Source organism: Pagrus major, chromosome 22 (assembly GCF_040436345.1).
Source record: "Pagrus major chromosome 22, Pma_NU_1.0".
In the NCBI taxonomy this organism is placed as follows: Eukaryota; Metazoa; Chordata; class Actinopteri; order Spariformes; family Sparidae; genus Pagrus; species Pagrus major.
In genome coordinates, this window is record NC_133236.1 from 8,704,055 (window position 1) to 8,848,233 (window position 144,179).

Sequence of the window (144,179 nt, forward strand, 5' to 3'; positions counted from 1 at the left end):
GAGAGGGGTCGTGTTTTATGTCGGGTTTCCATGTGTTTCCTTGTTTGTTTGTTTATGAGCAGATCTCAGATTTCAGCTCAGTATCGCTGAGCTGGGGCCTCTTCCATAAAGTGGACACAGTGGGAATTAAAGTCGAACACCTGACTTGAATGAAACTAACAAATCAGTCAGTGCTAAAGTGGTTCCACAAAGCTCAATCCAAGCTCCCACAGCCATGAGGTCGAATACAGATCAAACCGATCCACCATGGCAAACAGCAGTGTTAAAGAGCGAGCAGCGATGTTCAGAGCCAAGGAGCAGCGCTTACTTTCGGAACCCTATATGAAGAATTTAATAATCTTATCACAAAAAAAGGCAATATAGCTGCCAAAAATAAAATCAGAGAGTCTAGAAAGGCTGAGCGGTTTAATGTGTAAGTAGGGACTAATTTCAAGTGGGTATTTCCGACTTCCAATCTAAAAGAGTTCTAGTGCATCTGCTCGGAAAAACATGGACGCTCGCTGTGAACAGGCGTTTGAATGGAAAGTCTGCAAACTTCACAGCAACTACAGCAGCTGATTTAATAGCTAGAGATGTGGGTTTGAATCCAACTTTGCCAACCTTTGCCAAATGGTAAGTACATTTACATTTACATTTAGGGCATTTAGCAGATGCTTTTGTCCAAAGCCACAACCACAACATATCACTGTCGATATAGTAGAAAAGAAAAAATGCTATGTCATGCTATGCGGGGTCGAGGTGAAGTCTGAACAAGTGAGTCTTGAGTCTTTTGCAGAAGATGGCGAGTGACTCTGCTGTCCTGACATTGGTCGGGAGTTCGTTCCACCACTGGGGCGCCAGAGCAGAGAAGAGTCGCGACTTTGCTGAGCAGCCTTTGTTTGCTTACCTTGTAAGTAAGGTAAGTTTGCCCACTGGCCATAAAAGTGCTTGCCAAGCTATACAATTTGTCTATTAATAATATTTGAAGAAGACATTACCCTTTTTCTAGAAGGTAATTTCTTATTCCAACCAATTAATTCCAATGCCAATAAACTCCCATTGGACAAATACAAAATAAACACATATGGTCGGGTCAAAGTTCAATTAAAATTTTATTTTACATTCTAATCAACACAAGGTGACAGGCAGAATAATCAGTAAAACTAGCAGACACATTTATTAAAACAGCATTAAAATTATACATTTTCAAAAAATCAATCTTGTCACACAACTTGCATCTTCCACAAAACTTGAGAAATGTATGCATCTACAAAGCTGAACTAGCAAAAGCTAGACCTCATTTAGATGAGGAGGAGGAGGAGGAGCAGAGTGGGAGGTAAACTGGTCAGCAGGAAGTTTTGGCTGCAGCATGAGGCAGCGCTGACGTAATAAACTGTGTTGTCTGAGCACTGACTGTAGTCTTCACCACAGAAGTAGCTGGCAGGCATGCTGCTCCTCCAGAATGAGTTATACATCCTCACCGTCCTCCGTCCTGAAAGGTCAGAGGTCAAAGGTTCAACATGAGTCTACCTACTTTAAACATTTTGAATTCAGGACTTTGATCTGTGTTCTGGTGAGCTACATTTAGCAACAGAAATACACATCTAGCTCCAGAAAAAGAGAAGTAAACGTATAAAAAGAGAAATGAAGAGGTTAAATTTCACTCTTACTTGGTTCATAATAATCATAGATGACAACACTTGCTTCCTGCACTTTGCCAACTTTGTACTCCATGACCAGAGGAATCTCTAGACACATCTCGTCTGTTGTCACCTGAAACACATTTCACACTTTAGTCCTTTACTTCAGAGACAAAACATTCAGATATGTCGTGTCTATGACTCAGTGTGTTTCAGTAAAGCTTACAGAGTCCAGGTACAGGACGACTTTCCCCGGCTGTGTCTCCACCTTCTTTAAGGCCCCATAAGTCGGTAAGCCTTCTGGCGGCAGGCTGAAGCCGCTCAGCAGACCCACCTCCATGATGGCCATGCCTGTCGCATTCAGACCCAAACCCTCTGACAGACTGCAGAGGGTGATACAACAACGTGAAGATGTTAGAAAACTACAGTATGTTTCATCACGCAGACATAAAACCATTTTACTTATTAAGTTGTAAATGTATTTATTTTTGTCAAATGTGTGCATGAACAGAGTGTAAATCATCAGAAAATAAAGTAATAAAATGTAAAAATTGAAACTATATTAAAACAAACTGTATTTGTGTAGCAATTTCTTTAAATGATTATTTAAGTTAATAAAGTCATTAGAAGCATATAGTATTCATACTTACAAACTTTAATAAAAAAACAATAAAGAAATGTAAGTCACCGTATGAATAACGTTTTTATAAAAGTAAACTTTGGTTGCTAATAGGGGTGTCACAAATAACCGGTATTGACAATAATGAAGATATTTTTCAAATGAAATACTGATGTCATGTTATTGTTACACATATGATAATATAATTTAAATAGTCCAATGCCTCTTAAATAATTCCCATTTCTTTATGTTCTCGGTTTGTCCTAGTGGGTGGCGGTAATGCGCTCTAACGCTGACTGCCACCTGCCATAAAACGGAAGGCGAAGAAGCCCCAGTAGGTAATATCTCTCTCAACCGCCCTACACACTTATTTTCAGTGTAATTAATTTGGCAAAAAAGGGACAAAACACAGTGAAGTTAAAAAATGTAAATAGATAGATGTAAATAGATCGTGAATTCCTTCCGCCATGATTGTAGCAGTTTGGGCCACTGTAAAAAAAATGTTTTGAATCTTGTCAAAATCTAAATACAAAATATATGTACATTTCATTTATTTTTTTAACTCTATGATGACAAAGTCGAAACAAATATCCCAGCAGACTCTTTAGTCAACAGTAAACGCATTACACAGCACGAGAAGTTAAAGCATCACTATGTAGAAATTTGCATTTTGTGTGATTTGGCGCCCCCCACAGTTTCTGAGTGCAACACCACTGTGGTAAAAACAAATTCCAGGTCTGCAACAGTTTGTCAGATGTAATGTAGGTGCTGACTACAAACAAAACTCATGACGTCATAACAATGTTATGTGTTGAAAACTTGTATGTTGAAGTAAGCATGTATGTAACGCTGTGATCCTGCCCTCTCACTGAAGTTACATAGTGCAGAAACAAGTGATAGAGACACCATTCAGTTACAAGACACTGTACCGTCAACATGATGTTAAAGCTGTTATTTTCAGGTAAAAACGTTACATAATGTTGCTTTAAGTAATTGGATGTTTACACCACTCCTGTTTTCAAAATTTTTATTTTTTACTGTATGTTTGTAATCTTGTTATCAAATTCCCATCTGGTGTTTCTATTGTTTTCTTCTTGACTTACGTCTTTACTGATTATGTTTTACTGTTTGTAAACAGCCGCAGTAGTTTGACATATCAAACACAAGCTGTTGATGTTCTGTTGCCGATACAGTTGCATCACGCTGACGTCATGTGAACAAACGGGGAACGACTGTCAGAGAGCCAACCTGCTCACCTGCTGCAGATGTCCAGAGTTGCTGATATTGACTCTGAGTCTCGCAGGTCGACGTACAGATGAAACGCCTCGTGTTCGCCTGCGTGTCCGCCTGCGCGTCGTCTCCTTTTCATCAGCTCCTCCCTCCTGATGTTGTAAAACACGTTCAGCTGCGGCAGAAGAAGATGAGAAGGACAATCAGAGACAACTGTCATGTGCTGATTACAAGATTACTCCACTTGAAGAAATCCAGGACCGGATTGAATTACAGCAGTATTACAAGAAAATCACCTGCTGGCCTCAGATCTGAGGGAACTCCTGCTCTGTGTCTTACTCGATCGTTCTCTCTACTACTTTGAATGTTCCTCTGTCTGCTTTTTTGTGCTTCTTATGTGGTTTATTATGTCGCTCTATTTCCTTCCATCCCCACCTCTAGTTTCCTTCGTGATCTCATTGGATGTTCCTCTTCCCCTTGCCATGGTAAGGCATCTCTGGACTACTTGAACAAAAGGACTCGTTCTGACTCGAGGGTTTTTTGTCTCAGATGAAAGAAATTTGAGGAAATGAGGAAATCGTTTTAAAAATCTTGTAATCTCAATGTTTGCTTTAGTGGCAATTTGTATCACATATTTATGATTTCATGTTTTTTGTTGTATTATTGGATTTGATATAACCTCAATACATTTGTCTTTATAAGGTTCCAAAGTGTATAATGAGATTAACATGTCTAAGTATTTATATGCAATGGTTGTAAAAACACAGTAGAGCTGATACAGAAACTTGATGTGCAGTGCCTGCTCAGGCCTGTGTCTGAATGCTCCTGTTCTGATTGGTCAGCTGTCAGAGGGTGAATAGAAGTGCTGTAGCAATGGCCAGTATGAGGAAAATAATGTTTTTTGTGAACATTAACCCTCTTGCAACCGATTGACATTTACACTTTATGTTTATTTAACTTTCATTTTTGTATCATTTTGGCTGTATTATTGCATATTGCATACATTTTGGCAAAGGTGTTTGTTATTTTACAGACAGATAAAACTGTTGTACATATTATGAACCAGTAAAACAATTTTTTTCGTGCCACTCTCATTACAGCATAAAATCATGCATCCCATGTTATCAGGATTTCAGTCAGTGGTCCTGGATGAGTTTTTGTAATTTTTCACTAGATAGGGCAGTTTACCTGTATGTTGGCCCAAATACATGCAATTTCCCTCGTGTCCTAAAGGGGGATTTACCTCCTAGTAAAACTTGACCCTCATGCAACTGATAAAAAAAAAAACATATTTAGTAAGAAAAAATGTTCCATGTCAAAAACTGCCATAAAAATACTATATATTAATTAAATATATGCACAGTGGCATCATGTAAACAAACTGGTATTTAAAGGGTTAAAATCCTGAAAATGAATCAATATTTGGTCGTTATTATCAGGACTGATGTTGGTTGAAAAATGTAACCCAGTGAAAGATGAAAATAATATTAATATATAGTATTTTTAATGGCAGTTTTTGACATGGAACAGTTTTTGTTCTTAATGTGGTCTAAGTATTTTTTTATTATCAGTTGCATGAGGGTTAAAGCATTTCTAGTAGACAACCATAATAAAATAATGAACATGAAAATTACTGTGATATTGGACCTTTAATGCAACTGAAAACCTGCTCCTATCATCTTTGCTGTTGAAATGCGATCATGAGTTCATCACACCTATGAATGCTGCCCAGCAGAAAGCGTCCTCACAGTACATATAATTTACTGTAGCTGACAACATCTCCCATGACAGTTTGAACATTGCTGCCGTACCTGAAACAGAGCTCCTCCTCGGCCCACTGCGGTCACCTGCAGGTTCAGCTCCTCCTCTGGTTCAATCTGAAACAATTTGACACAAATTTTAGCCCCCAGATTACAGTGTTCTACCTGAATATCAGGGTATCCCATCAGTAACTATTTGACAAGTCTTCCATAAAGGTCAGTATTTTCATACTTTTGAGATACTAAGTCATTATTTTCAGATTAGGTTTTGTAATGAGTTATTGGATATTTCCATCAAATTGGTGGAAATGGGCTTCCATTGGCTTTGAATTTGTTCCAACTTGACTATTTGAGAAAGCGACAGCCCCGGGTTTAGAACAAGCCCCAAAAGTAAAAAAAAAATATTTTCATAGTCTTTATGTCACATTGCCATGACTCCCAGAGGATGAACTCTTCTGACTTTGACTCAATTTTAGCACTAAAATCAGGACAAAATAACAGATTTGGGCTCCACTGCTTAATCACAGTGTTCTTTGATTGTAGGATAAAACATTTTTAAACTCATTAACACATGTGCCTCACCTCTCTTTGGTTATTTCTACTTTTTAATCATCAACAGATGCTGAATCTGCACACAGATAATCTTTCAGCTTTTGTTTCTGATACGTGTTTGGTGTCAGTGTACCTGCTGGCTCTGGTGAAGCAGGTAGTTGTCCTGGCGGATGTGGAAGTAGGCGACGGTGTTTGAGGGGTTGGTGTTCACTTTGACGGTGAGGTCAAAGTCGTGAGACCCACCAAGAACTGCAAACTTGGACAAGGCCTGCAGAGCCACGACTGTGTCCTGAGACAGGAAACAAGATTTAAATATACACTGCATATCTTACCGTAGCTGATGGACTCCTGCTTTGATATTCACTTCTGATTTCCTGTTTACGGCTATAGTTGTTTTTCAGTGCGTACATGTGTGCATGTCTGTGCATCTGTTCCTGTAGACAAATAGTCATTTCTGCCTGACAAACCCTGAGAAAGTCCTTACTGTATTTAGATCTGCTGACTCAGTATTTATATCTTTGTTGTTTCCTTGTAGCATCTGTCATGCATGTTTGTGCATGTGTGCATTCATGCGTGCTAAGGGGTTAATTCCACTTTAGTCACCACATGCCCAGACGGCCACAGCCTCCTTCTGATGTGACACTAACCACAGTTTCCAGTTTAAAGTGACGCAGACTGGAATTTCTCCTTTTACATGAATCCAGTGTAACCAGTAAACAAGAGCCTTAAATCTGGTAAAGGTAAGTAACCATGTTTGATTTTTTATTTGCAAACAAATCCCATGAAAAGGCCAAAACCCATAATGAGTTAGCCCATCCCCATACTTTCTGATTTCTCTGACTGTGGCTTTCAGCTCCAAGCTCATTGCTTCCTACTGAGGGCATAAATCTTTAAAAAACGTCTAACAAATATAAAAGTCTCAGTAATATTATGAAACAACTGGTTACTGTAGTTTCTTTCAAACATTTCTCAAACATGTGGAAATTGTGAATTTGTTTGGGACTATTTTCAGCGGTGGATTAATCCACATTTGGTGGTCTAGTGCAAATTTGGAGCACAAGATGATTTTTTTATTGCTGACATTTACTAGAATCAGTTGAGATAAACTCTGTGGCCTCTCGGGCTGATTATAGACCAAAAACCTTTCCTAAAAATGGCATTCAGCATCCAGCTCATTAATTATTCTTTTTCGAATTTTAGTATCTCACCTGAGTGCTCCCGAATCCTCCCTTGGGGTTCCGCTGCTGGCTGAGCCACTTCATGAGGCCGAGGCCCTCTGTGATGAGACCCAGTTTGTGTTGAGAGAGCAGCGTGTAGGACGCCATCTCGATGTCCGCAGAGCGAGGCTGCCACGAGGACGACAGGCTGGTGTCCGGGGAAGACCACATCGGCACGCCATCTTCTCACAGAGGAGAGTCGGTAGAGATACAGGCATGGTTAGAAGAATCAGAATTATTTGGTGTATTATAAAAGAGATGGGGTCGTTGTACTGTGGCTTTTACATATTTAAAAGAGGAGGCCATGTCTTCAATGACTTCAAGACATGCAAAAAGAAAGCTGCTGAGAGCTGGAGAACTCTGGGTGTTTATTCTTCCAGAGACTCTGGCTCTGCCTCAGCTCTTTTCTCCAGAGACACAGCGTTTTTTATTTTATTTATTTTGTAAATAAAGTACTATAATTAGTCTCTCTTGCTGAATAGAGGGTAAATGTATTTGACTTCATGAACGTACAGAGTGGAGAGGATAAAAAAGAGAGAGACTGGAGCGAAAGAAAGAAGCAGAGTCTCAGGAGAGTGCTGAGGTTAGTCAGAGGCTGACCTCAACGCAGAACTGAACTGCTTGCTTGTTAGCTTAAGGCTATTGTACAATAAGGTATTCTGGCTGTTTGAGCTTATCAACCAGTTTATCAATCTACCTTATCAAATGGAAAAATTTAAAAGTCAGATGGAGACAGCGCATTCACCTAGCTCATAGAGCTAACATCAGCTTAAGTGGCTAGCTAGCTATAGCTGATAAAATGCACAAAATCACAGGTTAGTGGCTAGAAAAAGGCAGCCTGCTTTTGTCTCCCTCTTTGTGAAGTCAAGGACCTCTTGTTTTGAAAATATGTATGAATTTTGATGGTAAATCTGCCATTTTATTATCATAAAATACACGTGTAATCCTAAAATGGCATAGCAACAGTAACTTAGACGGAGGGGGAGTTTAGTGATTGGTTATTGGTAACTGATTTTACTCCAAGATGACTACAACTCAGTGAAGCAGTTACACCTACACATTTCATACACACACACACACACACACACACACACACACACACACACTGTACCTCTCATCTCGGCTCGTCCAATTAGCTCATTGATTGCTGTCGGTGCGCTGGAACTGCCGGCCAGAGCCAGAGCATAAGTGAGTAGGCTGAGGCTGTAGTTACTGGAGACGCCGAGAGCCAGACGGGTCTCCAGGAACATCAGGGCGGCAGACACCTGGCTCCAGTACTGAGCCTGACAGACAGAGAACAGGGCAGTGGTGTGTAAGCAGTCACTTCAGCTCAAAGGCATTTATGAGATCAGATCATAAAGATGCGGAGGGGTGAGGCAACATCTTTGGACGTGAGAATGTTTGTCTTGTTAGGATGTGTAGTGTTTGATCCCATCTGTGGTCACATGAGTTTGTCCAGCTTTCACTCTTCCTGTTTTTACACAGCGTTTATTAAAATCAAACTTTATTGATCCCTGTGGGGAAAACAGAGTAAGAGCCAAAATCAGGTCAAATTGTTTTCTTACATGTGGCTGGAGGGAGCAAAAGTCTTCTGTGGAGAAAAGTTGGGGTCACTTCTTACTCAAAAAACAATCTGTCCTGTAGCTGCAGTGCATTCTGGGTGAAGTTTGATTCTTTTATTGGCTCTCACCTTGATGTCGTTATCTTCCAGCAGGGCGATGAGGACGTAGGCTGTGAGCGACACAGGGCCATCCAGGCCTCCTTGGAGCTCTGTGTGGATGACCCGACCAGGCTCTTCGAATCTCCCATCAGCGCCCTGCTGGGCTCCTAACCAGGCTGCCGCTCCTTGGAGCACGTTGGCGTCAATGCTGATGAATGACCGTGCCTGCAGGAAACACCTCAGCACGAAAGCAGAGAGCCTGCAGAGATGGAGTTTCTCTCATCAGTGATTCTGAGGATATCTCTCCATGTTTTGAGCTACTAGTTTGTGACATACCAGGTGCTTCCAGATGAGTCGCTGTCTCCAAAGGCACTGAAGGAGCCGTCCATTCTCTGATAGGACAGCTCTCGCTCATAACCTGGTGAGAAAGACAGCAGGGATTATGCAGCAGTCAGGTCTTCCTCAGGCTTCTTCTGGGAATGTGCATGAATATTTTTTTTACATGGATACAGAAGACAAATTAAAATAATAAACATGTAGAAAAATGGCCTCAAAAATAAGTCAATTCATCTCCTAAAATCAGATTATTTTACTCAGTAGAAAGCAAAAATAGTCTCCAAATAACAGTAAAGCAAGTTGTTATGAGATTTTTGTAGGTTTAAATATTGATGCTAGTGCAGCAATATTCTGTTTTACTTTTGAGATGTAGATTTAGTAGAAATAAACACATTTTTATAGATTTGTTTTAAACCACAGACACATCATAAAGAAAATGTTCCATTGCTAAAAAAACATGTTTATAGGCTGAATGTAAAAATAGACTTTCCTTGCATTTTGTTGTGAGATCTGATTAAAAGAAACAAAAATTAAAAAAAACTATCGTTACATTTTACAGGTTTATAACTACTGAAGCGTGCACTGCTTTCTGTCCACTTCTCTTGATACTACCACTGGGGAAAGCCAAAACCAGAGAGCTCAATTATTTTTAAAGGGACAGTCGCCCCAAAATCAATATCACAGGACGTGAGAGGCTCATGCTTGTGACAGCATGGGATGCAAACATTAATGGCGTCCTCCTCGGCTCAGCTGGGTAAGTTAGCTTTGTTATCTAGCCTCTCGTCCAAGGGTAGATGCAGCTTCCTTCTGCAGGGTGCCATTGAGTTATTACTCACATTAAATCTAGATGGATACATAACACTACAAATAATGGCGTGTTCAGACCAAACGTGAAGAAAATATTCATGTCGTAGATGTGTTACGTACAGCTCTGGGTGTCCACAAATGGCCACGATTAATGATTATTATCCTGTCCCCCATTGTTGTTCATGAATGTCCGGACATCAGCAATGTTAACGTCATGTTTCACTTTCGCTTCAGTTCAATATTTTCAACTCATGCGAATGCTCGCTTGACGCGATTTTTCGCATCATTTCTTCAATCACATCTCGTCATTCGCGTGTTATCATTGACTTTGTATGTAATCTAGTTGCACGGAAAATTTGCATCACGTTTGGTCTGAACACACCATAAGAGAAAAAATATTTTGATTTGGGGTGAATAGCACCTTTAACACACTGAAAGGGGCCATTTTTAGTACATTTCCTTTTGATACTTTGAGTATATTTAACTGACATACTTTCACTCAAGTAGAATTTTGAATGTAACAGTTCCCTCTAAAAAAGTATTTATACAGTGGGATGCTTCTTCTACTTGTGTAAAGTATTTGGATACTGCAGTAACTGCCTCATGGCGTTAATGCTAGCAAGCTAACTGATAAGATCAGTGGCTGATGCTTGTATTTACAGACAGAATATTTGACAAGTGGCAACAAAGATGCTTCTTTTGTGAAATCAATGACTCTGTTTCTCAAAATGTACCACAAATTCAGATGGTTAATCTCTTTCTGTAAACTCCATATGTGCAGTTTCCAGGGTTAATGTGACCTGATCCATGTCCTTGTTCTACCTTTCATCATGTATCTTGTTGCTGTGTCTGTGGTGTCCTGGTCAGCCTGTCCTGTAGCGCTCAGATACTGCAGAACGTAGATGTTTGGTGCAAAGTGGATCATGTTCTGTTCCCCACAGCCGTATGGCATCTGGATGAGAGAGTCCAGGCCGCTGATGGACGGGCCGAGGATGTCACCTTCATCACCATGGAAACCAGACAAATCAGACATGATGAGTAACACCAGGGAGAAGAGTCATGTTTACTGATTGTTAGCCAAGCTAAACATGGAGGAGATGTTTCACTGTTGCAGCAGATTACTGATACAAATATTTTGATTTGGATGAGCTGCTCTAGAGGAAGATTTAATCTCACTGGGTGACTTAAACCTCTGTGGGTGGAGTCACTGAGGCAGTAATGGTGGATGAGTAATAAGAGCACATCTGTCTGCATAAGCCAAGCAGGTCAACTCTGAAGATTCTTCTGATATTTGTCAGTGTGATGATGTCAAATTAAAGGTCATATCTTTGTTATGTTTCATTTATACAAAGAAAGCTAAAAAGCATCTGGCGGGCAAAGTCAAATCTTAAAGTGGGCCAGCTTTGACCTGTGGGCCCCACTTTGGGCAGTCCTCTTTTAAAAGGTCACATATTCTTACAGCTCATTATTTTTGTTATGTATTTTTCAAAAATTAATCTAAACTACAAAATTCCTTGTGTTTGCCCTCCATTTATGTGTTCACAATCCAATTTTAACAATGTGTGTTGCTATTTTTGAATTTACTCTCAAATAGAAAGGCCTCTGTTAACCATTAACGTATGTAGGGTAGGCCAAAAGGCTTATAATACATGTGTATGTGCGCACAGGGACTAAGAACAACTGAGAATTGGTTTGGTCAGAAAGGAAACACACTTTAACTGTCGATCAGAGAGGGCAGAGAAACACATCTTTTCACCCGGGTATCTACTCCTCAAAATATCACCGGCAAACTTGTAGCAAAAGGCAAAGTTCAGCTCCGAGTTGAGTCTCAATGAGGAAAGTGAAGTAATCTTTCCACCGTTCACATGACAACCAGCTGCTTCCTCACTGCTGACACAACATTTAACCTTTAACATGACTACAGTGGTGATTCTCACTGTTGTTATAAATATCTATGTTCAACACCTGGACACAGGAAATTATGACCTCAGCACGCAGCATCTTGTGTTGCACATGTGTTGCATGTTGAACGTCTGCACCTTGTTATATTGAAACACTAACTTCCTGCACGGCTCGCTTTGAACACGTGTGTTCCATCGACCCTAAACCATGAAGAAACTACCTCTGGTTATTTTAATCCATGTTGTCGAGAACACGTGTGTACAATGCTTGAAACATGCTGGACTCCGTATGTGTGACAACGTGCCATTAAAAACATTGCGCACGCTTCAGGACAGTAAACTAGATCTGCAACTACTGACTACAGGCAGACCCGGCGGCAGAAACGTATTAGTGGGCGGGCAGGCCCAGCAGTTTTTTTAAAGAAACTTCTAATATCCATTATTATTACATTAGTCTGACCAAAGGGTTCAGTTTGGTCCAGACAGGTCCAAGGCGGGGGGAGGGTACAGGTGACTCATTGGGCGGGCCCAGCCCCCCTTATGACTACAAGTGCTTTCATTTTATTTTCATTGTTGTTGTGATCTGCTTGTATCTGTTGTGAATCTGTGTTTTCGGTGTGTTTACATACCAACGGCCGTCACTGAAACTCTCTCGCTGCCCTCCACAACATCTGCCGGGAAGGTGTAAATCACGTCTCTGGAAAGGCTAGATTGCGAGTCAGAAACCTCAAACAGCAGCGAGGTGGAGAACGACTGCTCGAGTCCTTCGGCCTGAAGAATCAACAGCCAGGAAATGTGGAAACACAACACACAGACAAACAAACCAAGTGAGTAATATTCGTGGGAAAGGCAGAGCAGTAAAACAAGATCAAGATTTCTTGGGTTTCTTGTCTGAAACACTTTGTTTGTTTTGGAGCTGCAGCCAGTCAACAGATGTTCTGATTAAAACAATCCGACTTTGACTCTTACTGTCGATGACATTTGTTGACCTCAGATCAAGACCACCTTGACTATATGCTCAATAACTTAGGAAAAAGGACACATAAGCACCTTGACCAGCACCACCATGCGAACGAAGTCGGATCCCAAAGGTGACATGGCTTTCACAGAGATGGGGATCTCTCCAAGGACCTGCGGCCTGATGGGAATGAGGACGGACGCTCCGCTCTGACTCCTCACTGACACATGACGAATGTTGGGCGTGGAGAGCTCCTCATAGTCTGGTAAGACGAACTCGAAGGTGTCACTGTGTGCAACAATCACCATGACCTGACAACAAAGACAGAAAGAATTCACACAGAAGTCCGACAATACCAACAGTAGGAGGTAACAAAAGACAGCATTCTGTTGAAACTAAATATTAAATTAAAACAGAAATTTTAAGGAAGACAGCTCTCTGAGGGTTTACTGAGCTCTTTGTGTAGGATTTAAAGAGAACCTGGGTCATGTTATCCAACACCTGCTGTAGTCTGCTGTTGGCACACGGTGACATATTACACTCTCAGACTCAACAGACTGATTTAAAGTAGATATATCATGTAGTCTGAGGCCAGCATCAACAACATCATGTGATCTACATCACGATGTATTAAGACTCCAGATTAACATCTTTGGCAGCGAGCAAAGTTCTTCATCAGTTCAAATGTTTATGCATTTCATAATGAAATATACAGATATGTAATTCGCTAAAATGCTAGCCGAAACTGGTTACACTACAGCAACAGAGTCAGAAAATTAAAACTCTCAGGAGTGTCCTGATCATGTGTTAAGAGCTCCCATGAAATTAGAATGAGTAAACAAAATACCCTCGATAGGGTAGTCGCAGACTTTTATTTCAGCCACCGTATTTAAAAAACTGTAGCTGTAGCTTTTGTTTGTTGTTGTTGTTTTTGTTGTGCTTCAATACATCAACATGGGGTTACAGAAGAAAGTCTATAAGAGATACAACTTCCATCACACCAAACTGATGGAAAAATACAACTTCATTGACCCAAACTGATTAACAACAGCGACTTGCATCATTCAAGTAAAATTATAAGTTTAGTCCTTTTTTTATTACTTATGACGCCTTCAATATTTTGCATGTATTAAATCATGTGAAAATCAAGCTTTTCTTGAGACCATCCACTCCAATTGAGTCCAGCTGTGTGAGGAGGGTCAGACTGACCTCCAGGTCCTGTAGCAGATAGTTGAACAGAATGACCTCCAGCAGCAGCTCCTCTCCTCGGATAATGTAGGCCGGAAGATTCAAGGACAGGAAGAAATCCTGGAACACTGTGAGCTGCAGAAGGATATTATGGAAACCTCATTATGTACTGTCTCATCAGGTGAAGACAGCACTAACAGTTAAAAAGTGATTTAAATCGAATGAGAAATTAGTAAAATAGACTGAAAAAAACACTGAATAGACATCAGCTTAGAGTTCACTTAAGTTAACAAAAAAGAAAAGACACATTTAGAGCATGTTGAGATGTCTCCTCAAAATGTTTTTTACAGGAAGTCATTTAAGTGATGTAAATACCTCTGCAGGCCTCTCCACGATGCCCAGGCCCAGGTTCTCAGACATAACGAAGGCGGTGGCTGTCCAGGTTGTGATGCTGTCTGGTACAGTCAGATGTATCTCTGTTGAGTCTGAATTACTGTGGAAAAAAGATGAGAGACATGATTTTAAATGTAAAACAGTGCTAAAAATATGATTCCAAATAAATACTGAAATATCAGGTCTGCAGTTTACTCCAAATGAAATCAAATTGGTTCTATTCATAACTTCAAAATGGCGACCAGGAAAAAGAGATGCATTTTTTTTTTATCCCCACAACAGCGACGGTTTTGTTTGTTGTTATCTGTATCTGACAAAGTGTGTCAGAAGATTTGTAGCAGACTGAGAGTTTATACAACTCAATCATAGTAATATGCTTTAATTTCTTTTGAACAATTTGCTCTTCAAGCACTACTCTGCATGTAATTCCCTCACTATACTGTATAATGCTAGTTTTAAGTATTAGAATAAAAAGAGGTGTCATCTGCATAGAGAAGCAGTTTGCAGTAAAAATATTTTTTCTATATATATATATATATATATATATATATATATATATATATATATATATATATATATATATATATATATATATATATAAAATATATGATTGTTTGTCTCGATCAATCATAGCTCCATTCTCTTTTGGGGCACACTTTTACACAGCAACATGACATGTATTGAATAATTCAATGTTTCTGAAGCTTCACCCTGTGTTAGTATCCATCCATATCCAGGTCTCTGGAAAGTTCCACCGCTCTCGTGGCTCCTGTTGTTGCTCCATATATGGAATGTCTGTCTGGGTCAGGTGATGTATTCCCTCCCCTGCTGTTTAGAGATGAGTGTCAATTACATAAGCATCACATAGTCACAATAGACTGAAATATACAGTAAGCTTTTGATTAACATTGTTTTTTAAAACTTACGAAATTCAGGCTTCAGATGATGGTCAATCATGTATAAAGTGGCATCCGTCAACGCTATAAGATCACATGTCTGCAGAGAGACACAGAGTACATGAAAAATACACAATTTACTCCATATTTGGCAGGAGAGTTAAGGATTAGGGTTAATACACGACAACCACTAGTTACATTTCAATGTAAATAGAATTCTGAAGTTATTCCTGTAAGAACAGTTGGCCCAGTGGGGAATGCTGGCGGGAAAAAGGGCAGCTAGGAGAGTCAAATAATAGGCCTGATAGCTCCACAGCTAACTGAGCTAACTGGCTAAAAGCAGCTATAGTTGGCAGTATAGTTTCTTTGGCAAAAATAAATGCTTTCTGTCCATCAGGAACTCTGTAAAAATCTGTTGAGGCAAAGAACGAGCAGGACAAAATATTTTCTCCAAAAAATATGATCAAGATCAGAGTCCTAGTCAGAGCTGCAGTTAATCACCTCGTTAGGACGGTGGAGTTAATGTGAACTTCACTCATAAAATACCAGTTCTTGCTTTAATACAGTGCTGATTCAGCACCCAAATAAACTTTTGAATTTAGTGCACATCATTTTCTTTCCTGTCATAGAAGGGGCATATTAATGTTGAATCATGAAGAAAATGGGGGTATCACTTAATTCTTGTGTTGGTGGATTGTTTTAAGGTATCTACCATCTCTTAAAGCCAAAAATCTCATACAGTACCTTTACTTTCAAGTGACAAAGCTGAATCAAGAGGACATTGCAAATTATGACTCTGTTTTGGATGGCGGTTGACTGCTGAGTGAGCCATGAAATAAGAATGAAATTGCCTATCAAGCCAGTCAACACAGATATAAAACCCAGTTTAACTGCCAAGGACCATTTAAAGGTGCATTAGGTCAGAGAGTGGTGTAAAGTTTCTGATATAAGTGGGGGTTATGTTTAAGACCAGAGGAGATTGATGTGCAGGGATGAGGGTAGGTTTCTAAGGTAGCTTTACATTAAAGTGTGTTTACAGGTAAAGTAGGCGCCAGGTTTTGAAAAGGAAGATCAACATACGGAATAAAAAAGGTGACTCTGGTTCTGCTGTCTCGATTTTGATCATTTGTATCTATACTGTCCATCATGAGTCCAACATGTTAATGTACACGAGTGCAATGCTAGACCAGTGGACTGATTTTCAAAACCTACATTACTCACATTAAACCTTAGCCATGGAGTGACATCCCTGGAGACATTTTATCAGATTACACACAGCTTCCTCTGGAGCCACAAAAAAGGCTTGATACTATCTTTTTTAACATATGCAGTAGTACCCCCCAAGACCTGTAAACACATTTTAATGTGTAAAATCAGTAGAATTACCCTTTAAGTCAGGGTTAGAGAATGACAAAACATTAATACTTGGCTTTTCAGCCGGGCAATGTTGGTTCCTTATAACCAAGACTACCATCTTTCTCTAAATGTAACCAGGACATTTAAGTGTCTAATCGTTGCCCAACATCAGCCTATTTATAGTTGAATCAAATCAGAAAACATCTTGTTTTGTGCGTGGTCTGCATATAACAGTTTTGGATGACAAATGATATTGTCCTTATAATTGCCGTTCTAGAGGGACTTAATTTGGAGGAATTGTTGGCATCGTAGTTACTTAATTGTGTATGCAAAGACATAACACATATTTCTGCATCCCACTGGTGATAATGTATGGCAGAGATTTGTACAAATACAAATAACTGAGTAAAGCAGGGAATAAGTTTAAAATGCTCATCTCTAAGCAAGACAGAAGCATAATCAACCATCAGTGACTGTTCCTTCTGATTAACAGGAAGTTAACACAATACTCTAGTGATAGAACAGATGTGATGTGTCTCTGGGGAAGGTAACCTTAAAGACGGAGTATGGATCTCCCATTCTCAACATGTCAGAATAGGCGTCGGCCATGGAAACACTGTACTCCCCCATCTCCTTCAGCACCTGTGAAAGCAACACCAACATCCTCAGAGCCCACAATGACCGACAAAACAGATCATGACACAAAAAGAGCACTTATTGTTTAAAACCTGTTTGACTGAAGGGGGACAAAACAGTTCATGGTGCCTCAGTTAACAATGAGCAGATACTGGGGTCAGGGGTGGCAGATTGGATTTCATAGAAGTGCCTGCGGGGGATGTTAATATACTGGGAAAAATATGGGTGGACATGTAGCTGGAAAACTGCTACTGTTGGAACCGGAGAGGTCCCTGGTGAGATATGGAAGCTTCTGGTGTTCACAGATCACAGGATGTACTGTAATAAATGCCAACTAACTATCTGTACAAAATATGTGACTCAAGATTTTTGACTGAGGAGAAATTATTAGCAACGTCAAGAATTAAATAATACACTTGTTTAAGTTATTTTAGCTAGCAATAATAAAAAAAAACTTTTAATGTTAGGCAGTGACCTCTAGTGGTCGTAGTAATAATTGCAGCAGCAAAGGAGGAAGTCAGGTGGCGTAGTATAAAGTCTGCATTAGGAGGAGATTGGGGTGGATTTTTGGATCAACCAAAGAACCGCTGTTCTCACCGACTCCTTGGAGATGTCATTGTGTGATCCTGCCCACTTTGTCGCCTTGTCAACCACCAGGATCCCTACAAGAGAGGCAGGTTCTGCCACAGCGACCTTCAGTGTCACATTGTCACCTGGTCTCATCATAGTGCTGCTCCAGCTCAGAGAAACCTGCCAATCACAGGCTGGTATGTTATAAACCATCATTACATACACTCACACCAGACACACTTTTACATCAGGCAAATTAGTAATCAGGTTTAGCCTAACATGGTAGCCCCAAGCAAAGATGGATGGGAAAGCTTCAAAATAGAAGAGTTTGTGTTTATGTTCATGTCAGTAATTAATTAATATATTGGGGTTTTCCACAGCCACTTTTGGCAGTGCTGAGTCAAACAATGCTGCTCCGATTTGCTTTTCCATTACCAGTTTTACCACGCTGAGTTGAGATGAGCTGAGCTGAACTGATAGACCTTCTCTGAAGTGGGGCCAAACCTTGTCTACCCCACCTCCAAGCAGGCTGCAGTGATCAACTTAGTTGCTACAGTAAAGCTAGTTAGCACTCATTAATTTTAACTCAACTTTTCCATGCACTTGACTTACTACCTTGGTATCATCACACTTACATAATCAGAAATAAGCAAAAAATGTAAATAACTGAAACAATGAATTACCTGGTTTTGTAACGCTTGTTCGATGGGTAGCCGTATCACATCGTTGACAATCTCTCCATTTGGATGCACACAGTAGACGATGATGCAGGCCAGAGGAGCCCAATTGATGTCTGGGACCAGAGTTAGAACTCCAGAGCTTTTCCCAGCAGAAACCACCTGACCTCTGGACTTCACCTTCACATAGAAAACAAATATGAGGCCTTTTTTTCTTTATTCTTTTATAAATGTTATACTTAAAGCTAAATTAATCATTGTTTTGGCCACAAGGGGGCAGACAAAATCCCAAAAAGGACAGACATATTGTAACTTTCTAAAGTTGTACAATAACAAAGTTTATTGATATAAAATTTTAGTTCTATAACGCTGAACATTTAAGTGCTCCACAAGATGTAAAACAGACACAGCACAAACAAACTTAATGATAAAATAAGATTGGACATTTGCTTATATTGTCACAGGGAACAATCTATAAAACAAAAGAATAATACAAATCTAATCTAGATAATATGAGAAACTCAAGGTAATCCTACAGTTGCAGTTAACTCTAAATGAAAGCCCCAGAAGATTAAAAAAAGTAGTAGTAGTTAAGTTGAATATTAAATGAAGTATCTTTTTTGAGTGACATTGTTGAACTCACTATGTAGTGAATCTCAGTCATTGGAAAGTTCCTTTCTATGTGCAGCGGGAGAGGTTCACCAACCTGAAGGAAGGGAAGATTGTGATTTAACATGTTTAGTGATTATTTTAGAATTACAAGAAGCCTTGTGAATGCTAAGAGTCAGAGTAAATACATCATCAGAGTAATTGCACTTCCCGTTTGACCAACAGTATTCTCACAATGAGTTCCTCATGTTCTTCCTACGTACCTCTATGGGTCTGGAGGGTTTCTGAATCTGCAGGTAGGAGTTACTGGGGGATGTGTAGCTTCTATAGAGCTGTAGAGTGCTGTGACTGTCCTTAAAAGAAGCCTGAAAACAAACAACAAATAAACAAAAAAAACAGAGTCTTAAGCAGTATTTTTCATTTTTTATCCAATAGCAAATGTACTATACCCTCAATAGATTGCAGTCAGCATAACGATCAAGTTTTAAGATGATATAAAGATAATCTTACATCAATTGTGAGTGTTTCAGTTCCATTCATTATCTGGATGTAGAGGGGTATCACTCCATCTGCAGGGACAGGAAACTCCATGTCTTCAGGTGGCATCTCCTCCGGACGGACGTGCATGAAGGGAGCGCCCAACGTGATTGCTTTACGAGGCTCCATTACATCCACCTCATCCAATTCCCAACTCCATGGACTTTGCATTCCCTGCATCACTGACACTTGGATGGTCTTTAGCTGATCTTCCGCTGACAGAGGCTCATCATTGTATGTAGATACTTTCAGCTGCAAGATCATGGATACCATTGACTATGCTTTTCAGAATTGAATCTAGTATGAAATAAAGAGCAGTATCAGATCTATTGTGTATGGTACAGAATGTGCAATAAGAGGCCCTTATCTTCAAATCTCATTGGAATAATACTTGAAACTGATACCTTGTTGATGACACTTTTTGTGCATCGAAACTAACTAAAACTTAACTAGCCCCATTCTTATTTGAAAAAGATGAATGTAAACATGCTTGGGTGAGCAAAAGACTAATTTTTACCCATACTACCAACACACATTTGTGTTGTTAAAAGTACCCGGAGTAATACTCGAGTAAAGATATCATGTTAAAAACTTACTTTCGTAAAAGTGAAAGTCACCCATACGAATAGTACTCTAGTAAAAGACTAAAAGTGTCTGACATTAAATGTGTTTAAGTACCAAAAGTAAAAGTAAATTTAAAAAATATATTTACCGATATGTATGTACTGTATACTTTTAGTTGATCAATTCTTTGCCAGACTGATGAACAGATCAGATATCAGTATCAGCTTAGTAAATTAATTTAAAAATGTACTACTTTGGTTCTGAGGCAGCATTTATTCTGCAAAGTAAGTTATCAAAAAAATATAGTGAGAAAAAAGTACAAAATGTAGAGTTGGAAGTATAAAGCAGCAGAAAATGGAAATACTCAAGTACAAGTATCTGAAAATGGTACAGTACTTGAGTAAATGTACTTAGTTACATTCTATCACTGACTAAAAATATTTTACTTGAAATTTTACTCAAAAAAGTTAATTATCTTTAACGCGAAAAGGAAATGGAAAAAGTATAAAAGTAAACAATTAAAACCTTGGAAACAAATTAGACTGAAACAACAAAAGATGTACTTTCCTTACCCTGGCAGTGAAGTTCAGAAAGGGCCTTAATATTTGGGGATAGCAATCAAAGGAAACTTTAAATCTGAACCTTGCCAAAGACACCTTTGCTGTGCTGTTATATGTGAGACCTGAGAGATGAGAAGCATCCGGAGTGAAGTCAAGAACACACAATTTCAGTGATATTTGTTAAATAAAACTCTACTGCAGTATGAATAACTACAGGCTTCATTACCTGTTAGCTGTTCAGTCACATTAACCACAATCGTCAGAAACTCATCATCCATGGATCCTTCATAGAAGGCCCTTTCTAGAGCCCTTTTTTTCATGGGGTGGTATTTGGGAATGTCAAACATGAAGTCTGTGGTGCCGTCAATCTGAATCAAAGCAGCAGTGATGTCATTAAGGGTACACTGTAAAAATGATTACTGTAATTTTGCAGTATATTACTGGCTAATAACTGCATTAAATTCTCAGTAGTACACAGTAATCATTTTACTGTGATGAAGTTCCACACATAACAGTAATATGTTGTGTTTCTACAGTAAACTGAAACACAATTTTACTGTGAAGATACAGTATTTTGGATGTTAAATTACCATTTTGATTCTGTAATAAGCATCTGTAGTTATTGTAAATATGCAAATTTACAGTATTTACAGTTACATCATAACAATACACTGTGTTTACACGCTTACCCAGCCATATTGCTTCCGAGCATATATTTACCTGTTAGCATGTTAGTATGTTAGAATGTGTACCTTGGTCGACCACTTGTAGGCCTGTTAGCTTGTTGTTAGTCTTTTAGCATGTTAGCATGTGTCAAAACAAAAAAGTATTATTTAAAGGCAAAATAGTAAAAAAAAGAAAGTAAAAGCTAATATTTATTTTTGGTGTGAACAGATCATCAGCCTGCTTCCTTTAAAATAAAAATACACACCTCACTGTATTCATCATAAGTGTCTTCAATACCATGAAAGTGATACAGGTATGTTATTATCATGTGTCCCTGAACAGGCTTGCCATACGAGTGCCTGAGGATGAAAACACAATAAAATTAAATAATGCTCACTTTATCATTAATACACAAACATGGAAATAAAAGTATTGAAACTGGATTGAAATGAAGGTTCTCACTTTGCTGTGATGGAGCCCCACAGAGTGTCCTCATAATGAATTACATCCGGAACGTTTATCACAACTTCAAATTTTGGCAGAACTGCAACACACAATGAATGGACTTTAGAGCTGGATGAAACTAGTGGTGGAAAAAGTATTCGGCTTATTAAGTACCAATATAACAATGTAGTAAAACCCTGTTACATATAAAAACCCTGTATTCAAAATCTTCAGAGTTCTGATACACAAATCTGTTCTCAGTTTTTGGACTTTTGTGAAAAACTGGATTCTTTTTTATTCTTTGTGTGTCAGAAAGTTATTAAAAAAACATGTGGGAAGTTTAGAGGAGAAATGACTCTATAGTGAAACTGACAACAACTCAGACATCTAAAACGCAACAATGAGACACAACTAAACACTGCTTTTTTGTAAGAGATCACAATCCAAAAGGTTGACGGTGTAACCTTTAACAATGTGTTATATTGTATGAGCTGTATAGCATTATAATATAATATCTTTATTGTTTTATAAAGCAAAATCCTAATCTACAAAGTAACCAACAAATATTTATAATACATGGATTTCCCTCCAAACTATAGTGTAGCGGATGTACATTATTGAGTAGCATTAATTGGAAACACTTAGGTGTTTAATGGATAACAATTTCTGCATTCAGAGGATGTTTACATGTAAGACAAAAAGCCCAAGTCTTCATGTAATCATCCAGTTTTCATTGTACAAAAAAAGAAAACTTACCATAATGGACCACACTGAAATGCTTCTCAGTTGAAACACTCTGTGAAACAGACAGAATATGAACCCTCTTGATTTCTGTGACAACATGACGAGAGGAAATAATATAAAATGTCATATATAAAAATGTCTGTCCTTCATTTATCTATCAATTAGAGTTATTGTTTCTTTTGTGTAGAAGTAAAGTCTCAAGGGGAGTATTTACAAAAAAGTGGACTTTCAGTCATTCATGGCAAGTCTTGGCTCCTTGAAACCAAGTCACAAGCAAAATCTCAAGTCTTCATCATGAAACTGCAGGTCAGGATGTAAATCTTTCATCACCATCTTTACTGGATTGGACTCTCAAGTGTTATATTACTGCAGCGGAGTCCAAATATATATACACAAAATAAAGCCGTCTGGTTTCTTTAGCTGAGCGCTTTAAATTGTGTATCTCAAATGATAATTGGTTTCAAGGACACTGAAAACATCTTTAACTTAATAAGAAACTTATTTTAACAAATTAGTAATAAATATTTTCCTACAAACATATTAGGCCTGTCCAAGTTTCATTCCATTTTTATCTAAAAAGATCTGAGATGAGTTCCTACAGTCCTTAGTCCCAGTAAGGTACCCCTAAAGGACTTACATTGACTGTCGTGACGATGGTCCATTCACCCAGAGGTGGGTTTTCAGACAGCTGAAACTCTTTGGACACAACCCCGAGGACACTGTCTACAGCCAGCCACTGTCTGAGCAGGTTCCCCCTCGGATCCTGGATGAGGTATAACACATGACATGATGCTGAATGGTGGAGGAGAAGGCATTGTCATGTATTGTATTTTACATTTTAGGGCATTTTAGCAGATGCTTTTATCCAAAGCGACTTTCAGTAATTCATCGAACCAGTGACCTTCCAATAACAAGACGCTGGCTCTAGCCCTGAGCCACAGCCATATTGTATTGTATTATAATGCTGTGTGGGAAGAAGTTGTATCAGTGTCTTTGATATTCCTGCAGTCATTTTTTACGTCACTTCATTTATCTAATAGCTTTGGTTACAAGAGTTACTTTACAAAATAAGATTTTTGCATGAAAATATATGAAAATACACGAGTAGCTAAAACTATTTGTCGATTCATCAGTTAATTGATTGACAGAACATACAGTATTTCATATTGTTTTGTTTATTAAAGCTGATTGCGCTTATTTTTTCTGCGAAGTAGTGTAAACCAGCTGTTAACTTAGAGTATTGTGTGTTTTATAAGGACAAAGCAGTTTCATTTTTGGGAGAACTGTTGCTTTAAACTAAATGGCAGGTGTAAGTTGCATTAAAATGGTGGCTACACCAGATGGTTGGGTTGATTGGTTATGAAGATGTTTGATCACTGATATGTCTAAATAGTATATTTGAGGAGTTAAATGATTTTTACATATGTGTACTGTACATTAATCTGAGACTCACTCTAATGATGATGTCCACCGGGCTCACGAAGGGTTTCCTGTCGGGGTGAATGGACAGCACTCTGATCTTCACCACCTGCCCCGGCTGATAGTTCAGTTTGTCTGTCTGAATGAAAGTGGAGAGGCATTTGGGGTGGAAGTGCAGCTGTGATGAGTTGGAGAAAACCTCGACGCTACCCACGTGACCTTTGACCTCCAGGATGTAAGGGTGCCAGTAGCTGGACTCACTACCGTGGATCTGCAAGGGGGACAAAATTTAGAGGTCCATTAGAGGTTTAACAAATAAATGTTTGTAATTCTAAAACCTCTTGAAGCTAATAGACCAAACGACAATGATTGTGGTTAATAATGGAAATCCAAGAACCTCAGTGACCTCTGTAGAAATCAGTTTTTGAAGCAGCTCCAGTGAGTTAAAAGCTTCTCAGGTGTCCGTAAACGAAAGGACGGCAGACTGAGAGCTGGGCTGCAGTCCAAATGAGATGCCTTAGCTTTGGATCTGCTCAACATCTGTCTGAATTTTACTTGATCGTATCTGGTTCTGTTCAAAAGTATCAGCTTACACTTCAAGGAAAAAAAGTGTCTCCTCTGCTTTAAAAACAGAAAATCCATGTTTGCTCTGGTTTCATTTAGAAAACCACTGATAGAAAAGAATTCAACCAGCACTGTTCAGAAAGTTATGTGCAACTTTGCTTTCGTGACTGTGGTCAAGCAAGCTTTCGCAAACAGCCGATGCTTGGATGTCAATGCCTGTCTGTCCCCACTGTTATGGTATGAGTGCTTGGAGCAGTCAAAAAGGATATAAAAAATAAACATTGCAGCAATAGTTTCTCAAGTCATTTTGAATTGTTTAAAGTCCTGTTGAATTTCTTTTTCTTCATAAGGTTTGCTGAAAATTTCACTGCTGTCCCGCTCAGAAAGACAAAAGATGACTTATTTTTCTGTGCATTTCTGGAGTTAATTAAAGGGAGAGTCAGCTCAAATTACACTACACTGTTCAAATCTGAAAAAATCTATTTCAGCTAATAAAAAAATATTCCTGAAGAGATTTGCTGAAATGTTCACGTGACTCTGACAATAAGCATGACTAATTTAGACTTATTTAACTGTACAGATTTTTTAAAAAATAATTAAAGGGAAAGTCTGCAGGCATTTAGCTCTAAACTAAAGTTTTGGACAAAGTAAAACTTTGACCAGATGATGGCTCTAGATCAAAAGTCAGTCAAAGTTATTTACAATTTATCTTGAGGGGAACATGAATGAGTGCAAAAACTTACAAAGTAATTTCAGGGCAAAGCTTGAAAGTAATTTGAATCTGAAGAGTCTTTTGTTGATGATACACAAAAGGTTTCACCTCCTCAAAGACACCAAACTCCACTGACAAAAAAAAGAAATTTTACCTTGCAGATCATTGTAAAGAACACTTCATCCACGCTCCACAAAAACAAACAAGCAAACTAAATAAATAAAATAAAACTCATCAAAACTGTCTTGGTAAGTTAATCAATTGTTCCAACAATCACTACCTCTGGTTTGATGGAAATAAACCTTTCTGCACAACGTCTTTCCCCCGCTGTAGATTAGTAATTAATTCATCTTGGAAAGGATCTATTTATCTATCTATCTGCAGTGCGACCTTATTTCATGTAACATAATTATTAGCTCGCTTGCTATCCTGCTAATATAAAACATTGAGTAAAACATGCTTCAGGTTGGAGCCACATCACAAGCAAAGCTACTTAAAAGCTTAAAAATGATGTACTTACAGGTGGCAAAGTCAGCAGCTTTGTTGAACCTTTAAAAGCAGAAATTGACAATAATGCTGTTTAATATCTCTGCAGGTAATTGAAATACATTCTTTTGTTGATGATACACAAAAAAGTTTCACCTCCTTCAACTGTAGTAGAGTTTGAGGCCACGGTCTGGTTGTCATGAATGATGTGAGCAGATACAGTGACTGGTGAGGTGGTCAGGATGGTGACTGACACTGATGTTGCGACTCCAGGACGGACGGCTGTGGGAGCCAGCAGTAGGTAGGAGGGCTGATGGTCGCGGCTGTGATACCAAACCTGGTCTATCTGTTGTCTATCTGTAGTCTCTTTCCTGTAAAAAATGTAGGTGTCTGTACAGACTACAGATAGACCCTCGAATTTTCCAGATATCTTCCCCTGGCTTTACCTTTTACCTGTGATTTTGCCTGTGTGTGTGTTTACCTGGGTAGGGTGCTCTGGGCAGCGGTGAGAACGATGAGGCCGAAGAATCTCCACACCTGGAGTCGCTCCATCTGCATGAGTGAGCCTCACTCCACGGGGCTTTGGCCAGAGCTGGAAGGAGGTGATGTCAGCAGCAGTCTTCATACCTGCAGATACCTGTGACCCCTCCTACTCCTCCTACAATATCACCTAATGAACTGAACCAGTGTCAGTTTACCTGACTTCCCCCAGGGAGGCTTCATTTGGGAGCAGAGACTGGGTGTTTCAACTCTTAGGATATTTAATCTGTTAACACGGAGGAAAATGTACCTGTTTTATTATTTATGGTCTGTACCAAAACAGATTTATAATATCTGTTTGTTTCTATTCCTGTGAACAATAACGAGCACAATCTGGAAAGAGGCATAAAATGAATATACTCAAGTCAACCAAGTATAAATACACATTACACATGAGATTGCATTTTGCTCTCGACATTGATTTAACATGTAGTACTTCCGCTCCAGCAGGGGGCGCTGCTCTTTTTCTTCTCGCGTTTTAAAGTAAGCGGAAGTCTCTTTACCTCTATGAGGTTAAAGGACACAGAGCAGCAAGTCAAGATGACAACATTGAGACCGTTTACCTGCGATGATTTATTCAAATTCAACAACATGTGAGTGAAATATTGTCAGTTTCACCATACAGATTATATTCACGAACCAGTCGTCTTGTATTTATGTGGCAGAGTTATGTGTACACCCTGTGTTTGGGGTGCAGCAGCGTTAGCAGGCTAACCAGTGTAGCCAAAGATGAAGGCTGGCTTGAGAGAATGCTGTGCCAAACTCCCTTTAAAAAAGTAGAGAATTTAGGTGTGCGAGTGTCATCGGCAAAATGGATATTTATTAATGTTTGACTGGAATAACCTGCGAATCCTTAGTATCTCCTGAAAATATCGGCACACATTTAATCAGCCAACTGACTGTCGTTTCAGTGAAAGTTAAAATCTATTTGCCGACTAACCCGAGCTAGGTAGCTAGGTAACTTAGTATCTGTCTTTCTCTTAGCTAGGTAGCTAATGTTAGCGTTCGTAAATAAAGTTGACTAGGAAAACATATAACTCTTCGATTGAGTTTGGTTTGTTTGTGTCTTCATAAAATGCATGAAACTAACTAATGTCTGTGTTTTGTCCAACAGCAACCTGGACCCTTTGACAGAAACTGTATCCTTCAGCTATCAATGTCAGCTAATCTGTCATTTATTTTCATGCCATGAATTAGTTTTATAAATCTCACATGTCTCTGTCTTTGGGTCTGGCATATTTCAGCTTGACAACACTTAATTTAAACTCAGTTTAGTAGGTGCATCTGATAGTCTGTAATTGGTGCTGCGGTTGAACTTTATTTAATGCTGCTGTTTCTAATATTAGTGTGTTTCATATCTAACAGCAGTCTGTAGTTTTCTTTGACCTTTGACCTCCAGTATGGGATCCCATTTTACCTTCAGTACCTGGCTCACTGGCCGGAGTACTTCATCGTTGCTGAGGCTCCTGGTGGTGAACTGATGGGCTACAGTAAGTTCTTCTGCTTTGTCAGATTTAAATATTTTATTGTTTAATATGGTTGAGATTGTCTTTTACAAGAAAATTTCCCTTTCATACATTTACATAACAGCTGTTTCTTTTCTCCCTCACAATACAAAAATATACTTGAACAGTTTTTATTTTCAATTTGGTGCACATTAATCTGAAAAGTCCTCTGGTGCATTTACTGTAGTTGTTGGTGGGAAGCACGGATGTTTGTAAAAGAAAATAAATGTCCATATCTGTCCTCATACTGTCAAGACTATCAAGACTGATATATCAAGGCAAAGAAGGTCAGGCAGATCAACGGACCGAAAATATATTTATATAAAAGTTTCCAAAAAAGGGAGAAAATATCATTTAAAATGGAGAATTGTTTTTTTTTTTAAATGTTTAAAGACTAAACATCCTATCTACACTAAATTTTGTGTAATTGAGTTTTGGATTGAAACACAATAAAATCAAGATCCCATAAATATGAGATTGTAACACTGAATTAATACAGTAACAAAAGCAAAATTGAGTAGTGTAGACTCTTAAATGAGTCACACTGTCCCTCTGTGATGATAACAATAATAATAATGGCACTTTTCGACACAGGGTTACAAAGTGCTTTACAGAACAAGTAAAAAACAGTACACACAGTCAATATAAAAACAAGAAAGCATAAAATAGCTCAACAACAGTCAAGATAAAAACACAACATGAATAAAAACAGAGCATATATAGCAGTAATACAAGCAGGATAGAGGGAACATGCCAGGAAGAAACCAAGTATCCTCATGAAATAACCTTCATGTGTGTTTGGGAAAACGAGCAGGTAAAAAACTGAAATTTCCCTACAACGCTTCATTTGTTTCATGTGGCCATGGTCACATGGTAGGGCGCACAAACAGAACATGCAACAATAACAAATCAATAGCGCACAGCTTAAGTTAAAATACACAGATATTAACTAAACAAAGGAAGGACAAATTATTCAAAAAGCACCTAATTTATAAATAAATGAGAGAGCTGACAAAGAGACAAAAGTTTGGAAATATTTCTGTCTCTTTGTCACCACCTGCTGGTCAGTTGATATGATGACACATTAATCATAATGTCTCAGCGTAAACACGCCCTGGTGCGTCTTCATAGCAATTACTATTTCATTCAAGTATAAAACATTTGCCATGTGTGAAGCTGTTTCATGGAGGACAGTTTGACACAGTAGAAAAAGTCTAGGTAGTCTTAACTTTAAACAAAGATTTCCAGACTCAGAAAGCCTTTATCATCTCATCTAAATTGTTACAAATACAATGTGTGCATGTGTCGATGAAACACCAGATTATGCTGAAAATTAAGGATTATATTAAAATTTAAGCATATTGCTGGCCCTAAAAACAAAACCATTGAAATTCAGCATTTTCACCCTGGCCCTTGAACAGATGGTTCTGTTCTTCAAATTGATCATCAAACACTGCATGTTGCATATGAAATGCTCTTTAATTAATTTACATTACAGCCACATATTATCGTTCATCACCACTTTGCTGAGTTTTGGTGTAGTAAATGTAACTCTCTGTGAAGCTCGTGTGAGTCTCTGATCTCACGGTTGACTCTGTTTTTCAGTCATGGGGAAGGCGGAGGGATCTGTGGCTCGGGAGGAGTGGCACGGTCACGTCACAGCTCTGTCTGTCGCCCCGGAATTCAGACGACTCGGCCTCGCCGCCAAACTTATGGAGATGCTGGAGGAAATCTCAGAGAGGTTTGTAACATCACAACACATATTGGACTGTAACATCTGCAGCACAGGCATGACAATTATTTAGAAATTAGATAAGTGTAATGTTAGTGTCACAGGAGCCTGTTCCAATTAAAATTTCAAGGTTTAAATATGCAAATACTGTAATAAAAATTGTATAAATAAAGCAGAATCTGCATTAACGTCTGGCTGTTTGTTTGTGCTGACATGTGGTTAACAAAAATGTGTCAGGTCCCTAAAATTTAAGTATTTCTTTTAGGTAATGGTTTTTCATAGGTTGTTTGTAGCTTAAAATTTGTTAGTTTTGATGTTTTTATTCTGAAAATCATCTCCAGACTCGAGAGCAACAGATGGCGTTGTTGACTGGCTCAGTGAACAGCTGATGACTGAAGTTATCGCCTCATAAAAACGTGTTACTGTGACCTTTATTGTCATCTTGTAGGAAGGGCGGATTCTTCGTTGATCTCTTCGTGCGAGTCTCCAACCAGGTGGCGGTGAACATGTACAAACGTCTCGGCTACAGCGTCTACAGGACGGTGATCGAGTATTACTCAGCCAGCAACGGAGAACCTGATGAAGACGCTTACGGTGAGAGCAGCTCTCAAAACAGAAACCAGATATTGGAGGCAAAAATACAGGATTTTTAATATATTCAGGTTTTGTGTCATGGGTTGATTATTCAGCAAATCAAATTTGCTCCTCTAAGAAAAACCTAAAGGGGCCATTCAGGCGTGTTTAAGTGTTGTAGTTTTTAATGAAGCATCAGTTTTTAGGCTATTTTCCAACCTTTTAGTGAGTTTTATTTTTGTCAAATGACCTTTGAGTGTTAATGTAGCAAAAAGTAAAGATAGTTTTGACAATGGGTCTGCCGCTGTGGTGTGTTCAGGTGCGGGTGTGAGGCTCTGAAACTTGATTGTTCTTCCAAACATCCCAAACTTGGCTGTCATTGACTGTAGTTTTCATAGTAAGCCAAGACAGAACAGAACCAGCAGATATTATACGATATTACCTATGAAAACTACAAACTGTCCCAAAAGAGGGATGCTGCCTGTCTAGCAGTGGGTAGGTAGCCGGGCAATGGATATAAGTTAATGGAGAATATATCATAAGCATGCAATTTTGTGGTATTTGTTAGCCAGCAAGCTAGCTAGATGTAAAAAAAAAAATTTAAAAAAAAGTAGTGTTGATGTAGTCTGTGATCCCCCTGTATTAGTTTGTTGCATAAAGTACAGCAAGTAAAAAGTGGCGTTTAAATATTCAGCATTTAAAGGGCCAGTCCACGCAAATTGCGAGACATTTTTCCGACTAACCTTTGGTAGGATCAATCTTGCAGATAGTTTGGTTTTATTAGCAGAGGTTATAAGTTGTCAGTCTGAGCTTTCTGCTGACCTGATACAGTGGAGGCTCATGGAATTGATACCATAAGCTACCAACACTTTCCTTAAGAACTGGTATTGAAGAAAGTCTCTGTAAAAGCTCTTCTGTGGGTTTTAACAGGGACATTTTCTGCAAAGACAAGCAGCTTTTGAGGTTTATTTTTAATTTTACCTTTGAGAAGTTTCAGAAAACCTGACAAATAAAACAGAATCTACCTGCATGGACAGGTATTACTGGAGCTAAACTAATCTTTACTGTATTTTTGATGAACTGACCCCTTATGACTTTCAATTACCAAACTAACTCTGGATGTGTATCATAAGCAAACTGTGCTGCACATTTATTTGTCTTAGTAACACAAAGCAGCAGAGGGCGCTGTTGCTCCACACAAACTGAATTCAGACTGGGGTTGCAGTCAAATAATCAATAAATGTAATTCTTTGCCTCTTCTCCCTCCTTGACCTCGATGTAATGCATCATAAGTTCAAGGAAAGATGTGAAGAATTAATAAAAACAACTGCAGTGCTCAGACAATTTGACTGCATTTACAGTAGGATTGCAAGGAATAGAGAATTCAAACAGCTGTTGTGGTCATTTCACTCAGTTAAGAACTGTGACGAGCAAAAGAAACTTCAGCTTAGTTTTTAAGAACTGACAGTTTGTCTTGTGTCCTTGTTGCAGATATGAGGAAAGCTCTGTCCAGAGACACAGAGAAGAAGTCGATCATCCCGCTGCCACATCCTGTCAGACCAGAAGACATTGAATAACAGTAGACTGTGGCTCTCTGCATCCTCATAATCATGTTACATTGTACATAAACTGTCACCATTTCTCCCTGCTTTTTCGTCTGAGAGCCACTGATTGTACAAATTTTACTTCCATTAACAGTCGAATTCAGTTTCATTTCCTGTAAATTTTCAATCAACATTTAATTGAGAAACAAGACAACAGGCGAGTTTGACTTGATGTTTGTATAATGCACAAACAAAAACATGGTAATACAATAAAGACTGTTCGCTCATGAGCTCATTTTGTTGTTTGTGGTATAAAACAGATCAGTAGAAAAATCAGTCCAGGATGAACGTCGCTCCTCTCGGGGAAACTCTTCTAAACATGAGTTTAATCTTTATCATCTTCATCGCCGTTCTCGCTCCGTTTCTCCTCTTTCTCTTCGCTCCGGCTCTGCTTCTCCTCTTTCTCTCCATCTTCATCATCACTGTCACTCTCGCTGCTGGTGCTGCTGACGTCATCGTCTCGATCATCGTATGTCGCCTCCTGTTCTGTTTCGGTCGCAGTGTTTCTGTCGGAGCCGTTTTCCGGAGGAGCTGCAGGCTCGTCAGAGGGCGATGTCGTTTCATCCCCTGGAGAGGTTTCTAGATCCTCCTCTGTCGTTTCTACTATCTGCTGCCTCTTCCACATCTTCGCCATGGCCAGCAGTTTGAGGTTAGGCTGGTTGGCTGCGTCTTCTGGGAAGATGTAGTCGTAGTACTCCTCCCAACCTGCGTCCGACTGAGAAAACGAGGAGAACACATTAATACCTGGGATTGGCTGCAACTAAGGATTATTCTGATTATTTATTCCTCTATGACTTTTTTATTTAATTACTCAATGTGTCCAACTAGTAAAGAACAGTCCAGTATACAAGGATATAAAACACAGAAAAGTGACAAATGCTCATATTTGAGAAGCAGAAAAAGTTTTTTTTCTTTGCTAAATAGCTTAATATTGAACTGACTGATCAAGCTCGAGTTCAGTTTAATATTAAGTAAATTCAAAAACATTTAGTGCTGTTTTCTAAAATCAAATATGCTTAATTGGCATGGCATTATAGAATAGTGCCAAAATATTCTAGAGTCAAGATTCATTTATTTTATCACTTCACAGGGTTGTGAAACTAGATGAATTTGCTGCTCCGATAATAAATTAACTATTTTTTATATTGGAGTGTGGAGGATGAGTTAACGAGTCTCAGCCTGAGGAAAGAAGAAGCTTCCAAAATCTAATTATTCCCCCATCAGATCAATCCAAGATTTATATTCACACATTCCATCTTGGGAAAACCTTTGTCTTTTGAATAAGGAAATCTTTTGTAAATCTTCTAAGTTCATGATCACTTAAGAGACTGTTTGGTGCAGTAAAGTCATGAGTAGATTCATTTCTATTTTATTTATTTGACCTTTGTGCCGTCCTGTTCTCACACTGCAATTAAACCCCTGGCATAGTAAAGCAAATACTCTGAGATGTATCTCTGAGATGCATCTTTATATTTATATTTATCGTTTTCCAAGTTATTTAAATTAACAGACAACATTTAAATGAGAAAATAAATGGGCAAGCTTCAGACTAACACAACCTAAAGAGTCTTGAAGAAATCCACATTTTGCCCTGAAGAACTACTTATTTATCAAAAAACTGTTAATCAGTTTATACATAACAGGACTGATGGAAACTTAGTTTTCTACGCTGTACATGTTTAAAAGCTAAAAAGTCTAAGATTTAAAAAAATGACTGGAAAAGAACAAGACCTCCACTGTAAAGGACTTTCTGCTGCCTGCTATCTTCAATTTTACATCATAATGCTGTGCTATAAACCAGTTCTTCTGTTGAGCTCTTACCCCGTCCTCCGCAGTCAGCTTCCTCCTCTTCTTCACCTTCTCCGGCAGCAGCTTCCTCACTCTGTCCCTCGTGCTGTCGGATCCGAACTCCTTCTCGAAGTCGCTCCAGGACTCGAGCAGCATCAGGCGCTCCTCCTTCTCCTCGCAGTTCCTCAGGCTCTTGTTGGCCTCCTCGAAGATCTGCCGGCACTTCTGCAGCCTGTCGGGGCTGTCGATGGACAGCTCGAACTTGGCGTAGCTGATCCAAACCTGCATGAGAGGAAGTTTTTAAGCATTTTGTCCCCCATATATTCAAGGAACACAGAAAGCTAAAATGTTGTTCTCACCTTGACGTGCTGAGTGCGCTGGAGCAGCCTTTTGTAAAGGTTTCTGGTGTTTCCAAACTCCTCCTGCTCAATTTCAAAGTCAATGTAGGACTTCCACAGCACCTGTAAGATAACGGACACACATTCTGAAATGATCAACAAATGAATTTCTATGTGCAGAACAAACTACGGCCTTTATGTAGAAGCTTAAACTTGTTGGTCTGAGTGAGACCGTCTGAGCAATGCAGTAGTATTTCTTTAGTCAATAATAAATGGTTATATGAACGAATATGCAGTCAGTACCTCTGGCATGTCGAGTCGCGGTTGTCGATGGCGAGCTCGAAGATGCCGCGGGCTCTCTCCGTGTCTCCCAGGATCGTCTCCAGCTCAGCAAACTTGATCCAGGTGGTGCAGTTCTCTGGACTAAACTCCAGGTATTTCTCATACAGCTTCCTGCAGCGGTCAAACTCACGCAGCTGCAGCTCAAGCTCAATGTAGCCCTTCAGCAGCTTGTTCTTCGGACATTTACCGATTGCTGTACCCTGAGAGGAGAAACAAAAGAGTGGAAAACACAGGTCAAACTGAGTTCATTTGCAGAAAGTTTGTCAAGTTCCTTAGATATTGAGGAAACTCGTACCTGTTTAAGCATCTTAGCCAGAGTAAAATTCAAGCACTAAATCAAAAATATCACGTCTAAATTTTTACTAAAAAGTCACTTTCTTTATTTTACCTGCTGTTCATTAACTTCAACTTCAATAAATTTTACTTTTGATTGTTTTGATCATGGTTATTTAATGCTTTATAATTTCAGAGTAAAGGATCAAAAGTAACAGTCTACATATGTTTTTAATTTGTGTGTCAGTTGTTTCAAGGCTAAATAAAGACATGACATGACATGTTTAGCTAGTTAAATAAGGGAATAAAAGAAATAAATGCTTCAGTTTGGGAACATTTATGTAATGTAAGACAGCTAATATCAAAACAGGTAAACTTGTTATTATAAACCTTTAGATTGACAGTCCATGAACAAGTATTCCACTAGGATGCTATTTCCAAGCTTATTTCTCTTTTTTTGCGCTGGTCTCCATGTTGATCTAAAAGTATGTTATAATAAATTTATAAGTACATAATTTTAAAACTCATCAGTTCTGCTGAATCTTACCATGACCCTTCTGGCTCCCTGCAGGTTCTTCTGTCGGATCTCAAAACTGAGCGTAAAGCAGCCACATCTTAGCAAACGTGAACTGAAACGAAAACATGACACACGATTATCACAATCTGAGTAATAACAGTACCTTGACTTTAACTGTTATATCAACTACACCAGCATTCTGTTTACATTCAGAGATACCAGTATTGTATGTATTATCAGAGAAATAACAGAGAGTCAGGACTTATTCTAACAAAGTGGAAAATCAAACATCCAAATTACCTTTTTATGTGGGATGAGATCCAGACATGCCTGATACACCTGCCTCGTTCTCTCAGGATCCTGATCAAACAATAATAAAGGTTTATTCAACAAATTTAACAGAGCTTATTGTTGATTTAGTATCTGTTTTTCATTGTGATGACATCTTAATCAATTTGAAATTAAGCTGATTGGCTGAGAGAATGACTGAGCGGGTTAATGAGGAATCGTATAATAATTGGTCTCTTTAGGTAAAATGAGGGTAGTTGTTGATGATGATGAAGAAAAGTAACTGAACTGACCTTGACCTCCAGCTCTTCGTACAGAGCGTAGTTGATCCACAGGTAGATGTATCGTTTCCAGTGTCTCTTCTCCTGGATGGGGGGCATGTTGGCGATGGCTCTCTCATAAACCTCTCTCACTGTGTCTGGGTCAGCGTCGTTCTCCACCAAGCGAAGGTAATCAACCAGGCGTCGTAGTTGTGTGGGTTTGCCTGAGAGGAACAGAAAAATGTTAGTGATGAAGACAGGAAGTAACGTTTACACCCACTGGTCAGACTGTTTTGCACCAACTAAATACCTTGACTTCCTCCTCATACTGGAACCTTCTCTTGCTGACGATGACATCCTCGATACCTCTTCGATCTCCAAACTTCTTCTCAAACATGGTGTAGTACTTGAAGAGCTCCTGTGCCTGGTGTTTAGGGATTCTGTCCAAAGCGTACTTATAGATCACCCGAACACGTTCAAACTGTAAAGGAAGGGACATCATACAATCAGAGTCATTCGGCAAGCACAAAGAATGTAAGGACAAAGATATGAACATTTTTAACAACTCTCCAGCAGAACAAGAAACAAAAGGACTGAGGCTGTAATTTGAATTCATACAGTCTGTTACAGGTGAGTTTTGTACTGAGCTGCACAAACCTCTTTCTGTGTCTCCTCAAACTTGGCGAAGGCCACAAAGAGGTTTTCGTCCACATGTTCCTCCCCGAAGAACTCCACTGCCCTCTCGTACACCTTCCTGCCATGGGCGATGTATCCATGCTTCTCTTCAAAACGAGCGTATTTGATCCAGTTCTTCACTTCAGGGTGAACCATGACGAGTGCAGAGGAGTTAAGGAATTTTTACATGACAAAATAAATATCATCCAAAGGTCACAAGATGTCATCTACTGATGTGTCTGATCAGAGCAGACAAAATTAAACATGACTGGTATGAATTGGGGGTGCAACAAATGATCAGTATGAAAATTATCATATTGACACTTGTGTTAGTAACTGCATTATACATTTTACATAATTTGTCATGCTATTTTATTTATGGTATTTTATTGTAAAGCACTTTGGTCAACCCTGGTTGTTTTAAAATATCCTTCATAAATAAGCTGGATTTGATTTATAAATAGTTAATATAATTTGCTGTGTTCTTATCTTGAAGGTTTTATGAATAGTCACTTTTCCTGTTCAGTCCTTGTTGCTGCTGTCTCCCTCTCCAACATAAACATGAAGTCACAGAGATGAAATCTCTCCTAACACCACCTCCTCTCAGTAGTTTAATCCTCCCAACACAATGCATTTAAACGCAAATAAAAGGATATATCGCTCATATATAGTGCGGCCTTTGTCCACTTCCTTGTAGCGCAGCTCAAAGTTGATGTAGGAGTGCCAGGCCTGCTCCTCAGGCTCCCACTCCATCCAGCGCTCAAACACCTGCCGGCAGCCGGCCACGTTTCCCAGCATCTCCTCCATGTACGTGTACTTGTACCTTTAACAGGACAAACAATCAAACGTAAATAAAGTAGGCAGTAGATATATTGATAGCCATGTCATAAAGTAATAATAATAGGCTACAAGTACACACTAAAGATTCTCCATCTGCCCTTTTAAGCACATAGATCCAAGTGTTCCACTTCCTGTATTTTCTAATGTAAGCAGCAAATATGAATTTCATTCATACCAGAACTGGTTGACTCGTGGGAGGATGGTGATGGCTCTGTCCCAGATGTTGCGGGCATGGTTCACCTGACGGCTCTTCATCTCCATCTCGGCATACTTCAGCCACAGAGTGATGTTGCGGTGATCGACGTCCAGCGCTCGCTCGTAAATGGAACGAGCCCTGAAAAAAGAGGAGGCAGCGATGAGGGAAGATCAGCAGAGAAATTTCTGTTGTAACAGAAACTCTGTGTAAAACAGGCCAAATTTAGCTGCAATATCACATCAGATTTCTTCTTCTTTCTTTTTTTGCCAAAATACTGACACCCTCAACATGAAAAGGACTTAATGCAGCGTGATGCAGAGGTTCAACAGTACTGACAGTTGTAACACTACTGAAATGTTGCAGTAAAATTGGATTCAGGAACAGTACCTCTGGATCTCCTTCAGGCTTTCCTCCCATTGTGCGTATTTGATCCAGTTACTGATGACAGTTCGATTCTTTCTGATGTTGTCCTCAAACCCCTGAAAGAAAAGACAACAATTTGACGAAAAGTCATAAAACAAAAGAGTTGTCTTTCTGAGGGTTCATTTGTTTCTGTTAAATTTTTGCTCTCGTTTCATTAAAGTCATAACATGAGCATTTGAGTGAATATGAGTCTTGGAATACAAGTATAATCACCTGATCTCACAGCTCAGACTTTAAAATATGGTGTATTGGACAAGTATTGATACTATAATTGGAGAATCTGAGTTGTTTTGGTCAGATTTCACACTGCGCATTTTCATCAGAACAAGCAGTCAGTGGAGATAATGACATGTGAGCACATACCTTTCTCTTCTTGAGTTTATAATCATTCAGCTCCTCTTCATCAGTGATCTTCTGTTTTGGTGGGGGTGGCAGAAGTTCGAGCTCCCTCTCTTTGGCTTCCCTAAGCAGCTGCTCAGCAGTGATCTGAACCTCTGCAGGAGCTTTATTCTTCACCTGAAATGCGAGAAAAAGTCATTTAACATGATGTTGCTCCAGTCCTGAGCATTGTGTTTTGATGTTCTTCATGTCTTACTGCTGAATAATTCAGTTTCTTTTTATCCCTTAACATAATGATCTTGTGCAATAAGTTTTCAACACAAAACTTAGAAGAATAGAAAATGTTTCATGAAGTAAATATTGGAAATGTTCTCGAGGTTACTGGGTGCAAATGACTGTGTGTGTTTCAGTATTATAGCAGAGAAAGAAGGAAGATGTATTTAATAGTGTAGTGTACAACTGGTTCTATGTACCATATGAATGTTTATTGGAGTGGATGACATAATACTTGATTTCTTAATACACAGCTATATCCAGGTTCAACACCATTATCCATACGCACAGTTAGGTTTATAGTAAATTATAAAACTTTACCATTTTTTTCTGTTCTGACGAGTGCAAGACTTGACATGTGGGGAGCTTTAAATGTGATCTAAACTTGTGTTATTTGATCTTTTTTCCAAACAACGAGTGTGTATAAGGTGCCTTATGCGTCCATGTGGGCTTGGCACTTGTATGTGCATGAAAACAAACCGTTATTACTACGACTATTAGCACTACCATTAAGTGTTTAATATGGAGCCAACTCAGGTTATCATGCTAAAATGCTAAATCTAAGCCTACCAGTTTGTCACTTACACAAAACCAGGAATAACTACGCAATATAGGATTAAAACAACACGTTTAGGCAACCCCCAAGAAGCGCAGCCTGGTGGGGAAATACAACGTCCTCAGTTAGCTTATGTGTGAAAGTCAGCTTAGCAGGTTTTCGAGCTCATGTTGTTTCCGCCTGGCTAACTTTAGTACCCTAAAATAACAACTGCATGTATATTCGTATCCGATGTTTCAGATATATGAGATCTAACCTTGTTAGAAAGCAAACACAAGCGTTATCTGGCGCTAGCTCGAGAAGTTCGCTCCGTTCAACTTTAGCGCTAACTGTTAGCATTAGCTTAGTCGAAGTCAGCTCGTGGCTCCTGTTATTGAGTTTTGGCTTCTTACCTTCGCCACCTTCGGTATCCGCTGTTTGCCCGCCGCGGTGGACGCCATTTCGCCGGCAGGTTAACTCAAAGTTTTACCAAACTTACTTAAAATGTTTCGACAACAACAAAACTGTGAGAGAAACGATTCGTTCACATCCACCGCCAGCCACCATGACAGTACCCAGCATGCCTTGCGACAGTTCCCATTAACCCCTGGTGCAGCGTTCTGTTACCATGGTTACATAGATTGGGGTTAGCTAGCTAGCTAATCCTGCGACGAAAAGTTACAGTTCTATGGCGCTAACGCTAACTTTACTTTTCAGTTAGTTCGTTAGTTTCTCATTTCTAATTTCAGACAAGAGTTATAGGATATTAAAAAAATACAAGACTGACGTTGTAGTTCACTGGGAGATAAATCTTTTACAGGTAAGTAACAGTTCATGGTTCTGGCTAAAATTTACACATTTAGCTAGATTATTATCTAACTTTTATTCGTTCTTGTTGTTGGTATCGTCGTGGCTGAAATGACACCGTCCCGCTCTATTAAAATCAGTCCAGGTGAAGATGAGGACCATAACTTCACCCAGTGGTCAAGAAGAAGCTGTTACTGTCAGAAGGAGTGAATCAGCGGATGCTCAGGGGATTGACAGCCTCATCAGCCCTTCGTCTCTGGCGGTTTTTGGAAGGGTCAATGTAATTCATCTGCTGTAAGACACAACATTTAAATTGTGTCTTTTTTTTAGTATAGAGAACCGACAGTAATTATCAAGCTTTCTGGATAGAGACACAGAATAAATTGGCTAGTCTTCAAGGCTACCTAAGCGGTCCATGAATTTGACAACCTGACAACTTACCACAGTAGTTTTATTCAACTTTCTATTTAGTCAATGTTAACTCACTTGTTTATTCTACTGCTGATTGTACAAAAGGCTCATTTTTGCACCATGAATACATCATAACTTATTAATTCTTTAATTCTTTATTTTTGAAAAGGGGCAGTGTACATTAATCAACCTTCACACAAATGTAAGTGCAAGCTGAATGACTAGTTATTATCAGCAGTCTCTTCGCCTGATGTTACATTCAGTTACACCTGTTGTACTGGGTTACCGTTTATTCTGTACATATCAATCCACAGTACGTATTGGCTTATTATTCATTCTGTGTAAGTTTCCTAGTGTCATTCATTCATATTATATATCTACAGTATATGCACTGTTTTCACTGGTACTTAATCTGTGTAATGTCTGTGAAAGCTTGCCTTGTGAGTAATCATATGACATACAAACAGAATTCTTCCAGCATGTTTTCGTAAAAAGTCACTGACAAAGTGTTTTGATGTCATCCCAATATGATTCTCTGCTTCCTGTTTCCTCTCTGCTCTCCGTCACCTTCCAGAGAGAAAGCCAATCTGGCCGTGACTCTGGCCAATGAAAAGGATGACATTGTGGCCCACGCTTCGTTTTTCGATCACCCTGTTGGAGACTTGGTGGATCCGGCTCACTGGGAACCTTTCCTGCAGAAACACTTCAGAGCTGAAAAATGCACAGTCTGTATCAGTCATAAATTCAGACAATACTGGAGACAGCTGCTGATATAGAGTTGTTTTTAAGATGAATACTGTTTATGCATGCTAACAGGTTTTAATTATAAAGTCACATCTTTGGCCCCTACAGAACTAATCTGGCTGTATGCGCATACTAAGACTTTTTCACTATTTGAAGTTGAAGTAAAGTTATTTTTTAGGTCAGGTGAGATAAAAGTGAACTGACAGCTGCACTGGAGAAAACTAAAGCTAATTTTTCTTCCCTCTGCAGCCTTTGAACACACTCTACCTCCACCTTTTTGTGGCACAGCCGAATTTCGTCACAGCAAGTGTAAAGGAAATAATGAGGTATGACAAAACAAGGGCAATTTGGTTTTAGTTTAGTTTTTTCAGTATTCTTATCTGGAATATTTACTTTCCAAATATAGCCTTACGTGTCAATACATTTGATGTGTGTGTGGTATAGCAGTTATAGACAGCTGGACTGTAAAAAAAATGAACATGACACTGGTTCAATTCCTAAAAGTCATGATTATTTTAAACGGTAGTTACTCTAAGGTACTTTGGTAGAAACAGTAACAGGTTAATGCAATGTCTGCCAAATTATAATCCCCTTTGCTGTTCTGATTCTTTTTGCAGGGCTGTCTTTAATGCAGTCGGAGAGCTTGAATACATCTGCCTGGTCAGCCCAAACATTGGTGTTTTAGGTGAAGATCATTTTAAATTCATTGTTAATTTACCAGTTATTCAAAAACTTGAATAGAGTTGTGAGTCTTATGATTGCTGTTTGTCCAGAGCCAGCACTAGAGGAGGTGTTTCAGCCGTTAAAGCACCTGACTGACCCTGGACCTCAGTGTTTGGCATTCATCTGCAAAAGACAAGAGCTCTGTCCAAGGCTTCATATCCGCCCAGCCAGGTGAACATAGAATCAGCTTAGAAAACAATGACATTTTTAAAGAACTGCTGCGTTACTGATAATTATTAATGGATTAAGCAGTATCAGCAAGTAAGAGAGTAATTTGAATCATTGTAATTTAAAAAATATTGATTGGTGGAGCTTTAACGTGTTGGCTACTCCTCTTTTTGTTCATTACAGGGTTGAAGATCACGATGATATCATGCACTTATTTGCAGAGCAGACAAAACTACTACAAACTACAGACATAGTGGATCAGCCGTACTTCCTGGCAGAGCTCATTGAGGCCCAGAATGAGGAGAACTGCACCGCTGTGTGTGAGGTTTGTTCCAACTTTAATTTTAGTTTAAGTAGACAAACCATTTACAAACATCCCTCCCGGTTGTCTGATCTTGTGTGTGAGATGTGATTTGTTCCTGGTCATTTCTGATCCTCTGCTCCAGTCTGAACATAATGTAATAGCAGCTCAGTGATGATGCTTTGACTGATTGTCAGGGACCCTGCTGGGGTCTGTTCCCTCGGGACCTGGAAGACGACAGATCTTCTCTCCCCTCCCCGCCAGTCGGGCTGACATGTGTTCATGGCAGCATATGGCAGATACGAGCTGATACTTGGCCAAGACATGCTCTCACTGAACATATTGTGTCCAGACATCTGAAGCATTTTGGGCTTTTTGTCTGAATATGTTCAGCACTCAGAGAACAAACAGTCAAACATTGCCCCAGAGGGTTGGGCTGTTCACTCTGCTCTCTTCAACTTTTTGTCAAACTACAGAATATGTCATTTTAGTATTTTGGGTATTATATTATTACCTTTTTTTATGTGTCCTTATCATGATTTCAATCCAAATTCAATCCAGCATGAGAATTAATAGCTGGAAGTGGAGATTTCTGTCTCACATTCTGAATAGGGTAAAAATGTTAACTAATTGATATCAAAATGAAACTTCCCCAGTTAATTGCTTGCATTAAGACAAATATTTTTTGAATTACAAGTTTTCTGATATTTTATATTTATATATGCACCAATTTGCATAAACGTCCAGAACATAAATCGGAACTAAAACAAACACCTAAATGTGTATGTTGTGTGTGAAAATGGTAAAACCTTCATTAACTAGTAGAAGGCTGCTGTGTTATAGACATACTGTATATTACATTCAAAGGGAAATACGAGTATGAGTTTATGTATTGATGTCTGTGTGTTCCTGCTCTCCACAGAGCGATGGAGTGGTCGTTGGCTTCATCAGCGTCACTTCTGATGTTGATTTAAAACAGCTGCACAGCTTCGAGTTGAGCGAGTTTGATGGTTTGTACAAACGAATAAAACACGATGAAGCTGCTGCTCAGCCTGACTCAAGTAAAGATGAAGAAGATTCACAGCAGGTAACTTAACTGCACCTCTGTAAATACACTTAACTCACATTACAGATAAATAGAGACACAATGAAGCTTACACTCACAAATAGGAAGCATCTCAGTGGTGTCTCCCTGCTGGAATTCTTTAATGAATGCAATTAAAGTCATGATTATGATATAAAAAATTGTTTTATTGTTATGTTCTTCTTTGTGGCATGTTTGTTGTTATTGACACTCTCACCTCTATGCAGGAGAAGACACAGTCGAATGGAGCAGGACAATTTTCAGAGAAATCCAACGCTTTCTGTATTCAGTTCTTTGCTATTGACAAGAGTTATGAAATGAGGTAAGGTCAGGATGAGGTCTTGGTTTTGAGTAATAATGAGCAAGCTTTCAGTGCCTCAGATATGAGGCTAGAGAAGTGATCGTAAATATTGGCAGTGCCGAAAATAAAATTAGGCATTGAAGACAAAGTCTAAACTTGAAGGGAAAATGGTGGCATTGAAATGTTTGTATTTGAAAAAGTTGTATTGGCACTGAAACAAATCTTTGGGACTGGAAAAAACAATAAAAATGAAAAAATGAAACACAGACATTAAAAACTATTATAATTTTTTTCTATTTTGATGTGTTTTTCATTGACAAATTGTCAGATTATAATATTATATTATTATTTTCCTTATGTTTGTCTTTTTTCAATTAAGCTTTCTCAGTGTCACTGGTTTTCATGTGAATTGTGAAAAACGACAGAGAGAAACAGACTTACTTACGCATTGAGAGTTTCAGGTGAACTCGTGCAAATATTTCAATGCCAGTGTTCCCATTTTCAGTTCAGACTTTGTTTTCAGTGCCAAATTTCCTTGTTCACTTCTCACTAAAATCCATTTAATCAAAGTTAGATACCAAAAGAAGGTTTGCAAATCTGGAAATATATTTTGAAAAGTATACCATATCATAAATATGAATATTTTTCCAGTCAGAAATGGATTTTTGAGGCGTTGCTGATGGCAGCTGTCCAGAGTTGCATCAGTCATATGCTGTGTTAAAGCAGGGAGAGTGACTGTTAGTTGGCTCCCGCTGAGCTCCTCTCACCACCGCCTTACCTCCCAGCTGTTACTGAATATGAAGTCGAGGCGCTTCCTGCCGAGAGTGAGCATGTTATTAATGAGAGCTGCACCTAAAGTGACAGCAAGGCAGAGCTGAAAGCGAGAAGTTGAGCTGGAAGCGGCGGGCAGATTGGTCGGCCAGTTGTTCCGCCACACTGATCACCAGATTTGATTCTGAAGTTGGCACAGACATTTTTTCACTTAACTTCCCCTTCCTCTTCTTCGTCTTCTCCTTCTCTTACAGATCAGTGGATTTTATTCCATATGCATTCAAACTCTTTCCTGTGAGTATTAATTTGCACATGACATTTAAATCATTTGACTCATGTTCTCCACCAGAAAAGAAGCATATGTTAATGAGCTATACAAACAGACAGATCAAATAAGCCAAAGATAAATGTCACTGAACAAGAGGTTAAATAAATTCTCCTTTGTCCCTGGAATGATAATTTGTGCCAGATGTGTGCAAGGTACAGAAATAAGTTTCAGTCTGTAATTATAAACACTGGATTCCTTTACACATCAGGAGGGATTTTAATCTTATCGAATAGACATGACTTTGATTTTCAGGTTTTGGAAAGTTAATAAAGAGTAAGATCCCCGCAAACTCTTGATGATATATTCTGCTCATTGAAGTGTGTGTGTCTCGTGTCTGCCTGCCAGGACCTGGACTTCTGCATCATCACTGTCCCGATGCTGTCCCCTGAGTTCCTGTTGCTGCAGAACTTCCTCAGGGTGCCGCACCGCACCACCACCTTGCTGCCATATGAACTCTACATATTCCCCCGGACCGGACTCAGGTGGGTCATCTTAGTTAATTTTTGTCTACTTCTCATAGGTAGCATCAGAACGTCACTGTGCCTGCCAGGATAGCAAGTTTGCCACTTTAGTATTTTCAGTGTTCATGGAGGAGGTCTCTACCTGTAAATGTAAATGACGTGTACAGACGAGTGACCCTCTGTCTGTGGTAACGGTGCTGGTTGTCCCAGCAGGAGTGTGGAGGTGAGGCCGGCTGTGGCTGCAGACCGGCCGGCTGTCTCTGATCTGGTGAAGGGTCTGAGTCTGAAGAAGTCCCTGCTGCAGGACCTGGACTGCTTCTATGAGACATGCAGAGACCCGGTCAGTCAGCACAGACATCAAACACACCACCTTCAGTTACTCTAAGCACTGTTGATTTCATTCTTGTGTTTCCTTCAGACTGCAGGCTGCAGTTATGATGCTGATGGAAGCCTGCTTTCCCATAGTGATCAATAGTAATCATGTAACCAACACAAAGAAACATTCCCTCTGGCTTTGTTACTTTCTTAATCCTATATTTGTCCCCGCCACTCTTACAGGTTCAGTTTTATTTTATTACTAATAACTCTCTCAACATTTTCCTCTTACTGTCCAGATACCAAAACCCAGGCGAGAGAAGCGCTGAGTTTATTAAAATGTTAATACAATCAACAGTCTCACAGCAATTCATTTTCATAAACAGCAGCCAGTGCTATTGGTTCATTTTCCCTTGGGTTGTGCCTCTCAGGCTACAGGCTGCCCTATTGAACACTGCAGACTCTACTCAGGGCTAAAATACTCCTGAGGTAACAAATATTTATCCAACATGCTTATATTTTGAATTACATATTCTCCTAAATAGACACTAAAGTAGAACACAGAGACAAAGAGGACAGAGCTCTTTATAGTAAAGATGTAAATACGGTGTTATTATATATTTGATTTAAAGTAGGATTACTGCCTTTATAATACAATATTATTTAAATATTAAACTCAATAACCAATTTCACCATAATATGTTAGATTCATATAAATGTATCTTAATGCAAGTAACACTGAGACTTCACTGTGCCCTCCACTTCTGAAACCAAACCTACACCCATGTTCCGACATTATTCCCCCCCATCCTGTCTTTGAATACACAATGTATTTACCTTCTCATGTTTTTTACTTGCCCATCTTTATTCTTTATTTATGGCATAGCAGTGTGCCACTACAACCAAACTACTACCAATTTTCTCCAGCCTGCAATACGGTCCATGTTTGTGGACCCCAGGAAGACGAGCTGCCTGAGGGCACAATTAATGGGGATCCTCACAAATAAACAACTGTTTGGAAGTAATTTTAATTAGTGTAAACAGTAAATAGAGAAAATATCAAGGTTGAAATTCTAACTGTGCCCCTGTTAACTTTTAAAATGAAACGATGATTGTTTTGGACAGTCGAGTGTGACTAGAGCTGGTGACGATGATTGTCTTGGAATAACGAGGAATATCGCACGTATGCCAGGGAACAGATTGGTGAGAATTCAGCTGAACGGATTTTCCTCTCTGACTGACACCCCAGCTGTCACTGCTGCAGCTCCAAAACTGATAATTACTTCTCAAATGAGAATGCAGCCACTTCATGAGTATTCATGGCACCGGACTGATACGAGGAGGTTCAATATTCAGTTCAATACACACATGTATATTCACATGGATTTTGTGTTGTTGTGTTGTTTGTCAGGACGGGGTGCCGCTGCAGGCCTTCGTGGCCCAGGTGGACAGTCAGGTTGTGGGGATTCTGATCATGAGTGACGAGCAGGTAGGTGCAGTTTACACCTCATCGTCCTCAGATGAACCTGAAACGATGGTGGATGTTTTTGGTTCTGTATCAATAAGGGCTTAATTGAAAACTTTTTACTTATAAAACATTTCTTCACAGCGCAATTATCATGAATACAGGTTGCATTGTGGGAATTGTAGGATCCAGAGCTTTTCAAGCATCCCCCTGATTCTGCTGCACTGATTCTAACTATCTGTCTCCCCATTCCCCCAAACTTTATGGAGGTTTAAATATATTGAAATTAATCAGTTCAATCATCAACATCAATCATCATTTATCATTAATGCCAAACATTATGACTTTTCCCAGCTTTTCTCTTTTTCATATGATTGTAAATTTAGTATATTTGTGTTTTGGACTGTTGAACAGATAAAACAGGCAACATTAGGATTGTGATTTTTTTGCTCAAGCCAATTAAAAATAATAAAAAGGGCTGCACGATATGGTAAAGCAAAAAATCATAGATTCATTTTTTGCATCACAATTTTCATTTTCACTGAAAAAAATCTGTTGGGGTATGTACCAAAGAAATGTGTGTTCTCACATCTGGAGAACAAGATTTTTAGGCAAGAACATCTCTGCAGATACAGTTCTGCATTACGATGCTGTTTTTGTCACAAATCTTACCTTTATTAGAAAATTGCAGCTTCTGCAATTAAGGTGTTGCACTTGGCCGTATTGCAATTTTAATAACATTTTGATTACTTGTGCAGCTTTACATTCCTACGTTCCATCCAGAGTAGTCGTATGGTGGTTAAATTGTGTTGGATTCATCAACAACAGTTTTTCATAAGTCTGTTATCAATTTGACATACCAAACATTATGATAATTTCTGGCTTTTCTCTATTTTATATGATTGTAAGTTATATATATTTTAGTTTTGGTAAAATAAGCAATTTAAAGATTAAGATTTTTTACAGTTGTTTGACATTTTATAGATGATCACTTAAATCAATCAAAAATAATTAAAAGATCACTTGATAATGGAAATATTTGTTAGTTTAAACCCTATTTTCTCACAATGAGAATAAAATACATCAATTAGAAAACCCTTTTCCTGTAATTCAGCCTGAAATATTTAGGATATTTGAAAATTTAAGGATCTTGACTAGAGATGGAAATAAGGAGAGAAAAATGAAATGGTTGTTTTGACATGTTTGTCTGCTCAACATAAGACTGAAAAGAAGTCTGCTGATGAGGTGAAGTCGGTTCTTTCTACTGTCTTCTTTTAATGTTTTTTCAATAAAGAAATAATGTTGAAACAGGTTCATATGATTAAAATGTTTTTATGCGACAATCAGCAGGAGCCTTTTCTTTGTTATAATTTGCATGGAACAAAAACAGATTCACTTTATTAAACTGTTAAAATGTTTCTCTGTCTTGGAGTTTATCTACAGACTTCAGACTTCAATATCTAATCTGTCTTTGTCAGGACGTCGAGTACATTCGAGCCCACTACAACATCGAGAACTTCATCTACTTCAGCCATCACCGCTACGAGGAGCACGCTCGGATACGCCACTTTGTCCTCAACGCGTCCTTCCAGCACTTCAGCAAACACTTGTTTAAGGAAGTGCTCCGTCTGGCTCACAAATCCTGCCTGTACCACCGAATGTACCCCCCCGACTGCAGCCAGGAGGTGGGTGCACAGGGACCTTCAGGCCCTCACTGGCCCCTCATCATCACTGGGCCCCTTCCAGCTTCTGTGCATGTCTGCTCAGATACACATTGTCATTAGTGTAATGATCCTCAGTTCATACACTGCAAAAAATATCCTTCAGGACAAGTCATTCAAATGTAGAAGTAGCAATTTTCTAGTCTGAGAATTTCTTAACACAGATTGCATGAGTATAAAACAGGCAGGTGAGTCCCACATTATGGAAACTCATTCAGGCAAACTGGAATTGTTGATTTATTTTTTAACGTGTTGAAGGACAAAGAATTTGACACTTTGTTCATGATCATTTTGTGTCCAGACTTGATAAACATTGGTGTTTAAACATTTTTTAGTTCTGCCAAACCTCAGCATTAAGCCTTGATATTTAAAGGAACAGTTCACCCAAAAATGTAAATTCAGTCATTATCTCCTCCCCCCATTGTGATGGAAAGTCAGGTGAAGTTTGGTAGTTCACAAAACATTTCTGGAGCTTCACAGCAAAACAGTGTTGCAGGGTGCACCCAAACAACTGAAGTAGCTGGGGACTTGTTTTAAAACCTAAAAACAACCAAAAAAAAAAAAACACAAGATGGCGCCATACAGCCCGTCCGGTTTAATCCAAGTGTTTGGAAGCCACAAGATCCTAAATTGAATTGAGAAGATGTTTTTTACACCCTCGACATGCAGTTGAGCTCTTTAGACAGGGCAAGTCTTAACGCTTAGCTTAGCAGCAACAGTGAAGATTTCTGCTTAAAAAGTGTGTAAGTAACGTCTTTTCAGATCAATTTAGGATCTCAAGGCTTCCGGAGACTAGGATTATGCTGGATGAGCTGTAGGAGAATGCTGCAGTGCTGTTTTGCTGTGAAGCTCCAGAAATGTTTTGTGGACTACGAAACTTTACCTGATTTTCTCATCGCACTGGGGGAGCAGTGATGACAGAATTTTCATTTTTGGGTGAACTGTTCCTGTTAAATTTGCTCCCCTTTCCTTTTCCTATTTATTTTTATTTGGACAAAGAAAAAACCTGCAGCATCTCAGACATTAGAAATGATGAAAACTGTCTCCTGTAGCTGTTGGATGCATTTGTTCATGTTAAAATGTTGTGGCTTCAAACAGGTCATTTTGTGCAGCGTGTGGCCCTCGGCAGGCTGCTGTCCCAGGGGTCGGGGCAGCAGGTGCCGACAGTGCTGCCAGCTCCACCTCTCCACACCATAATAAGACATTTCCTCAACGTGTAGAGGCCTCCACTTCCTCTGCTAATTACCTTCCACAAACAAGCAGCAGATTGGGAGATGATGATGTGCAAATAGAATAATGACAGAAGATAACCAGAGAATTAGCTCTGATCAGGCCGTGGATGAAGCATGGGGTGATGTTTTCCAGGCAGCTCATATCAGCGGTGTAAACCTTGCATCATCTAACCTCTTCATTATCACTCTGCCGCCTCCCAGTTACCTCCTGAGCCCTCACACTGATGCTGTTTAACCTCTGAGGGGATTTTTCTGAGCTCACTGACATCGTGCCCTCTTCTTCTGCACCCAGAATTCCTGTGTCCACCATCTGGATTTTGTCCTCAACTGCGCAGTCCCCGTCCGCCCGCGACGCCAGATCATCTACCCGCTGGAGGAGCTTGGCATCAACGCCCCTTCCAGGCAGATCACCGAGGACCAGGTGGGCACAGCAGCAGCTGGCTGACAGCGAGCAGCCTGCCAGGGAATGTAGATTAGCTGAAGGCTGCAGACAGAGGGAACAGCAGGGAGGTCATGTGACCACTAGACGGCGCTGTTTCAAAAGGGAAAAGTGACACAGAATGTGATTCACTTACAGGTATGGAGGGCAAACTCCAGTACAGAAACCACAGTATGATGGAATTAGCGCTGACATTTTAGTTTCTAATACACAAACAGCATTTAAAAACAGAGATTTGATACATATGAACTAAAAGATTGTAAACAAACATAACTAAAATCGTAGAAAACTCATTTAATTTAAAATACATCAATATTTCCTTTAATGTAACATTTTTTTTGTTAGTCAGATCAGGTTTCAGAAACACCTGAGAGTTCAATTTTATTTATATTTGATATCTGTGAAACTTCTGGGTTTCTGGGTTGAAATAATGTAGTGGTGTTTTTAACAAATCTCGTCTACAGAAGGATTTGTAAGTTGAAAAGGAAACATTTTCTGAAGAGGATTTAGAACTCATTTAGCTGAAAACTGCAGTGGAAACATTTCAAACATACTCAACTTAATGTTGAATCTCTATAGAAATCCTCTTCATATGGGAGTCAAATATGAAGTTAAAACAGTAAAAGTGACAAATAAAATTCAAGCACTGACAGAAATGAAATGTAAAAAAGGAATTGCTCAAAAGCTCAAAAGCACTAGTTGAAATATAAACATTCAAACATGCTAAAAACTAAGAAGAAAGGATGAAAGAAGAGTTCAGATTTTTTTGGGTGAACTTTCCCTTTAAGAGCAACTTGATTTATTTCATTCTTTTTTAAACCGGTTAAAGAATAAAAGTGACTGTTGAATAGTGAATAATGATAATCTCAGCTCTCTTATGTTTAAATTCTACCCTGAGTCGTGTTTTCTGGTTAAATCCTCTGAGCATGACTGATTTTAACGTGATTGTGATTTCTTTAAACATCCCCCACTTCAAATATTTACCACATGTGCAGCAGCGCTCTGTGTACACACACATGCTCATTTCACTCCATCAAACCCAGCCTGCCCCCCCCTTCACCTCGGTAACACAGCAGTCATGATTTCTGGGCTTCCGTGCAGATAAGAGCTTCGCCTCCAAGCTTCGCCTCCGAGCTTCGCCCCTGCCTCCGATGTCGGCCTCGGGATGATTAATCAAATTTAAAGCACCTGTTCCCTCTCTGTCAATACTGGATCGTATTACACAGAGGCGCAGTCATTGTGTTCAGGGAAGGTGAGGCGTCTCCAGCGTGATAAGAGCTGCTGCACCTGCTCCACTGCACATGCAGATGAGACAGGAGCTTTGTTCATATGAATACCTCATCTGGTTAATTCCTGCAGTATTCAGATGGATGCATGTAGGCATTTAATTTGACTACATGCAGTAACAAATGCTGGGTTTTTACATATAAAGTAATACTCAGTTTCAATAAATGTCAATACAGCGTCTGCATGAGACACACTTAGAAATCATTGTTTATCTGGCACAGTTCTTAAATATTATCCTGATAAAAGTGTTTTTAATAGATGACTTTTATAGAAAATAATAACAGCATCATTTTATTAGCATGTTTATATAAATCTCCAGTCCAGCCTTTTTAATCCACAAGCAAATTCAGAATGCTTCATTGTTGCATTTGGGAACAAAATACAAGCCACAGTTGTTTAATTCATCCAAAATTGACCCATAATCTTAACTGCTGAATGTTTAAAGTTGACTACGAGGTTTAATCTTTAACTTCAGCTTATCGCAAGTTGTATACAAAACAGAATGTTCTGTGAAAGGTCTGGATGTTTTGTACCAAAATGCTTTTCAGTTCACTCCTCTCTTTTTGTTTTTCATTCAACTTCTTGTCAAAAACACAGAATTTCCAAATGCATTTGTTTGTTTTTTATAATCATTAATCAACCAGAAGAGTTCACTGGTCACAAAATGAGCGAGACGAATACTTCAGTAACCCTGCCCCCAAACATCTCCAATGTTGCAACTCTAATGAAGCTAATCAAGCTAAAATAAGTATCATCTGAAACTCTCTTATTGACCTGCTTTTGTAGGGCATCACTGGCGCCTGAATGGGGGGACAATGTGACTTTTTGTCCCCCTACTTTTAACAATTATGATACAAAGTGGTAACGTGTCAGCCGCGTATTAAGGTCACATTGGCGACATGTTTTGTTTTTGCTTTTGGTACCAGCAGAAACACTGAACCCTTCCCTGCAGCCTCAGGTTATTTTAGCGATAACTACCCAAAACGACCCAAACCCAAGTTGGATCACGCAGTTCCCTCACTAGAGGATGTCATCAAACATCATCTACATGTTTTTGTCCCCCCACTGTTTAACCCAAGTCGGCACATTGATACTTATCGTCTCAACATTGCCACAGTGTTTTTAATATGTTCAAATTACATGAATATGAGCTGACTTTAATGTTAGGAGGTGGAGGGAATGGACGTTGGTCGCGTTGCAGCTCTTCGAGATGCCTGCCAAGCAAGAGACCACTGTTCTAGACAGCGTTTAAACATTTGTAACATTTTCCAGACATGTTTTCTTGACAAAATCAGGCATTTTTATCCAAAACATGATCCTTTTCCTAACCCTAACCAAGTGTTTTTTTGTGCCTAAACCTTAGCAGACCATAAACACAGCGTCGTCACGACATAAAATTGAACACTGAAGTTTCAACATATCTGAGGTTTTCAGAAATGTACATCCCAAACATACTGTTTATCCTGGCAATTGAGTTGCTGAGGAATATGCTGCTTTTGTTTTGTTGCTACAATTAAAAACATTCATCAGATCACTTTTGCTTTTCTGACGCACACATACATTATCCTATAGATTAACCACATGCTCTTTTATCTTCCTGCTAATCAAACCCTGAGCCACACCATCTTTCAGTATGTGACAGATGCCGGGCACACAGGCCCTCACGGAAATTATTTGAATATTACACAAAAGGTTAATTTCACCCTCGGGTTTCCCTCTTTTCACTCAATGCTGTTTTCATCCAACAAGGTGCATTGTGGGGCCAATCTGCCTAATTATAGATGATGAAGGAGCCATTAGCTGCCTCAGATCGCAGGGCGAGGACCAGAGACGCTTAGCGGTGGAGGAATTGGAAAATGAGAACACAGGGTTCAGCTAATTCCTGTGGGACTCTTTTGTAATTATTGTGGAAAAGTGTTCCTTAACTGTAAGGTCACACATTTGATCCCTGTGTTTCCATCTCATTAGAATCCAAGGCTGCACTTAATGAAATCCTCATATTTTTCTGACTGTGTTTATTGAGTTTTGAATGTATAAATATAAAGCAAACACTTGATTGACACACAAACAAGGGAAGATAGCGGGATGATGGTACACAGAGCATAAAATAGGAAAAATACAATTTTAAAAAATTAATAATTACAAAAGGAGCGTTTCAAAGATCAATACACAACTATCTCAGTGTGAAGGGTCTACAGATGACAGTGATGACAGTGACAATTAGTGTTCACCTGAGCCTCTTTAGTCTAAGGTTCTGCATCACCTCCCTCAACCTCCAAGTAGGACTAGGAGGTTATTCCAGGTCAGAAAAATGATTCCCAGTGAATGAAGTTTTTGTAGCTTACCAAAACAAAGCGCCAAGGACACCGGAGAACAGACGAACATTTTGTGACAGATTCCCCTCCTCATTATGCTAATTAAAAAATATAATTCAGGTGGCATAAGGGTTATTTAAAACTAATTTAGTGTTGCTAATTAGACACATTTTTTCTAGAATTTCTAAAAGACAGTTTGTAGATATAATCATACATCTATCTCCTGTTATAAGGCTGTTTTCTGTTGAAAAAAACTTATATATACAGTCATCCACTGGTGATTATACACTAATGAAAAGACAATTATGAATATTATATTTAATATCTGCCAATAGATCCTCTTAAATCCTACACACTGGACCTTTGAGAGTAATACAATTATTAAATAAAGCTCTTTAAATAATAACACCCCTGAAAATCTTGCTCCTGCTGACCTCCAGTGGTTTAACTTCTCAGCTTGCTGCAGTGATGTACAGGTGTACTCCTGGCCCCCATGACGTCACAGTTGGGTGTGGTCACAGGTGTAAGGAAGCAAATTTCTGACCACACGCAGCAGGTGAAATAGACTTGGAACTGTCCCCTCAGGGCAGTAAAGCACTGCTCTTCAGTCTGTTGTTAAGATACTATAAACTGTGTGACGACGTGTTTACAAGTCGCACATTTTATGGAAAAATTGTCACTAACACAGAGTTTTATTGGTTTTACCAAACAAGTTTGTAGACAATTTGGAAGCAGAGTTGTGCACAGAAGAAAATGATCAGCTCACCTTAAAGTTCATTCCTGTTGCATAAAAAATAAACACTTCATTTTGGGCCGAAAACCATTTCCTCAGGCTTCCTGATGGCCTCTGGGTTTAGGTGTCGACTGTGAACCGCAACATCCTGGTTTTATGTCTGTCTGGGGACCTTTGTGGGATGTCATTCCCTTTTCTTTCACTTCATTTCCTGTCATCACTCTACATCTCGCTAAATGTCCCAAAATATAAAAAAAAGAAAAAAGGACATGATTTTTCCGGGTATACAAATGCCAAATTCAAGGGGAAAAAAAAAAAGACTTTTGGGTTTCGGTTTTGAAAGATACAGAACATTTCTCCAGAGTCATCTGAGTGCTTCAGCTTATAAAATATACCAAGAGTCTGTTGTGGAATATCTCAGCCTCTACATCTACCTGCTTTAGCTTCTCTAATGTCCGTTGGTCTTTGGAAAATCTGAATTAGCCAACCACCTGTAAAAGGAAGGTGCATCACTCAGCAAAGATTTCAAAAGATCTGACACAAACGTTGCTCTAACTTTACAGACTATAAAGGTTTTTTTCCTGAAAGCTGGACTGTCTCTTCAGCAGGCAGATTAAGTGCTTTAATGAAAGCTCGTTGCTGTTTCATCCTGTGATGCTCAAATGGAAGAAAATTGGGCACATCATTTTTTAATGCTTTTAGTGTATTAATAATTAAGGCCACATGCATTTGATGGATTATTTAATTTTCAGGAAATGGCACCAGTCATTTAGAGAGTGACGAATTCCCTCCAGATTTCTTCACTGAAGTAAAACCAGTGAATCTGTCCGACTGTCTTCTCTCTCTGTTTCTCTCAGGCACCGTTTGCTCTCAGCCTCATCAGCAGGAAGTTAACCATGGAGCCAAAGGTCACCGTTAATGCCAGGATTGTGGTGGTGGGGGCGTCAGACACAGGTTTATCTTTCCTTGAGGTGCTTTGTTTCTGGTGAGTCAGCCTCAGAACAAACTCTGTGTTGTGATTGTTATCAGAAATGTGCAGGAAAGTGTGTCTGTATGGGTCCTTTCTGATTTAGTAGCAGCAGTGACAAATAATGTCATAGTTCATCTCCATCGGATTCACTACTTAAGGGGCCCTGGGGCAAAAATTTAGTGTCAGGCCTCATTAACCCCCCCCCCCAACAGACACACACAGACACACACCTCTCACCATCTGTGTATTGTTTATGCACCCTGTCATCTCCGAGTTACCATCAAGAACAGTGAATAACAGCCTGCTGCCAGAAATACCACCAAATCCACATTAATCCGCCACTGAAAATAGTCCCCATCAAATGCGCTGTTTCTTTCTGTTTGAGGAACATTTGGTAATAACTACAGTGAGCAACTGTTTTGGGGAACTCGTGAGCTGTTATTTAAAATGAAACTATAAACTTGTGACCTTTACTTGAAGTTTTACTGTACGTCTTTAGTGGGAACAGTTGGGATTGGGTTTGAGGGCCACAAGCAGGAAGTATTGTGAGACACATTGTTGGTCCAGGTCTTTTCATGGGATCTGTGGACAATAAGAGAAGTATAACACTAGCGACATCTGGGATTAGGTCTAGGAAATACATGGATATTATATCGTTATTGTGATATGACATAAGTATATGACATAAGTGTTTTCTTTTCCTAGGTTTAAAGACTGCATTACAGTGAAGTGATGTCATTTTCTGATTTACCAGACTGTTCTACTTGTTCCAATAGTTGTCTTTACCCACTTAGTCATTATATCCGGATTACTAATGATTACTTACTTACCATTAGTCATTCCTACAATATTGTCACAATATTGAGTTATTTGGTCGAAATAACTAATATCTGCAAACATTTATGAGGGGCTTTTAAGGGATTTCAGAATATCAACAAATAGTATAATGTGCATCGCGATACAGCGTAATATATCGCAATTAGAGCTGTGCGATATTACAATATATATCGTAGTGCGATATAAAAATGTCTACCGTAGGATATAACCCTCTGTTGTTTATATCGTAATTTTAACGTGTAGGCTACTTGTTTAGCACTGTTGCTACACTAACGTTAACGTACACTACGGTTGTGATTTAATACGCCGTGTAAAGCACAACTCAACGGCGGAATGACCGTTGGATATCCAAATTTTGAGTTCAAAACAAGTTCATTGTATGAAGGCGATGTAACTGCAGCAACGGTACTGCTTTGTGGTAGCATTTTTACATCACCCGCAAGGACTCGTTTACGGCACCAGTCACCCTGGAGTAAACAGAAAGCAGCATGGCGGAGACGGAGGAGAGCGCAATGGAAGACGAAAATAACATTACTAGTAACGTTACAGCAGACGTGGATACAGAAGCAGAACCTAGCCGCGAGGCCTACTGGCTGTCCTACCCGGAAAAAGATCTTTATTTTTTTATATTTACATAAAAGCTTGGAATAGTTTTTGTTTACAAATTCTTATTTGTTGTGATAGTCCTGCATAAAGTCACGAATAAAAGGAGAAAGTGCCACTCATTTGCCTTTCATTCACATGGTTATCAAAAATAGTGCTGAGGTGTGATTTGAATAATATATATACACACATATATTAGGGATGCTCCGATCAGGGTTTTTTGCCCCCGATACGAGTCCGAGTCCTTTGATTTTTGAGTATCTGCCGATACCGAGTCCCGATCCGATACTCTTATAATACATTTAAAAAATTAAAAAGATCGAAGAAAACTATCCAAGGTGTCCCTTATTTTTTATTATATTTTACCACCCCTCGATATCCCAAATTTACATATCTGACAGTTTGCAACTGCATCGTTCTCGTCACTCACTTTAAAATACTTCCACACAGCAGACATGGTGCGCCACAACTCGCCACTCCGCTTCAAAACAAACTGGCGTGCTGGTCTTCTGCGCATGCGCATGTCGTAAATGGTGGTAGTAAATACTCATTTTATTTTTTTTATTTTGAATCACCAATAGCCCATATATCAACAATCTAATACAAATAATGACTAAATAAATATATATAAAACCGATCTCTGATCGGGTCGTAACGTCCGAGTCCCGATCGAGTCTTCAGTGGCGTGATCGGCCCCGATTTCCGAGTCACGTGATCGGATCGGTACAACCCTAACATATATATATATATATACACACACACACACACACACATATATATATATACATTATATATACATATACATATATACATATACATATACATATATATATACATACATATATATATATATATATATATATATATATATATATATATATATATATATATATATATATATATATATATATATATATATATATATATATATATATATATACACACACACATATATATACACACATATATACACACACACACAATTCTAAGAAAAAAATACTATATCGGGATAAATATCGTTATCGGGATATAAAATTAGCTATATCAAGATATAAAATTTTGTCCATATCGCACAGCACTAATTGCAATATTATTTTAAGGACAGGGATTATCTTTTATTTAGGAATAAGCACCAATGTCTTGAGGATATCTGTATCCTTTTGTGCATTATGCGTTTTGGAGAACAAATTCAAACTCAGAATTTTAATATTTACAATATTAATGAGGGAATAATACAAACTCAGAAATATTTCTCATTTCCACAAGTGAATAAACAAGCTGTTCTCAGAGGAATATAAAAAGGTCCCAGAACACTGTTTGAAGCTAGAAAGGTGGTAGGGTCCGCCACATCTAAACAAAGTAAAACAGTATGAAATTGTGTTGTCCTTTAAGGTCAGTTTGTTTATTCAGTTATAAAAACAAAGAGTTTGTTTATTTAGTTTCTTTACACATAAAGTCAATGAAGATCTTTCTCATCCGATTAAAATTTCTCCCCCAAAACTACACAGTGCACCTTTAAAATGTCTAATAAAAGACTTTTTATATATTTAGTGTAGTTGCGTACTAACATTATCCAAAATGTTTCCAGAAATGTCAGACCCAGAGAAATCTGTAAGTTCACTGAAGGTAATCAGTGCATTTCATTTGGCCGCCTGTTGCTTTAACTTAACTTCCAGGGAAACATCGGATGATACTTCAGAGAGTGAGGAAGGAAGTCGGCAAACATGACATGTATAAAACTTTAATACATTACCTCCTCTGTTAATATTCTGCTTTAGTCATCAGCGGTGTTGGTTGTTTAACAATGAAGAAAGCAACTCCCATGATCCCACACTACATCTTTTGTTGTCACCGTTTTGACCCATTGTGGAAAAAACTACATACTGTGCCCAGGCAGGAAACATCAGAGGAAACAGTCTGAGTTTGAATCTTTCAGTTAGTGTCTGTATGTCTTAAGCAGACAGGTAACAGGAGGACAATCACTTTACAGAGGAAGGTGCGCTGTTAGCAAAGATCGCTGCTCGCCGGGCCTCGTGGATCTGAGTCAGTCAGTGAGAACCTTTATCAACCGGACAATAAATGGGTCCGAAGAAGGTACCAGAGGTCGACGACATAAAAAAGTCGCTCGACTTCCTAGCCGAAGAAATTTCCGCTGTCAGGCTGCAGCAGAAGGGCATTTTGACGCTGGTGGAGGAGGTGAAAGCCCTTCGCATCCAGAATGAGGAGAAGGATAGGAAAATCGCCTTCCTTGAGAGCAGAGTTGCCGACCTGGAGCAATACACCAGGATGAACGACATCATCATCACTGGGCTCGATATAAAACCCCGGTCATACGCTCGTGCGGTGGCCGCCACCAACGGGGAAGAGCCCGGGGACCTGGATGTTAGCTCCACGGAACAACAGGTGGCCGCATTTCTGCAGACCAGAGGCATAGAGTTGGACTGTGGGAACATCGAGGCTTGCCACACTCTGCCCAAAAAAAAACGTTTAAGAAAAAACAGCTGTCATCATGAAGTTTGTAAACAGAAAACTCAAGATTGCACTGCTGAAACAGGGCAGGAAACTAAAAGGGACAAACGTATTCATCAACGAGCACCTGACCAAGCACAACGCAGACATCGCCAAACAAGCACGCTACCTGAAGAAACAGAAAAAAAATCAACATACCTGGACTACAAACTGCAAAATATTCATTAAACTAAACGGAACACCGGAAGAGGCAAAAGTACTGATGGTTAAAAGTATCAACGACCTGGACAAATACAAATGATCAAGCTGGGCTGGACTGGACTGTAAGGTAACAAACACATAAGCATGATGCACACTGAAAGAGCTCACTCATTTAGTCCTGGAGACAACAGTAACACAACAAAGAGGATCAATGATCATGATAACCCTGAACTACAAACATTTCAATATACAGAACACAATTTATTGGATATGGAACATGACAGAGACCCGGACAACTACCTCTTCAACACCATCAATAATAACTGCTGCTATTACACTGATGAACAATATAACCAAATCAATAAGGATGGGAAACTATCAATTATACACATTAACAGCAGGAGTCTGTATGCAAATTTTGCAAGTATCAAGGAGTACGTGAGTCAGTTTAAACAATCTATCAACATCGTTGCAATCTCTGAAACATGGATTAACGCAGAAAAAGGCGCGGACTTTGAACTGGAAGGTTTTGAGTTTGTGCATATGGATCGACAAAATAAAGGTGGAGGAGGAGTCGCAATATATGTGGACAGAAACATTAACTTCAAGGTGTTGGAAAGTATGTCAATGGTTGTGGACAACATGCTTGAATGCATATCAATTGAACTTTACAAAGAAAAAAGTAGACCAGTAATCATTAGTTTATATATATATATATATATATATATATATATATATATATATATATATATATATATATATATATATATATATATATATATATAGATATAGATATATATAGGACACCGGGCTCATATATTGAGCTGTTCAAGGAATGGATGGTGGAAATGTTCACAAATAAGAGTCATAAAACAATTTTCATCTGTGGAGACTTCAATATTGATCTCCTTAATCCAAATAAACACAAAATGACTGATGATTTTATGAACACAATATATAGTATGAGCCTATACCCAAAAATCACCAGACCCAGCAGGATAACTTCCCACTGTGCAACTCTGATAGATAATATATTCACAAATGACATTGTTCACAATACAATAAGCGGGCTACTCATCAGTGACATCAGTGACCATCTGCCAGTTTTTACAGTGTATGACAATAACTACAAGACGAATCCACCAGACAATAAAACTATCTACAGGAGAGTGAGAACAGAAGTAGCAATAACAGCATTCAAAAATGACCTAATGGCGCAAAACTGGGATACCGTATACAATAGCAATAATATAAATAGTGCATATGATGAATTCTTAAAAATATTTAAAATACTATATGACAAAAACTGTCCTATAGAAAAAATTAATAGGAAACTAAAATATGCTGATCATCCTTGGATCACAAAGGGTCTGCAGAATGCCTGCAAAAAGAAAAATACACTGTACAGAGAATATATGAGACAAAGAACCAAGGAGGCAGAAAAAAAATATAAAAACAAGTTAACTAATATTATAAGAATAGCTAAGAAAGAATACTATAACAAACTACTAGATGATAATAAGAATAACATTAAAGGTATATGGAACATACTGAACACTGTAATAAAAAATAGCTCTAAACAATTAAGTTATCCTAAGTATTTTATTATCAATAATACTGAAAAGTATGATATGAATGAAGTAGTTAACAGCTTTAACAAATTCTTTGTTAGTGTTGGACCTGACCTAGCAGAACAAATCCCAGATCCAGTAATATCTGAGGAGAAGAGTGACAGTTTAATAGACCGGAATCTGACTTCAATGTTCCTCACAGCAGTGGATGAGAAAGAAATTATAAATACTGTTACCAAATGTGCAAATAAGACATCTAAGGACTGTGATGATATTGATATGACTGTTGTGAAAAGAGTGACTGAAGGGATTTCAAAACCATTAACATACATCTGTAACCTATCATTTCAAACGGGTACATTTCCAGACAAAATGAAAATAGCAAAGGTCATACCTCTGTACAAAACTGGGAACAAACACCAATTCACAAACTACAGACCTGTGTCATTACTATCTCAATTCTCTAAAATTTTAGAAAAACTTTTCAATAACCGACTGGATAGTTTCATAAATAAACACAAATTACTAACTGAAAGTCAATATGGATTTAGATCCAACAGAGCAACATCACTGGCATTAATCGATTCAGTTGAGGAAATTACAAATTCAATAGACCAAAAAGAGTATACAGTTGGGATATTCATAGACCTAAAAAAAGCTTTTGATACAATAAACCATGATATATTATTCAAGAAACTAGACCGGTATGGCATCAGGGGAAAAGCATTAGAATGGATCAAGAGCTACTTAACTAAAAGGAAGCAGTTTGTGAAATTGAGTGATGCTTGTTCAAAGTGTTTGGACATTACCTGTGGCGTCCCTCAGGGGTCAGTGTTGGGACCCAAACTCTTCATACTTTATATCAATGACATATGCAAGGTATCAAAAGTTTTGAAGTTGGTTTTGTTTGCAGATGACACACATATTTTTTGTTCTGGCAGTGATCTACAAATTTTAACACAAGTGATTAATACTGAATTGAAAAAATTAAAAGCATGGTTGGACGAAAATAAACTATCATTAAACCTGAGCAAAACAAGAATAATACTTTTTGGCAATCATAGAACTAATGTACAACTAGAGATACAATTAGATGGGGTTAGTATTGAATGAGTAAATGAAATCAAATTTTTAGGGGTGATCATTGATGAAAAAATTAGTTGGAAATCACAAATTAAACATGTACAAACCAAAATGTCAAGATGCATCGCAGTATTAAATAAAGCAAAACAGGCACTGGATCATAAATCACTCCGTATTCTATATTGTACATTAGTTCTTCCATACCTCATTTACTGTGTAGAAGTCTGGGGCAATAACTATATGACTACAATACATCCACTTCTAATTTTACAAAAGAAAGTAATACGGATCATTCATGGGGCAGGATACAGGGATCACACAAACTCACTTTTCTTACAGTCAAAACTCATAAAATTCAAAGATATTGTGGATTTTCATACAGCACAAATATTATTCAAAGCAAAAAATAATCTGCTACCAGAAAATATTCAGAAACTGTTCACTGGAAGGGAAGGGGGTTATAATTTAAGGGGAAAATTTAAATTCAAAATACTGAAGGCACGCACAACAGGGAAAACTTTTTGTATTTCAATTTGTGGGGTTAAACTATGGAACAGTCTAGAGGGGATGCTCAGGGAATGTCCAAACATAAAACAGTTTAAAAAAAAATATAAGGAGATGATTTTTACAAGGTACAGAAATGAAGAGGGTGTTTGAATATCACTGGGTGTAAATTGTTTATTTAGTTTGTTATTTATGTATCTTTGTGTTATCTTCAGTAGGTGTAGGGCGTATGTATGTGTATGCATGTATGTATGTATGTATATGTATATATGCATATATGTGTATATATATATATATATGTGTGTGTGTGTAGGTCTGTGTCTGTGTGTATGTGTGTATGTATGTATATGTATGTATGTTTATATATGTATATATTGCACTCTGTCATCTTTAGTATGTGTGTGTACATTATATATTATAAATATAAAGAATATATTATAAATTATATTTTTGTAATACATTTATGTTTTGTTAGATATAGAACAAAGGAAATTGAAAAATGACAAATGGAAGTTATTATTGTTATTATTATTATATTGATAGAAGTCAAAGTATTTCAGTGGTATTATTTATTAAAAAGGGGTGGAATAAAATAAGTTTATACTTCCTCCCACTCCTTTTCGGATATGTAAACAGAATTTATAGTTTTCAGTTTATGTTTACTTTGTACATGATAATTTTGTTTTTTTACATGTTCGAAATAAACTATCTAAACTAAACTAAACTAAACTTTAATCTCTATGTGCCAGTAAACCCAGACGAGTAGTGAAGTACACAGAGACAGTAGATTTAACAGACAGCTGTTAAAATTATTCAAAAGTATTCACATTATCCTGTTTGTCACAGATTCTGATGTGTCTGCAGAGAAATACTGTGAACCCAAAGAGAGCCCTGACAATGAAGCTTCTTCTTTATTTCTTTATCGTCTTTTATTCCATGAATCCAATCTCTGGAAATGTCACTTGACTCCGGGTCGGACGTCTTACATGTTTGCCTTCGTCCTGCCTTTGTGAGATTAACTGCTCCGGCAGATAATAAGGAGCGCAGGGCTGCTGATTCAGAACCAGGCGATAGCTGCCAGGCAACTGGGCTCACTGTTTTGTGCGAATGAGATCTCGCAGCTCTCAGAGCTGGTGAGGCTGGCACGACGTGGCTGCCGGGGCGGGCGCACGCAGCTGTCTGAGGCCTGGCATTCAGCAGGGCCAGCGCTGGCCCCCTTAATTAGCCACTCCACTGTTTCCCCCGTCAGGGATCTGCTGCAGCGATCTGTGTTTGCTGTCACTAATGAGTTGACTAATGAGGCAGTTAGTGTCCGCTGAACTAATGGTGAGGCGGCGACGCATTGAGAGGGTGAATGATGGGTCAGTTTCGGCCTGCTGGGGCCCCCCTTATCAGCCCTGCCCAAACGTCCATCCCCCTCACCCCCCCACTCTGACACAGCTTTCCATGTGCTCATTGAATCCAGCCCAGCAGCACCAGCACCACCCCCCCAACTCCATTACTGGCTGGGACGGGGTCAGACAGATAAAGAGCTCTGCAGCGGCGAGGCCCTCTGCTCGCCGCGGTCAGGCTGCAGGGTCACCACGGCCGTCTGTCACCGGCTGATAACAGAGCAAATCCACAGCTTCTGATTCAGTCACTTCCAGACGCCAATAATGGGCCTTAATGCCTCAGTGCTGCGGCATAAATCCACCTTCTGGCACAGATTAACAAGGAAAGTTTGACGGCAGTCTTTGTCTGATCACTGATCATTGTTATTTGCATGTCGACATCAAAATCAGGGATCAAACCATTGACTACACAAAATTTTAAAATGACAGTTGAGGATTCTTTACTTGATCCTTCTGTAAATTCTCGTTCGATCATTAAATCTGAGGATTTTACTGGATAAAGATCCTCAACATTTTTAATTTTGCTCTTTTTTTTGCTCTATTTTTCACTATTTTCTGACATTTTAATGACTAAACGATTATTCAATAAGTAAAAAAAAAAAAAAAAGTCATGCCTGAGTCACGTCAGATCCTTTTCATCAGCAATGATGGTTGTTTTTATTTGCCGCAAAACAGCCAGATTACCTTACTGTACATTAGCCATAAAATAGCAAGCGACGGCACGGACCAAGGGTGTGTGTGTCTGTTTGTTTGAATTCAGGTCACCCTTTGACTAAACTCAGCACTCAGCAGAGACTCTGGTTCTCTCTCTTCTTTTCCCCCTCCCCTCTCTGTAAAGCTACGTTCATGAAGTAAAGTACATTTCCCCTCCAGCTCCAGTCAACAGTCAACATTACAGAACATAAACAACAATGGAGGCCACCTCTGTAAAGTGCAAAATTTACAGAAATGTCTCTCAACAAAGTCTGATGGATCTGCAGATATGGCAAGCAGAATTAGACAGGATATGTGCTGAGTGCGCAGAGCACTTAGTGCAAACACACTTGTAGTCCGGAATAACGAGGGTTACAATACCAGGCAGAGGCAAGCAGACAAGCTTGTGAAGGCGGAAGCCAACAGGTGAAAATGGCAACACAGTGAGAGTCACCGATCTGTAGGAATCGTAGAGAGACGGAATGAAAAACTCACTCTGCACCGTAGCTGGGGAGAGTTTACTCTGAGCAGCCACAGGAAAAACAGTATCCAAAGAAGCAGCGGAAACTCTCAAAACCGGGGACAGAAGGCAGGTCAGTTTACCGGGGATCAGACGAGATGAATTGGTCAGAGGCAGGCAGGGTTGGCAGCAGGAAATCAGTCCACAGAGAAGTGCTGGAGAGTGTTGCATGAATGACAAAAACAATTTGGCAATGAGTGTCTGTGAGGCTGGAGTATATATACTGGGTTGATTGGTGATGAGGAGCAGCTGAGGTGAACAGGTGAGTGGAGTTGACCTATTAGGTGAGAATGGATGGTGACAGGGCAGGCAGAAATTAGCAGGTGACCAGCTATGCCAAACTGTGACAACCTCCGTGGATCACCGCTGAGTGATCCCAATCCCAAAAGTTAAAAACTAATCTCTGAGCTCTCCTCCCGTCGGTAAACGGCTCTGGATCAGAGCAGAATCTGATGTGACTCTGCGTGTTTATTCCTCCAGAAGGTCTGGATCTGCACCGACTTATCATGACATGGTCTTTCTGCTTCCATTCTCATTTCTCAAATTGTCCACAATGGTTTAAATGTTGAGAAATGTCTATCATGTCACTTACAGTGTTTATCCCCATACTGTCCAGTCACACTGCTAGTGATATAACCTAACAGTCAACCTATAATAACCAGTCAGTTTACCAGCGTTTCAGTGTCTGGTGCTGTAGATCTGTTGCCGGTGGGCATTAATTTAGCAGGAAGCAGAGATAAGAACAGCACAGGAGGCGATCAGAGGCGTCAGTGTGATAAGGCCGAACACTGTGAGGTACACAGTCTGCTATTCACTGGACGGAGGAGCTGGAGCTGCTGTTATCAGCTGTGTAATGTCCTGTAGGCCATCACAAAGGAGGTGATTAGCATCACAAGGGATGTTGTATATTGTGGGCAGTAAACACACAACAGGAGGGAGAGCAGTTCAGGATTCTTCATGCACAGGAAGCACAAATGTAACACTGGGCTGCTCATGATTTTTAAATGTTTCTGTTAGCAGGGACTCTCTCAAAGAGATCGCCTGTGTTTGAGTTCTACTGAAGCAGATTTTCTTTCAGTTGCACCTCACAGTCCTCCATCCACTGATGGAGTTCAAAAGAGTCGAATTATTGGTTCCAAGGTCAGGAATGAACTTACACACTCAAAATATGTCATATTTCTGCTAAAGAAAAGTCTAAAAATGACTAGACATTTGTTATATATTTTGTTGAGTTGTGTATTATTTATATTATCCAAAGGTGTTAAAGTTAATACTCAGAGAAATTCAGTATTTTACCTCGAGATAACAGTGCATTTCATTTGGTCGCCTGTCACTATAACTTTCAGGTAAAAGCCAGATAAAATGTCAGAGAGTGAGGAGGGAAGTCAGTGAACGTGACTAAACATAACAAGAATAAACCTTTTAAACATGACCTCGTCTGTGAACATTTCTGCCTGAGTCACATCAAATAAATTCACTTTCATTCTACGCAGTCGAAGGGGCAAATAAAACATTTGCGTCCAGTGGTGAAGCAAATTCGCACCTTGCCTTCACATGGAGTTCAACATTAGTGAACATTTTGACGGATGATGTTGCAGCCACAACCAATAGCAAAGACGTGTGGTTGACTCCTGAACCTGACTAGAAACCAGTGAACTCAGTTCAGCACCAGCAGATGGTCATTTGCCTGCATTCATGCATGTGTGACTGTGTCCTGAAGATAAGAATAACTATACCGGGATGTACATGAGGTTACCAGATTCCTTAAATGAACTCCTTGAAAGATTAAGATGTGATTTGTTCCATCCTAACAGGTGCAACAAGGACACGTAGGGAGATGTTGATCAGAAGGTCTATTCACACCCACACAGAACTGAGAAGAGCTCTAAGCAGCTAGGAGAAGTGAAATCACATGTGGATGTGCAGGACAAGTTCTGTCATTCACCTCACCCAGGATCTGCGTTGCTCTCTCCACCCAGACTACTCACACTGTTTAAGCTAATCCTTTCTCTGATCTATGAAGAGGCAACCTTCTTGTGAACCAATCCTTGATCTTATAACTCCTCATTTAAAATGTTTATATGAGCACTTACAATATAAGCAGCGGCAGCGTAGGGCCGAGCATCTCTGCAGACGCATCACTGTGCCCCTGTATTGTTCAGACCTTCCTGTTACATAAAGCAATGCTGAGAGTTTTATTTCATATTCTTTATTTTCCTCTTGACATGGCTGACATTACTCAGACTTTCTAAATGATGTTGCACTGGATGAAGAAGGGACTGTAGTTGCTGCAGAAATTAAACTTGTCCTTCCACAGAGAACATTCCTCTCACAGTTTCCAGCGTGTATTCAGTGGAACTGCAGAAAAGCACTCATGCTTTTCACCATTGTTCGTTCTCTCTCAGCCCTCACCTGAGGTTCAACAACCTGACCCTCATCTCAACACACGGTTTCCCCAGCGACTGTAACCACGAGGACGTCGGGTTTCTGTCCACAAGGTGAGTGAGTGTAACAATGGAAAATCATATTCTGCCATAACTCAGATATGAGAATATTAAACCTGTGTGACTATTTCATGTGTTATTAGAATCCAGTCATTAATCACACCTACATTAATTTACTTCAGACTTTAACATCCATGTCCAGTTATTGTAAGTTAAGTGCACAAATATAATATGCAATATGAAATAAATTTAGCCTGAATGGTTTCCAGATTGTGTTGAAACATTATGAGACAATTTCCATGTTTCTCCTGCATTCACTGAAAAATGTGATGATAAAAAAACAACACAAATTCATAGAATTGTTTGTATAATAGTACACAAGTCTGCAACCATGCTAGCACCTCAATTAGCTAAATGCTAACATCGGTATGCTAACATGCTCACAATGGCAATGCTAACATGATGATGTTCAGTAGGTATAATGTTTACCATGTTCACCATTTCAGTAGTAGTTTTAATACACTGATGTTTGATCAAGAACATTTTCAGCAGAACTGTCTCAGTCTATTCAGTCTTCTTCACTTCCTGCAGTCATGCGTACAGCAGCAGAGACTTGGCCCAGCTACCTCTGCATTCCTACGTCAACGTGATGACTGGGAAGATGGTGGGCATCAACAGGAAGTCCAAATATGTCCGTGTGTCTGATGGTGAGAAGGTGCCCTACGATCACCTCATCCTCTGTACCGGCCTGCAGTACCAGGTGAGACTATGAGACGATCAGAGTTTTTAATTGTTCATAAAGCACTTTTGGTGAAAGTGTAGTCTGGAATGTTTATTCTGAATTATATGTGTCATGTGACGCTGTAGGTTCCCTGTCCTACTGGTGTGGATGTGAGCCAGCCCGTCACAAACAGCCAGCTGCCGGCTCAGTCCACCCACCGCAGATACACCAGGCCCGTCCCGTCCAACCTCTTCACCCTCAACGACCTCCACGACTGCATGGCTGCTCACCGCTGGCTGTGTGCCAACTTTGTGGAGCTGGAGGGTAGGTGATCACACACACACACACACACACACACACACACACACAGGGAGCCTGAAATTAATCTGTAGTAGTGTGTCATTACTCAGCCAGTCAGCGCTGAAGTGCCCTGGTATAATTAGCAGCTAATTAGCTGCAGAGAAATCTTTCATCTCTGTGAATCAGGTCGGCCTCTTCCATCCATTTTCCATTATCATATCACTTTCTGAGAGCCGGGCTGCTCAGAGCGGGAGAAAATACACAGTGCCATTAAGCAAAATTAATCTGCTCTCTGAAGGAATTGTGCAGTGATCTAGAATGAGGCTTTTATACATACTAATTAGTTGATCCCAGTCATAAAGGAAAACCATTAATAAATGCAAATTGACTCCCGCTGATACCTTGTTTATTACCATATTTTGAGTGCAGTCACTTCTGTTCTGTCTCAATGCGGTCTTTAAAGGACTTTTTTTTTTTTGACAACAAATCCCATAAAAATATAAAATCTAACAATGTGTCATCTCTTGATCCTTTCCGACTTCCTGTCTGTGGCTCCAAGCCCACTGATTCCTACTGAATATGTAAATCTCTATAAATTAATCTTCAATGTTCTGTTTAGTTTCTTTTTTTTCTAAAATGGTTCAGTAAAAACAGCTGCTCACAGTAGTTTGTATCATACAAACAGAAGGAAATAGCGCATTTGTCGGGGACTATTTTCAGCGGTTGATTAATCCACATTTGGTGCCTCCAGTGAGTATTTGTGGCAGCAGGATGGTGTGTGTGGAATCAAGTGTGATTGTCCACCTTGGTCATATTTGTATGTGAAAAGTGAATATGTATAAGTCAAAATACAACTACATATGTGAAAAAAGTCGTATAAAGCCTTTTGTGGCTCCAGAGGAAGCTGCATGTAATCCGATAATTAACTCAGGTGATGTCACTCAGTGGCTAAATTGCATTGTGGGTAGGTGGAAGGTTTTGAAGAAACTGTGTGGAATAAAACAAAAGGTGACATCTCTGGTTCTGCTGTATCCATTTTGATAATTTTTAAACTGTCCATAATGAGTCCAAAAGTGTTATAGGAGAGCCTACATTACCCACAAGGCAACTCAGCCAGTGAATGACATCAATGGAGGCAATTTATCAAATTACATACAGCTTACTCTGGAGCCACAAAAGTCTTTATGCTACTTTCTAATGCTAATACTCCCCAAGACCTGAAAACACACTTTAATGTGTAAAATTGGTGGAGTTACCCTTTAATAGTTTTTGGACAACAATGGAGCTGTATGGCAAAGAAGAAGAAGATTAATCAGGCTGTGATACACACTTTGTTAGTAGATACAGTTTAGATTTTGTTTTTTAGATTTAGTGCAATCTAAATATGCATCGACAAACAGTAAAATAAATAAATAAATAAAACATTTGATACAAAAAAGATGGGGAAGGAAGCTTCTTAGATCTGACAGCGATGTCAAGTACAAGCACAAGTAGGCAGTCAGTGTCCCCAGAAACAGGGATCAAATTCCAGAAATAGTCAAGGCTCACTCCTTCATTACAGGGCTTTTATAGCAGCGGCTACTTGATTAGAAAGAAGACTAGTTCACATTGACCGCATACCAGTGCATCTCAGGACTCTGAGGCTTTTTAAAATTTGTACCTTAACAAAGTGATGTGCCTTCACTTTCTGGGGAATTCATTTTCCTTTTTTTGTAATCATAAAAACATGTTTCATTGGATTATTCTAGTAGTGGTCGAAGAAGGAAGCAGATGAAGTGAGCAGTGAAATATAGATCTGTACATGAGAAGTTGTGTTCTGCTGGCCTTGATGTTCAGGAGCTGCAGCACTAATCTCCTTCAGCACCATGGACAGAGACTCCCAACAGCAGCCACTTAAAGCTAACACCAATTCTGGTCTACTCTGTTACATCAACTCCTAAATAGACAATAATGTAAAAATATTTCATTACAAATCCTGCATTGAAAATTCTTCATTTATGTACAGAAGAGTTTTCAGCTAAATAGCACCAGGAGTGATGACTGCTGCACACTCTGTATTTATTTTTTTTAGACTTCTCTCTCATCTTTTTGTGATATATTGGGTTATTTGACTTTTTGAGGCCTTGAAGGGGAAATGTCTCTGTCAGGTGGAACTGCTAAAAACCCAGAAACATGACAAGGAGCACCACCTACCCACTGCCAAAAGAGTTCAAGGCTACTCGTTCCGTCTTTGATTGAAGAAGTTTCTGCATCGAGTTGTGAGAAGTCGGAAAAGAACACAACCCCTGAGCCAAGATAACCCAGTTAGCACAAACATTTGTGATTATGTTTATATGATTGTGAACATTGTTGTAAACCTTTGGAATAATGTAAGTACACCACTCAACAAAGTTCAGGACAAAGGTCGAGTCGTTTTCATGCAGAAATCTTATATATTCTATCTTTAACTAACAGTATACAGGGGAACGAAAGGAAATGAACACGTATATCTGCACCTTTTGTTTAATTGTAAACCTCTGCACAGGACACAACTTAAAAATAAATCTCTACTGTTTGAGTGCCACCCCACTCCACAATGTTTATACATACTGGAGAGGGTTTCTTTTATAAGCCCATTTGAAAAGCTGAAAAAATACCACCCACATTCTGTGCTAAATGAAAAAACATCTATATTTAATTATAATATCTTTTTGTTATGTGTTTCTACTGGTTAAATTATCTGTTTTATAACCAACATTATATGACCTCCAGCATGAACAAAACATGTAGAAGTACTAGCGTATAAATTCATGCACATATGAAATCTCAGTTCATGTTGATTTTGTCTGACAGACGATCTGCATGATGAGCCTGCAGCTCCAGGCATTGTGTTTTAACTGTAATATAATCAGTGAGAGATGAGGGGCACACACTCTCAGACAAAAGACAGGATGTTTTCCTAACCAAGTGGTTTTTGTGCCAAAGTCTAGCCAGAACATGCAGTAATGTACATTGCCACCATCTATTCTAACCACAAGAGCACTGTAAATAAGAAACAACAATCCAAAATCCAATAAAATCCAAAGTGTTATCACTGTAGTGAGTGGATTTCTATTATATCTCTCAGTGCATAAGAAAGTCCTGTTTAAAAGCATGATGTATCACTCAGATTTCCACTGTTGATGATCATCTATCAGATGGAGATTTTGAATAGCACTCAACAGACTTATTGGTGAAGGGTTCAATGAGTTGGGGTCGGCCTGCCTCTAACGATGGTTTTCATTGTTGATTAACCAGTTGATCATTTTCTCGATTATTTGATTAGTTATTTGGTCTATAAAATGTCAGAAAAATGTTGCTCAAAGCCCAAGATGATGTCCTCAAATGTCTTGTTTGGTCCACAAGCCAAAGATATTCAGTTTACTGTCATGGAGGAGGAAAGAAACCAGAAATTATTCACATTTAAGAAGCTGGAATCAGAGATTTTTGACTTTTTTTTTTCTTAAAGAATTACTCAAACCAGTTAATCGATTATCAAAATAGTTGCCGATTAATTTAATAGTTGACAGCTAATCCAATTGTTGGAGTTCTAATTTGAGGAAGATATCTACAGCTTTGATCCAGAATAGTTCTGGAAGGGTGAACAGTAGTAGATTGATTACTATAAAATTACATTCATGGCCCACAGGTTAAATTCTTTTCTTCAACGGAACAATGAGTTTGACTGTATAAATATTTGCTTGACATTAGTGTGTTTGCCTGAACTCACTTAGTTTGGAAATACAATGAAAACACTCTTCTGAATGTTCCTTGTGTCTCTCCAGATAATGCCGTTGTCTACGGAAACAGCATCGATGTCTTCACCACCGTGGAGACTTTGCTCAGCCTCGGTGTCCTGGGACATCGTATCCACCTGGTCCTCACACCTCCTGAGCCCGGCGTCTCCTGCTTTAGCGATCCTGATGTCGAGAAGGCTGTGGTGACAGCCATGTCAAAGGCCGAGGTCCACGTCCATCATAACTGCCTGCTGGCCCAGATGAACGACGGAGACGAGCACCCCGATCCTCTCACATCCGTGTCATTCAGCACCGACGCAGAGCCTCTTCATCTGCAGTGTGGAGTGAGTCAAAGTTTCTTTTGAAATCCACTGGATGATTTCACTGCTTACCCGGTCAGTTATTAGTTTTAACAAAAGGAAATATTCTCCAAACAATGGTGGGTGAGTGGCCAGCGGGTCTGGTGGGGCTGAAAAGCTCACAAACGACCGGCTGAATTCAGCAGCTTGAGGCTGTTGGTTGGATGTTAATTTCTCTCCTGGAAGCAGTGTTTTGTCAAACACAAAATGATTTTGGTGTGTTTCCCATTTTCATTGTTTCAGACAGTTAGACAGGATCCTACAGGTTTTTTTGTTTTTTTTAAATTTTAGTTTAAAATAGAAGCTCCATGTAATCTGCATGTATCAAACCATGCAGGTTCCAAAACATTCAAAATGTTGGCTGAGCAAATATTTTTTGAAGAGGAGAAATATGTCCAAGGATTCACACAATGTGTTCTGCTGAGAATTTCTGCATTTGGGGTGCAGGGTGTTAAATCCAAATTAGCAGCAAGGCTGAGTGGTGGCGCTGTGTCCAGATTTCTTAATGCATCCATGGCTGGAATATTTCTTGGCCAGGAATAGTCATCGTCACGGTAAGGCTCGCAGGCAACCAGCAGAAACTCCAGGAAGTCTGACAAGCAATTGTTGAGCACATAACTCATTACACATAACAAAACCAAGAGCCCAACCAAAATATCTCTGAGCCACTATTATTAGCTGTTATTGGCCTATCACAGATGTCTTATTATTGGTGTGTATGTTGTCTAATATGCCCTGATTTGAAAAATTTGCAGCAAAGTATATGTTTGAGTGCACTGATGAGGATTTAAAGGAGATATATCATGCTCATTTTCAGGTTTATAATTTTATCTCGGGTTACTACTACAAATGTACAAATGTACTACTACAAACAGAAAACATTATGATTTTTTTTTATTCCCTCCTTTCAGGTGTTCATTAACCTCTCCAATAAAGGAGTCGACTACGACGCCTTTAAGAGCATCAACAACTCCTTCCTTGTCTTCGACAGCAGACTCGTCATAAACGCATCTTTCCACACCAGCGATGAAGCCATATGTGGTGCCGGACCGCTCACCAAATACTCCCGCTGCTACTACACAGACGAGTGGTCGCAGGCCAACTTCAACTCAAAGGAAGTGGGTCAGGAGCTGGCGGCCATGTTGCTGCCCCTCTTCGACCCGACGCAGGAGTCTGCGGACGAGCCTCCACCTGGAACAGATCATCTCGTACCACTGTACAAACAAGCCAAGATTCAAGGTCTGAATCTTTATCATCAATAGAAATTCACCAGAAAGTTTGAGCAGATATCTCCAGTTCATCCCTGTCTCAATGTGCATTAGACCGAAGTGTGATGTGATGATTGTGGTGATTCATCCAGAGAATGAATGAGAAAAAATGGGACCTCTCGAGCCCTGGACCCAAACACACTCATCCCACTTCATTATTTCATTTTAAATATTTAGTATTCTTGTCATAAATACAGAATTCCTCCATGTTCATCAGCAGAGGTTCCCATGTTCCCAGTGTCTGTCAGTTTGCCTCGCCACTCTCCTCTTCCCGTCCCTCCATGTTTTCCTCTGCTTTTATCTGAGAGAATTTGCACTGCCAATATTTTCTCATTATGTTTTTGTGGAACATTTTCCAATCTTTCACCCACCCACCCACAGCCGATGTTATTGTGGCGGACACTCAAACCATAGCAGAGCGCAACAATGGCGCATTGTGCTGCTGCGCATTCACGCAGTAACCAAGGCCACTCCACAGGTTACATAAACACAACAGCCACTCTGCTTCGCCCATCTCACAGAGATGAAACACACGTGAACTTTTCAGTGTTCAGGGAGAGCACAGATGCCACATCACCGCCTGCAATCTGAGTTCATTGCTTCACATCTCTTCTCCTCTGTGGGTGGATGCTAACAGTGAAATGCACATTATGATCTGTTGTTGTCACAGTTCTCGTTTCAGCACTGAAACAAGAAAAATATTTGAATATTTTCTTCTGATAAAAGCTCCTTTCTCTCAACATCAACACCATGATATTTTTACAAACGTCAGGACATCGGGAAGTTTAGTTTTATTATTTAAAATGATGTACTCAGATGTTTTAGACTTTCATAAGGTTTCTTGTCTACATCTGACCTTTCCTCATCAAGTCACAGCCATTTGTTTGAATATTATCCTGGACATTTTTCAGTGAGAAATAGATGTAATCGTTTAATGTATTTACTATAGTTGTGTCCAAAAAAGTTCAGAGAGTAAATAGAAAGGTTATCGAGGACACTGAACCAAAAATGAGTTTTTTTAGAGACACATATCATCCATTGAACACGAACAACTAAAGTAGCTCGGCTACAAACATTCCCCGTTAGCCCAGAGAAACAAACTACCTGGGTTTCCTTGACAAATCAATGCTGCAGAGCGTGATGGTGTAACCCGTTCATTATGGAGTCCCTGAGCGCCCAACAAGACACACAGTTTACCATTTTAGAACCATAGCTATTTTTAGCCCCACCGGCTGTCTGGGTCTTTGATGGTTAGAAATATCGTTCATCAAGTCTAAGTATAGATAGTATGAGAAGTGGCATCTTCAAATTCTTGTTTTGTCCAACAAACACTTCCAATCCTAAGATCTTCCACTTATTTATAATGATACAAAACTGAGAAAATCAACTTTACAGTTTATCAACTGATTGAAGCGATTGTTTTCAGTTGTCTAACATGAAACAGCCAAATGGCCGCTGCTTTCACTGTATTTGAGTTTTACCATTATTAAGGGACAGTTCACCCCACAATCAAAATCACTTGCTTTTTCCTCTTACATGTATTGCTATTTACCCATCTAGATTGTTTAAGTGTGATTTGCCAAGTTTTGGAGATATCGGCTTTAGAGGTGTCTGCCTTCTCTCCAATGTAATGGAACTAGATGGCACTTGGCTTGTGGTGCTCAAAGAGCTAAAAACACAAGTTTGAAAAACTCAACAACAATGTCTCCTTCCGGAAATCATGACCCCGTTACTCAAGATAATCCACAGACCTTGTGGTGAGCGGTTTCTTGTAGGAACTATTTTCGTCACATCCTTCTTATTCATTCACTGATGGATGATTGTATTCTGTTACAACATGAATGATATGAACCACATCACACCTTCACCTTCATCATGTGTTTCCTCTCCTCAGGTGGGAAGCTGCCCGGAGGTTTCAACTACCTGCATGTTTTTAAACCGTCTGCGACCAACCTGACAGGTCCTCCTGTCAAACATGTAAGGTTTTACCTCAGATGTGTCAGTGGTAGTTCTTCTCTGGGTTACACATCCTGTGCTTGAGTGTGGATTAATTAAAATAGTCCCCAACAAATGTACTATTTCCTCAAGTTTTGGTTGAGTTTGAAAAAAACTTGTGACACATTTTTAAAGATTTATGTTTTCAGTGAGAACCAGTGGGCTTTGGGCTCAGAGCAACAGACACAGCCGGGAAGTCCATATGCAGACTGATGTATTGATGTTTTTTATCTTTTCATGAAATTTGAGGACAAAAAACGAAAGAGAACATTTCTGCCTTTTCCTTTAATCCATCTGTGATCAGGTGTACAAGTCAAAACAAGTTCTCTCACTAACTGGTGTGTTCATCCATGTACAGTTACAGGACAGAAGCATCGTCACTGGACGAGTGGAGACAGGAAACTACTTCTGTTTACACCTCGACTGTTACGAGCTGGTGGAGACACTCACCTGTTTGTCCCTGAAGCCCCTCCCCGTCTACAATTACCTGAGTCTGTACGGGAAACACCAGCAGCTGCTGGGCCAGCTGCTAACACGCTTCAACCAGGGCCTGATCCACGACTTGTACAGGTGGGAGACAGAAGGACAGTTAGTGTTAGTTTTCAAATGTTTGAGAGGCATTTTGAGGGAAGAATACGTACATTTATATTTTAGTATTTGTAGCTAGCCAGGGTTTTAAATTCAGTCAACAATATCCAACTAGTAAAACTTAAAAAGATAATTCTGGTTTATTAAAGAAAGATATTTCAGACTGACCTGTGGTTGGAAACCAGTCTTAGATTTCTTAAGTACAAATACTGTGTTACTGTACTTTCATAGATTTTTCAGGTATCTGTATTTTGCTTGAGTATTTATTTCTCTGACAACTTTTGACTTTTCCTCTCTACATTTGAACACAAATATCAGAACTTTTTGCTCCTCACATTTTCAAAACAGGCTCATTACTTTAGTTTGATGCATTTGAGGGGAATTATGGATTAGCCGCTAGAAACGTCCTTCAGAGGGATACTTTTTACTTTGATACTCTGAGTATATTTCAGAGCCTGTACTTTATTACTTTTACTGGAGTAAACAAGTTGAATCAGTACTTCTACTTTTACCAGAGTCTTTTTTTACACATGTATCTGTACTTCTACTGGAGGAAAGAATGTGTGGACAAACAGGATATTTTGACAACACCTCAGGACATTTTCAAGCTGTGTTTGTGCTGACAGAACCAGGAATTTTAAGCCAAAACATGATGTTTCCCTTACCTTAATCAAGACCATAAGCAGTGTTGTCAGAATATTACATTTAAAACTGAACAGAAAAGAAATGTAAAGTTGTAAAATGTCCATGGTGTGCAGAAATGTACATTGCCAACATTTTTTCTGCCGTTTGGTTTGTTTGGGTCATAATTTTACCTTTCACCTTTGTTTACAACCTGTTACAGCTAGAATGATGAAACAAGCTGTAAATTAGCTGTATTGAACCAGAATATTCATTATTATAATTTTTTTGTCAATATCATCTTTTATCAGCAGCAAACATCAAAGAGGAAAACAGACAACTTGTAGTACAGTAGAGCAGCAGAAATGCTTATGATGTCTGAACAGCTTCACCAAAGGGTTGTTTAATGTGCCACTGTTCAGTCTGTAGTCGTATAATTTGATTTAAACACTTCCTATCATTGTACCAAATTACAGTTCATGTTGCTATTTTCAGTTGTGGATTTTGGTACTAAATATAACAGATGGCATGCGCTGTTAAAAATAGCTGTTTTCATAACCAGGTTCCATATCAAAACAAGCCGCTCTGACTGTTTGTGAGACTGACAGAGGAATTTTTTTCAGAAAGCTGCAGTTCGTCAGATTACCCATCATTCATCTGCTGACTGATGACCTCACACGTCAGAATAACACATAAGTGGTGTGAACAGGCGAGAGAGATTTAGGCCTTCAGTGTCTTTTGTCCTCGTGCTGTCTGTGTGTTTGCTGCTGTGACTTTGCAGAGTGTGTGTGTATGCGTGTGTGTGTGTGTGTGTTTGTCAAACAGCGGGTGACCTGCTTCTGAGGTTTCAACACAAATGACCCTCAGATATGGACGTCTATTGTCCCCCTCCTCCTAATCTGTTTATGCAGCCCCCCAATCTGTCTTTGTGGCCCGTTCAGGACGAGACAAAGCCGGAGCCTCCCCGCCGCAGAGGCTCATTCCTCGTCACGCCGCTCACTCAGCTGACTCGTAAAGTCATTGTGGAGGCTGACGGAGCATCGGGAGCCGTTAAAATAATTGATTGACCGTGTGGCGGCTGGAGGTTATTCAGTCAACACACTTAGTGTAGCTGCTGGGGTGTGTGTGTGTTTTGATCCTTCAAGGGTTCGCTGAGCCTAAAGGGTCAGTTCACCCACATTGCGAAGAAAGGCAGTAACACACTTATATCTTGTGTCTAGCTATACAGACAGCCAGCCGTGGAAGAAGTGTTCAGATCTTTTACTCAAGTAAAAGTGCCAACACCACAATGTAAAAATACTCTACAAGGAAAAGTAATGCACTTTAAATCCTCCTTAAGATCAGCAGATGTAAATGTACTAAAAGACAAGTGGGCCTCGACTGACCTTTACTATTTCATAGATTGTTTGAATTTCTTTACATACAGTTATCTAGTCCAGTCCAGTGGTTCCCAACCTAGGGGTCAGATCCATCCAAAGGGTCACCAGATAAATCTGAGGGGTCATGTGATAAATGGGAGAGAAAAGAATACAAAAGAAAGTGTTTTTAACAATCTGTTTTGTTGTTGTTGTTGTTGTTGTTGTTTTTCTCTCTTATCTTTACTTTTTGTGTGTAATATTGGAATTATTTTCCTCTTTGGGCCTTAAACAGTTATTTAAGAGGTTTAGAGGGGAATGTTGTTCTGTAAGGCGGTCATGTGCTAAAAAATTTGTATATTACCTGTAACAATGCAAATTAAGCAAAATCCTAATCCTATACTGAAAGTAACTAGTATTTAGAGCTGTAAAGCAAATGTATTGGTTTAAAAAGCTCAATATTTTTCCCTTTGAAATGTTGTGGAGTAGAAGTAGAAAGTAGCACAAAAAGAAAGTTCCTCAAAACTGTACTTAAAGTGGCAACAGACGACTTTACCCCTAGTGTTTCAAAGTGGTATTGTGGGCGCCCCTGTTGCAAAGACAACTGGATCGTTTCTGTTTTCCTCAAAGTCGCAAATAACAACAACTCAGGACAAAACACAAGTTTATGCAATCATTTAGTCTATAATACAAATGGATCGCCAGTTACCTTCCTTTTTTTCTGGGTGGCTGCCTGCCCACTGGCAGACAAAATTGTATAGTGATGGCAAGGTTTATAGGGAGCCAATGTAAACGCTGATGGTTTTATTACATTGTGCAATTAACATTTACTTCATAATGACATGTTGAAGCAGAAAAGGTTCTTACCAACAATGTTTTGGAGTCTCGTTTGTGACACCTGATGAATGTTAGGTCAGTATTCACTCTCTTTTAGCACTGTTTTTGGTCTCCACCAACTCCCGAGGGAAATATCTGGATCTGTAGCTGCTAAATGCTCCATTTTGTTCACTACACACATTTTGTTCATTACATAATAGTTGTTTTAACCTTTTCAGGCCTCAACAAACCATTCAAATAAAACAATCTGAGAGGCAAACTTCATTCTTTTACTTCACAGTTCACAGCTGTGATGTGGAGTAGAGACACTGCCTTATATTAAGTGTTCATCAGCTAAACAGGTCGTTGTGTAGTGTGTTCTTGTTTGTTTTTTTAAGATGGAAACTCAACAGGGTAAAAACTAAATTGCTGTCACCAGTCATTTTCTGTGAAGTAGCTTGTTACATGGATGTGATGTCCTGAACCACTGAAGACATAAAGGTTGTTAACAGCAGGGATTGTTGGGATTCAAACAATGGGTAAAATTGTGTGTATCTCCTGCAGTTTCTTCAGACAAAGCTGGTGTTTGGCCGTTTGTCACGACAGATTCTCAGACTTTGAGCAGGAGCTTCAGCAGATCACCTCGACGACAGTTAGTGCCTTTATTTTTTATCTTAAAAATCAAGTTTGATCTGAGTCTGACCTTTCTTTCTTTCTTTCTTTCTTTCTTTCTTTCTTTCTTTCTTTCTTTCTATAAAAAAATGCAATGGTAAATGGCTGAATAAAAATAGAAAACTATATATTGCAAGTAACAAATTTAAAGTGCCACGACTGACCTGACAGTCTTAGAAGGTAGACACATCTCTGCAGAATGATTATTTTTAACCCACAGAAATATGTAGGCTACCTGTTGTACTGAAACAGTACAGTGCAGCAGATTCTCTGTGTGTATCTGCAGGACGGCGAGTCGAGGCAGCAGCTGATTGTGGGGGCTGACAACTCAAACGTCCTCACTCCGGAGAGTCGAGCAACTCTGAGGAGCAGCGCTGTGAAATATCTGACCTACAACCGTAACCTGCTGCCCATGTTCGCATACCCGGGACAACTGTGACATCATCAGTGACATCACCAGGTTAACGAGGCCTTTCAAGCCTGTTAAATGTCTTTAAACTACAAAATAAACTGTTAAACTGAAAACATGCACTTTATTTTTAAAGTTATGCTGACGTTCACCGTTTCTGTCTAAATGATGTGTGTCTGACAGACATGTTGAATACATTTCATTCCTTATGAAACATTTGCAGAGCCACTTTTTTTTTATGTTTTCAATCTTGCATTGTTGACGTCCATGTTGACTTGTGAACGGTCTTCTTCTCTCTTGCCTTTGTTGGCACATTGCTTCTTTTCTTTGCATATTAACAACAACTCTGGATCATCTGAATGTCAAGAAACCAGTGGCTTTTCATCAGCATGCTTGTGACTGTGTCATAAAAACAAAAAACACGCTTAAAAACATTGCTCAGTTGCACAACTAGTGGTCAAATAATTTGCAGGGCACATTTAAAGAGAAAGACAAACAATTTTAAAAAAACATCAGAGTGTGTTTCCAGATGATGGGGAGTGGGGAGAGAAAGTAGCATCAAGCCTTTAGTGTCTGAAGTCTGATAAATGTCCTTAAGTGATGTCACTTGAGTCAGCATCGTTATAGACAAGTTTGAAACTGAAACCTTGCCTGACATCACATGTCCTACAATGTGACTATTGCACATGCGCACATTGAATGAAACAATACATGAATGTTCCGATGTCTCTTTGAAAATATCTATTTTTTCCCGCTTACAAACTTTGAAACCTCGTCTCGAACAGTCTCTGGTTTAGCAGCTGTCTTAATGTAAATTTTCTCATGTAAACATCAAATTAATTTACTTTTTTACATCTCACCTAGCTGTGACTCCACTACCATGACATGAAAGTCAGCTCATATACATGTAATGTGAACACCAATATGACAAGTGTTATATTTTGTTCTGGCAAGTTGTCTGAGATGAGAGCATTGTGTTTTTAAAAAGTGCAAGGTTAAAACAGTTTACTTTTTCAGTGCAGACATGAGGCTGATAACCATATTTTTGTCAAACTCAAGTGAAAGCACACAAGTAAACTTTCCAAGAATGTTGAGTTATTTCTTGATAAAAAGAAAGTCATCTGTAGAAAAGTCCCTTAATTTGATCCTATGAGTATCGAATTTAAGGGACTTTTCACTAACTGTAAAGATGTAAATATGAGCAACATTAGTTCAGTAAACATTACAAATCAATGTCAGTTCTTCCCATTAGAAATGTGTAATCTTATATCCCTGCAAGCTGGAAACCCTTTATGTTACAGTAACTTCAAATTAAGGCACTTTTTAATGAATAAAGTCACTGAAAGGTTCTTTGAAATTTGACATCATTTTGATTTGTTCCAAATTTTGATTAAATTAAGAGACTTTTTGAGGATTTCAGCACTTTTATCTCATGTAAACATCAAATTAATTGACACTCTATGTCTCTTATCTGATGTTTATCTAAGTGTAGAAACTCCTGACTCACTCTAACGTGAACATGACGTACAGTAAACAGTTTAACACAAGTAAAATTAGGACTGTTGAGGTTTCTGCCTATCTCCTCCACAATGTGCCAACTGTAACTGTGAGTATGAACTCTGCCCTCAGTGACTCTGCAGCAGCGTGACCAATCACACGGCCCGTATAGCGGCTGGAGATGAAAGCCTTTGGGAGGAGGAGGAGGTGGAGGAGGAGGAGGGTGTCACTCTACAGCTGTATGATAATGAGGCTGAGCTGAAGCCTGTCGGGAAAATAACCGCACACACCACAACATATGTCCACACCTACAAACAAACCACAAGCCCCAAACACTGCTGGTATATCAAGTCAGATATTAAAGGATTTATATACGATCAGCAAGGGTTAAAATGTTATGATATAATGATGCAAATCACCAGATTATCCCAATACAATATAAAGAGATATAAGATACAAATGTCCCTCTTGGAGTCAAAAAAGTTTGATATTTCTATGATACTTACCAAGGGTGTACAGGGTTCTTGTGGTACTCAGTAATATGTTAACTTTAATGGTAACTTTACTTCACTTACTGATGTTCTTATCTTTGATAACTTTGCTATAATGTCCTTATATTCTGCTGGTGAGTCAAAAAGACCATTATAGTGTTTTTTATGATAGTTAACAATGTTTTTGAATTTTATATTTAGTTACCAGATGATTTTCTTTTAAATATTTGGAGTTCTTGCATTTCGAAAGCAACTATAGAATATGAAACATAATGTGCTGTATATTATTAAATGCATTTCATATTAAACAAACGAAATGTAAACCAAAACTCATCAACTGCAAGAAAGAAAACTCTTTACTTTTAAGTAATTTTGGTCTGTTTTTAGTCTTAAAAGTCAAAATAAAAGCCAGCTGGGTGACAGAGATTTGACTTGTCTCCAAACAGGCTGATCAACTTGTTTCAGGGATTTTCTGTAAATGTGGGTCAGTATTTTGAAAAATAAGAGAGAATGAGGCAGGTTGCTGAGTTAAAATAAGAAACAAGTTATTAGTTTGATTTAGTTTCCTTATAGTTTTCTTTTGTGTGTTTTCCAGCTGTGGAATATGTGATATTCTGTAAATTATCATATATTTAGGATTATATATATTATTGTATATTTTGTTGGAATCAGTTATCACAAACTACATGAAATGTAAAGCAAAACTCATCCAGTTCAAGAAAAAACCCTCAAACTTTTTTAATACTTTTGGCCTGTTTTGAGTCCTAAAAGTTTTGTTTTCTATAAACAAGTCAAAAAATGCCAGCGTGGTGAGATCATTTCAGTCTGTTTCGATTAAACTTAAACTTTTTCAGGAATATTCTGTATATGTGTGTTTATATCTTGAAAAACAAGACAGAATGGTTCAGGCTGCTGCTGTAAATCAAGAAAAAATTACACTTATTTCGAATGATTTTTTTGGATTATAAGGGCTCGATAAAGGACAAAATGTACAAACTGATTTTACTTCAGAAACAAAAACAAAAAACACCATTATATTTAAAAAGTTAAGAAAAATTTGAATTGTAGGCAGTTATAACGAGGAAATGACTTGAATTGATATTTGGATGGTAATTGTTTGGGAACACCAACAGTCTAAAATGTGACCTAATCACTCATCAGCCTGATTCTGAGATATAAACTGAAACCTGCTGCTCTCCAAACATCTTTACCATCCGCACAATAATGTCAGAGATCTGTGTGTCATCCCGTCATCCCTCACGGTGCAGGACAGACTCATATCCGGCTGACCGGGTCAGATCTGACCTGCAGGAATTGGGTTTGCTGTGTTTTTAACTCGCTGATAATCTCGGTTTGCCCCATTTGGAGACACAGAAAAAAGCGCACTGATTACGCACAGCACGCGCCGACAGTATCTGGGGGCCAGATTGCTTTTTTGGGGGCCCCCACTTCTTCTTCTCCTTTTTTTTTTCAACTGTGCAATTTCCTTTTCAATCACGACGGGTCTACAGCTTGCACAAGCGCAGCCATTGTGATGCAAAGCAGGAAACCCTCCTCTCGCTATTAATTATGTATGCGTAAAATGACGGATTCATATGTCCGGAGTTAACTGTCACGCCAGCGCACATGCTGCAGGGCCACTGGGGTTTGAAATGTTTGTTTGTTTGTTTGCTTGCTGTTTGGTTATTTGTCTCATGTAGGAAGCTGAATTTAACTCAATCGTTCGGTGCGTAAAATTGCGTTTTTAATTTGTGTTAAGGATCTTTAGTTGTCCTGGAAAGTCTTTGAATCTCTTAGATTAAAAAAAAATATGAACCCAAGGTCCTGAAAACAGTTCAGTCAAGTATTAGAACTCAGGCTTGGAGCTGTTTTAGCGCTCTCTGTCTCTCACTTTTATTTAATTTCTAAAATTGGTCGTAAATTTTCCTCTAAGTTCTGCTCCGCTTCCCCTCTCTGGATTTTAAATTTCCAGCTTGTACTTGTACATTTTCCATTTTCTCTTGTTGTTATTTTGTCCACTCACTTCTTCTTGACACTGTTATGTGGACGGATGTCTCCTTTTTGGACAAATCAGAGCCCCCACCACCCAAAAGAGACACATAAAGCCGAGGCACGTGTAGATTTCTATACAAACTCATCAGACCGTAAAAGCAGGAGGCTCCTGGCGTGTGCCCGGGTCGAGACGAGGAGGAGGAGGCGGAGGAGAGAGAGTGTGTGTGTGTGTGTGTGTGTGTGTGGAGTGTGTGTGTGTGTAGGGAGGGGGAGTGAAATACAATAAAACCCTCAGGTACATCTGCTTTGCAATCTGCAAATCCTCCCTCCATCTCCCCCCTCCTCCCCTCCATCAGCCTCTCCATCCTCCCACACCCACTCTCCAAATCCACGGGGGACCTCGGCTCCTTCTGATTGGTCGGGGATGAGGCAACAAGGGGGGACGGGAACAATGTCATCATGTCGCCTTAAAAAGAGTGCAGCTATGTTGTGGTGAAAGCACCTCGGGAGGAGAACAGAGGATCAGTAGCAGGAGGAAACAACAACAAAAAGACGCATCAGATGTTTCTGTCAGCGAGCGGCTGAAAGTGGATTTCTTCTTCTTTCTTCAGCAGCGTCCAAAGTGCCTTCAGCTCTCCGTCCAGCGCGAACATGCCGAGAGGATTTTTGGTGAAAAGGAACAAGAAAACCAACCCGGTGTCCTACCGGGTCCGCTCCGACGAGGAGGAAGCGGAACAAGCAGCGGCTGATGCGCCGCCGCTGCCGCCGTGCTCCTCTGCGCCTCTCGCCTCCATCCCGGTGCGCGCACAGACGCCGACGCCCACCTGCGGGGCGGCGGCCACGGCCCCGGAGCATGAAGCCAAACCGGTGCAATTTGGAAACCCGGAGACGGTATACCAGGCGCTCTACAGCCCCACCCGCCCTGTCAGCCAGGATCACGACCGCTCCTACTTCGAGAGACGCTTCAACCTCGGCTCCCCGTCGTCCGCGGAGTCCTTCCCCACACCAGCAGCGCTCACCGCTTTGGACCATCTATTCGCCCCGGTGGACCTGAAAATCGGCTCCAGCAAAAGCAACCGCACCGACACCAGCGCCACATCCACCGCGACGCTCCCCACCGCCGCCGGGACCAAACGACCCTCCAGCGACACGGAGCGCAAGAGCAAACCGCCATCCAAGAAAACCAAAGCTATCCGGAAACTGCACTTTGAGGATGATGTCACCACATCTCCGGTCCTCGGGCTCAAGATTAAGGAGGCGCCGGTGGACCAGAAGCCTCCCAGACCGCAGTCGTCCGGAGGGGACAACAACCCGCTGGGCGAGTTCGTGTGCCAGCTGTGCCGGGAGGCGTACGCAGACCCGTTCGCTCTGGCGCAGCACAAGTGCTCCAGGATAGTCCGGGTCGAGTACAGGTGTCCCGAGTGTGACAAGGTGTTCAGCTGCCCGGCTAACCTCGCCTCTCACCGGCGGTGGCACAAACCGAAGCCTCAGAGCGCAGCTGCCGGGGCGCAAAACTTGGAGAGCGACAAGACGGCCGCGTCCGGGAAGACTGCTGCGGATGAAGCGAAGGACTCTAGTGACAGGGACACACCCAGCCCCGGGCCGTCCGAGTCCGGCTCAGAGGAGGGGCTGTATGATTGTAATCACTGTGGGAAAAAGTTTAAGCGCCAAGCGTACCTGCGGAAGCACCTGGCGTCCCAGCACGGCTCCCCAAAACCGGCGGAGGACGAGGACGCGCCGGCGTGCGAGCAGAGCGCGGCGCCGCTGAACCTGAGCTCCTCCACCTGCCACCTGTGTCCAGTCTGCGGTGAGAACTTTTCCAACAGAGGCAGCCAGGAGCGGCACATCCGCCTGCTGCACTCCTCACAGGTGTACCCGTGCAAGTACTGCCCCGCCGTCTTTTACAGCTCCCCGGGACTCACCAGACACATCAACAAATGCCACCCGTCCGAGAACCGGCAGGTGATCCTGCTGCAGATGCCCCTGCGCCCCGCCTGCTGATCCGGGACTTCAGGTTGCTTTCACACTGATCACACAGTCCAGCCTTGTTTCTGGGAGGAATTTAGGGACTGCAAGAATATCCAACTTATTTAGATTTTTAAAAAGTTTGGCCTCTTAAAATCTTAAATCAAGTGAAAAATATACGGCACTTTGGTGAAAAGCTGTAACTTTTGGTTGATAAGAGTGATATAGTTTTGCTCTTGTTTCAGTTATTTGGATAAAAAAATCACCAAATATTGAAATTTTCACCCTGAACTACTGAAATTTGTCTTAATTTTAAATGTTAATTTATGATAAATGCACAAATCATTAAAGAATAAAGAGGAATCATCGCTGGCTTCACCTTTTCTAGACAAATTTGGAGGTAAAAGGTAATTTAAGGATATTTTTGCAGTGTAAAATAATCTGACTCACATTTGTAGAGGTCAGAGGTCAGTCGCTCACCTGCAGCTGGCAGGGATTCAGTGCCTTGCTCAAGGACACTTCAGCAGGTTCTGGGTGTGTGTTTGAACCCCTGGCCTATAGCCTACTCCCCCTCCCCCTCCCCTTCTTAAAGGATCTCTGACGTCATACTCCAAACACTTAAAGCGTTAGACTGTTAATTTATTTTTCTAGCATCTCTGCACAAGTGCTATTAGCTTCTAGACCTAAGAGAGGGGACGACCTGTAGCCAATAAAAAGCAGAAATCACAGGCCTATAAAGAACCTTATCTCAACACTCTGATTAGCTTTAACATAGCTTGTGGATCCGTGGATCAGTAGCTGTCGCCTGAAAACAAAAAGAGTAAAAACTAGTGTAGCCGGTACTGCCTTTGGATTAGAAACTCCTGCTGTAAAACTGCCTTAAACTGAACTGATCTGATTGTTTTTTGATCACTTATTTATCACTGGCTGGGTTAAATATGATTATTATTTTTTACAAAGCCTTCTGTATTACCACTATACAGTATATCTGACTCTTTTTTTTCTATTTATTTATGTATTTATTAAATTATTTGTGTAAATTATTGCTCTGTGTGCTCTCTGATGTGATCTGTTGCTGTGTTTTTTCATGATGTAGCCAAATTTATTTTCTTTAACTTATATCAGAAGTGAGGACGGTGTGTTCAAGTGACATTATAGCAATCGATGAGTTTCATCAGCCTCTCGCTCTTGAATAAAAACTGAATAATGCAATCATGACAATATTTCTTTTTTGTATTTTTTTTTTTTTTCTTTGTTCAGGTTTCTTTGTAACCATTAGCTCTTATACTGCTTTGGATGTTTCTGCAGTATTTTGCTAAATGTCCAAAAATAATAAAAACCAAACTGAGAAACAGTTTCTGTTCTGTCTCGTGTGTCTTCTGGAGGTTTTTAACATGAAAATATATTTCCAGATGTGGTTTATCAGCTGGATTTAAACCCCAAATCAACTTAAATACATATTTCATCTTTATACATAAATGATATCTTTATTAATGTATTTATCAGCTAAAAACAGCCAAAATTTGGAGATAATTCGTCTAAAAATATCAGAATGAGCCTTAAAATACCAACATGTGCAGTACATGTTGCAAGTGGTGGAATGTAACCAGGCTTTGGGAGTAATGGAATACATGTAATGGGATTACACAATTAGGATATAAAAAAGGGTAACTTTTCCAGTAAAATTATAGAAGTAAAGATGTAATCAGATTACAGATACATTCAGCAAAAAGGGGATAACTAGCAGGATTATAATTTTAAAATAAAGAATGACATACTAGGCCATCACCATGCGGTCTTTCACAGAGTCTTTCTTTTCTCTCGACTTTATTTGCATATGTTTGGTTTTGAGGTAATCCAAATGTTATGGAAAGTAATCAAGTAACATTACTTTAATATTGTGGTACTTTACTGACTACATTTTTTAACAGGGAATTAGTAACTGTATCAGAATACATTGTTAAAGTAACCCTCCCAACCCTAAATGTAACTAAGTAGATTTACTCAAGTGCTGCACAACGAGTATTCTCCATTTTATACCTCTTTATATGTCTACTTCACTACAGCTAAGAGGCAAATATTGTACTTTAAACACTCAAAAGAATAATTGGCCTAAAACAGTTACTTTAAATACTTTCATTACATTTAATTGAATTACTTAAAGGTGCAATATGTAGGATTTTCCCACCTGGTGAATTCAATCATTAAAAAATGAGTAGGGGTCAGCAGATCACCAGAGTAACAACTGCTAACTATAGCCGGTATTAGCTAGTTAGCTCATTTAGCTGTGCAGCTAGTGGTCCAGACTGGGAGTGTTGGTGTTTACACTGCTGGCACAGAGCTAGCTGGTTAGCATGCTAACTTCAGTAGATATCTGTGCAGCACAATATATTGACATCATAAGATCAAAACTGTTATTTCTTCAAATTTCTTCTGTTCATAATTTTAGTTAATTTTTAATGTTTTCAACTAAAATTCTAAGATTTTGCACCTTTAAAGTCCACGTTTGAAGCAATTTTCTTTTTTGAGTGTACACTACTATATTGTTCTGATAGTTATACTTTAAAAAAATACATATAAAACATTTGATGAGCTTATAATATTTAATCAAACTGCCCAGAAGTATGTAAAAATAGTTAGATTAGATTATAATAATAATAACACATTTTGGCTAACAATGCTCATGTACATTTTCGATGCAGGACTAGTGAAGTATTTCCACAGTGTGGTCTGAATACCTCCTCCACCACTGCTTGTTACATGAGAGCTCAGTGTTATTAAAGCACCAGATTCCCAGAAGCATCACTGAGGACGCGTCCTTGGTTTCCTGAACAGCCTGACGACCCTGAACGCAGCCCCATGTGAAGGTATTTGTAGGGATGACGTCAGCAGAGTTTTTCTATTTTTTTTTCTTGAGGAATCAGTGGAAGAAAACCACATGACACTCTTCTCCCAAACTAAGTAAGAGAAGAACAATTTCACATTTTATTAAATTACAACTATAATGTCTTAATTTTTTGCTGTCTGCAACAAATGTGTTTTTTGTAAAAGATGAAGAAGACGCAATAAAACCGGTTCGTATGCGATGGCATGCATTTTTAATTAAAGTAAAAAAACAAATAACATTGTGTTACAATGAAAAGAAGAAACCAGAAAATACAACTAACTGTTGACATTATCGCTCTATTTTTTCATATCCATTAATCGATATTCTCCAAATCTCGACCATCAGTGATTACTGAGTTAAGACTGTGTACTGTACTGTACAAAGTGATGGAAGTATTTACATCTATTACTGGAGTAAAAACAGCAACATCGCACCTTTACAGTTTGATACTTGAAATATAGAGAATGTTCATAACTGACTTGAAATATTTTAATTCAATTAAGTCTTGTTGAACCGGTTCCATTTTTATCATCTTCTATTTATGTGTGTGTGTAACAGGATGGAAATGCAGAGAGAACAGTTACTGCACACTGTAACAGAGAGCTTTGTGTACCATGTGTTTAGCAGAGGTCAGAGGTCAGGTCACAGGTCAGCTGCAGGTCAACATACACAAAACATTTCCGCATCTGAAAGACATTCCTGCAGTTCTTCTCTGATTCTCTTTCTTCTCTTTCAGCCTCTCTGAAACACTGACACATGGCTGCCATCATGTTCTTCTGTGGAGAAGAAGTCAACTTTACTGTATCTCTTCAATTTTTCTTTTACCAGTAACCTGTAAAAAAATCTGATCCGACTCAAAGAAATGAAATTCAGTAATTTTCCAGAACGTACTGAAGAGTTACTGACAGAACAAATGGTGACAAAAACAAACACATTTTCACTACATCTGGACGGAAACCTTTTGTCTGACCTCAGCATTAACCCCTCCATCACACTCTGGCACTTTCTCCCTGTCTCTAGCTTTTACCACTCACACACTTTCACAGCAAATACACACACTTTCAGTACACACACACCCAGAGGCAGGCCATCAGTCTGTGTCTCCCTCCTTGTGTGGCTCTGACAGGTGTAAGCCAGCTGGGGAGCAGACTGCAGATAAGAGCTACAGATAACACACGCACATATTAACACACACACACACACACACACACACACACACACACACACATAGAGTCTCTATAATGGACCAGAGCAGCATTTCCACAGAAATAAAGAGAGTCTGAAGCAGCAGCTGTCGGAGCTGCAGGACTCAAACTGTACATCTGAACGTGTTCCACAGCTAGCCTGCAGAATTAAAGTGTTTTTTTCATTCAAGAATACAAGAATACAGATTTCTTTTGTCTTTACTACCATTTACAATCCACAGAGGGTGATTCCTAATCACTTTGGTGATCTTCTGACTTTTCCTCTTGCTCCTTAACGAGGTTTACATTTCTGGTTTTCAGTGAAATGTCTCAACAACTATTGGGCGAGTCAGCGTGAAATATGATCAACACATTCATGCCCCCCTCAGGAGCAACTTCAATAACTCCGATGATTCCTTAACTTTTCATGTAGCTCCATCGTCAGCTCATTTTTTTTATTTTTCCATTATTTTGATGAAATGCCTGCAAAACTGATGGCAAAACCATGTTTTGTGCATTAGCAAATTAATTAGCAAATGTTAGCATCCTAACACGCTAAACTAAGATGGAAAACTTGGTAAACGATATAGTCAAATCTCACAGAGCTGCTGATATGGCTGTGGACTCTAATTCTGACTCCGTCTTGAAAGTTTTTCCGGACTAGGTCCATCCATCCATCCATCCATCCATCCATCCATCCATCCAAACAACTGTCCACACTGGGTCCATACATCCAACTGTATAATGGTACTATCCATTAATAACTATATATTTATCCACTCATCCAACCAAACCAGCCAACCAACCATCAACCATTGAACCAAAACCAACCAACCAACAACCAACCAACCAACCAACCAACCAATTATTCATTAAACCTCCGTCCAACCAACCAACCAACCAACCAATTATCCATTAAACCTCCATCCAACCAACCAACCAACCAACCAACCGTTAAACCAAAACCAACCAACCAACCACCCATCCATTAATCCAACCAACCAATCAAACAAAAAACTAACTAACCAATCAACCAACCAACCAAATCATTTTTTGCAACAGTTCCTCAGAGAAAACACCCACAAATCCAATCTACTACTCTGGTTCCAGTCTTTCCATCATATCTTGAATCTGCTGAAGGGATTTGATACTTTTTCAGGAGGTCCAACACAGATATCTGGTGATCAGGTCTGACTTGAGGTCGGTGATCCAGTTCATCCCCAAAGGTGTTGATGGGGTTGAAGTCAGGGTTCTGTGACAGCCACTTAAGTGAAAAATGACTTTATAGGTTGGATCAATGCTGGGATAGAGAGAAGAAAGACACATTTATTTATGCAAAACTGTTACAGATTGTTCCTCTACATGTTTGCGTTCAGTGTCTCCTCATATCACAGATGCTCTGTGGTCAGTCAGCATTAATGTGCCATCATCAGATCTGCTGTTGGCGGTTTTGTTTCTTTCTGCGGCTGTTGTGTGTTTTCTTCACGTCAGACGACTTGTTATCAGACATGAAAGCGACACGATGTGATTCAATTTGTCTGGTTTAATCAGACATCCACTGCTCTAATGCTGTTAGCCCAGGACAGGGAGTAATGTTACAACCTGCGTGTGTGTGTCTGTGTGTGTATGAATGTGTTTTTGTTACCTCAGCTGTGTGGATGTACATATAAATGGTAAACAGCATCATTTGTAGCCGTTAAAGCTTCTATTTTTGTAATTTATTGTTAGTCTGGTGAAAAGGAGCCATTACACATGTAGTGTAAGTGTTCATGTTCCTCAGCATTAAGACTACATTTCCCAATAACCCACCTTGCTTCAACATGTTACAAATCCATCCATCCAGTCAACGTCCAATCAACCATCAGCCTATCAATCCATCAACACAATCTGTCCACCAATCCATCCATCCATCCATCCATCCATCCATCCATCCATCCATCCATCTATCAAACAACCAACCACCTATCCATTTGATAATACATCCAACCAACCATTCTTTACTCCAACCAACCAACATACTATTAGTCCACTCATCCAACCAACAAACCAACCAACCATCCATTATTCCTTCCAACCAACCAACCAACCAAACCATTTGATAATCTATCCATCCATGGTTTAATCTACACATCCAACAAACAAACTAACCATGTGTCAATCCATTCCTTAATCCTTCCATTTTTCTTTTCATTCCTTTTCATGGAGCACCATCTAAAATATAGAAACATCTAAAATTTAGACAAATGATTCAAGTTAAAATCCGTCCAATTGTGACGATAAAATTATCTTACAGGCTGATTATTCAAACATTTAGGCAAATAACACTGAAGAGCCACATAAAGACATTGAAAATATTTGTTTCTGCTGGTTGTTTTCTAAATTCTTATTTTCTAAACGCCAGTTTTTGTTTGTAGACCTTAAATTCCTGACAAGCAGGTGTGGAGTTACATCACATCAGCTCGCTCAGATTTTCCAGTCTTCTTTCACATCAGCTTGCATCTTTTCACCTCCTCCTCCTCCCCCTCCCTGTCCTCCATCATGGCTGCCCTCTCTCAGCTGCTGCCGCCCTGCACGCGCCTCCTCTTATCTCCAACACACTCAAACAAAGAGACAAAAACCAGAAAGAAAAAGGCAGGAGCAGACAGAGTAAACACGGCCTCGCTGCCTCTCTGCGTAGGCCGGGGTAAGTCAAACAAACCTCGGGGGCATTTTCCAGGCCGGCAGGTGTTGGTGTCAGAGGCAGGCAAGCGTGGCATCGAGTCAACAAGTGGAGAAGAACAAGCAGTGAGGGGCGGACACAAACACAGGAACACTGTGTTTTAAGTGCATGTTGAGCTTTAGTTGTTGCTACTTGTAGAGTGTTTGCTGCCTGCACGGACTTCTGCTCACTCGACATGTGGGTGCTAAAGCTAAAGTGGTAAATACTCATGTTGGTCTTTTGTTAAATCCTCTGTAGTGTTTCTGCACTGCATAACCAACAGGCCTCCTCTCAGTCACAACAGAGTAGGTGGGACGAATTTCATTTAGCTTACTTGGATGTGTTCCATTCTGGTTATTATGCTTCTTCCAGCCTGTGACTATGACGTCAATCAAGTTCAGCCATCATTGACAATGTTTCAGTCACTTAAGGGTCCCATGTCTCATTTTCAGGTTGCAAATTGATTAATTGCAAATTAATCGCACAATTTTTATTTGTTCTAAATGCACCTTAAAGGGATATTTTTCAAGTTTTAAATACTCTTATCAACATGGGAGTGGACAAAAAGGGTCCAGGGCGGCATTCCGAAGGGCCGCCATTCCGAACGTTCACTTTCATGTTTCGGAATGCCGGCCCTTAATTATTTTTGAAAAAAGGTCGCCATTCCGAACCTGAAACCCTAACCTTAACCATAACCTGGTCGGAATGGCGGACCATCGGAATGGCGGTCCTTCGGAACGGGTGTCGCCCTCCGGACAAATATGCTTGCAAACGTGTTAATTATCATTGCAACAACCCAAAACAATGACAAATATAGTCCAGAATATTCTCCAGAAGGTACTGCATGCTCAAAAATAATGCGAAAGCATCAGCTTTTGGAGGCATAATACATCATTTTATGCAAAGTGGGTACCATCAATAATTAAATAAAAAATTTTGACACAACTGACAGTCTGTGCTTTTTGAATGAGCTGCAGTCAGATCCATTAAAGTGTTTTTTTATTTTAAGCAAATCTTCAAACTCTGTTCCCTCTGATTAATCAGCGTGAATCCAGTCTGTCAGCAGGGTTGTTACAAGGAGATCTCAGTTTGTCTAAGTGGCTGTTTTACTTTGGTCACAGCAGTTAAGGACATTATTGTGCATTTTATTGTCTGCTTTTCTTAATTGTCATGTTCTGCTCTGCTCTGCTCCTTCACTTGTGTTTCCTTGTTTCACTCATTCATTCAGTGTTTACAGCTATATTTTATTACTTACCTCTCTTTTGATTGCAGAGTACTTCCTGCCTTTGATTTTCCCGCCTCTCTGATTGTCTGGCCTGCCCTGATTAGTTTCACCTGTCCCTCGTTAGCTCTCTCCATGTATTTAGCGCCTGTTCCCCTCTGACTTTGCTAGTATGTCTTTGTACCTTGTGTGTCCAGCATCCCAGCCTCTCCCCAGTGTGATTTTAGATCTGTATTTTGTTTTCCTTAATCTTGCCTGTGTTTTGGACTTTTGACTCCGTAAGCCTTTGCACACACCAGTAACTGTATTTAGGTCCAATCCCTTGTCTTCCTGTTTCCCTGCATGCACAGGTGTGACATGAATTTCCTTTCCATAGTGTATCATAGCTATTTCCACTTTAACAACAACAGTGTGAGACCACCGTCACGTTGGCCCTCTCAAACAGCTGCTTTATAATGTTTGTATGTTAATTTCATTGGCAAAGACTGTAGAAATATACTTTATGCTCCTTATGGAAACACAGGTGGTTTGGTTTTCTCTGCAGCTCGATAATCGAGCAGGACAGTTTGATATAAAGCACTTTTTTCACCTACCAACACCTGTTTTGTCCAAACCAAAGCTCAGGAACATTAATCAATAAAGATGGTGGGTTGTGTCATGTAAATCCAGCCTCTTAGGATCTGTTACATCATTTCCAAGGTCAGGGTCTGCAGTTGATCAGCTTTACAGAGCAGGATACAGCTGGCTGTGATACCCATCTCCCCTCTGATTAGCAGGGCTCAAGTAAAACCTTAATCGCCTTGTTGACTTGAAAGGCTCTCAAAGTGGGAAAGCTAATTAACTCTCCCCAGCAGCTCGGAGACACAGACGAGTTTCAGTGGTAGAGCTGTAGAAATGTTCTCCATTTGGTTCCTGGTATAAAAAAACTTCTGATGTGAATGTCGCTTCTCACATTTCTCCTCAACACCAAACTAAACTCTGGACTTTTATATGCAAATCAGGTCATTGGGGGCGTGTTTAGGGCCATTTATGCTAAATTGTGAGCATGGTCAGACAGCTCGTGCTCATGCTGCTCGTGAGCCGGACGGAAATGACAACTGTATTTTAAGAGCTTCATGCCGAGAGAGAAGTACATTGAGTGCTGTGCAGGCTGCAGGCTGAATAGCAGAGTACAGGCTGAACTAACCCAACCACCTTATTGAACTGTCTGAAGCATGGTCATCTCTGCAAACCTTCGACTCAGTTTAGGCTGACTATCTGTTATTATTGGGTTGATACTGGATCTGTATTGACATGTTTCAAATACTGGAGATGTGTGCACTGTGTACACAAGCTTGTGGTGTAAATTGGGGAACAGCTTTCTGCATCTGCTGTGGCTGAAAGCACACGTCTGTTCTGTAATTCCTAAAATCCTGCAAAACATCAGTGTGTTCTGTAAGCTTTTGTTCAGAGGGTTGAGGTAATGGGTGGGGCAGGTGGGGTGGGGGGGGGATCTGTGTGTGTGTGTGTGTTTGGAGGGGGGGGGGGGGGGGGTGCAGCTGATTTGAGGACCCTGACGAACACAAAGGGGCCAGGACCTCCTCCACACATGCCCCACACAATGCCCCGGCCCTAATGCTTGTAAATCTATTCACACATCCAGAGGCCAAAGATAATAACAAGCTGTTCAGAATGAATTTCTAATGAGCAAACTGAAGCCTGTCTCTCCACTGGAAACCTGATTCTGCTTCAGCAGAAATCCTGCTTCACAGACCGCCATCATATAACAAACGTGCCTGTTTAGCATTGATGCAGAGATGAGTTCTTCAATAGCGTTGGATAAACAACAGAGCAGCAGGACGCAGACGGGCCGACAACCTGCCTACGAAGGAATCTGAGCGACAGATTTAAACATTTGGTTGATCCTCCACACAAAGAGAATTTCTGTAGGAGTGCAAATGATATTAAAATCATTCATTTTAAATCTTAAAATGTAGAAATCTTTATTGGATTTTAGTCCTGGTTGATGTGGCAGCACCTATGGCTACCATGGTAGTGACAGTGTAGTGCCCAAAAGTCACACTTGAGTAAAAGTAAAGATATCATTTTAAAATTTCACTTCAGTAAAAGTGAAATTCGCCCATATTAGTAGTACTTGAGTAAAAGTCTTAAAGTATCTGATATTAAATGTGATGTAATGTTATGGAAATAAATCTACTTATTTACATATATATACTGTATACTATGCTGTGCACTATCGGTTGACTGATTATCAGAATAAGTGTGTGTTTTTTTTATCCAACTGCCGATGAAATAAATTACTTTAATGAAAAGAAAAATGGCTTTGATGCAACATGCAATCTGCAAAGTAACTAGCAGAAAATGGAAACACTACTGCAAGTACAAGTACTTCCAACATGTAGAGTACTTGAGTAACATTCCATCATTGTTTAACACCACAGAAAACAGTGGCTGAGCAGCAGGAACAACCGGTGTATCTGTTTCCAGCGCAGCCAAACAAATGAACTTTGTTCTAATAAAGAAGTCGGTCAATAACTGCCTTTTTAACTGGCCTTTTTTCATCATGACACGAGCAACAGCATTCTGATTTCATGCTTTGTATTTTTTTTCTGACAACAGGAGGACAGATCTAAGTGTTCTTTAGCTTGCTGAGAACTTTAAGATTTGGCCTGCTTGATCTAACAGCTCACCGTGGCTGAACCATTTTTGATGAGCAGTGACACATACACTGATTGACACAGTTGTGCTGAAAGTCACAAAAACAATTTAAAATGTGTCCATGTGCACAAATGTAGATTATATTCAGTGACAATTTCCCAAACTGCCATGATATTATGTTGACAGTCACTGATCTCAACTTAAAGGTGCTATTTGTAAGAAAACTCAATTTTTGAGTCTCATTCCCAATTAGTCAAAAACAGACGCTTTGGGATTGTGACCCTTAAATCACACCTAATTTCTGACAGAATGCTTTCCATAATTTCTTCTCTCTATAGTAGTTTTCATAATTAGTGTTGGGGGATCTACGTATTAGATTTCCAGGAAACGAAGCAGCAGGTGATCTTGTGTTTCTGTGTTCGGGGACAGTGTTGGCGCTCCAGTTGATTTTGGCTGTGAAGGTGTTTGAGTCCCGGAGCAGCTGAAGAAAAGGTCATCAGAGGTCACAGCAGCTCCTCCCCTCATCACTGCAGGAAGCAGGAACATCATTATGGTAATGAGCCTGATGCTGCTGGACACACAAACACACCACACACACACACACACACACACACACACAGTTAAGAATAATTAAAGTAATATTATAATATGCAACATCATCACGCTGTCAGGGTCAGAGTTCTTGATTTAGTTATTTTTCTGTTTTATTTTGTAAGTTCTCTCCTCATGTGTGATGTTTCCTTTACACTTCTTGTAGTGACCTTTTCCCGCCTTTTTTCCTGTTCACCTGTGTTTCATTTGATAATTAGTCCCTGTGTAGTAAAGCCTGTTGTTTCCCCTTACGTTTTGTCAGTTTGTCTTCTCATGTGTCCTCACTGCTCCAGGTTTTGTTCCCCGTTACCTTTTTGATTTTGTTCTTTGTTTTGAATTCTTAGTTTTTTCTTTTGTCGCCAGCCACATTATGCATCCGGATTCCGGTTTTGGACATTTTGGTGTTTTATAATAAACATGGAAGAAGGTATAAAAGGCAAGAAGAGTGTTTCATAAAATAGTATAACATAATATTAAGTTCATCTGCAATTAGGGGAAAACAATATTGAGAGAAAAAGGTGACTACATACTGAATTAATGCTCCCAAACAAAACATCCAGAACAATTATGATGTCTTTTTTGGAGCATCTGTTTTGTGTGTGGGCGGCTTTTTCTCTTGGGTATGTGTCGGCAAGTCTACTAAAATGTCTCTGGTCATAAAAATGATGAAATGTGGAATTTTATTCGCGATACATTTAGTATTAGTCTAATTAGTCTTTAAGGGTGCAGTTCAGTCAAATCTTGCAATCGGCAAACAGTAGAGATACAGGTTGATTAATTATAAAGACCATTTAAAAGTCATTAAAAACATAATAGAGATGAAATGATGACATAAAAATCCAGTCTGAAATCAAACAGCGAGTATTTGTTGATCTGTATCCCTGTCGATGACCTTCACAACACATCTTCACTTTAATCACTGGTCAATACAGTTAAACACTCGCTGTGACACAGCTGAGAGTGTGTGTGTGTGTGTGTGTGTGTGTGCGTGTGTGTGTCCACTTGTCTCATTCAGTCCTAACCTCCTGATGACTGCAGCTAATGAAAAGCCTGCAGAGAGGAAGGAGGCGGTGATGGTGGTGGAGGGGTTCGCTGCCTATTCTTGTCCCTGGATGGGGGCGGGGCCAGGGGACCGGTTGCCAGGCCCGATGGTGACTCCTGGGCCCCTGGCTGACAGCGGCAGGCTGTCGGGCCGAGCGTCCGTCTGGCGAGCAGGCCGGGCCCTCCTCGGCGAGCTGGCACGTGCCGGCGCAGCAGCCTGGCCGAGGCATGACGAATCACTGAAAGGAAGCTCTGCGAGGCCGCACAGACGAACACCTGAGCCACCGAGCGGAGGGAGGGGTCAGGGCTGGAAGGAGGGGTCCAACGGTCTGGTGGCACAGACGCCGGGACATACTGATTACAGCAAGATGGACAAAAGGCAGAAAGGCGGAGACTTAAATGATCCCTTGAAAAGATTAATTAGGGTTATCAGAATTTGGGTTTTGTTTTTCTGGTTTTGGACAGCTGAGATCTGGAGACACATCAACAGCATCACTTTATGTTAAGATCCTTGTAGTTGTGTTAGATAACAGGTAGTAAGGGCCTCATGAGATGTTATTACCATTAATAAGACTATATAAGTGTTAGTAATAGCATCATAAACCTTTAAGATTTTCATTCTTAAGTGGTCTATTGACTGTTAACAAGTTTCCTTTAAGTGCTTATAAATGTCTTTAATCTTACAATACATTATTATTATGTTATTATTAACACTTAAATAGTCTTACTGATGTTAATAAGCACCAGGATTTATTATCTGTGAACTAACACTTATTACAAGGACTTTAACATGAAGCGTTACTCCAACGGTTATTCAGATCTAAAAAAACAAGTTTCTCTGTTTGCCTTATTTTTCTTTTCCAATCAAACATGACTCATCTGTATGTTGTTGGCTGACTGTGTCTCTTGTCCGCATCAGTCTTTATACTTTGGTGATTACATCCATCTATTTCCAACCACTCATCCTGGTGCAGATCACGGTGACAGCAGGCTAGGCAGGTTGTCCAGATGTCTCTCCTCCTAACCTCATATAGTTACGTCCTCCAGCACTTTCAGGGGAATCCCGATGCGTTCCCAGGCCAGATGGGATCTGTAATCCCTCCAGCGTATTCTGGGGTCTCCTACCAGTTATATGTGCCTGGAATACCTCTACAGAAGGCAACTGAATCAGAATCACATTTTCCTTTCAACTAAAAGGAGCAACCACTCCAAGTTGACCCTCTGAATTCATGCAACTCACCTGAACTGAGTGTCTTGTCATGAGAGTCTTGTGGAGGGGCACTGACAGATGTAGTAAAAGTATTCCATTGGATTGACATCCAATGTACAGTGAACGACATCCTCTGTCCTAAGACCCTCGATTCAAGTGAGAAAAAACTTGCCATATTCAGAAAAAAAAACTTTAAACGGGGGAACAATAAAAAGACCTCAGGAAGAGCCACAAAGGAGGGATCCCTCTCCCAGCACGGACAGACATGCAACAGATGTCGCATGTACAGAACAGAACAACAAAATCACAATTTACAATTTGCATTGACAGAAAATCTGATACTAATTATAAGATATGTAAAGTGTGTGGATCCAGGAGGACGACTGAGCAGGCTGAGGCATCGCCAAGTGGTGCCCGAGCCACATGGCCTCCTCTCCACCGTGGTGACCTGGAAGAGGGCAGGCCACACAAGATAATTAGCAGTAAAAAAGAAAACATCAGAGCTACAGATATAAGGAGATAGTAACAGAGGAGAGCAATGATCCAGCAGAGCGCAGGGTATGACGATCCGGATCCGTCGTGTGTGTATGTGTATGTGAGGCAGTGGAGCCAGAGGAGAGAGATGTTCCCAGGGGCCTGTGGTCCATCAGAAGGGAGCCGGAATGAAAAGAGAGGAGGAGGAGGAGGAAGCTATAGAGAGTGAGAGAGCGACACAGCTTGAAGTTTGAGGGGACAGAAAACAAAAAACAAAAGTTAGAGAAATGCGATGTTAATCAGAATAAGCAGACTGTTTCTCGTCGGCAGGACAATGTGTCTTCTAATACCACAGGTAAGAGACTCATTGAATCTAGAAACTAGCAATTGAGGTCAAGGACTAATTAAATAGGAAAAAGCCCTGCAGCCAGCTTACTTCTTTTTAAACCTGGGAACCGTCAAGAACCCTGAATTTTGAGAGTGTACCGCACAAGGTAGAGTGTATGGAATAATGAGATCATACATGTACGACGGGGCAAGGCCATGTACAGGTTTGTATTCTAGGATTGGTGTAATATGATCAAATCTTCTTGTACGTGTTAAGACTCTAGCTGCAGCATTCTGAACCATTTAAAGACTTTTAGTGCTCTCACGCGGCAGACACGAAAATAAGGCATTGCAATAATCCAGACTAGACGAAACAAAGGCATGAATCAGGATCTCTGCGTCAGCTGTGGACAAGAAGGACCTCATTTTAGCTATGTTGCGCAGGTGGTAAAAAAGCGCTCTTGGTCATTTCTTTGATGTGCTGATTGAAATAGAGGGTAGAATCAAAAGTAACACCAAGATTCTTGTGTCTAAAAGATCTACACTTGCTACAAATGAATCTTTTGCATGTCTTTACATTTACAGACACTTTCCCTCAAGCTGTGCCCAAATCATAAATATCTCATGTGATGTTGAACACTGAGCACTGTCTGTCCTGCAGCTGTCTGTTTTATTGTATTGGATGCTTCAGGATAAATTGCGGGTCATTTAACAGTTCAGCTGCTATAGCAACCAAACCTCATCACAAAATCACACATTTTTACATCTCACTGTATCACAACATTTTATCACAATTATATAAAAAGCCTAAATGAGACTTCACAAACTGCCATTTTCAGAAAATTGACACCCACTCCAAACAAAATGATTACTGGCATTAGACTGAAATGCATGATGGGATTGCTTTTATGTTCTGAGTCATCCTCAGAGCGTTGTTAATAAATGCTCAATTTCAGTATGGAGCCTTTTTAGAAAAATCAGCAGGTAAGTTCAGTTAGAGAAATAATTTTCCTGCATGCCTTCATGGAACTACAGATTGATTTAAAATGAACCCGGGTCCTTGATCTCTATAGGAACGGAGCTGTTCAGGTTCGGTTTCACAGAGATGAGTCACTGATGGACGAGCAGCCGGCGAGTTTCATGGACTCAGGAGGAGCAAGAAGACATGCCGCGCTCCCTCGGGCCAGTATTGATCCAAGACAGAGGCACTCGAGTCACGCACATCTGTGTGGGAGTCTTGTTGTTGGATGAGATGTTGAAGGAATGGTTAAATTAGGCACATTGTGAGGGTTTAATGTATTAATGGACATATCTGAGACTCTTTTTGTCCACAATGTAGTGTCCTTGAGCAAGCTGCTGAGCCTCCTCCTGCTCAGATGGTGGTCCATGACCCTCTAACCCCTGTGCAGAAATGGGGGGAACTATGTTTGTCTCAGATGGAGGGACAGTAAAGCAGATTCATGTTACAGTTACATGGGAACTTTCATGTGATTTTAAAGCTCATGCTCTCTAGAAACATGTTGGTTCTCACGTATGAACATGGTACATTTCTGATCATCACATGAAAATGAATAAAGTTGTCATGAGTGAATAAATAATATGCAGTATTGTGGAGTATTTAGCAGCATCTAGCGGTGAGGTTCTAGATTGAAACACTCCCTGAAGCTACGGTGTGCTTATATTTAACATTATATGTGGCAGCATTTCTTTTCAGTGAAACTAATGTACTGCTAATAAACATTGTACATTATATAGGTTTTGTACCATTAGCAGCAGGGGGAAATGTATATTACCATCGGCTCTTACCTGTCCAGCAGAAAGCAGGACGCTTTGGCGTCAGTCTGCAAACATTTCTCTGTCATCAGAGATTTCCATCTGTGAAAGGCAGCTCCAATGTTTATTCTTGTTTTATGCCGTTGCCTGTTTAGCGTCTTGGAGTATTCGTTTCTTCACGCTCCTGTGATTTTTCTTGTACAAAATAAGTATGATTCGCCATCCTCTATCAGATTGTGGTTTCAAACTTCTCACAATACAAATTGTTTGGCAGGAAACAGCAGCCACTCGCTCTTCTTCTTTCTCATCTTCCAACCAGTGCATTTCAAGCAGCCACCCAATAAATTTAAAAAACAGCCTTAACTAGTGGCAGGTTTGTCCGTTCTGGGCTACTGTGGAAACATGGCGGTGCAACATGGCGACCTCCGTGGACGGGGACCCGTTCCCTATGTAGATATAATCGACTCATTCTAAGGAAATGAAAATAAACGATTTTTATTTTCAGGTGATTAAACACTAAATAAAACATACTTATGAATATTATATTCCATTTCTGCCAAGTCTGTTCTGCTAGATGCCACTACATATTACACGCTGTACCTGGTTCACGCTTTGATAACAGACCAGATCTATTGTTGTCTTTCTCATAATAAGCTGTAGGACTCATGTTAGCAAACAATCGCCTGTTTAGACATCCAGCAGACGTGAAGCAAGCACTGTCATCACAATTCACTATCCTTTCAGCTCTGTTTTGTTCTCCACCAATTCCGGAGAAAGCTATCTGTTCCTTCAGCTGCTAAATGTTCCACTTTTTTCACCAGCTAGCCTCATATCAACTTTTCTATGTGGTCATATCACATTCAGATTACATGTATATGAACTGACTTTCATCTCGTGGTGTTAGAATGATAGCTAGTTGGTTGACAAGCCAGGGACCACATGTTTGAGACGCCATTTCAACGTTTAAGCGTGAACCCTTTTGTGTTTTTTCAAGTGAGTTGTCGGGACATTCTTTAGCCGTGTCTGTGGTGACAGAATCAGGTATTTTAAGCCAAAACATGATGTTTTCCTAACCTTAACTATGTGGTTTTTGTGCCTAAACCTAACCAGAGCCTAAGCACAGCGCCGTTTCAACATATCCTAGGTTTGCAGAAATGTACACTGCCAGTATTTAATCTGGCAACTGTGCAAGTCAAGCCGATAGTTAAGTTAAGTAAGTGCTGTTGGAAAGAAAGTTGATAAAAGCACTGAGAGTGAACCAAAATATTAAATGTGATGTAAAACGAACACAATGAGCTGAAAGAGGCTAAACAGCTCTGTAGAGGAGTCCTTGGATTCAATATTAACATTAAAAAATACTGTGTATTGACAACAAAACATTTCTGAAAACTTTTTGATCATATTTTTTTTTTAAATGTAGAATTGTGAAGCCAGACTGTTCAAATGGATTTCTCCTGTCATGCCCGAACAATGACAGGCATCAGTAATTGAAACATTACGGCACCCCAGTGCTGTAGCTCGAGGGCCTGAGCTCTTTGGAGACAGCATGTGTGTGTGTGTGTGTGTGTGTGTGTGTGTGTGTGTGTGTGTGTGTAGAGCTGAAGAGGGTGCGGTGCAGACCTGAATCAATAAGGGTCAGGGAGGAAGGTTCGTCTGAAGTCCCCATAAACTGACAGAGGTTTCAAAAGATTTGAGGATGGTGGCAGCTGAGGCCTTTTACAGAGGAGCTGCTGGAGGATTAACCCCCTCCATCCACACAGTTGGACAACTTGTTTCATTGCCTAATGGAGCTGCAGGCAAGGGGATTATTGCAATGGCAGACCATGACGAGAAGTCTCTCACCTCAAAGATGATGTAAGGACACAGAGTCTTCTGGCCTCTGACAGGTCATTATCCTTCAGCAGAGCTGAGACAATCATTGGAAGGAAGGTGCACTGCTGCTGTCTCCTTTAACCTTGAATTAACTTGTTCTACTTTAAACTGTAAACACGAGTTTAAAAAAAGTGATCCCAATAGAGAAGATTCCACCAAGGGCATCAAGTGTTTTCTTAACTGGTCAAGCACGTTCGAGGCTTTGAGAGGCAGATCTGTCCTTGTATTCCAGAAACAAGACATTCCTCTGATGGGTAAAGTACTGGGTGACTCACACTCCACTGCCTCTTGAGCGACAGTTGTTTAATTAGCCCCCATCGATGATGCTGACCTTCATGTAACATGCTGGAGAGGCCCGCGGTCACGCCGACCCTCCCTCAGAGAGATAATTGGCTGTAAATATGAAGCCATTCACAGGGGGCTCAGTGTGGTGCGACTATAGAGGCACACGGCCTCACAGAGGAACAGCACATGTCACATCCTGCCTCAGTCAATACATCCCGATGTCAATGATCACTGAAAAATACTCTGATGTCATACAGTCACATATGTTAAAAATGCCTTTATGCTGTCTTCCTGAAAGTGAGACGAGAAGATCGATATCAGTCTCATTAGGTACAGAGATAGAGTCGGGAAATGTTAGCCTATAGCTTAGCTTAAAGATTGTATTCAGGGGAAAACATCTCGTCTGGCTCTATCCAGTTCAAAAATACAACGACCAACATTTCTGGAACTGATTTTTTAAACATGGTGTATCATATAAGGGAATTAGGAAACAATTGCTGACATCTAAAAATGTGCAAACTAAGCTAAAACTGCTCTAAATCACTGCTCACTGCTAACATTAACTAATGTGGTTATTTGCCATGATCAACTTCAACATGCTCAACATGTTTATCAGGCAGCATTGGCTAATGGGGCATTCAGACCAAAAAACAAACAAACAGCGCTAGATTACATACAAATATAATGAAATGGCTGGTCGCGCAAATGATGCAAATTAACAAAATTCACATGAGTTGAAAATATTGAACTCATGCATGACGCTGTGTCTCAAAAGTCTGTTAGTATTGACATTCACACTGATGTCATGATGTTAATGCAGCTGATGTCCAGGCATTCATGAACAGTAATGGAGGAGAGGATAATAATCGCTAACCCCCAGATTCCACCGCATTACGGCTGCTATATAGTCACCGGATCTGCTCTAGCAGCCATCTCGCGGCCGTTCTAGACAGTGCTTGTGTTTCCACCGGCTGAGCCATGGCAGTTCTCCACTCTGCTCCGGGAAGAATAGCTCCAAGTCTATTTTTGACGTAAGCGGAACACAAAGAGCAGATCGAACCAGACAGGAAGTCAGACAGTAGAACGCCATAGTGTTTTTCAAAATAAAACACTGCATGCCAAAGTCTGAAATATTAACAATAAACACAATTAAAACAGACAAGATATTAAATGTTTGAACTACGTAGCCTACTACGCAAAAATTAAGGGGAAATGATGAAATAAACACAGTCTGAGCAAGTCAACAACATCCGGCAGGCATGACTCTCTGCTTCTGAAACACTCCCAGTGGGATATGAACAACGTTGCACACACCAGGTAACAGAGACGTGCCCAGTGGAATCAAAGGGGTAATCATGGCTGTTTGTGGACACCCAGAGCTGTACGATAACACATTTCAGTCGTACCGAGACAGGACAAAAAAAAGGAGCTGACATGGAGGAAAGTGAGCAGGGAAGTCGGACTACATGGTAAGTCATGGAAATATGTCTTGGCACAGCATAGCTCTGATCGAGCTGAACTCCATCCACCCTTTTTCTGAGCAGCAAGGGGGCACCCGAAAACAAGATGTAATCACTGAGCTTAAAGTTCTGTACCACCAAGGCCAGGGAAAAGCTGTAGGTCATATGGTCGGGTGAAATTAAATCCCCCTTCACAGACAACATCATGGCAAAATATTACAATTAAAACCTGTTTCACACCAACTCTTTCATTCTCGCTTTCTCCTGAAGACTGCACACTGCTGATAGTTACGAGCATCAGTCTCGTCCCAGATGGCTCGGAACTGAGATGCGCCATAATCTAATTTCCATCTCCATTACCCAAATAAGTGAGCAGATTAAATTTTCATCTGCATCTAGGGTTTAGGAAATTAAGACGCTGCTGTAACAGAGATGAGGCTTGATTGCTGCTAAATGTGATTGTCAGCACTGCATTTTTCATGGATGATATTCAGTGACAGTGAAAATAAGGATTTTTTTCCTACAAAGTGCTTCATTATAAAATATTCTAAAGGGAAACTGAGAGGGGTTAAAAATAATCATTGAAAGATGTAGATGAGATAATAAGATTCAATTTTCAGGTTTTAGAAATGTTATTTTATTACATTAAAGTAAGATCATCACGTGTAATGATGATTTTTCCCTGGTGATCTGTCCTTTTGTTCGTGTCATTCTGAAGTTGATTGTAACACATTCTTCATTTTGTTGTCGATTTAAAAGACAATTAAAAATACGTCCACAGAGGCAGAACGGACTGGAAATGGTGTAAAAGTCATCTGAAATGTGCGTCATCTCGACGTAATAATGGTGTAAGTTTCAAGATGACCTCCAGTCGGTATGATCAGATGAATCTTGGTATGTTCACTTGTAGAGCTAAGACTTTTACTTAGCTGAAGCTCGGAGCTGGAGTCAGTGTGACCATCTCCCTCCTGCTGAGCGCTGATCAGCCTCCACCCTGTCTGGGCATGCCAACACCCGTGCGTCTAGTTAACCGATCTGGTGGGAGCAGCAGGAACGGTTCATGCCGAGGCGGCAGGAAGACGCAGAGGTGGCTGGCTAGCCCCTCCCTGCTGTATTAACAAACCACATAACAGCACACAGCAGCTCCTCCGAGTTCTGAGAAAGCTTTCTGTGTGATCATTAGTGAGAGGAGAGGAGGGAAAGGCATCTCCCCGAAGGTTCGGCACAATACAACAACCACACCGGGTGTGTGGAAGGAGTGTCTGCTCCAGCAGGCAGCTAATGAAGGCTGAGAGGACCTGTGGCGGCTCGGTAATTGAACCTCGGGGACATTCTCTCACTCTACATCAGCATTCTGCTCTCCTGAAGTTACTGCTGCTGCTCAGGGTGTGTTTCATGTGCAGGGACAAAGGCTTCTGTTGTTTTGGGAGGGGATCGTCTCCATTTTGTTGACGTGTTTTCAGGCCAGGTGACATGAGTTTCAACCCAATCACCAGAATAAATGTTAGCAAAGTACACTTCTGCAAAAACCACAGATATAATTGTTTCTTTGTTACGTTACGTTGCAACTTTACATTTTTTTTAGGTATTTTTTTTATTTCTGTCTTGTTACAACACTGTGTTAATGCTCTTGTTAAGTTTAGGCACAAAAACCACTTGGTTAGGGTAAGGAAAACATCATGGTTTGGCTTAAAATACCTGTTTTGGTCACCACGATCACTGATGGAGATGGTCTAACTTCCTGTGAAAAATATCCGGTTATGGTCACAACAAATCCGCTGGAAATGTCTCCAGGTGTCCTTAAAAATATCCACTGATGAGACTCAAACTGTGGTAGGCCATTTGGCAGCCTTGGTGGCTGTAATAACACCACCACTATCCACCTCCTGAGGTGGAAGGTGGCTAATAAGCATAATAGAATAAATACACACAGAAAAGATGAACAAGAAAACAAATGCAAGGTATTTGTGTTAAGTTTTAATGTTGTACAATGTTCTGAGTGCAACACAAAAACTAAACTCAGCTTTCCCAGAGTTAGTATTTATCAAATTTCTAAAGTTCCAACACACTAAAAGTGGCAAAAGAAGTTCACAATCAGCTTTGAGCTTTGGTTCCACTACTCGCACGGTGCACCACCCACCCAGTACCAAGCTGTGGATAATTAAATCAGTGAAGTCCGGTGAAGTCCACTCACCAAGCGGACTGTCTGGAAGTCTGCAGAAAGTCAACTTGAGAGCCCTTGTGGACTGGATAAATTGGGAATTTGGACAGACCTCAAGACTCGCGAACATTTGGATGCAGCCTAACTTGGTCCTTACCCGCTAACCTTAGGACCTTTGGCTGTCCAAAAGAGTGCCTGACCAGAATTAGAATCATAAAACCTAGTATTCAGCAAAAAGAATAGAGCATTTGCAACAGGTAAGTACAGGGGGCAAAACTACTTAGTTAGGTTTAGCAAAAAAAAAAACAGAAAAACTTTACATTACATTACTTACCTACCTACTACCTGTAGTAGTCTCCTGGGTGAGAGTCTTCCTCCCTGTCCTCCTCCACATGTGGACTTTTGTCGCTCTCCTACTTCACCTAACTTCCTCTTTTGCCCACATCATAATTACTATGACAACGAGAGGTTGCTGCTTAACACTAAACATAAATACAGGTCATAATAAACTGCCGGCACAGACGACCTACACATACACAGCACTTGAGGTAAAGAAATACTGAAGAATGACTGATTTCTAAAAATACTTCAAAAAGTAAACAAAATGATTTTGTTACAGTAACAGGAGTAGATGTAATTGTTACTTCCACCTCTGCTCAGAACGCTGTGACTAAACGCAGACCAGTTCAAGATCAGATCAGCCTCAGTGCCATCAGTTCCTGGCACCATTTGACACTCGTCTACCATGTCTGTCCCACAGATGGCCCGGCCCCGCTCTCCCTCTGTCCTCTGGCTGGACCGGCTCTCCGCTGGACGCCACGCCGCTGCCAAACCACCACAAAAAAAACCTCCTCTCCTCCAACGACTCCGACTGCTCCTGGCACCCGAGGCAAAGCTCTCCCTCATCATCTCATCTGACTGCTTCTGTAAATAAATAACAACAACAAAATAGCAACAAGAGGGTGACACCCGGCAGAACCCGGTCGGCCACATGGGACCTGCTGGTTGTCAGCGTTTGGCGAGGAGCAGCGGGGTCACAGATGGCTGCACAACCCCCGCGCCGGCCCACATTTTTCCGGGCTGCTGTGCTTTTAGGTCTTCCTCGCTCACTAAACCGCCCCTTCTCCAACTAATTTTTTTAATGTTGACACGGGCTCAGATGGGTCAAACACAATAGCAAATAATTAACCAAAGGGGGCTGAATTAAAGGGGGACTTAATATGAGACGGGCGACGGATGACTCACTTTGCATTAGGCTTTGAAGCCGGTCCCCGGTGGCCGGCGTCGGGGCGCTCCAGCTTTAAAAGCGAGTGCATCTTGGCACCTTGCTCAAGAGAAAAGCAGGCGGTTGATCCGTGCTGCATTAGTGCTGAGCCTTTGTTCTCCCGAAGGGCTGTCAAATGGAGAGACGGCTCCCTGAGACATTTTATAGATACATTCCCCTCAAAGGCAGCTGAGCACCGGCAGGATGAAGCGGGCTCAGAGTATTAAAGTTGCAAGTATTCCATTCATCCATTTGTAAACATGGATGGATGTGAGTGACAGACAGCTCAGAGGTTGTGTGAGAGGATCTGAAGTTCAATTTCATTCTTGTTCATCGTTCCTTTGTTTGTTATTTCTTTATTTCCCTGCACTCTCTGATTAAATTCTTTCATGTGTTGCATACCAGGCGAGAAGATGAATCCCTTATTACGCTTTGCACAACATGACAGGAGTGCTTTGGAGAGCACTTAAAATTTCACTCTGCAAGTGTTCATAGAAACAGAGAAACTTTTTTGAATATTTTTCTATATTAGTATATTTCATACAGCGTTTCTGAGGAGAAATGTAGCTTTTCAGTTCAAACCTTTGATGCTCCATCAAAGTTCCCCAGACATTTTTATGCTTGAATATGATATTTAACAATGTTTCACTTTATATTTTGATGTATACAGATGTGGGAGGTGAAATAAGCAACCCAATCACCAGAATAAATGTTGGCAATGTACGTGAAACTTTACATTTCCTCAAGTTTATTCTTCAATTTCAACGTTGTGCTTATAATCCGGTTAGGTTTTGTCAGAAAAGCATTTGGTTAGGATCAGGAAATTATCATGTTTTGGCTCAAAATACCTGGTTCTGTCATCACAAACACAGCTGGAAATTGTCCAGGTCATGTTAAGTAGTTTCACGCTTATGAAACTTGAAAGACAATCTTGAACATTGGTTTCTACCTTGGCAGCCATCCTGCCTAGCTGTGACGACACCACCATCTCCTCCATCTCCTGACATGAAAGTCAGCTCACAGACATGTAATATGAATGTGACATGACTTGTATTGTAAAAATTACAAATGACTTGTACAAATCTGACCTTATACGAGGTTTGAAGAAATGTGAAATGGCGACATTACATTATGCGCTGGTAATAAGGTGTAGAAGTGCTCCTGATTGACTTAATATTCCAAGAATTCATGTTGGAAACTACTCGAATAAAACTATTTCAACAGACCACAGCTGGACGTGGTGGTTGGCTCACCCGGCTGCTCTTTCCACCACTTGGTCCACACTGAAAATGTCAACAGGTATCAGATGGTTTGCTGCGATATTTCGTACATACATTCATGGTCCCCAGATGATGAATCTTAATGACTTTGATGATTCTCTGAGTTCTCCTCTTGCACCACCCATGGGGATTCTGAGGGGATTGTACTGAAATTTGATTCACAGATTCGAGTTCCCCTCAAGATTAATTTTAATCACTTTGGTGACTTTTCCTGTACTTTTTCCTCCATTATCAATTAAAAAATTTTATTTGTTTAAAGACACATAAAGACATTTCCATCAACTTTGTACTTGGTGCTATAGAGAGCATGGTCACAGAACTGACCAACTCTACTTTCACATAACTGCAGTTGTCAATATGACCAGATTGAGTACCTTTTCTGTGTTGGTGACGTGTGTTGAGTGAGATGATGTAGTTCACTGAGCGCTTTAACAAAAAAACTACATGATATTTTACCTTAATTTACGACAAACTGTGACTTTATTGACTTGAAAAATGATCTTTTAAGTGGGGAAACATCATACGTGTGATTCATGGTACAATTCAAACAGGATAAAAAAAAAAGATTTGTCTCTCTCCATTCACTACCATACAAAGTTTTTCCAAAACAAGGTCCTATGGGGCAAATCAGAAGGGGCGTGACTTTGGCTCTCTATACCCCTACTTGGAATGGACGTAGCTAACCAGAAGTGGGCGGAACGAATCAGAAGTTGTTCATTTAAATTTACATGAGAAAACTTTACACAGCCTCAGAACTGGACTTCAGACCACTGAGGATGAAGAGAAACCGCAGAGGATGAAGAGAAACCACAGAACGTTTTTTTATAAACTTGAATGGACAAACTTCAGTCAGCTGTCCAATGAGCATTTTCCTTCTTCATGAGTACGGATATTGACACATTTTACTCATATGATACTAAACGTTTCAGCCGAGTACTCACTCTAAAAAATTAAAAATTGTAAAAAAAATTATACCTGACATTGTGAAATAAAAACTGGCGTGAAATAATTAAGTGTTACTGGGAAAAAGGGCATTTTGAAATCAAATTTAAGTCCTTTAAAACTTTTATTATTAAAATAAAAATGAAGATTTCCTAATGATGATATTTGTTTGAATAAGTACACCAATCATTTCATAAATTGTTGTTTGATTTTACTTGATTTTTTTGACAGCAGGCCACAATTCAAAGAAAAAAATAATCCAAATGAATGAAAGCTGAACTACTAACTCTAGTCTGGACTCAATAAAGTGAGAGCATTTTAAAAAGCTGCTCATTTACAATAAAAGCATTTGAAATTACCTACTTTCCAGCTTTATGATATATATGTTGATGTTCTCTATTACTTGCACATACTACTGTGACTCAGCCTTCATTACTCTGTTCTCTTACAGTATAAAGGTAATCCTCCCTCCTGATCCTCCACTGTGTTCTCTTGTCTATAAGAAGAATAATCCCAACGCTGCTCCTTCGGTCCCAGCCCGGCTCCTCCCGGCCCCGGGTCCCGCAGGAGATCAGGCGGCCCGGGCCCTGTGGACGGTTACCTGGCAGCCGGTGCAGCGGAGAGGCCAAAGGTCCCTGAACGCAGCAGCACTCAGCCTCCTCCACCCACTGATCCTCCTCACTGCATCAGCTCCATCTGTGGCCTCAGTCACACTCAGGGAGATTATGTTACAGCCACAGTCTGTCTGAGCACAAAGCACTTTATACTGAAGCAGAAGAATCTACTGCTGCTGAAAAATACACCAGTTTACATCATACAGGATCACCTGAGAGTTAGACTAAGAGAGGAAGGAGATCTGCAAGATTTTTTTGAGGTGGCTTTAATTGTTCATTGATCATTGTTAAATGTGGAAGCGGTTTGGGTTTTTGGTTTGTAAATTCCTGTTTTATTTTCCAGATTATATCCTCATGTGTCATGCTTTACTTTCCACTTCCTGTCTTTGTCTGTTTTCCCGCCCATTTTTTCTGCTCACCTGTGTCTTAATAGTTAATCACTCCCTGTGTATTTAAGCCTGTTTTACCCTCACTCATGGTACGTTTGTCCTGTGTGTCACACCTGTTCCTTGTGTCTCCCTGATTTGTTTAATTTCTTTTCACTCATAATTTTGCATTTTTATTACTTGCCTTTTGTTTTTATAGACTTTCCGTTGCCTCCTTTTTGTTTTTGATTTTGGACTTCGATATCAGCTCAGCATTAAAGTTCGCCTGTTGTTGTTCAACCTGTGTCTGCATCTGGGTCCGTGTTTTGTAAACCATGACAGCAGATCTCAGTTTCATGAAGCTCTGTAGCCAGCTTCAGTTAATCAGGTAATATTCAGCTATCAGGTTATTCAGGTAATCAGATTACTCTTACAAAAACAGTACTGGTACAAACTATAGGTGAACTGTCTTTATTCTACAACATGTTGGATGCAACCTTTCTTTGTTTCTTTTGCTGACGTCTTTTACTCAAGGCCACATGGAGGACTGAATCAATCACTTTATATTTTCAGGGTAAATCAAAAGAAATAAAAATTCAGATGAACTTTAAATGATTAAGAAAACATTAGTTATTAAGGAAAAACAGTTTCATCACTTTAAAATAGTCATATTTTAAAGACATGATCAAAAATATAATAATGTAATCATTAACAATGTGAAAAATTTTCAAATGTAATCTGGTCTGATTTTAGTCACTTAAGACCAATTACTACCAAACCCTGACTGTGGTTTCTTAAAGGGCAGTAAAAAGAAAAAACTGGATGTTAAAGGGTAAAAAAAAAAGTTTCTTTTTGATTCTGCACCATTAATTTAACAAACTTTCCACACAAACCTTATTTTTCTGGTTTTCAAACCAAAAAAATAAAGTGACTAAAACAAAAAAAATGTTTTTCCTATACCTTCATTAATCTATTATTTGTGAACAAACAAAAGCATCTTCCTCGAGTGAGTGAAGACTAAAGGTTAAAAGGATAAAACTTTGCCCCAAAAGTAAGAAAATCGACAACAAACACAAAGCAACAGGAGGTAAGAATTGAGAAACGCACCATTAACATCCCGCTGAAAGGAGGCCGCTGCATTAAATGTCACTGCATACATCTGCTTTCTGTGCTTACAAATGACTATTGATTGTGAGCCTGACACACTCGGCCCCAACTCCTTTATTTACAGGTTTTGGTTTTCAAGCTGTTTTTAGTGCGATAACGCTCCGACGAACAAAAGCCGAGTGGAGCCGCCGCCGCTCGCTTCTGCTGCTGGCTCGCCACTTGTTTTTGTGAATCCCTCCACATCGCCAGTATCCGGGCAGATATGTACAGTCTCCCTGCCTGTCTCATTTCAATTGGCCTCCATCTGTTTTGTCTATCCATGAAAAGGTCTATTATGATCCTCTGCTCTTTGTACAAATGGACTACTAAGCGGATAGGGACCCCCGCACCACCCCCTCCTCGCCGACACCCCCTCCCTGAAACATTAGATTCCAAGGAGCTCGTCCTGCACTGCTTTAATTATCCAGCGCCGGCGGAGGGATCTTAATTTTAACGAGTTTTAAAATGCTCTGTCTTCAGACTGGCTGCAGAAAAGAAGCAGCGAGGGCGGAGGGAGGGTGAGTGGGCTCTTTATTAACCCTACAGTGACTAGCTAATGTGATTGAAGTGGAACCACCTGGCGTGGGGAACTGTATAGTCAGCTGCCACTGAAGGCCAGCGAATGGGGAGGACCAGGTGCTGCGCTCCAGCCTCTTAATTGTTGCCATGTAATAGCTTGCTTCAGTGCACAGTATGGCTTGGGGCTAGGATTAAAAAAAGCTGTTGCTGCTAGCTAGCACACAGAAGTCCATTTTCTTTCACTATGCACCCCCCCCTTTAACCCCCCCGACTGCAACACACACAGACAGAACGACAGACACACACTCCTTCAGTCGTAATGAAAGAAAAAGCGAAGGGACTCGGGGAGGAGGGGATGAAAGGAGGCCAGGAGTGCTGTTTTTATTTTGGCTCGAGGAGGCTATCTGAGGTGAACAGCCACCGTGTCCGGGGCCTTGGATGCGTCTCTATCTGCTCCTGGATGACAACAAGGCTTGAAAGCTGTTGGATAGAGCAGAAGATTTTCCTTCAGACTCCTGAAACTCTGAAGTCACACAGGTCCAGATCTCAGCCATGAGAGAGCACAAGTCATTCTCTGCATCCCTTCAAGCAGAAAGTGGATGTGACTCTCTGCCAACGCTGCTCAGTCCTCTGAATGGTTTTATTAATCATAAATCAATAATGAGTTTGTAATAAAAAACAGTTTTAATTTACATCTGGATCCAAATCTGCATTACAATACCCACAGAAAACATTTTTTCATTCCAGTGCATGCAGCAATGTATTGGATCTGCACTGAAAAATAATCACTGTTCTTTAACCAACACCCAAAACAAGTAGATTTTTGAGATACCAGAGAAATAACAACTCAGTCGTCAGAATAAATTCTGGCAAAATGTCTGCAAAACCACAGATAATGGTTTAAACAAAACAAAACAAAAAAAGAACCAAATGCAAGACACAGAAAGGCAGGCAGTTAGAAACAAAAAGTGAGATTTAATAATATGCTCACTCAAACTCAAACAATCCAAAATCCCAAATGCAAGAGACAAAAGGAATCAAATAAATAAAAAGGGTACAAACCAAAGAAGCACTGAGAACACGAGGAACAGGACTGACAGAGGGATATAGACAGGAACAGGAACAGGAGACACATGACAAACAGAGCAGATGAACTGACAAAGACAGAGGGGTAGACAAGAACTTGAATACACAGAGGGTGATTACTGATAGAACGCAGGTGAGGCACAAACTTTGCAGGGAAACAGACAAAGCCATCCCCTCCACCTCCCGATATGAAATTTGGGTCAGAGGTGGAGAGGATGGTGGTGGAGTTACAGACCACAAGGCTTCGAAGCCTGTGACCACAGTTTGAGTCTGGATTTCAGCGTTGGTAAGTGTGAAACCACTGGATGTTTTTGGAAGCATGACACCACTGGATATTTTTATGGAGAAGTTGAGACAATTTCTAGCTGTGTTTGTGTTGGCCATACAGGTATTTTAAGCCAAACCATGATGTTGTCCTTACCCTAACCAAGTGGTTTTTGTGCCTAAACCTAACCAGAGCATAAACATAGCGTTGGGATGAAACACCTAATTGAAAGAAGTACAGTTTTAAGTGATCTGTTATGGTGTGAGTTTTTGGTTTTGTCATTTCCTGTTTTATTTTTAAGTTCTACCATCATGTGTCATGTTTTGCTTTTCATTTCCTACCTTCATATTTCCCTGCAAATTTTGCGCCTCACCTGCGTTCTATCTGTAATCACCCTCTGTGTATTTAAGTTCTTGTCTACCCCTCTGACTTTTTGTTTCTAACTGCCTGCCCTTTTGTGTCTTGCATTTGGTTCTTCTTTTGTTTAAATTATAACAATTTCTGTGGTTTTGCAGACATTTTGCCAGCGTTTATTCTGATGACTGAGTTGTTATTTCTCCGATATCTCAAAAATGCATGTAATGTGAACGTGATATGACATGTTTTGTACAAATGTCAATAACTGGCAACATTATATTCCGTGGCTAGGCTGAGAAATAAACAAGAGAGAAGACTCGATAGCTCAAAGTTGAGCCCTGCAGCTTCACAGACAGAGAGGTTGTGGTCTTGACTCTGACATTCTGCATGACATAAATGCTCTGCTCATGTCCACAAGTGCCAAAACCTGATGCTTGTTTAAATTCCTACATTAGCGGAGCAATGCCTAACAGGGCTTCCATTATGAGGAATCAATGGATGACGCAGAGTCCATTAATTCCTGATAATAGACACCTCGGGATTTATCCTGCTTATACCGTGGCAGCCCAGTCACCAGGATATAATGTTAGCACTTAATGTTTCTGCAAACCACAGATACGTCCAAGGTTGACAGTTGTACCAAACGTGGCATATCACATTCAAATTAAATGATTATTAGCTGACTTTCACATCAGGAGGTTGAGGGGTCGGCAGCCAAACGGCCTACGGCAGTTCAAGTCACACCACTAGATATTTACACCGGGGGACATTTCCGGGGGACATTTCCACACATTGTTTGTGTGTTTTTCTGACCCTAACCAAATGGTTTTGTGCTTAAACCTAACCGGTGCATAAGCACATCATTGTGACAAGAGAGAAATTTTCAACCTAAACAAATGTAAAGGTACAACATAAAGAAACATTCGGTTTTAACTAGGGCTGTCAAATCGATTAAAAGATTTAATTGCTTTTAATCTCATGACTGGCCATAGTTAACTCCCAATTAATCACAAATTAATCGCACATTTTTCATCTGTTCTAAATGTACCTCAAAGGGATATTTTTCAATTTTCATTTTTAATACTCTTATCAACAGTGGACAAATATGCCTGCTTTATGCAAACGTATGTTTATTATTATTGCAACAATCCAAAACAATGACAGATACTGTCCAGAATATTCTCCAGAATAACCTCAAAGGTACTGCATGCTCAAAAAATATAATATAATGCTGACAGCATAACATGGCAAACTCAAGCCCAACAAGCAACAACAGATGGACATATTGACCAGAATGCAACATTCCATAGTAATACTAACACAATGTAGTGTCCAACTTTACACTTGCAGGCCGATTAACAATGTTAATCGGCCTGCAAGCTGCAGCCACCCATTTAGCTCTTGCTGTTGACAGTTTGTCTCATGTAGAGTTGTCCGGGCGTTTCTCCGCTGCAAACTATATCAGCGTGGTCTGCCTTTGGTGAGGGGGAGGGGGGCTGTCTGCATCAGCTGTGTGTTTGGCCAGCAAGTTGTATTTGAGACTCGACGACTACGGTGGTAACTCAGTTCACATCGACAGTAAATACAAATAACTTTGTTCTTGTCGAGAGAATCATCTGGCAGGGCTTTGAAACTTGCCATTCAAAAGACCCTTTTCGTTATCCATTTCTGCTCAAGGAGGTTTGTTTCTGCTGCCATCCACAATGTTACTGCTGCACGTCCTTATTTCTAAAACTACGAAGTGGGCCAAGTTTAATAACGTATGTGCATTGATTGCAGTTCAAAAAAATGAACGGCGGTCTTGTTGTGACTTTCCACTCGTCTGTTCCCTGGTCCTGTCTTCCCGTTGTGTTTTACCTACGTTTCCTGCCTTTCTTCTCATGTTATACTGGTTTGGACTTTGTTAAATTCTACTCTTAAATAACTCCTGTTTTGTCACCAGCCTTTTGTTGCTTATATTTTGTATTTCAGACTTGGAACATCAGCTATCATTTACGCTCACTTTTAGTTTTTTAACATGCCTGCCTCTGTGTTTTGCATTTGGGTTCCTTCTGATGACCTCGCCAATGAGTCAATGCCACTCATTTTAGATACAGGGCATTAATTTAGAACTGTGAACAGACAATAGAGATCTTGTTTATCTGAAGTTAATTGAAACCCTGTGGCCAATCACAATCAAGTATTCACCTAGGTTATGGTTAAAAAAGATCAGTAAAACCATCTGTTAATGTCTCCTGTGGTTCTGCATCATCTCTTTTGTTTGTTTCTTTTTCATCAGCAGAGTAAAAACCCTCTTTACAAACCCTGATTCTACGTGTCGAGTTCTTTCTCTGGATGTAACTCGACTGTATTTCATGTCTGCCTTCCTCAGAATTATCACGAGACACATCAAAGCCCCGAGGCCGAGCTGGAGATGGAAGGAGGAGGAGGAGGAGGAGGAGGAGAGGGGAGGAGGAGGGAGGGAATGCAGGATGCCCGCACTTTAATCTTCTTTATCCGCTGATGTGAGGACAGACCGTCCCAAATTCCATTTATGAGAGAAATACTGATGCAAAAAGGCTGAGCGTGTCTTTATACCAGAGTGAACAAATTGGGATGCAAATGCGCAGCCTTTGAACTGTGTAAAGTGGCATAATGGGATGATCCATAAATTATTAATCAGTGTTGGTTTAGAGCTGAACCCAGAGGACGGCTGACATCACTGCTGCACAAGGAAACCGACGAAGAAATGAAAATATTTTCCTCTGGTGTGGAGCTGAGCAACACATACTGAGAATAGGATCGTTTAATACAACTGAAGCATTAACAAGACAGATCTGTATCTTTTGCATCCTTTTAAACAAGATTTAGTAAAATAATAGCTGGAACAATCATTACCATCCCATGTGGTTCTTGTGCAACAGAAACGTTCACTACTCCAGTAAATAGGAGGAACCTTAAATACGACTTTATAGTAAAATATGTCCCATGATGGTTTTGTCAAAAGTAATATAATTCATTTGGCATTTGTTAGGTTTGCTGTCAGAGGTTGGTGGGACACATATTAAGGAGTTTCCAAAGAAAGATACGATTACTGATATTTTCTGCGTTTAAAGGCATTTAGTTGCATTAAAATAAAGGAAATTGGTCATTTCATTATAAAATCAAACCAACATGAAAATTGCAAGGATAAATATTGGCAAAATGCACTTTTCCAACCACAAATTTGTTAAAACTTTCAATTCTTTTATGTTACAACTTTCCGTTTCTTGACGTTCAACTATCAATTTCCTTTTGTGACAACGCTGTGCTTATGGTTTAGGCACAAAAACCATTTGGTAAGTGTCAGGAAAACATTCTCTTTTGGCCTAAAATACCTCGTTCTGTCACCACAAACCTGGCTGTAAAAATTCCCAACGTTTAAAATATCCATGCTAACAATTGTTGAAACGTAGGTTTGAAAAGTGGTCTCTGGCGAGATGGCCATCTTGCTATGAAATTCCATGTATCATAAAAATGTTGATATGATAAGTATGAAACCTACAAAAAACAAATCAGAGGTTTCCAAAAAACAAAATAAGCCCCAAAAATGCCTGAGAACTATCTTTACTCTTCTATGAGTGATTGTCTAGTTTGTTGTCTTTTTAGGCGAATACTTTAATTTCACATCCTTATCTTTAGATCAAAACTTAAAGCAGCTATAGTCAATATTTTTATAAATATCAAATTTGTATGTATAATGTGACAAAGGTCACACAAGTGATGAACCCACAGAGGATGTTTTCGCATATTTTCAGCTCTTTGTTTTTTGTTGTTGTTTTACGTCCACAAATGTACTGCTTTGGTTCAGTCTCAGTTCTCTTAGCATCATTGTTTAGCATCAGCAACAAAGCTGTAAAAACTGAAAACCAACAGTACAATACCTGCTGAGCAGAAAACAGCAGACAGTTACAGACTAGCTGTTATAGTCAGATCATTTTCTTTTTCAGGAGGTGGTGGAGACCAACAACAGAGCAAAAAGAGAGAGAATATTAGACTTACGCCAGGTTCAGACAGGACGCCGAAGCGCCGCGATTAGCTGCGAAGCGCCGAGGAGCGGAGCCATTTTCGATTCGGCGCCCACGTTAACCAATGGTTTTGTTAACATAGGTAGCGCCGCTCTGCTCTGCTCTGCTGCCGGCGCGTGCAGCGATCGTTTTGGCGTCTGGTCTATTTTTTTCGCGTGCTACGGCCGAATGTGTCAAGCCGGGAAGGAAGTCAAATAAAGCAACAACGAGAGAATCCGGTCGATTGTCAAAATAAAACAAATTTCAAAATTTAGTTTTTAGGGTTCATACTGGCCCAGAAACAAACAGCTATATGTCATGGTTTGGGTTTTTTGATTTGTTGATTTCCTGTTTTATTTTGGTAATTATATCCTCATGTAGTTTGTTTCACTTTCCTTCCCCCCTTTGTCTGTTTTCCTTCCCTTTTTGCTCCTCTCTCCTGTTTGATTAGTGAATCACACTCTGTGTATTTAAGCCTGTGTTTTCTCTTCACTCTTCGTTGGTTCGTCTGCTTGTCTCACCTGTCCCCTGGTCCTGTGCTCCTCATGTCTCCCTGGTTTGTCCAGTTTTTCACTCGTTGATTTTCTGAGTATTGACTGCTTTGCTTTTTGGACTTTCCTCTGCCTGCTTTTGTTGCTTACCTTTCTGATTATGTATTGTTTGCATTTAGACCATCAGCTTCATTAAAGCTCACTTTTGTTTTTATCTGCCTGTCTCCCTATCTGCATTTGGACACTCTCCATTTTGCCACTGTGACACTATCAACATGTTGTTGAAATGCTCTGAAAAATAAAACACAACACATCTTCCTTAAAGTGCAGGTGTTGTTTCTACACTATGACTTAAAAGCTCATGAACAGACCGAAGACGGAAGAATGACTTCCCAGCTTGGGAAATGGGACCAGCCAAGGAACACGTGAATGCAGGGTTACATTGATAAGGCTTGTCTGCTGGATTGTCTGCTGGATGTATAAATAAGCAACTGAAAATGAGTTTCCTGTCAAAACTTAGGGCAACTCAGGGCAGCAAAACCTCCCCAAAGTATTTGCTGTTGCTTGTGAAGCTTTGCTTTCTTATCTCTCCAGCAGACACTGACAGACATTGTCTTGAGAGATTGTCCTGAGTAAATCAACTAAAAGATTTTTTAAAAAGTGTCTCCCAACCCTGAATGATTCCAAACCCTCAAATTCTGGCACAAACAAACAGTGCAACATAAAATCATTGGAAAGTGTTAATTGTACAAATATGTTTTATGTTAAACAGTGTATACACTTATTAAATGAAAACACTTTTGAATAACTTTCTTGACAGTGTTCATTTGCAGCCTGTCAGAAGATTAAAAGAGAGAAATATGTTTAAGCAAATTTTCAAATGAAATCCCTCTACATGGAACCGTCAGCTCCTCTCACTCATCTTCAGAGTGCAATTAAGATGAAATGCCTTTTCAGCTCGTTTGCCACAAACGTCTCCAGGTCGCTCTAATCTTCTTCTACCTGCCTTCAGACTCAGCGGGGCCTCTCACATTGTTTGGGAAGCTGGATTAGCGACGCTCCGAGTGACTCGGCATTATTGTGTTGCGTTGTGGAACTCCAACGCCGCCTTTCCTCAGGGATCCACGCCACATGCTGTCCGGGCTAGTGCGCTAGCTAGCAAGCAGGAGAGCCAGTGTCGTGGCTGATAGGCTGGCAGGCTGCTGGGCCTCCGAGCCAGAGCACACTGCAAAAAATTACCTGCTGAGAAGGTCTCAGAATCAGGTTTTTATTAGATGAAGTGAGAAAGAAGCAAATATGTGGAGTTGTGATACATAGAGCTCAGACCAGAGGCTATGTACATTGAAATGTAAATGGATTTCAACATGAATACATTTTATCCAGAGGGCCTGAATGTGTCTTTTTTAATAATGCATCACTGTCATCTCAGGGGGGAAGTCTCATCCTGTGGTGTCCAGGTCCACTAAAAATTATGTTAACATAAAACTAAATGGTTTTACCAAACACATTTTGCAGAACATGTATGCAGATGCCATGTTCTTGTATTGCAGAGTTAGGGCCACTTGTGGGTCGTTGACCCAACCGGCCTTCAACAACTCAGAGCTCACACGTGTCCCTAACGACTCTGTAAGGACACTCCCACACAGAGTTTAAATGCCTGCACCTCCCCTCCAGTTAGTTAGAACTGAAGAAGCCTCTTGGATGAGAGGTGAAACGTCTTCAAGAAACTGGAACATGTCCAGTTGCCTACGATACTGCACTTTACCATGACCTGGATGACTGAGAACCTTCAACATATTCTTAGAGGGCGGCATCTTCATAAGGTTTCAAAATTGATTTGAAAAGATGTTAATTACACCCTTGATGCACGGTTAAGCTTCTGAAGATTTAAAGACTTAAAGCAGAAATAGAGAACTTTTCAACTTTACATCCCTCCTACTGTTTCCCTGTGGTATTACTGTCGTTGGCATTAGCAGCATGGCTACCATTAGCAGCCTGGCTACTGTCCAAAACAAAAAACAACCGTAAGAATCCCAGTTTGATGTAGAAACCCTGATCTCAGTGCTGTGAAAAGGCAGAGTCAAAACAGCCGGTTGTTTTAATAAGTAGGCAGGTTTTATTACTAACTGATTTGTGGAAATAATGCCGGTTTTAAAGCGACTCAAGTCCCGGTGGTAAGAGGAAACACATATCAACGAGGGAACCGACTTTGACACAACACCCGAACGCTCTCTATCCAGTGAATGCCTGTCCATTCACTCCTTTTTTTACCTCGGTCTATCACTCTCCCTCTTCACCTTCTTTGCCTCCTCCATCATTATCTTATGCGGTGTAGAGTTTCCACACTTATCCCAGTTGTTCCACCTTTAACTGGGGATAGCGACCAGAGAAAACAAATCTCCTTCCTGCCTTGGTTGGGCAGTGGCAGACGCGCTTCCTTCGTGTCGTAATTCATCATTCGTTTTTTGCAGGAAAAATTAGATTTATCTGATCTATATGTGAATGGTGTCATATTTCTACAAATTACACTGTGACATCAGTATTTACTTCAGAATATTAACTTAAAGCAAAAAAAACCGTCTATTGCCAGTTTAAAAAGGATGTAAATAACATCTTTTCAGAACAATTTGGGATCTCGGGGCCTCCAGAGATTTGGTTTATATCGGACGAGCACCATGGAGCCATTTTTTGGAGTTGTTTTAAAACAAGTCCCCATCTACTTCAGTTGTTTAGGAGAATGCTGCAACGCTGTTTTGCTGTGAAGCTCCAGAAATGTTTTGTGGACTACGAACAGTGTTGGGCACGTTACTTTTAAAAAGTAATTAGTTATAGTTACTAGTTACTTCTCCCAAAAAGTAGTTGAGTTAGTAACTGAATTACTCCACTATAAAAGTAACTAGTTACCACGGAAAGTAACTATTGCATTACTTTTTTTTAAAGTTTAAATATGTCTAAGAATTTGGATTCTTTTCTAAGCGGGTTTCACAAGCCAGTTGCATAGAGTAGAACTGCATAGACACCTACACAGAACCTTTAATATTTATTGCACCTCAACAGACCACAACTGGTAGACATACTGTACTTCAAGTATTTTCTTCATCACAAAAATACACAGTGTAACAATATGAAGTGCTTTTAACTCTCTGTACATACTGTACTGTTCAAATATTTTTGTAAAAATAAAAGTAAATGGTTTAAATATGAAGTGCTTTAATTCTCTGTAGTGTAAATTAAATAAATCAAACCTTCACACAAGTTACTGTACTGACATACTGTACTTCAAGTATTTTCTTAAAAACGAAAGAAACAGTTTAACAATATGAAGTACTTTTAAAATAGTACTGCAAAAGTCTATGAATTACTTGGACAAATCCAACTTCAGCTGCTTGGACGGCGTGGCTCCATGTCCTTCTTTGTTAGCGGAGCTCACGTTAGCCACACCTGGCCTGCAGTCATCATCAACAGTGTCAACAACGGTGTTTTTGGCCACTAGTTTTGTAGAAGCGTGTGCCGTTGAGAGATGCTTCATTAGATTAGATATATGTACGTTCTTGCCTTTTACCTCAAGGAGATTAAAGCAGTGTCTGTACTTCCACTTTGAAAACACCAACTTTCCCTCCGGACTCGCCATTGCTGCAGCTTACCTCTGCTAGTTTGTGTGTGTGTGAGGCTGCTGTGTGCGTGTTTGGTTTGTGTGTAAACTGAACACTGCCTCTGATTGGCTTACGAACTCTTACTCTACCTTAGCCAATCATCATCACTTATGTGGTTGTCTCGCCCCTCCCTACTCAGCTTTGCAGCTCCTGTGGCAGAGAGCCAAGTTGGATGACAACAGCTTCAAAGAGTAGCTTCAGTTTATAACGCGCCACATTTAATTGTCGGTAACGGTAACGGCGTTGTAACGATGGAAATAGTAATTCGAAATAGTTAGTAACGCTGTTTATTTTTAACACCAATAATGGCAGAATTTTCGTTTTTGGGTAAACTTTTCCTTTAAGTACAGTTGCTAAGTAAATGTATTTAAGTAAAATCTGTTGGTCAGTACATTTTGTGTGATTGACTATTTAAGACCCTAGAGTCACCTGGTCTGTACATTTTGCTGATTATTCTTAAATGTTTCGTCACTTTTTACTTCCATTTAATAAGAATTAAATTTAAATAATTGTTTTGCATCCGAATACCCTTCTAGATTTCCACCAGTGAGTGGAAGTGTTTTGGCTTTTTTTTCTCTACATGGTGGGACTAAACAGATAACAAGAGTTCAAGTAAGAGACATACCTGCATCGTGTCTTTCTGTTTTGAACTGAAAATACTTCAGAGCTCTGCTGCTCTCAAATGTTATTGTTATGATTCTATCAGATTTTTATGTTCTTGTGTTGCATTCAAATGTTTCCATCAGTGAATCATCTGACCTTTTCCTGCCGGAAGAAGACAATATGTCTGCAGTGAGAAGTCTTTTTATAACGAGAATGTGATTATGAAGAAAAGTACTTCCTGATCACATGAAGACAGTTTGTACAGCTTGTTCTCTCACGCTGAATAATTCAATCTGACAAGAACAACATCACAAAAATACAAAACACATTTGTTTTCATTTTTATCATTCACCAGGCCTGCTATTGGCTGTGTGCGCACACCTCGGGGTGCATCGACAAACATAACAAAGTTAAAGCAAGGCTAGGTCAGTTTAATCAGTGAAAATTAACTCATAATGTCACCTGAAGCAATAAAGCTGTTGCCATAGTTACCTGCTGATTCATAGATTGCATAAACTGTTGTGTCATCATCACGATCAACCTCAAGAAACATTCATCACAAGCACACAAAACATTTGGATTTTTTTTTCTAAAATCAGCTGTTTTGATCTTATTTGATCGTCACTTTGCTTCTTCTGTTTCTAAAGACGTGATTTTAGCTTTCTTCCCCGGACTGACTCTTTTTGCAGTGTGTGTGTGGTGGCCAGACTCGGAGCAGCTGGTCAGTTAGCAGGCCACATCAGCGTCAGGCCGCCTCACTGATAATGGGATTAGCTTAAGCCAGGCAGCAGGGAAAGCAGAGAGGGGAGGAGGGGGAGGGAGGCAGAGGATGAGTGGGCAGAGGGAGGGAGGGAGGAGGGGGGGGGGCCATCACCACAATACACACAACACTCGCTTCCCCTTAACCCCAAAACCCATAACTGTACACTGCAGGTATGTCATCAGGTTCTCTTCTTGTTTAGTGGATGGATGAAGGAATCAGTCACGCTTCGATCAGATTCAAGGAGGGAGGGCGTCTTCAAAAAAGAGAAGTGTGGACATTTTGGAAGGTGAATATATATATCACCAGGAACAAAAGGCAGCTTTTAGACTTTTTTTCAAAAAAGCTATTAATCCAACATCATGGCATAGAAAAATAAAACTTTTGACATGTTTAGGAACAAATTCCTTTCCTTTCTGCATTGCAGCATTCTAATAAACAACTGAAGTGGCTGAGGACTTGTATTTAAACCTAAAAATAAATAAATAAAATGGCTCCATACAGCTGGTGCGGCATAATCCAAGTCTCCAGACAAAATTTACACATTTTTAAAAGCTGAAATCTTCAACCGCTGAGCTAAAAGTGTAAGTGCACACAAGCTTGACTGTTCTTTGAGGGTGTAAATAAAGTCTTTTCATCATGATTGATAATGATAATGACTGAATTGTCCTTTTTGGGTGAACTTGTTTGAGGTTTTGGTGTAGTTATTTCCTGTTTTATTTTGTAGTTCTCTCCTTGTGTCCTATTTTGCTTTTCACGTCTTCCTGTTGTTCTTGACCTCCTTTTTTCCCTGTTCACCTCTGTTTCATTTGTTAATTAGTCTCTGGTGTTCCTCATGTTCCTTCCTGTTATCCCAGGGTTTCCTTTATTTAGTTTTTGTGTCTGTATAATTTTATTTTCTCGTCTTGTCCCTGACTGCTCCTCTTGTTTTTATTGCCTTTAGTTGCCAGCTTTTGGCTTGGACTTTGTATTTTGTATTTATTGTACTTTACAGCTTTATTTTAATAAAGCTCACTTTTTGTTGCCTGACTCCTGAGTGTCTTGCATTTGGGTCGTCCTACATTTGCCACACGTAACACATTGGGACATATTTGAGACACGTTCAAGGTTAATTGCAACTATAACACAGAGAATTTTTCTGAGAACTCACAGGCATTACAGAAGCTCACAGCTTTAAAAAAATCCAAAGAATTTTAATTCTCTTCTTGCCCAAGGAATATAAGTCAAGCAATGACCCTAAACTTTCAAGGATCAGTGGCAGTGCAACTGCACTGTTTTGCAGTGAAGCTCCAGAAATGTTTTGTGGACTATCGACATGGAGTTGAGTGGATAATGACTGAATGAATTTTAATTTGAGGGTGAACTGCTCCTCTAAGGCACTCACCATGAACCACAAACTCCTGCATCTCTCACTTCCTGTTTGCCTGTCATCTCTCCACCCTCAGCTGTCTAACAAAAGCATAAAATGTTCCAAAACCATAAATTCTCCCTGTCAGCTGAAGCCTACATGAACTTTTCTCAGATATTTTTTGCAGTGCGGGCTCTCCGCCCCTCAGCTCACCTGCAGTGGAGGCGGTTGAACCACACTGAGCTCTAATAGGCTCACAGCAGCCCTATTATGACAGCCAATCTCACTTGCTCGCAGCCTCATCTTGAGCTGTGCCGACCGCAGGCTTTAATGGCTGAAGTCTTTGCCGAGGGGAGCGCTAATAGTGGCATCAATACGAACAGCAATTTTGGTGTGATGAGAAAGCCCTGAAGTCGACATATTACATCCTCTAAACCACCAGCGGCAAAGCTGCAGAAGCACTACCACATAATTTCACCCTAAAAGCCCCCGGCGCTCCCGCTGAGGGCTGGAGAGGATTGTAGGGGGATTGATCTGTGAGAGTAGATGGATGTGTGAAAGCCTACAGAGCTGCCTATTGATTTCAGACGGTGTGGAGGATGAATCCATGATAACAAAAGGTCAGCGCTCCTTAATCCTGGTCTTTAATCAGAGCAGAGATCCGTCCTGCAGCCTCCGGGCCCTCCTCACAAGGAGCTGAAGACAACGGAAATGTCAAAACAAGGGAAGTTTCAGAGGTGTGAGAGCAATAAATTGACAAAGATCTGAGAGGGGATGTTGGAGAAATAGCTGCACTCTTAAAAAAAGAAAAAAAGAAACAGGTTGCAGGTTTACTTTTTCAAACTTTCGATATGGATTAAAAGCTTGAGAAAAGTCTGAAAGCTGCTTTTTGTTTGTCGTGCTGTCGTGCTTCCAAAATGCCATCACTTTCCAAAAATGTTCTGGCTCTCAGAAATGTATTATCTTGACTTGACGTCCGGACTCTCCAAAAACTCCTTACCCTAACCCCCCCCCACTCGCCATAAAATGTGTTCTTGCCCTAATTTCCCTTCAAGTCCCCATTTTTATTTTCATTAATTCATTAATCATTTAGTCTACTAAATGTCAAAAAATTGTGAAAAATGCTCATGAGAGAGCCCAAAGTGACGTCTTCAAATTGCTTCTTTTGTCGGTCCAAAACCCAAAGACCTAAAGTCATAAATGACAAAGAAAAGCAGCAGATTCTCTCATTTAAAAAAGCTGGAAGCGGAAAATGTTTCACACTTTTGCTTGAAAAATGACTGTAACATTTAATCGATTTTCAAAATTTGACAATTTTCTTTCAATCAACTAATTGATAAATCGACTAATCATAGCATCTCCAAAATGGCACTCAGTAGAGCACATACCTCCACCAAGGGCAACCAATCTCCTTTAATTCACTCACAGATAGCAGCCACCTAAATACACCTAAAGATCCATGCATTATTCCCAAAGAAATTAATGAAAATGTAAAAAAAAAAAAACTTCCTATCTAGCAATTTTTAGCAAAGTGAGGAAAAAATTCTGGAGCCGTCCCTTAATCTGGATCTGCACCAAAAGTTAAAGGGGTCTATTCTGGACCGAGACACATCCTTCATCCAAGTTTGTTGGAAATCTGCCGGTAGTTTTTGTGTTTGTTGCTTGCTGTAAGCAAACCATGTCGAAAATGTCCTCACTTCTCTTTCCAATAAGCCGCCATTTCAATGCTCCCTTTTAATGTCCTCACCTGCAATTTTTCTCTTTTGTTAAATCAATTTCCTTTTTCACTCTCAAAAAAATGTCTTCTATTTCCCTAAAATTGTCCTCACTCTCCTTGATCTCTTCGCTGTAAAGAAATGTCCCCACTTACAACATGTGATCCTTGCTCAAACTGTCATCATATTCAAAAATCAGGTTCCAGTTTCCAAAAGATGTCCTCATGCAAACACAGACGAACACATGTGTCTGCAAACAGTGTTGTGCAAGTTGCTTCCAAAATGTAATGTATTAAATAGTAATGGAGATATGAGATGGGGACCTCCAATCATCAGACAATAAATGTCTTCAGCTCTGGAATAGACTTGTGAAGATGTCTGATCACAGACTCACTAAAAAGATATTCAATTGGGACATCACACAGTTAAAATCCTGATTCTATTTGAACGACTTGTCATTAATTTTTCAGAACAGGTTACTTTGCGATATTCAGGAAATTAGGAGCAAGATGTTCTCATGTATAAAGATCAACAGAACTGTCTGTTGATATATGGTCTAAGCAAAACTTACGAGCCTACTGTCTCATAAAGGGCTGTTATACTGTAGAACCTTGTGTGAAGTATAATTTAAACAGAAGGTCCCTTTGTGCACAGTTACATTCAGGAACATTACCATTAGCCTCGGAGGCTGGCAGGTTTGGTGCCACTTCAGAGGAGGACAGATTTGATTATTGTGTGAGCGAGGTGAAACTGAGAAAGAGGTTCATTTCTTGTTTTGTTGTCTTGTCTATGACAATTGTAAGGGCCATACTTTTTACTAAAATGTCCTCCATTAATGCTGATTCTTTTGGTCGGATGACTATGAAAAACTTGAACTGTGCTTCAAGAAGGGAACCAGCCGATTTTCTTTCTCAAGCATGGAAGGAGGCAGAATATTTTAAGAATGAGCTGCAAAATAATTTGTAATTTTTTAATAAAATGAAATGTAATGAACTGTTTGACCGCTGCGACTTGTTCTCTTGTGTCTTGTAAACCCATGAGGGTTGGGCGCTCTACGTGCATGACACGAAAAAATAAAATCATCATCATCAGCAGCAGCACTAGTTACTTTCATTTGAAAATAATTACATTTATGACAGACAGATTCAACTCGCGGCCCGTTTCACAACCTCATTTCAGCCCTTTGATCCTTGTTAGTAGGCTAATTAGCCCATTCATCAGTTATTTCTGTTGCTAGTCACAAAAATACTTCATTTAAAAGTTTTAACCCAGGCTGTTCAAGCAGAGGGAATCTACTTTTAAGACTGCAAAAGGTGCATTGTTTTTCCTGTTTTTTTATATGTTTAATGTTTCTTTTTTACTTGTGAAAACTAATAAAGTGGAGAATTTTTTTTTAAAAAAAGGGCATGTTTTAACAACTAAATTCCGAGCTTTACAGGTCAGACAGGGAACTTAAAAGTCTGGCCCCTTGGCACTTTGTTTGCTCACATTTGTGTTACTTTCACCAAAATAACCGCAGAAATACAACTAGGCATTATAGATGGAAGTGGATGTTATTGTTTCATCGAGGCTCATCAAAGTACAGACACTCAAGTTTATTCCAGTGGGGGGTGATGTTGTTCAGCCTCAAATGGCGACTTGAGGCTCCAAAAGTGAGTCAATCCCCATAAGCGTCCATGTTCAAATGCAACTTTACAGTAGAAATACAAGCTACAAGGTGAATTATTCATCATTTCCCAACACAGGGTTGTATAACGAAATAAAAGTGTGTAAACTCCTTCATGCTACACAAATTAGAGAAATTTAAATCAAGTTATTAATATACAAATATACATAAACATTGTTATGGTCCGGCTCAGTGACCACAACAAAACAACCAAACGGAGGACGGAGGATCAATAGTAAACATGTGAATTTTATTTACAAAGTGAGGAATAAGTGCGAACTGAACCATAACCAGAACACAAATTAAAAGGAAAAGCAAAAGTGGCTCGGGCCGAGCTCCCAGCTAGTGGCAGGGCGAGAGCCAGAGCAGACTGGCCAGCCATCTTTTGTAGAGCGGGAATCACGGCCGCAGGTGTTCCCGATTCCCAGGCTCCGCCTCAAACTACAGCTACTGCAGGGGGAAGGGAAACACATAGACAGACACAGGCAGCACAGACATGCAGCACAGACAGCCCTGGGCCGTCACAACATGTAGTGCAACTTTTGAATCTGCGTCAGGGTGAATGTAAGCAGCAGCAACATGATGGTGATGATAATGTGGTCGCCATCTTCACATCAACAGTTCGACATCTGGGAAACACTGTCCATCAACTTTGACTGTGAGTGAGCACCAAGCATCAATGTTATAAACACAGAGTCCGACTCTCCTCAACAGCTGTAGTCCTGCGCTCTGTCGGCTCAGAACAAAGTACGAGATGTTGTGGTGGAGTCTCCGTGGGCACAACAGTCTGATTTCACGCTGTTTTCAGGTCCCATTTTGTCCATTTCCTTTTCCTGTGACCAGACCAGGAGCAGCCTTAAACCAAGTTAGATTAGCATGGCTCTTTTTCTGTCTTCCTCCCTGGGGCGGTCCAAGCAGTCAGGTTGAATGGTCAAAGGACGCCATGGGCCGTGATGGTCTCAAAGTCCAGTACTCTTAATCCAAAATACCCACTTTCTTCTCCAATAATAATGACAGTATTTCTGTATGTGTTTCAACAATAAAGCTGTAAAAAATCACGGTTCATAAAACAGAAATGTTGCATAATTTGGAGGAGCTACCAGCCGCTATTAAAAAAAGAAACATATTTGCAGCCTGAATTACTTTTTAAAGTAATATATTACTACAACGCATTACTTTTATAGACTGTTACGCCCAACACCACTTGCAAACATTCATGCAATTAATTACTTTACACACAGTAACACAGACACACACACAATTCCCATGAGGCACCTGACAAATGCAGCTGCCTGTGGCCCTGACATGTTCATACATGTCATTCCAGTATGCTGCCGAGTGGCATCTCGGACAAAACATACACAAACAAACACACACACACGCATGTGGAAACATCTCAGCTCAACGATATTTAACTGAAGATGAAACAAGAAATTCTCCGATATGGTCTCATGTCTTTACACATTTAGTATCGTCATATCTGAGAGATGGTGACCTCTCCAACAGCAGAGCAGTGTTTGATGATGTGTCGCTGACCTTGAAGTGAATGGATTGTTTCTTTTAATTAGATCATTTAGATTTAATCCACATCATGATAAAAAGTTAACGACTGAGGACAAACTGTGCCAGTACGAGTCGAATTAACAAGAAGCAGCAGGGGGACAAATTCTGGCCGAAAACACTAATGAGCTTGTTGAACACACTCCAGCCTAATTAAGGACTGTGTGTGTGTGTGTGTGTGTGTGTGTGTGTGTGTGTGTGTGTGTGTGTGTGTGTGTGTGTGTGTGTGATCGGTATGTATTTGGTTTAATCTTTCATTCTTCATTTAGAGGAGAAACAATGACCTTTGAGGGTCACACATGTCCAGATTCTTTATTTTAGATAATTTCTACATAAGAAAATGATATTGATATCATAAGAGCAACACGGTAGCCAGGTAGCATTCACCAGAATAAAATGTTGACATTTTACATTTCGGCAAACCACAGATACGTTAATTTGTATGTGTCATACATACCTTATTAATATATTTACAGTTTCTACATCTGTCAGATCATGTCAAGAGGAGGAAGGTGTTGGCGTAACAGCAAGATGGCTGCCAAGTCAGTGACCACTGTTAAGCGTGTAACCACTTATAATATATATATGGATATTCTTATATTATATTATTATATTCAGCCGTGTTTCTGCAACAGAACCAGGTATTTTAAGACAAACCATAAAGTTTTCCTAAACCTAACCTAACGACGTAAAGTTGCAATATAAAAAAAATGTCAACATATCTGTGGTTTGCAGAAACATACATTGCCAAAATGTATTCTGGCAACTGTTTTATTTTGGTAAATGTATCCTCTTGTGTTTTGTTCTGACTTTCCACTTCCTGTCTTTGTCCCTTCCCATCCTTTTTCTGTGTATACCTATGTTTTATTTGTTCATTAGCCCTCGTGTATTTAAGTCTTCATTAAAGCTCACCTTTTATTTTCTAACCGGCCGGCCTCCATTGTGTCAGCATTTGGGTCCCCACCTTTGCTTGCCATTCAACATATTGTTGTTTTTCTGGAGACACTGCTGTGTGTAAAGATGGAGGTGTGATGATGTGATGAGTAACATTATTTTCATTATTTATGTATGTTAACGTACTTGTGTAACATAACTTCAGAACAAAGGTTTGCACACAGGGCTATGCATACAAGTCGACTACTAAATATACAATATCCGGTTTGACTTTCAAAATAAAACTAAATAAATGAAAATAAAACTGACAAACATTTGACATATCAATCATAGTTTGGTTCGATTTAGGCACAAAAACTTCTTGCTTAGGTTTGGTAAAGGCTCATGGTCTAAGTTCAAATAAGTAGCCTACGTAACTTACAGAACTTAAGTTAAAAACAACTTGACTTTTGGTACACAAACCCTGCTCTCCTGAATGAGAGTCTTGTTTTTGACCCATCCAGTCACACTGACCTCCTCCTGACACACACTTTACTCATTCTTTACATTACTGCAGAGGGTTGGATGATGTCTACTGAATTAGCATACAATGATTTTGTCTGCCACTGTCGCCCTTAGGGCAACCTCCAGCTAGTTCACCTAGCTGAAAATACATCCCTATGCTGGGTTTAAAAGGGTCTTCGTCTCTGCACCACATGTCCGTAACTTAGTTATGTTCAGCCACAGAATCTTGAAATAAAGTTAGCTGGCTAGCTATACTGAGGAAGCTAAGCTAAGAAAATGAAACACTGCTGCCACCAAAGTCCAGTGTCTTGGGTTCACCTAACTGAGCTGGTTTAATAAAATAAATAATTAACAGGACACAGAGATGCAACATTAGTGCACTGAGCAGCAACAGACTTCTCACGACATATTCCTGTTTTTGTGCTCTCTGGTTGGGTGCCTTTTAAATCACAATGTTTTGATACAGTCAATGATCGTCAGCCATTGGCGATGGATGATGGTGTCGTCTATCAGCCTAACCCTACTACTGCACTCGAGGGGCGTCTCTAGACATGATGCTACATGGATACCTACTGTGTCACAGTTTGAAGGCCACTGACCAAGCTGCTGCACTGAGAAGGAGTGAGAACAGGCCGACCATATGGATGACTGTTACAGTGTTACAGTGGTGTGATGTTATTGGTCGTTGAAAGGTGCAGCAGATCACAGTCTCATTATGCAGATAATGTTATAATGAACTAAGTCATCCCTCCATTAGCAGGTTGGACTGAAGGCGCTGCAGCAGGGGCTGCTGGGAGTTTGACAGCTCTGCGGTGGTGGTTATGGCTGAGGCAGCAGGGGCTGCTGGGAGCTGCTGGTGCCGTGGAACGATGCCTGAGCCGCCAGCAGCGCTCCTCCACTTCTTCAGCATCGGACACAAGCTGACCCCCCCCAACACACACACCCTCTGCACACACACGCTCGGCCAGCCGTGCCTTTGTCTGGCGTGTCCACATACATCTGTCATGCATGGCAGCGTTGGCACTGACAGGCTGCTATTGTTGCCTGTTCAGCCGGCCCTTCAGTAGAGACGCAGCCACAGTTTGGGGTAATTGCTGGTCCTAATTAGTTCACACACACATCCACACACACACACTCCTGTAAACACACACATATATGCCAAAAATACTGATTAAATGTCCAAATCCTATTAAAGGGAAGCTTCACTAAAACAATGTGTATTCTCTACAGCGTCATTGTTCATTTTTAAATCGATACAGAAGGAAGGTTTATCTCTTTATTGTGTATTAACAGTTGTGTTGATGAGTCACTTTACCTCATGGTATTAAGTTTGTTTACTCTGCACAGGTCAGTGGATTATAGAGGAAAACAGAGCAGCGGTTTAAAGGAATTTTACGTCAGTAGTGAAAATATAAACACTTTTTCTCACAGGAGGTGGAGTGAAAACAGATTTATTTTAATCATGAGAGTCACAACTGTAGTGAAATTACAGCAGTTTGACTTTGGAAGTGTTAATTAGTGATATAGTTAAATGAAAATAGCAGTTTAGTATTGATATTAACTATTAATTATCTTGTCAGACAACTGTTGAAACTTTAAAGCTCCCTTCCTGTGAAAAATCATGTTTGGGTATTTCTGTTAAATCCTGTCTGTGAGATCTGTGTTAAAATTCAAACCAATCATACCATCACAGATTTCTGACCCCACCCCTCCCCAGCCGTCCCTGCATCACATCCTCCCCCACAATCCAGTTCAAAAACATCAAGTTCAGGAGGAAAGATTCTTCACATGATCATTAGACTTTAGGGATCCATAATGATATCAGCGCAGCATCTGTCGATGATAGCTTTAAATTGAAATGCCGACGTCTGCCCAGAATGAACATTTCTGCTGATATGACTTTAGCTTCAATTATGTTTAAAAGAATTGTATGGCTGCATCTACCAGTGTGCCATCATGATAAGAGAAGGAATAATAATGTGTTAATTCTCCTGCAGGAGAGACTTGATGTTCTCTGCAACTAGGTCGATAAAAAATATGGGAATTGGTAATCTGCAAGCTGCCAAAGTGAGATGGAAAATATTGGCAAAAATCCAATTACTTTGCTGATGGAGAGTGAATACATAATTTGTGATCTAAAGTCAGTTGCACTTGATCACAGCCAGCATCACTGTCAGGTCAGAGATGTGCTCTGCTGAAAGTAAATTAGTAAGAAAGAAAGAAAGAAAGAAAAGAAAACAAGTTAACAAGTACAATGAACAATGTAATTTAGAAAAGATCTGCTTTTCAAATGTTTTATGAGGAAGGAAATGCATTCAGCACGTTTGTTAGTCATGACCTTTAAGTTACTCTTGGGTCGTCCTCTTAAAGTCTGTTGGGGTCAGAATAGAGTCATTGCCGCCCCTTCTTATCTTTTACAACCAAGTATAAACCCATCTTAATGTCACCTATTGATCCAACGGACGTGTAATTTTATCTCATCGATATGGCAATTTAAAAAAACATTGTTCTCCCATAATCAGGAATTTTTTATATAATAATAATAATAATATAACAATAATAAACTTTATTTATATAGCACTTTTCTTCACAAAGTTACAAAGTCGTTCCCAAAAGAAAAGAAAATAAAACATAACAAACAAATATATGACATACAGCCTGTGTATAATCAAACTGCCAAACGTGACAGGCCGCACGACTGGCAACAGCTGTGAGAGAGGTAACGTAAACTTTTCCCAGAAAAAAACTGCTAGTGTGCCACTGGTTAAGCTCCTGCATGCCAATGGGGGCACGTGTGCCAAAGGTTGCCTACCCCTGCCCTAAATCATTCCTTGCTTTATCGTCTATTTCACTATAAATGTGACCATAATTTGTTAAATGAACATCATGCTGTCTAGAGGTAGACTTGAAACTACAGACTGAGACTATAAACTCTTTACTGAGGTGATAAATAAGTGAGAAGTAGGGTCATTTTCTCATAAGCTTACATAGAATCAGACTTCTTTTTGAAACCAGCGGAGTTGCAGGTTTTTTTTTTTTTTATCTTATTACGATATACAATACAAAATGCAGTTGTTTGATCAGAAAATGAACAAAATAATAAAAGTGTCTCCCCTCTCACTGCAGTTTGTTCTGATCTGTCTCTTGTCTCTGCTCGGTGAAATCCTGTTGCTTTAAGCTGCAGGCTGTCGTCCTGGACACTGTAACCTGATAGTAATCAGGCCTTCGCAGGGGGAATACATGCGAGCGCCTCTACTCGAAATAATCGCCAGAGCGTGGCCCCGTTGGCTCCCAGGAGCCCCGACACCGCCACAACCCTGATTTAATCTGCTCATTATTACACGGAAAAATACTGACTAAATACATTAGCAGTACTGGGATTCATCTGCGTGGCTGCATGATCTGCATTCTGCCTCGTAAACCCCCCTTTGGATAATCCACGGTTCAGCTGTCAGCACATCGAACATCACAACAACTCTGGTGTTTGAATGAAATCAAGAGTCAAATAATTCAGAAGCTAAACTCTTAATAATGAAACAATTGACACTTTTAAAACAAATTCCTGGTAAAGACAGTTGGTTTGTACAAGTTTGGATCAAACTCAGTGTTTTTTTGTTTTGTAGCATTTTTCTAATATATCCTCTCCGGAGACTTATTATTACAAGCCTGCTGTGACCTCTGACCTCCTCATCATCTGCAGTGTATTGTGGTCTGTTTTGATGAAAACTTCACCAAGGTCACATAGTGCGAGAATCAGCCATTTAGGGCGCTGACTGACTCAGACAGAGGCACTATTCACCCTATTGCAAATTGATGGACCCTTAAAATGATCTTGAAACTGTTATTTTAAGGTAAAATAACAGCTCATAACAGCTACTGTAGAAACATGGCCGACTCTGTTAAAGAGGAACGGATCCTTCTGTAGATATATAAAAAAAACACTGTAACAAGTGTAACAGAAACACAATGATTCTTAGTTTCAAGTGATTTTATGAATGAACATGAAAACATAATTATGAATATTTCATTATATTTATGCCAATTGATCCTCCTAAATCCTACACACTGGACCTTTAACAATCAAAATGTCCAGACTTTTTTTTTTAACAAAAAAACAATAATTACTGTTGTAAAAGACTTTAGGATTACAAGACTGCTGTGACCTCTGACCTCCTCATCCCCACTGGTAGTAAGTCGCACTATCTTACTAAAATTCAACTTCTTCACCTGTTTTGTTATTGTGATGGTACTTTTTGTCTGCAGCTGGTTTTCCAATGAACAGAAATCCGGATGCTACAACATACTTACATAATATTTTAGACAGCAGTGTGATTCCAGCAGTTTGGGTCTGTCTCTGTCCTGCTTCAACATTATAATGTCCCGGAGCACAAAACTCCATAAAGCTCCATAAAGAAATGGTTTTCTTGGTTTGGTGTGCAAGAAATTTTTTAGCTGACCTCATCCCTGTCCAGTTTTCCATCACATCTGCCAGCCTGGCTCTGCTCAGTTTGACTTGGCGCAGTGAAACTGGTGATGGAAAAGCAAATCGACGCGACCCGGTTTGACTTGGTGCAGCCACTCGTGCTGGTGGAAAAACAGCACATGAGCCAGACCCGGCATCAGTGTTGGACCTCACTCATGCTCTTGTGTCTGAATGGGAGTAAATCCCTGCAGCAGGTTCAATATGTGGTGGAAAGACTTATACCAGAAGAATGGAGACTGATAGATTAACACCAATGGTTGTTTTTTGCTAAAAAATCCATTAGATTTTAGATGAATATTTAGATAAATATCTGTTTGATCTTAATATAAATCTAAATTAGTCACTTGTAAGTTGTAACTCACTGTAAGTATCTGACAAATCCAGTCTGACACACATAGAAACTGATTATTCAACATGAAGATGTTGATGATAATGAGATATTTCAGCTAATTGGTTGTAATCAAATTTCAGGTTAAAGGTTCAATATGGAAAACTTATTTCATAAATACATAAAACATGTATAAATTACAGAGCAGCTCGGCTTCCAACTGAAATATCACACAGAATAACTGTAAGAAAACTAAACCCAGTCCACTGATCAACGACTCTGATAATCCACCCTACATGTCCTTCACTTTAACATTCATCCTAATACCACTATAATGAAAGTACACAGGATATACTGCTGGCTGGTTGACTCTTAATAAAATAACTGTGATGACATTTCAGATCTGTCAGTCTGTAACAAACCACATGTGGAGAACTTTAAAGGTGTTCAGATAACCCTGCTGTCAGTCCATTCTACGAACCACAGCGCCATCTAGAGTTAGAAACAAAGCGGTTCCTCAGAGTTTTTGGAACCATTAAAGTTAATTGCATGAAGTGTTAAAGCGACAGAGGCATGGTCGAGTCCTCTGCATCGTTTGGGGAAATGTGGAGAGTTAATTACTAGAAATTCAGCAATTACACACAAATTAAAAAAAGATTTTTGGGTTGTTTTTTTTTTCATTTGTCAATTAAAAATAATAGTTATTTGTTTTTTATATTTCTCAACCAGAATTATTTTCCTGTTTTGAAACAGATCACCGTGCACTGAGGTCAAAAAACAGAAGTGAAAATAAGAATTTTGAGACATGTCTTGAGACATTTTTCTTTCATTGCTGTTTATTTGTTTGTTTGATGGGGTTATAAAAATCAAAGGGCTGATGAAACTATAAAACAATTACTAGTTTTCATGCCATTTCTTATGGTGGCCCTGAAGGCTCGATGCAATTCACTTACTCAATAAAGTTGGGGAACAGAAGAAGTGTGCACAAACCCCAGATCAAACAATAAAATAAGGGTGCGCTGATCAAACATAAATCAATATTCTGTTACTACATAGCCTGTTTCTTAAACATGTTTTTTCAGAAACATATTTTAATATCCAGTCACCTCTTTTGCATGTCTTTGGGTTAAAAATCACTTCATCGTTGTTTGTTTTTTTACAGTTAATATGAATTAAACTTTGTTGTCTGATACAACTGTTATAATTAAAAGCACATCAACTTCATCAGAAGCTTCTGACTACATAGAATAGTAAAAGTATCTGTAATATACTATATCCAATGAATTGCCAATAAATAACTCAATTAAATAATTGAATAAGTCACATAACTTAGTGGCCAAACTTCAATGTGAGTTCATTCACTCTAAAAGCACCAGCAGGTGGCAGTAATAGACCAGGAATACAAAAATACTGAACCCTCTGCAGGAAGCTGATAGTTTGAGCCTGTACTGTTCACTGAGCATGCTCAGTTCAACCCAAACTGTCACAGTTCAACATGTGTGACAGTAAATGTTTGACTGAAGTGTTTGTGGTCAGAGTTTAGTCCTTCAGGAGCCTCACACTCGGGCACAATGGTGAGTTCTCACTTTTTTTTCGATCTTTCAAAAAACTTTAATAACTTTTTCACTCCAGTGAATCCAAAGCAGATTAACAGAAAACACATGTTAGAGTTCAGCTTGTTTAAATGCACTCTGCAGGTTTGTTTCACTGTGACTTGTGAAGAAGGCTGCAAAAAGTTTTCACTCCACAACTTTTCTTGTTTTTTACACCACCTTTATTTTCACAAAGAGCTCTCTCTGGTGTTTGGATTGCGAACCACAGCAGAGGGAATAAGAAAAGATCCACTAAATATAATTTTTACTGGATGTTTGTCTTGTTAAAGATCTTTTCAGACTCACTGAGCTGCAGATCCTCAACACTGAAAACATGAGAAAACTGTCAAAAGTAATCTGACAAAACAAAGTCAGAGTGTGTCATGGGACATTTGATCCACAGAGCCTCAGTCACCTGCACTGCTCCATAGAAAGAGTCATAAAGAAATGAATTAAAGATTAAATCAAACTTTTTAAATGTATTTATTGTTTTCATATTTAGCCTTTATTTAACCAGGTCAGTCCCATTCAGATCACAGATGTCTTTTACAAAGGATACCTGGCCAAGAATGGCAGCAGCACAAGAGTAAATTAACTAAATCCACTAAAATAATCAGATAAATCATTTGCACACAGTCAAGCTGGACTCAGTGGATTTCACCAGAGTTTTGAAATTGTTCAGTAGTACAGTATTCTGACGTTTAAGTGCAGTCTGAAGATTGTTTCATGCAGTGGGTGCCGAAAACCTTAACAATTCCTTTACCCAGTTCAGTTCTGATGTCGAGAACAAAGATGTGATTTCAATATTTCAAGATTAAAAGAGGAAAGAAGTAAAGAGATAGTGGCTTTGTAAGTAAAAAGCAGGCCATCATTAAAATACAATGATATTATACAGACTCCCTTTAGATGTTAACCACCTCTTTAAAATTGCGTTTCCTCACTATATGTGGCTGCTCTTGTTCTTCACCTGAGAAGAATCACTCTGAATCATACTGTAAATATTTTGAGAGTGAAGTCTTTGGGAAATGTGATGTAAATTTAAATCAAGTTGATTTATGTAGAAAACTGTTTAAATGGTCAAATATATTGATTATTGAAGTGGACTGTTAGTTCACAACCTGTCGAGTAAACACTGATTGCATGTAACTGAGTATATCTACTCAAGCACACTGTAAATTTTAAAAGTTGACTCTACTTTTGAAAAGGTCAGGAAAGCAATTACCGCAGAATTACCAAGTAAAGTAGACTATTACATTTAAGTTGACGAGCTAAAAAAGTTTCAACATAAAATTATTAGTCTACTTTACTTGGAAATTCTGAGTAAAGTAACTGTCAGATTTTACAGTGTAGTGTACTTGAGTAAAAAATAAAGGTAAATGTACTTTACTTGAGTATTTCCATTTTACTTTTTACTCCACTACCTTTTATTTGATAACTGTAGTTACTAGTTACTTTGCAGATAACATGCTGCATCAGAGCCAGAGTAACTCATTTTTAAATGATAAAAAACATATATGTATAATTTATTTGTACTTGTACTTTTCATATATAAACAGTGTTGTATAAAATACCTAAAGGCATACTTGAGTAAAAGTAAAGATATTGTGTTAAAATATTACTTTGGTGAAAGTGAAAGTCATCCATATGTATAGTACTTGAGTCAAAGTCCTGTTGTATCTGATATAAAATGTAAGTTATGTATGTTAAATATCAAAAGTAATTTCCTGAAAAAATGTTTTATTTAAGTATCAAAAGTACGAGCAAATGTAAAAAATACCTACAATATATAGACATGTATGGAGATAATGTATACTATGGATGATTATTGAATCCAGTATTCAGCATTTTTCTGATTAACAGTTCTTTTGTTTGTTTTTCTTAATCTGATAAACAATAAAATAAATAATATTAAATGCAGCATGTAATCTGAAAAGTAACTAGTAACTAACTTAAGGTGTCAAATAAATGTAGTAGAGGAAGAAGAACAATATTTGCCTCATAATTGTTCTTAAATGCAGTACTGGAGTAAATTCACTTAGTTACATCCCATCACTGTACGTAAGTATTTTTTGCCAAATAATAATTTTAAATTTTGAATACTATTTTAACACGATGTCTTTACTTTTACTCAAGTGTTACTTTTGGGTACTTTTTACAACACTGTCAGTGAATGTAATGTGATGTTTTCTATCAGCTCTGTTTAACTGTGGATCAGTGTCAGCTCCTCCTCCTGCAGGGTCAGAGGTCACGCTGCTGTTTGGTTTGGCACAGTGATCCTGTTAAAGATCTGAATGGACCACACACACACACACACACACACACACACACACACACTGAACAAAAGATTTTTGTCTGATTTGGTACATTTGTGATTCTTTTCAGCACATTTTGAGCCTTTTTACACAGAGAAATTCTGGTAAACAGAAACAAGTGTAAATCCAACTTGTGAGATGTTTTGAGACAAAAGTAAAAATAAAATAAAAATATAAAACAACAAATAAAATACAGTAATGGGTTACAGAAAATACATCTAATATAAATAAAGCGAAAGAAATTAAAATAAATTGCACAAAACAAAGTGAAACCATCTTTTTCTCAGACTTCAGCAGGAGGAGGATCGTCCCTGCAGGTCCATGCCGTCCGGTTCAGTCCGGGTCAGGAGCTGTTTGGGTCTCTGCAGGCCTTTGTGGAGGAGAGGCGACTTAGGGCGCCGTTCATCATCACCTGTGTGGGCAGCGTCACCAAGGCCACACTGCGGCTGGCCAACGCCACGGCGGCAAACACGAACGAGGTAATTTACAGCAGCGAGAGGCCTGAGATTCTTCCTGTGGAGGCCACGTTCATTTTGGTCCATTTTTACAGACTTTTATATTTATTTTTGTTCTCTTTTGAATGTCCTACCAGCATGAGATGCTGATACTAACCCTGATTTATAATTTTTTCAAGAATCCAAGTAACAGAGGTGAAGTAGTTTAGGTACTCAGTGAAATTAAGTCAAATGGACAAAAAGATTTGTACAATGATTCAGGCTAGTCTTCATGGTTTTAAGAAGGTTGTGTGAATGTGATCTGCGTGTTCCTGGAGAAGAGAGCATTGATTTCAATGAGCCAACCCTGAATAAATAATAGGTAAGACAAAAAGAAGAAGAAGAAGAAGAAGAAGAAATTGCTTGACATCTGTAGTTTCGAAATTCAGTGATATTTTCACATCTGTCCTGTGGTTTAACTACCTGATCCCAGGCCAATCAGTCTCTGAATAAATCTGTGGAGTGTCTTTACAGTCGAGGCTTGACAAGCAGAAATAAGGTTCCATCATTATCACATTTAAAGTAAATTGTAAACTACCAATTTTGCAAAACTTCCTTTGCACAGACAGCTTTTTCTCTGGAATCAGAAAAGTCCTTGAACTACCTGCCATCTTCACCAGAGAGAGCTCCCAAGCCCTGGTTAGTCCAGCAGCAAACCTGTACTCAATGTAAATATGTAAATATGTGCTTTATTGCATCGTGCTGTAATTAATTTAATGCCTTTTGCTTATCTCATTGTTTAAATATCTTATTTTCAGAAAAGCCCTTCTAGTGACGGGTGTTGCTCCCTCAGATATCATGTGTGCAAATATGGAATTCTAAAAGACATCTTTAATATTTTTTTAAAGAACACTGTCATCACATTTAAATCATGAAGTCTAATTTTTTTCTTGTACATGTTTATATATATTTTCTCTTTTTCCTCACACTAATTCTTTCTGTATTTCTATGTTTTATCGGATCATTGTCTATTGATTGTTCCGTTTTTCTGTTTATAGTGTGTTATTTGTTGTTATTTAGATTTTGTTGTATTTTCCCAAATGATGTTATATTAATTTGTATTGTGTTTCTCTGTAAGGGAGGGGAGGTCTGTCATATAAGCATGATGGCTTCTTGACCTCTCCTGGCTATTATTCTTTAATTATCTCATTGTGTGCCCAGATGAATATAAATACATTTAATTAAAGAATAAATTAAAGAAACATTATGATACTTGCACTATACTCAGACAAAAGAAAACAGCTGTCTAATGCATCTGTCCCTATGAAATAAACAATAAGTAAGTATAAAGCTGACAAGAACCCAAAATGAAAGAAAAATGATACATGCACCATTGAAAGATACAAATCTTTGGTGATAATCATTCAAAATATTATACTTTACTATACTTAGTGACTATAAAATGTCAGAAAATTGTGAAAAATGTTCATCACAATTTCCCAAAACCCAAAGTGACGTCTTTAAATCACTCCCTTTGTCCAACCAACAGTCCAAAACCCCCAAACTCTTCATTTACTGTAAAGAATGACAAAGAAAAGCAGCAAATCCTCACAGTTAAGAAGCTGGTTTCAATCGACTAATCGAATAATCAATTAATCAATTAATCGACTAATAGTTGCAGCTCTATTGACGTATCAATAAAGTTATTACTAT

The 144,179-nt window shown here is 39.7% G+C and overlaps 6 protein-coding genes and 1 long non-coding RNA gene across 7 annotated transcripts in view; 4 read left to right on the forward strand and 3 right to left on the reverse strand.

The window, feature by feature from the left end:
• Positions 1 to 1,280: 1,280 nt before the first annotated feature.
• Positions 1,281 to 26,232, reverse strand: cd109 (CD109 molecule). The gene is given in 33 exon segments (XM_073492420.1): positions 1,281 to 1,471; positions 1,650 to 1,752; positions 1,846 to 2,002; positions 3,495 to 3,643; positions 5,280 to 5,345; positions 5,914 to 6,069; positions 6,989 to 7,179; positions 8,109 to 8,280; positions 8,688 to 8,916; positions 8,994 to 9,075; positions 10,623 to 10,799; positions 12,331 to 12,472; positions 12,752 to 12,970; positions 13,869 to 13,982; positions 14,223 to 14,340; positions 14,951 to 15,068; positions 15,167 to 15,236; positions 17,045 to 17,134; positions 17,726 to 17,878; positions 18,382 to 18,555; positions 19,019 to 19,081; positions 19,248 to 19,349; positions 19,495 to 19,773; positions 20,658 to 20,767; positions 20,872 to 21,013; positions 21,577 to 21,670; positions 21,774 to 21,855; positions 22,512 to 22,551; positions 23,137 to 23,262; positions 23,953 to 24,189; positions 25,715 to 25,743; positions 25,837 to 25,990; positions 26,134 to 26,232. Coding segments are annotated over 33 exon segments (4,428 nt in total).
• Positions 26,233 to 26,743: 511 nt separating this feature from the next.
• Positions 26,744 to 31,859, forward strand: naa20 (N-alpha-acetyltransferase 20, NatB catalytic subunit). Its single transcript, XM_073492752.1, has 6 exons — positions 26,744 to 26,813; positions 27,335 to 27,359; positions 27,620 to 27,710; positions 29,331 to 29,466; positions 29,906 to 30,051; positions 31,522 to 31,859. The coding sequence occupies exons 1-6, from the start codon at positions 26,761 to 26,763 to the stop codon at positions 31,605 to 31,607; spliced, it is 537 nt and encodes a 178-aa protein (XP_073348853.1). The 5' UTR covers positions 26,744 to 26,760; the 3' UTR covers positions 31,608 to 31,859.
• Positions 31,860 to 31,863: 4 nt separating this feature from the next.
• On the reverse strand, positions 31,864 to 39,279 carry crnkl1 (crooked neck pre-mRNA splicing factor 1). Its single transcript, XM_073492750.1, is given in 17 exon segments — positions 31,864 to 32,349; positions 33,456 to 33,704; positions 33,782 to 33,883; positions 34,064 to 34,089; positions 34,092 to 34,302; positions 34,923 to 34,967; positions 34,969 to 35,004; positions 35,193 to 35,252; positions 35,474 to 35,637; positions 35,640 to 35,664; positions 35,751 to 35,921; positions 36,098 to 36,276; positions 36,772 to 36,938; positions 37,131 to 37,289; positions 37,539 to 37,630; positions 37,938 to 38,090; positions 39,135 to 39,279. Coding segments are annotated over 17 exon segments (2,277 nt in total). The 5' UTR covers positions 39,183 to 39,279; the 3' UTR covers positions 31,864 to 31,959.
• A 235-nt stretch (positions 39,280 to 39,514) lies between these two features.
• Positions 39,515 to 80,690, forward strand: cfap61 (cilia and flagella associated protein 61). Its single transcript, XM_073493153.1, has 25 exons — positions 39,515 to 39,541; positions 39,669 to 39,822; positions 40,514 to 40,664; positions 40,933 to 41,009; positions 41,301 to 41,368; positions 41,457 to 41,577; positions 41,758 to 41,899; positions 42,798 to 42,962; positions 43,187 to 43,281; positions 44,286 to 44,325; positions 44,705 to 44,841; positions 45,034 to 45,160; positions 46,547 to 46,624; positions 48,079 to 48,285; positions 49,846 to 49,974; positions 55,185 to 55,312; positions 67,575 to 67,667; positions 68,205 to 68,373; positions 68,481 to 68,658; positions 72,438 to 72,733; positions 73,660 to 73,987; positions 75,911 to 75,993; positions 76,370 to 76,581; positions 79,956 to 80,043; positions 80,371 to 80,690. Exons 2-25 carry the CDS (start codon positions 39,680 to 39,682, stop codon positions 80,500 to 80,502), a joined length of 3,387 nt encoding a protein of 1,128 aa, XP_073349254.1. The 5' UTR covers positions 39,515 to 39,541; positions 39,669 to 39,679; the 3' UTR covers positions 80,503 to 80,690.
• On the reverse strand, positions 58,113 to 59,511 carry LOC141018230 (uncharacterized). The gene is made up of 2 exons (XR_012180704.1): positions 59,405 to 59,511; positions 58,113 to 59,206 (listed from the first exon to the last, which is right to left on the reverse strand). It is a non-coding gene; the product is annotated as an uncharacterized lncRNA (long non-coding RNA).
• Positions 80,691 to 84,742: 4,052 nt separating the features above from the next.
• Positions 84,743 to 87,662, forward strand: insm1a (insulinoma-associated 1a). Its single transcript, XM_073493189.1, is given in 3 exon segments — positions 84,743 to 85,519; positions 85,521 to 85,617; positions 85,620 to 87,662. Coding segments are annotated over 3 exon segments (1,347 nt in total). The 5' UTR covers positions 84,743 to 85,103; the 3' UTR covers positions 86,454 to 87,662.
• A 51,950-nt stretch (positions 87,663 to 139,612) lies between these two features.
• Positions 139,613 to 144,179, forward strand: part of LOC141018498 (bifunctional protein GlmU-like) — a 5,092-nt gene continuing 525 nt past the window's right edge. Inside the window, exons 1-2 of the mRNA XM_073493493.1 lie at positions 139,613 to 139,702; positions 142,320 to 142,511. Of these exons, the coding sequence (XP_073349594.1) occupies positions 139,700 to 139,702; positions 142,320 to 142,511 (195 nt within the window). The 5' untranslated portion in view covers positions 139,613 to 139,699. The remainder of the gene's footprint in view (positions 139,703 to 142,319; positions 142,512 to 144,179) is intronic.

Bases quoted from the DNA above. Each gene is read 5' to 3' on its own strand.
- naa20 (XM_073492752.1), top strand. From the start codon at position 26,761: ATGACAACATTGAGACCGTTTACCTGCGATGATTTATTCAAATTCAAC. The intron at 26,814-27,334 runs GTGAGTGAAATA...TTTGTCCAACAG, and splicing joins TTATTCAAATTCAACAACAT to CAACCTGGACCCTTTGACAG. The intron at 27,711-29,330 runs GTAAGTTCTTCT...TCTGTTTTTCAG, and splicing joins TGGTGAACTGATGGGCTACA to TCATGGGGAAGGCGGAGGGA.
- cfap61 (XM_073493153.1), top strand. From the start codon at position 39,680: ATGAGGACCATAACTTCACCCAGTGGTCAAGAAGAAGCTGTTACTGTC. The intron at 41,578-41,757 runs GTGAACATAGAA...TGTTCATTACAG, and splicing joins CTTCATATCCGCCCAGCCAG to GGTTGAAGATCACGATGATA. The intron at 45,161-46,546 runs GTCAGTCAGCAC...GTTGTTTGTCAG, and splicing joins ATGAGACATGCAGAGACCCG to GACGGGGTGCCGCTGCAGGC.